This window comes from Chaetodon auriga, chromosome 17 (genome assembly GCF_051107435.1).
Source record: "Chaetodon auriga isolate fChaAug3 chromosome 17, fChaAug3.hap1, whole genome shotgun sequence".
Taxonomy (NCBI): domain Eukaryota; kingdom Metazoa; phylum Chordata; class Actinopteri; order Chaetodontiformes; family Chaetodontidae; genus Chaetodon; species Chaetodon auriga.
In genome coordinates this window covers 1,237,007-1,356,238 of record NC_135090.1, presented here as the reverse complement: position 1 = coordinate 1,356,238, position 119,232 = coordinate 1,237,007, and the positions used below count along the sequence as shown (strand labels likewise).

At 40.8% G+C, this 119,232-nt stretch overlaps 3 protein-coding genes and 2 long non-coding RNA genes across 7 annotated transcripts; 4 read left to right on the top strand and 1 right to left on the bottom strand.

Moving 5' to 3' along the window:
• The first annotated feature begins 1,329 nt into the window (after positions 1-1,329).
• Positions 1,330-38,548, top strand: sacm1la (SAC1 like phosphatidylinositide phosphatase a). Its single transcript, XM_076754394.1, has 20 exons — positions 1,330-1,441; positions 10,058-10,155; positions 15,339-15,413; positions 15,514-15,641; positions 21,435-21,584; positions 23,793-23,852; positions 23,958-23,991; positions 24,123-24,224; positions 24,438-24,523; positions 24,698-24,784; positions 24,876-24,944; positions 25,034-25,113; positions 30,022-30,120; positions 30,201-30,339; positions 31,260-31,329; positions 31,435-31,507; positions 31,635-31,728; positions 32,779-32,871; positions 32,974-33,031; positions 34,240-38,548. The coding sequence occupies exons 1-20, from the start codon at positions 1,413-1,415 to the stop codon at positions 34,374-34,376; spliced, it is 1,761 nt and encodes a 586-aa protein (XP_076610509.1). The 5' UTR covers positions 1,330-1,412; the 3' UTR covers positions 34,377-38,548.
• A 7,773-nt stretch (positions 38,549-46,321) lies between these two features.
• LOC143335243 (coagulation factor XI-like) lies at positions 46,322-64,138 on the top strand. The gene is made up of 6 exons (XM_076754516.1): positions 46,322-46,458; positions 50,213-50,307; positions 50,404-50,536; positions 50,676-50,782; positions 63,670-63,829; positions 64,036-64,138. The coding sequence occupies exons 1-6, from the start codon at positions 46,322-46,324 to the stop codon at positions 64,136-64,138; spliced, it is 735 nt and encodes a 244-aa protein (XP_076610631.1).
• Positions 64,139-71,756: 7,618 nt separating this feature from the next.
• On the bottom strand, positions 71,757-80,885 carry LOC143335178 (uncharacterized). Its single transcript, XR_013078404.1, has 3 exons — positions 80,871-80,885; positions 72,705-80,786; positions 71,757-72,623 (listed from the first exon to the last, which is right to left on the bottom strand). It is a non-coding gene; the product is annotated as an uncharacterized LOC143335178 (long non-coding RNA).
• Positions 80,886-81,066: 181 nt separating this feature from the next.
• Positions 81,067-84,815, top strand: LOC143335179 (uncharacterized). 2 transcript variants are annotated; one of them, XR_013078406.1, is made up of 5 exons: positions 81,067-81,173; positions 81,592-81,739; positions 83,491-83,658; positions 84,141-84,218; positions 84,672-84,815. It is a non-coding gene; the product is annotated as an uncharacterized LOC143335179 (long non-coding RNA). The 2 variants fall into 2 exon arrangements; XR_013078405.1 differs by lacking the exon at positions 81,067-81,173 and having other exon boundaries at positions 81,451-81,739.
• Positions 84,816-90,614: 5,799 nt separating this feature from the next.
• trnau1apa (tRNA selenocysteine 1 associated protein 1a) lies at positions 90,615-101,079 on the top strand. Of its 2 annotated transcripts, none has more exons than XM_076755142.1 (9): positions 90,615-90,784; positions 91,793-91,890; positions 91,969-92,068; positions 92,178-92,227; positions 92,396-92,527; positions 93,679-93,795; positions 93,908-94,106; positions 94,216-94,249; positions 99,454-101,079. In XM_076755142.1, exons 1-9 carry the CDS (start codon positions 90,668-90,670, stop codon positions 99,612-99,614), a joined length of 1,008 nt encoding a protein of 335 aa, XP_076611257.1. In that variant the 5' UTR covers positions 90,615-90,667; the 3' UTR covers positions 99,615-101,079. The 2 variants fall into 2 exon arrangements, with proteins under 2 accessions (XP_076611257.1, XP_076611256.1); XM_076755141.1 differs by having other exon boundaries at positions 90,635-90,784; positions 93,914-94,106; positions 99,454-100,654.
• The last annotated feature ends 18,153 nt before the right edge of the window (positions 101,080-119,232 follow it).

Below are 119,232 nucleotides of genomic sequence, written 5' to 3'. Positions count from 1 at the left end.
CAGATGCTATATACAACTATGTAATACTGTTCTGAAGTGTACAATGAAATATAACCAGAAAATGCTGCAGTGCTTGTGAAACCACTTTGTATACATCTGAGAACCACTTTGATGAATTAGATACAGTTAGATGTTGTTCCCCACTTCATTACTGAAGGCTGAACACATTCTACTATCTTAAAAAACTGGAGAACACACAGCTGTTGCCAAGCAGTGGGTAAAATTAAAGGTGCAGCTGTACTCACAATAGGTTGCATAAGATACTCTGTCAGTGTTACGTACATGGAGTCGTACATAGCCAATAGCATAATAACCCGTGCTGCAGAATGGCATGTTCATTGGATTTGGCAGATTGTCACATTAGAGGTTGGGTGTTGCCTGATTGTATTACTGGTAGGGAACTATAGGCACAGATGAATTTTGAAACTACACCTAGCAAGTATGAAAAATATTGGAAGTGACTGAAAAGGTAAAAAAAAAAAAAAGAAGAAGATTGATTTGAGCTCAGCTGGAGAAAAATCATGTTTGTAGAGCAGTAGGGGGGGAAAAAAAGTCACAACAACATACATGAGTTTTGAGCCTTGACCTCCTGATGGTAAAGTCTACACTTGGACTTATCACTAGATAAGACATTGCAAGAGCATTTGGCCCCAAGTACCATCAGGGACACCAAGTGCAGTTATGTCAACACAAAAAGATTAATACAAATAATTGTAACGACAAGGTAAGCTGACTATATTCTCAGGCAAATCAATATTTGACCCTCTGTGAACGGTACAATTCATAAATATCTTATGATGAATAAAGACAATCAGTTATCTATAGCCTAAGTGCCCACCAATTGCAGCAACAGACAACCTAATAACACTTGTATTCACACTGCAGTGATTAATGCAGGTTATTTTACGAGGAAATGAAGGCAGGCAAGGTAATGATATTCTCAAGAAAATTAATACTTAATCCCCTGAAACTAGAATACTGTACAATTCAGAGATCTACGGCCTAACAATGGCAGGCACTTTTCATTAATGGTTGCTTTGATCTGTCTTTTCTCTTCTCGAACTGGTTTCAAGAACTTACTGGTTATGCGAAACAGATTGAAACGCTCATTACATAAAGAAAAACGCAGTGAAAGCAGTGTTTTTGACGGCGTAAAATGCGGCGTTTCAATGTACTTTATTTGTGCGCTGTCACTAGAGCGCCAAAAGTAGCGGCGTTTATAACAAATGAAATGGCGTGAAAAACGACGTTTTACTTGAAAATCGTGTGAAAATACCAGTGATCTTTTGCAGTTTGGGCTTGCCATAGTCTTCCGGCGGGAATGGTGAACGCGAGTTCATACGAATTGATCGCGTGCGGTGTGCCTGCACCGTCACTGCTGTCGTCACTGAGGTCAGATTGACGGAACGAAGATGGCGACCGCCTACGAGAGATACAATTTGTAAGTAAATAGACTGTAGTTAATCGTGTTTTTAATCCCCCTTCTCCTTTCCAAGTCTGATAAAAGGTAAACAAGAGGCCAAGATCGTGACTGAGGTAAAACAGGAGCTGGAGTTCAAAAGCAACGTCCAGTTTGATGACAGCGGCTTAAGTTCGTTGACAGGCTTGGGAACGTTACAGCAGGAACCAGTCAAGTTTCAGTCCACGCTCATTCATTATGAAGAATATATCTTAACACCATTACGTAGACTTGGCAGGAGGTGTCTAATGTTACGGGTGTCAAATCTTTTATGTCTTTAATCGCCAAAACGGCTTGACCAGGGGTTTTGTGGTTAGCTGCGAACAGGAATGTTGAAAGTTAGTACGCTGAACCTAGCTAGAAGCAAATGGCTATTTATGGGTTTGTCGGCAATTTTACATCATGAACTTGTCAGCTCCATTCAGGGGTGGCAATGTGATAGTTGCTTTAGGACACACGTTTCGTTGAAACGCAAGTCGTTTAGGTTCGACTAACGCTGTTTGTGAACCAAACACTGAAATTTGGCAAAATGTAACGTTGCTTATTGCCGACTACACAGTAACTAGTTATGAAAGTCGCCACAACTCTCGGTACTTTTCCAGACACACCCTGTTCACCCCATTGACAGTGAGAGCTACGCAGTCTTACCGGTCTGTCCTCTGATCTGTTCTGTGCCACTGGACCGTTCAGTCTGTTGTCAGTGTTACCTTGACAGTTTCAGTCGGTGAAGATGGAGAGTGTCCCTCAGCCACCGCACGTTTTAGAATTTAGAGGATCATACCACTATTTTACATGTTATATCCTCGTCACAGTGATATAAAATGACACATGGTGAGATTTTAAGGCTCATTTCTAAGCCCCAATATGGTTTTAATAATGGGATTTTATATTTCCCCCTCTGATATATGTTAGCTTTGTGTAGAAGGCATTGAAGCCGCATTTAGACCGTTGTGAAGGGAGATAAAATATGCAAAAAGTATACGCGATGGAGGGGAGGAAGTGCTCACTTAGGGGGCCAGCTATTCTATCAGGGTGGACTTGGCCGCTCTGACCCCCTTCTTGTCAGATTCACTGGCCATACTAAATTATTGAACACATATATCACACTAACTTCAGAGATGGATGGAACTCCTTCTCTTTGGTGAGGTGTCTGATGTCAGATGATAGTGATGATGATGGTACTTGCGTCTGGTTTTCCTAGTTCAGGTCAGTCATTCTTGAGAAGAACCAAGTCGGTGGTCAGTGTTTGTTGTTGTGTTCCCTCTTTCGTTGCACTTACCACAGCTTTAAATTCACTCAACTTCACTTAAATGATTTCACATCTGAAAGCAGAGACCTGGGTAGCTTGGAGGAGTTTGAGGTTCAGCTCTGAGATGTACTTGGTAACGTCCACCATGAAGGCCAAATCACACAGACACTTGGTACCACTGAGTTCCACAACAGGTTTTATTTCATCTCTGTGAATTATTCCTGACAAACAGACACTTTGGAACAATTTTTCTTTGTCCGGTGCTAGCAGCTCTTTTTTTGTATTTATGAATTGCCTCAACTCTGAAGCACAGTTTTTTTTAGCTATTAAAATTACTACTGCACTCATGTATTTGACAATTAGATCAATTTGTTAGCATTCCAGGCAGCCTTTGTCTTCTACTCCCTTTGCTATGGTGTGCTCAGCATTTTCAGAAGTTTTCAAACTTCATTCATTCCAGCAAGTATCATGTCTAATTTGTTATTTTCAGTCCTATGTTATTATTACATCAGGGATATTTAATCAGTTCACATTACGACAATAAAATCATGATGTTCACTGTAATGGACCCATCTCAAGCAAGTTTCCAGTCTTTCTCAGTTGTTTTTTTTGTGCTATACTTAAATGAATGAAAACCAGTGGTTTCTTGAAATGTAGTAAGAACCGATCCAAAAATCTTCAGTGTGCTTTGGATCATGGTCAGCACAGCTGCAATGTAAATTAATACATGGTTTATACTGAACTGGCTAAACCATGCACACAGTCAGGTGGTCCTTAAACAGTCCGCTTCTCCATTTACTTTGTGTTGGTGTACCACAGACACGTTTAGCGTGATGTAGATTATGGACACCCAACAATAGAGTGTTTGTGTGGTTGTGTTGCTACAGCCGCTGAGTTTTTCAATATGTCATTCTGAGCTCCAAACTTAACAGGAGGTCACATTTTTCTTCTGCTGGAATTTAAAGCTGTGTGTTGCTCAAGCTGTTGCTAAGATTTCTGGTCAATTTGAGATACTGAATCAACAGGCTCTATAGAACAGCTGCTGGCATAGCAGGCTTAAGTTTGATAATCAATATTTTTTTTCAATTGACTTTGTGTTTGTTTTTTCTCATTCCAGCATTTTCTTTTTGCTTTTACTTTTTCAATATTTTTTTAAATTTTATTCAGGAGTTTGACACTATAGAGACAGCAAAGGTGGACAAAAAGTAAGAGGAAAACATGAAAGAAGATCCCCCAGTGGAATTATACAGGGGCTGTTGTGATTACTGTACATAGTATGCACCTCTGCCACATTTCACCACTTTCTACAGTGTAATTGTGTTTCATAAGCTGAGATGATTGTTGGTTTGGTGTAATAAGTATTTTTCCCAGCAAGCAAAGGAGATGTCACAATCAAGTACATAACTACACCAGAACCAGAGCCAGGGGGGATTCAGGCTGCATATGAATGTTTAGAAAAAACCTACAGAAACTACAGCCTTTTTCTTTCATAACCACTTTACCGTGATCTTGATGGAAACACCCTGCTTCCAGGTAGGGCTGCTCAATTATGGCAAAAATCACAATCCCGTTTATTTGGGCAATATTGAGATCACGATTATTTAATGAGATTACACATTGATAATTTTGTAAACCATTTTTTTCTGGGAAAATCTGTTGTAGCATTTAAATCAGGATGCCCAGTAAAAATACAAGTTAGATGTGAAAATATTTTTACTCCTCACGCTGTTTCCCCCACTGTTTCTCTGATGTCTGCCCTCCCTCTCGCTCCTCTCCTAATATTTTCACATCTAACTCTGTGAATTGAGGGTTGATTTTGACCAAACCAGAGTTGGTGGAGATTGTTGGAACAGTAGAAAGACGAACCAAGAAGGTTATGGTGAGTTTTATTTAATTTCTGTCAAGTTTGAATGAAATGTGTTTTACAATGATAAACTTACTGTTTCTATAAATGGAGTCTGGTGGCTTTAGCGGGATTGATTTAGCTACTGTTTTTTGGTTATTTGGTTAAACAAAAATCTTACTCCCTAGCAAACCACTACCTGTGCACGGATCCTTTCCATCATGTTGTCAGACACCTAGAATAACCATCTGAGCGTGTCAGTGGCAAAAACAAGCACTTTTAGATGCTGTACATTGAAGGTACACAAATGCCCATTTCGTGGCTGAAAGCTGCAATGCTCTTTTTCAATACTGGACCAGTTTCAACAATTGCCGTCTGCATTAGTCACTTGAATGATGAAATGAAAAACAAAGTGAAAATGGTGTCCATAAATACATTCTTTTCACATTTGTCCCGCCCCCTAGTGGCCCATAATCTTGAACCTAGGATCTGAGGATGTGCACCAAGATTAGTTACAATTGCTTAAAAGCCAATTTTGATTGGCTTTTAAGCAACAAACAATTGTCGCTTAAAATTGAACTTAAAGACATGGAAACTGTGGATCAGCAACGTCTGTAGATGACCCAGACTTAGTTTCAGGATAATTAGCCCAATCGTTTCTGTTGAGCTGTTGAAAATAGAGTTTGGTGGTGAAGTTGCAAAAATGTGCCATTTTTACAGCAGAAGACCATATAAGCAATGATGCAGATGAAATGAGAGATTAAAATTCTGAAAGAATTTTGACTCTAAGCCAAGCCAAATTTCAAAGATAATTTCAAGAAAAAAAAGTAAACTTGATTATTACACCGTCGCCACTGCTACGAAGCAAATTCAACATAGCCAAGCTTTCTTTGCATGAGGTGGCTTGACAAAACCTAAAACCCCATTTAGGCAAGGCAAGGCAAGGCAAGGCAAATTTATTTGTATAGCACAATTCATACACCAGGCAATTCAAAGTGCTTTACAGAAGCATAAAAATACATTAAAATCATACATTTCAAAGAAAGAAAGAAAGAAAGAAAGAGATTAGAAGAGAATAGAAAAATAAAAATAAAATACAATTAAAGGAAGCCAGTAAAAGACAATAATTTAGTGTTTAAGACAATAATCTAGCATTTAAAATGATTACTTTAAGTAAAAGCTGTAGCGAATAATAATGTTTTCAACTCTGATTTAAATGAGCTGACAGTTGGTGCAGACCTCAGGTGTGCAGGGAGAGTGTTCCACAGGTGAGGAGCATAATAACTGAAAGCTGCTTCACTTTGTTTGGTTCTCATTCTGGGAACACACAATAGACCTGTCCCTGATGACCTGAGAGGTCTGGATACTTCATATGGAGTTAATAAATCTACAATATATTTCGGTCCTAGACCATTTAATGCTTTGTAGACCAACAGTAAGATTTTGAAGTCTATTCTTTGATTCACAGGAAGCCAATGTAGTGATCTGAGGACTGTTGTAATATGGTCCATTTTTCTGGTGTTTGTAACGACTCGTGCAGCAGCATTTTGAATCAGCTGTAGCTGCCTAATTGATTTTTTTGTTTAGGCCAGTATTTAGAGATAATGGGTATCACAATGGTAGTATTTAACTTTCTTTGTTAACTGAGATTTTCTTCATCAGACTCTGTGCGCATCCCTACTTTTGTTGTGGCATTTGACACAAAATGGACCAGTCAAATGCCCCCTACTTCAGAAGTAAGGATTGTATCATCAAAGGTAAAAGAAATTGTTAAGAAAATGTTAAAATTTCAAAGATATTAAATGTCATTTAACAAAATACTTTTAAAAGAAAGCAAACAAATGCTGAAACCAATGATAAAAATCCACATTTGTTTCAAAAAAACAACAACATTAATTTAGGAAAAAGTAACATTTTTAATTAGAATTAATAATTTAATCTGATGTGACATTGCACATAAAAAATCATTTACAACTGAAATTATGTGCAAAATAACTAATTAACAAAATAATATTTTGAGTAAAATATTGCTCTTGCCAAAGCCATCAGCATTTATTTACAGAAAGAGTAGTTTTGTCATTGTAAAACACACTATATTTGATCATTTTATATCCAACTCATCCAGGATTACCATGGCAATGATGGTACTGGATCAACATAACCAAATTATCCATTGTCAACATGGCAGTGATGGTCCTGATTCAACATAAACAAATTATCAAGGGTCAACATGGCAACACTAACACTGCAATGATGTAAAAAAATGGGCTATAAAAAGGGGATGCTACTATGCTCCTGTTCATTTTAATAATTAATTATGTGGACCAAAACAAAATTAAGCAATACTCTAGCTTATTGCCAATCTTAGCTTTTAGCATAGCCTATCAAGTTAGCAAGCTAACTCACCGTCTACTACTACTACTACTACTACTACTACTACTACTAATAATAATAATAATAATAATAACATTGGCAAATACAAGAGTTTTCAAGAGTGATGCTGCTTGGACCTCTAAAAACATGTCTTAACTTAAGGCAGCCATAAATGATCTTGGAACACTGCCCTAAAACTGGTGCTGCTAGAAAAAGTTCTTGGATGTAGGGGAATTACCTCTAAATTAATGTTACATTCGTTAATATTACCAGGGGCACCAACCTTCGTCAGCTACGAAGGATTTTGTATATTATATCTGTTAAAGCTGATGTAGTGAACGAATGAATCAACAGTAGATCAGTCTGATAATCTAAGGCGTGAACTCTCAGTACAGGGATTGCTTATATTCAGCTCAAAAGGACACCGTCTGACAACGACTTGTATGCAAAAGATTATTTATTAAACACAATAATGAAATGAATATGAATCATGAATGATACGATAGATTATATGGAAACACTGCACAAACACTGCACAGAAGAACTTATGGCAAGAGAATGGTAAAATGAGTTTGGCGATAGTGAGAAGTAGGTTTTAAAGGGAAACGGGGACGCGAATATGAAGTTAATTTGTTGAATGAACGATCTAGAGAATTTAGACAAATTAACAATATCTCAACCTCACGGACCAACTCTTATTCAAAACCGCTTAGGTATGCCTACTTTGTCAGCGATGTTCCTGTAGAGGTCTGCTCCGAACTAACACGAAGAGGCTCCGCGCCGTTGTCTGTCACTCTGGCCCGTACAGCAGTCTGCAGGACGAATCAAGCGAACCGCTGATGAGAGCTGGTGCTGGACAGGGATGTCTCGGGAGCTGAGGGTCTTCGGTGTCGGTTACAGACGAGGAACGGCTTCTGATGGTTCTTTAACCCGGACCAGCGGGTCAGCAGCAGGCTACAGGTCTTCGGTGCAGTCAGTTAGTTGTTGGCCGTTTGGCAAGGCTTTTGATTACTAATAATAAGATTGAGAAACTCTTCGATGGCCGGTCGAAAATGTCTTCAAAGTTATTATTACGTGACTAGACTTTAACAACAAAAATAGAAATTATGCGGCTTGGCGTGGCGAGCAAAAATGAAAGTTTCACGAAGATTAGAAAAGTGCGTTTTCTGCAGAATTAAATCAGGCCGCTCTGTGTCGTTGTGAGCAGCAGCAAAAAGACTGAGAAAACGACGGAGCGGAAAATACTTAAAACTAAAGACAAAGAACTTAACACAAAAATTAGACTAAAGAAAGAAAGAAAAGGAAACTTAACAGAACAAAAAGAAAACACAACTAGAACTGGAGTCCGCGATGCGCGACTACTTTATCATCGCTCCAGGGCGTGTCTAATCAATAGGACGTCACGCATGTAGGATGGTTCGCAGACGCGCAACGTGATTTCGTCCTACAGAGCGAGAATTAATTAATGATTCATACGAGGGACTCATCTGCTTCTCACTATGGTCAATCGAATATATTTTAAATGATCAATTTTTTAATGGCACTTCAACAACAACATGCGCGTTCGCTACATGCGTTAGACAATTCTTATGAATAACGACAACATTAAACAATGAACATGGTAACATTTCCTAATACTAATCCTAACAAACATGATGATTAAGGGTATAACTACTTTAACATGATGAAGGAATAAAGAAGGGCAGACTATATTTGCCGAAATGATTATCGCTATTACGGTTACTTATTAATAAATGTATCCGCTAAGCGCATTCAACCTAATTGCTATGAACCTCTAGATAGCGGTATGGTTAAATGGTAGAAACTCAGAGAAAACCTTTGAAATAGTTTAATTCACAGTTTCGTCATTCTGTAAGTTAGAAAAACCAGGAAAGCGTTGTTATTGTACTGATCATGAGCTTAGCACTGTAATTACATCTACAGTTAAATCAAACATTGAGATTTGGTTAATTCGGTAGGTTAAGCAAAAGACACACAGACATACAGAACAGTTTGCTTCAGGAATGTTCAATTTACAACCCATCAACATTATCTGGTTTGAAGATTCCTTTGAGACATGGCATTCGTTCATCCAGGCAGTTTTATTGTCCTCAACTCCCATGGGCTATCAAGAAAGAGTTAGCACCTCCATGGGAACGTCTTGACCAGATGTAAATTAGAAGTAAAAGTGTTGTCAGTGACTCTTGTTGCCCTGAAAGAGTGTGATGAGAGGTCTCTCAACCAGACATCCTGTCTCTGCCTGGGTTCGCACCTTCTGTGAACCTTCCAGATGGTCAATAACTCTTAAAAGTCTGATTGTTTTATCACTACACTTCTCCTGAGCAATGCAAAGAGGTTAGAAGAGGGTCAGTTACAGACCAGTTCTGCTACATGGACATGATGATAAACTTCTAGGTGCTTGTAATCGCACAAAAAATGTTAAGAGGGGTGGAATTACCTCTACTGTAATGCATCATGTGATAAATTAAGCATTAACATACACTTTCACAATATTGATTTCATCAATACATGTCACACTCATGCCTGGACTTTCTAATGTTGTTAAATTACTGCAAGTAAAACACAACCCTACAGATTTTTCAAATTAAAGGTCTACCAGGAAAGCGAGAGATTATGATATTAAGCTGCTTTCAAGGATTTTAATTGCGAAACATCTGTGCAGGAAGTGTTGAGTGTCATTGCATCTTAAAAGTGATTAAAAAACATCTAAGTGGAGGTGATAACAAGTAATGAATGAAGACAGTATTTCTTTTAAAAGGACAAAGTGTTTTCAGCGGAGTGCTGACTTTGGCATGACTGTTGTACTGATTGAATTAGTGTGGTGGAAAAGTACATAGTGAATTTATCAAGAGAACAGGTAAGCTTTTAAGTGGTGAAACTTTGTATTGCAAAGCAGAGTGATGAATGTGCCTTACATCATTTGACCTCTTGCTCTCTTTGGTGCTGCCACACTAGCAGTTGACCTTTGTTTTGAAGGAGAACATTAGCATCCCAAGGCCTTATCTGTAACACTTTGGGATGTTTGATGAACCTGACTAAACATTTCAAAGTTGTAACTTTAACCCTGGATGAAAAACTGAGCTAACCTACCATCTCCCTTGTTCTTGCCCAGGCACACAACCCCAGAGAAGTTCTTCATTGAGGCCTGTGATGAAGGGGCTGATGCTGTGCTGGCAATCGACAGGGTCTCAAATGAGATGACCCTCACAGGTAGAAAGTCTTTGAAAGTTTAACAGCTGTGCATGACGGACACTACAAAGATGAAATAGTTTGAGATGCGTTTCAGACCCTCATAGATGCATTTCAGCTCTCACCACCTGTGAACTCCAGGCTTATTTTCAATCTCTACATGTATCAGCTAGGCATGCATCAGAAAAATAAAAATAAAATGACCTTGCAGCTAGCCATCAATTGCCACATGAATGGTACTGAATGTTCTATAACTAGTAGAGGAACTAAGGCCCTAAAAGTTGAGATGGGTGTCTGAAATATTTTACTGCAAATTTAGTTTATTTGGTTGATGTTTGGATCCTCCCCAAAACCAAAAATAGTGAAAATTTTGGTTTTCCGAAAAGGTACACCTTCTGCCTTATCAAATGTATCTCCGGAAATAATTAGCAGATGTCACCACATTTTGACTGCATTGTTGTTGTTGTTGTTGTTTTTTGTGATGGCTGTGGTACCAAACACCAGTGGCTCTTAGTACATGCTGCCTAAAATAATCTTCAGTTGGGGCAGTTGAGAGGCAGGCATGTCTGAGGTGGATGCCAGTACATTACTCATCTCACCCAGATTGGTATAAAAGTCAGCTTTATTGTCAATTACACTGTATGTACAGGACATATAAGCTGTGTCCCAATTCAGCGGGTGGATTTGAAGGCCGATTACATCGTAACGCTGTACGAAGGCGTCCTAATTCGTCCAAATTCGAAGGCTCCTCCAAATGCAGCCGACAAATGCGTTATCCTTTTCCCTGTATTCGGAGGATGCATCGCTACTATCCTTCGCGGCCTCCCATATCCCAAGATGCTTTGCGCACCGATTGTTTTTATTAACAATGGCGACCTGTTGATATGAGGAGCTCAGTTAACTGTTAGCCTTATTAAAACCCTTCACGTACAAATGTTACAAGCTTGGATGTCAACTAAGATCTTATTGTAACTGTGAAGATATTCACATCAGGTGACTTTGTTCTCGTAAGTTGTATAATAGGCTACATTTCGCTCCTCTTACAAGTGATAGGAGCTATACGGGCGCATCTCTGCACCCCGTATGTGTGTTTCTCCCGGGTTAGGAGGGAAGAAGTTATGACATCGTGACACAATCAGGAAATGCTCCGAAGGCTAGACCGTCCCATTTACCGATAGTTGATGTGGCCGAAGGAGGAGCCTCCGAAGCCATTGCCTCCGGAGACCGCGTAGGCTGGGTCCTCCGAAGGATGCAGCCGCTGAATTGGGACACAGCTATAGAGGGATGCTGATCGCCTTTGTTCTTGTTCTTCTGGCCATACAAAATGTGTGTGATGTCTACAGACAATAACTCCTCAAAATTTGTTCTTAGACCAAAGTGACTGTTAAAGCAGGTGTTTTTCCTATTTTGAAAAAGCTGCATGTCGTATCCCAGCTTGTAAGTGCATGACAAGCTGGAAAGCACTGTCACAATGCTTTCCCCAGCTTTTTGCAGATTGTATTGATTGGCACAACCTTCTCTTTGCCAGGACAGCCTTTGTGCTTTATGACTGAAGCTGAGCCAAATTTGCTGCAACTTGCATAATACAAGAGCAACACAAGGATGTAAGTGTCATCCACGCTTGAGGTGGATTTGGTGACATTCTGATAATTGTTTCCAGAGATACATGTGATAAGGCAGATGCTGTTCCTTTTGCAGAAGTCTAAATTTTCACTATTTTCAGTTTTGTGGAGGATCCACACATCGACCAAATAGACTTATGTTGCCGTAAAATATTTTTAGATAACCATCCATTTCAAAAACTAGACATATGAAAGGTCTGGAAAAATATTGTTGTGCAATGTTCTGTTTCGGCGGAGGTATCTCAAACACTAAAGCTTTTTTGGTCAATTTGTACCCCAACTAAACAGTTTAACATTTGAAGAAGGTTTTTTCCTGTATGTTCACAGGTTTTTAACATACAGTAAATATTTGATTAAATGGGACAGAGTAGAGTGTCAGTGCTCCAGGGATATAAGAAACATATTGATGGGACATGCTGAGCCCCAGTAATGTCAATTCCTGTACTGATAGTGTAAAACCAAACAAAGTTAATGCTTGTAGATTGATCATCAACGGAACTGGACTATGCAAAAAAAAATGCATTATGTGTGACATGTCAGTATCCATACATACATACATTAGGACGACTGTCCAATCAAAGCTTTCGCCAATGCTTTTCGGATATGTCCACATTATACTCTACAACACCCTGTCATTCTACCTTATCCTGTCTTTGTGACACGATGAGTGCTGCTGGTAATTCTTCAATAGTTATTTGTTTAATGCTGGGATCAGACTACACGATTTTTTTGTCTTTGATGATGATCACCGTGTCAGATCTAACAATCACACTTACATAAACTCTTGCCATGCCTTGGTCGGGTGACTAGCAAGACTAAACAAATGACAACGACATGGCGTGTAGATATTAGCTTAATGCTATCAATTAGTTAACTCACGCTAGCAAAACTGAGTTGGCACCAGGCCCAATTAACCTAAGCTACCAATATGTTATGTAACATTAGCTGGCCATCAATATTTTGCGAATGTCTATTTAACTTGTAAAATCTACTATGAGTTATCTTAAGCTATTAAGTCTACCTTTTCTCTGGTAAGTCACTGGCTTATTTTCCAAGACGACACTCCTCTGACTCTCTGACCTGGTGCCTGGGTATTTGACGTGATGTCACTTTCAAGGCCACGCTCTTGTGAGTAATTAATGTCGGACTCTGCAGTGAAGGTGGAGACATGTGGCGTTGCGACAATTAAAAAAAAAAAAAGAAATAAAAAAAAAGAAATTTGAGTGGCGGCTAGGATTTAGGAATGGCGGCCTGCCACTCCTAAATGAATGTAGAGCAAACACTGAAACTGTCAGAAGCTTAGTGTGTGATGCTGGCCGTCTTTTCTACGGAAAAAAGGAAAAAAAAATGGCTGTGGATGCCCTATAACATTTAAAGCAAATGCAAGAGGTGGTGTTAACTTCAGCCCGTTCGGTCACTGTTTATACATCTACTGTGTAGCATGTGGATAATAATTGCAACAGGTACAAGTGCAGGCTTGGCTGTGTTGGCTGCATCTAACAGACAACTTTAACGTTTGATACGGAATAGGTTGTTTGCAGTCAATCTTTTGTTGTGGCGTGAACTGCAGATGGAGGGCCAGAGGGGATTTTCTAGATAGGAAGCATGATAACACACAGTCAAAATGCCTATGATTTGCTTAGTTTACGGTTGTTCAGATCGATCAAACCAAGAAACCACAAGGAGCTTTTATTGAGTACCAAATGTTGTTCACAAGGATGAAAAATCCAAGAAATTAACTGAAAAACACCAGAAAAAAATGCCCTGTTAACTGTCTGCAGTCGGGTGGAGCCAAGTCAGCTAATAGTGGAAATGTTGTTAGCTATTTTTTTTAAATCTGTGGTGATAAATTTAAAGTAGTAGCTACAAGCAACACCACTAACACTTGTTAAATCAGTATTAACATAGTATTCAACATATGTTCTGATTTTCTGTTTGTACCTTTCTCTCATAATTTCATCTAAACTTGCCCAGTAAGAACTTTCCTTCATCTCATCCATTGCAGTTTTCACTTCCAGCCCTCCGTCTGAATTTAACACATGACTGCAAACACCCTATTAGTAATGATAAACATATTCCTGCAATTAGGATCAGGGATAATGTTTTGTCAGTATAGCAAGCTACTTGCTGGGCTGATGAAGTGCTTCCGCTATTTCTCGCTGAAAAGACTCCCTGGACCACGTGGTCTCTCACTTCATTTTCTTTCCAAATATGGTGAATCTGCCAGAGTGAACCCAAAGGATACCTGCCACCTGACCATGCCCACCTTACCTGCTGGGTAAGGGGACGGAGACTATAAATTGTTTGCTCACCCTGCCATTCATCCTTTGCACTCCCTGCCAGCACTCCAGTATATCCATGTATCCTGATTTGTGTGTGTCTTCAAAGTTAATGTGAGTGGTCAATCCATCATTTTGATTGTTTCATTTGTATGCCTTTTGTGGTGGCTCTGCTGCCCTAATCTCTTTGCTCCCAGACATGTGCCAGGAGCCATGTAAGAAGTGTGTTTGTTGCTTGACCATTTGATTGTTTAGCTGTGAATTGTATATTCACACATAGACTTATTTGTTGTTTCTTGTTTGATTGACCACTCCGTTGTTTAATTGTAATTGTATTATCTCTTTGTTTATCTCTTTACTGAGGCAGCACACACAAACAAGCCATGACAAAGACAAATACAGAATCAATAACATCAAAGATCAAAGCAAAGATAAATTAAAGCCACTGGTGTTGCATCGAAACCTGCCTTCTCCCTTGCCTAATTCCATCACTCCACTCCTTGCCATTGACGTCCTCTGATCGAGACCCTGTTTGCTCACCACACACTCACTCTCCCTGAACCACATCACCCCTACAGTTCCTTCACTTGCCAATATTTGTCTTTTTTTACTCGATCATGGTACCTACTCGAGGAAACATCAGCTAGGCAGGGGTATTGTTGCCACAGCTCAATGAACTTTTCCTCTCTTGTTGTCCCACCTGAAAGCAGCAACCTCAGCATACCTCTTCCTCATCCTCCTCCTCTTCGCCATGGTTACCTGACTGAACTTTGCAGAGAACACCTGATTAGTAAACGCTCAGGAACATGTTATAGGGGATGTCACACTAGGCGTGTCAAGACAAAACAATTCTGACATACTAGTCTTTTTTGTCGAGGTGTCGTGGGGCATCCCAAATACTGCCTGGCAGGTTGTTTAGCATGTCATACTACAGCAGTATAGACACCAGTTTGCTGTTCACGATCAACCATGATGCTGGTAATTGGTTGGCCATGACAAAATCGTCTAAAAATCAGGTAAGATTCTTGTAGTCTGATCCCAGAATAAGACACAATCTTTCAGCAGATCCTGTTATTCAGTTTTGTTGTCATGCAGCTTGATTCATTTTCAAACCTGTTTTGAAACATATAATCAATTAATCAATATCAAGATGAACATTTTTGACTTATCCATCTGCCTGACATTTAATGGTTAAAGCAGTTTGGAGGATGCTGAGAATCGAGATTAAAGAGAAAGTTATTATACATTTTATAAACTAACATTTTTTATTTATTTATTTTTTACTCTTTTTGTGCTTTCACAGTTAAAAAAGATGTCCCTCCCTCAGCAGTCACCAGGCCTATATGTGGCATCATGGGAACCATTCGCCTGGTAGCAGGTAGGCACCATGGTGAAACAGGACTGTGTTGTCAGTGCTCTGTTGAGCATGTTTCTGAAGCCTGTACAATTAAGCAGTTGTGACTTAAAACACCATACAGGGATGTACCTGATCGTCATCACTAGGAAGAAGAATGTGGGCAGCCTCCTTGGCCATGCTGTGTGGAAGGCTGTGGATTTTGATGTGATCTCTTACAAGAAGACAGTGCTGCATCTCTCAGAGATCCAGGTCAGCAAGGCCATTCACTCAAAGTAGACATTTTCAAATTGTGCATAAAAAACCTGAGTGGAAACCCTGAAAATTCAGAAATAATAGAAAATCATGGCCAAGTTTTTACACTTGGCTGAGGCGGAAAAGTTTGTGCATCAATAAAAGTAAAATGCAACAAAATGCAAGGGAAACAGACTTAAACATCCACTGAAGCTTCCACTCCACTTGAAAGAGATGGAAAAATGTTGGCACATGAAAACATCAGATTTGTGTGGAGCAATGAGGAGACTGTAACTTTTAAATGAATTTTTGAAACAAATTACATACTGTATACAGTTTGCCTGCTGCTGTTTTAATGACTTCATCTTGTTGAGCCCTGCAGTGTTCTGCAGTGGTGTAATGGCACCTGACTGGAGCGCCTACTGTTTGTTTGCCACAATATGTTTCTTATGTTGTAGCATCCCATCAAAGAAACAGTTTGAGAACAGAAATTCGCACTTTCCACAGACACAGACACAGATACACACACACACACACACACACACACAGACACACACACACACACACACACACACACACACACACACACACACACACAGAGTCACCCAATTTGCTCTGATATCAGATTGGATACAAATAAAATGAATTTTAGGTAAAGCCTACACCTACTTTCCACCTTTCATGATGTTCACATATGGTTCCCAGAACTTAATAAAGTCTTTTTCCTTGCTCTGAGCAGTGTACATCAGTCCTTTCAGAATGATACAATCTGAAGTATCCATACTCTTTCCAACAATATCTTTATTTATTTTAACACTGTTTAACAATCACACACTGTGCAGAGCAAACACCTCTGAACATATACAGCACACCCTAAAACATAACAATATCCTACCCCCCAACAAGTTCACATATATACAAACATACATGTAAAATAAATTAGTAAAATAATAAACAAAATAACTTAAAATAATATTAACAAAAATAAATAAATAATAACAACAAATATGTCAGACAATTGTTTGTTGAGGACTGGATCAATGCAAAATTGTTCTGTATCCACTACTATACATCTCATCCAGGTGGGCTACAGTTTTAGTTTAAGGCGAGTATTAACCGTTTGAGACTGGGCCTTGGCACAGGCTCTCTTCCACTCCTCATTACTGATGTTTTCCTGCAAATCTACTCTCCCTGCCGCCACCCTTTTTACTGACATTTCTGGAGATTCATCCACCAGAAGATTATATTTTTTGGAGATCAAGCCCCTCCCATGGCAGTCCTTTACCATTATTTCTTCTATTGTAGACAATGCTGGGCTGGATAATGATTGGTTTTGTTGTGTTCTAATGAAGTTTCGCAGTTGTAAGTATTTGAAGAACTGGCTACATACTACATTGTATTTGACAATGATTTCTTCGAAGGATATCAGATGTTTACTGTCTGGGTTGTAAATGTCTCCTATTTTTTGTAGCCCCTGGTCAGCCCAGATTTTAATCCTCCATCTCTTCTTCCTGGGGGGAAAGACTTGTTTCCCATATCGGACTGAAAAGGGAAAGACAGTCTTTTTCTTTAAGGTATCTTCTAACCTGGTGCCACACACTAATCATGTTTCTAACCATCGGGTTTTTTGTGTTCTTTTTAAATTTCTTAATATTAGCTGAGTACATGTAAATGTAAATTAAAAATTATTGAGCATTGGTACAGTTTGAATGCCTAAATAAGTGAAGCAATCGGCAACTTTAAATTGTGCAGCTACTGTAGGTGGGTTTTCCCTTTCTTTGTGGTTTAACAGCATTATTGACGTTTTAGATTTATTAATCTTATAGCCTGAAATCTTACCAAATTCCCTAATCAGGTCTAACAGGGCAGGGATAGATGTGTTTGTATTTTTGAGAAAAATAATTGCGTCATCCGCAGCCAGACGTTGCTCCCGCTCTCCTATAGTTATACCTGAAATATTATCATGTGATCTTACAGCAATTGCAAATGGTTCAATAGCCATGATAAACAGCAATGGGGACAAAGGGTCCCCTTGTCTACACCCCTGATTTATTTTGATAGTTTTTGAAATATTATTATAAATATTATCATTTGTTAAATTTGTTAAATTTCTGCATATGATTCCTTGTAAAGTAATCTAATCCATTTACAAAAAGTCTCCCCCAGGCCAAAATGTGCTAGAATTTCAAACAGATAGGTCCATTTGACTCTGTCAAAGGCCTTTTCAGCATCCAATGACAGTAGGGCAGTGTCTGGTGCTCCCTTTTGATTATGCATAACATTCAAAAGTCTCCTAACATTATGAAATCCTTGTCGGCCATGAATAAAACGGTTCTGATCTCCCCCAATTATCTTTGGTATTATTCCTTCAATCCTTCTTGCCAAAATCTTACAGAGTATTTTTAAATCTGCATTTAGTAGGCTTTTCACATTTATTATTTGGCTTTCCTGCTTTCGGAATCAAGGTGATTAAAGCTCCTCTTAAAGTGGATGGCAGGATTCCATTTTGAAAGGACTCTGTAAACATTTCTAAAAGTGGAGTCAGTAATTTAGATTTCAATCAGCCGGGCCGGAGGAATGATGCTGTACCGGAGTCCCATTGACCGGAGTTGCCGTCTCGCCTTGCGAAGTCCTTCTGTTTCTTGTGAACATCTGCTGCCATGTCCTGGTAAAACCTCACCGGCTGATTCTTATAGAGTACTTCTCTTTTCGTCTTGGCGGCTCTCACAGCCATTTCTTTATCTTTATAATTCAGAAACTTCATTATGAGCACTCTGGGTGAAGATCTGTTATGTATTCTTGGTCTGATTCTGTGCACCCTCTCCAAGGTTAAATTTGTGTGCGACGTTGCCAGCTCCAGTGTGTTTGGTAACCAGCTCTCCAGAAAGGCGCACGTGTCCACACCCTCCGCTCCCTCTGGTAGTTCGACAAGCCTCAAATTAGAGCGCCTTGATCTTGTCTCCAGATCCAGAATTTTTCCCTCCAGGTCTTTATTATTATTTTTTAGGACTTGTACTTTGGTTTGAAGGGAGGTGACCCTGTCCTCAGCCGCCGAGATTCTCGTTTCTACCTCCGTAACGTGCTCTGCACAGTCCGTGATGTCTTGCCTCACGTTTTCAATAGCAGCCAAAACGCCATCAAACCTGATGGAAAATTTGGTTTTCATGTTGTTAATAGCTTCCAAAATGGTACCCGACGTAGGATTGGACTGCTCCGCAGTTGTGGCGTTATTTATATCCAACATCGTGTCCTCTGGAGTCGAGCTAGCATTAGCCTCGCCGGTGTCCATAGCTTGGCTGCCAGTCTTAGCTTTGTTGCTAGTGCTGGGTGATGCAAAGTTTGCAAGTTTTGACTGAAGAGTTTTACTTCGGCCCTGGTTAAATTTCCTTTGTGACAGAGGCATTGCCCTGAGCTGAACTAACAAAATTGGGGGTATTTCGCTGGCTCAGATGTGATTTAAGAAAGGATTTAGCCAACAGGGTAGTAGAGCAGGCCAGCACACATCCACTCAGCTCATCTTGGAAGCCCCCATCCATTCTCTTTCAACATAATTCAGTAGCTTTCCTGTGTTGAAGAAGTCTGAAGTCCAGAAGTTTAGTCTGTTTTGATTGTATTCAGTGTCCTTCAGATATGTTCCAAGCACACAGAGTGTGAAATTTAAAGGGGTTTTGGTATTAAACATCTCTGACAAACATTTTATAACATCCCTCCAGAAATTTTGGATCTTTGGACAATCCCATAGAGCAGGGGTGTCAAACTCAAATACACAGTGGGCCAAAATTAAAAAAAAAAATTGTTCCAAGTCGAGGGCCGGACTGTTCAATGTTTATTGAAAACTGATAGAAATGACCATATTGCACATATTGAACCTGGAACAAACACAGCCTATAAGTTACTGCCTATAAAACAACATTAATCATTAAATAAATGAAAAATCAGTTGCATTCATTTCTTATGGCTTTATCTGCAGCTTTCCATAGAAATTTCAAATGAAAACATTTTCCCACAGGCCAACAACAGCCAAAAAATAATTTCCTTCAAACAAAAGCCAAAATGCCCAAAGAGTGCAAAAAGTCAACATTATGTTGAACCTGAGTGTGCTGCTCTCTGATGTGCACTAGTCTAAACCAGATCCTTGAACCTGGAACTAACACAGCTTATAAGACCGTTTTTATCTATAAACAACAACATTAAACATTAAATACAAGAAAAATCAGTTGCATTCATTTCTTCTGGCTCTTTATGCAGCTTTTCCAGAGTAATTTACCTTTCACAGTGTTTTTTTTCATAGTATCTTCTTACGTTATATTCTTTCATGACAGTCACACTGTCTCCTCGCAGAAGACAAACAGCTTTGTCCTTCATATCCGCGAACTCATACTCTGCCTCCCACCTGCCTTGAAAACCCTTGTTTTCAACGTCCACCTTCCGTTCAGCCATTTTTCGGGGAGAGGGTAGCTGAAAGTTGACCACAGGTAGCGAGTTCCATCAGGCTGCTGATGAACAAGTGGGGCAGGGACTCGCGCTCGCGGGCCTTTTATTGATGTGCCAACATGAGTTTGACATATGTGCCATAGAGAGTGAAACAGGGTACCTTTCTCATCCAAACATTTGTTACAGATATCTGGAACATTAGGAGAATATTTATGATACTTGGCAGGAGTTATGTACATTTTCATTAACCACTTATATTTACATAATTTAAACCTTGTATTTATTGTTGTTTTTTGTGCTTTTAAACAAGCATCATTCGAATCTGTCTTGTCAATGTCTTATCTGGTGTTAATTCAGCACTATATGCAATCAGTTTGCTGTATTATTTAGATACACGGCCATTCCCTTCTGACTTCACAAGTGTTATTTCTCAAGTTTTGATGAAGGTGGTATACAAAATATGTATGACACGTAACTTTTCAACTGTAAATAGTTGAAGAGGAGTTATTTCTGTATTTGATATGTTTGACATAATTGATCAAAAGAAATTAAAACTTAATTTTCATAAAAATGCCCCATTTTCTGAGTACCTTTTCTATTCCATGACCTAAATCCTCCCATCCCCTCTTTACCAGGTGTTTGTTACCCCAAGTAGGTGTAAATTGAGACAGTACAGGCATGTCACCTACAGTATATATTTGCGTGCAGAATGCCAAACTGAAATTGTATTTTTAGCAAAAGGAATTTTTGTACATTTCATCAATGTGTCAGCATCCATTGAGTACAGATACAAAGTTAGTGGAACATCTGGAATTGACTCTTGCTCCTTGTGTAACCAGGTTAGGGGTGCCTTTGTACAGAAATAATATGGTGCTGAGGTCAGTTGGACAGCCATATAATACTAAGGCAGATAAAATAGCCTGAGTTGCCCTCAGGTTTTCCTGTCATTCCAAATGAATCAACTAAATAATTTGTCAAGTTTGTCATAAAACATGTTTGATAGGGGCAATTTAAGCCCTGGTGGTGGAAGCTTCATTGCCAGTCTAACTCTTTTGACTCTATTATTTTACCAATAATTAATCAGTTCATTGTGACACAGCAATCCTGTGCTTCATGTTGCCTTGCAAATATGGTCCATGCAGTGAGGTATACAGATTGTAAGTGTGAGTAAAAGAGAGAGCTGGTATCAGATTGGTACTCGATATCAGCAGATACAAGGTAGAGCTGAGGTATTAAGATAGCAAAAGTTTGTAGGTGCATCCCTATCACATACATTACCAGAACATATGAGTGATGCAGGTCCCCATACTCTGCAAAGTACATTGTCATGAGTTTTCCTGAAAACTATGTCTATTTCCCTCTCTTTCCCCCCTCTAGTCTCAGGAGAACAAGACTTTCCTGTCCATGATTAACAATGTGCTGACTACAGACGGCTTCTACTTCTGCACTGACTATGACCTGACACACACTCTGCAGCGGCTGGCCAACACCAGCCCTGACTTCAAGGAAATGAGTCTGCTGGAGAGGGTGAGACATGTAATAAACTGTAATACAGAAGTGCATTCAAGTATTTTGTGTCAATGCCAAAATAAACCCTAAAACTGAAGTGCTTGTATGGTTGTATCACATTCCCCCTGCTATTGTGGCATATGGTCAAAAACTCTACAGATTATCAGGATTACGTCAAAAGTTAGGGTTACGGAGATACTGTGTATTTTCCTTACTGTGAGCAAATCCCCATTCGCAGACCCAAACCAACAATGAATTTAAGCTGCTAACAAATATTGTGCTTGCTTGATGTATTATTCCTCTGCTAGAAAGAGTTTCATTGTTGTCCAAGAACTATTAAAACATCAACCTCCTGAGTTTTGCGGGGGAATTTTGGTGTGGTTTTTTTGTTTTGTAAGTCAGTGTGGAGCTTCACTCAGCAAGTTTCTGGCTAGCTTGATTTAAGTATATGCAATTGTATTTGGGTTGGTGGGTTGGCAACAAGAAAAGCTCATCTAATAAGGATGGTCACTCAGCAGTTGCAGCCACAGTATAAGAACCAACTACTGCTAGCAGTTTTGTAGATTCCAAAATTGTAACAGGAACTTGTGTTGACCTTACCACCAAGCTATCAGCTGCAACAGGGACAAGTACAGCCACCACTGTGGCATTTGTCCTTTCCCTTCCCCTTCACCACCAATACTGGGGCCTGGAACACTGTTTCAGCCACCAGCAGCTACCTCAGGACTGGATGCCAATTGTGCGTCTTTTCCCAATCCTTCACTGAACTCATCTTGGAGAATTAAGCAGTGTAATTTCAAATTACCTTGGCTGAATGAACCCAAACAGGTAGTCCTGGATAGTTTTCCGATGTGGCCCACCAAATCAGACCCCTTAAAAACTCATTTAAATCTGCATGCTTTTGGAAGGATCTGAGGAGAAATGCAAGACAGAGTAGAAAGACTAGAGTTTACTGAGATTTCCTTCATGATACTTCTTTATTAGGCCCAGCCAGAGGTGTAGTAAGTAAGCCACAGTTATTTTAATCGTATTATTTTTGTGGAAGTTGTTCTGGTGAATTGTCTTCCAACTTTTAGGTAGTTGAAATTATTGGATCTTTTTCAGTGTATGTTTGTCAATATCAAGCAAAAAATATGTGAGACAGTAGAATAAAATATCCCCTGAGCCGCATGTTGTCATAGTCCTGCTTGTTTGATGTGCAGTGCTGTTCGTGGTGCTGATGCAACTGTCATGATGTCACCATTTTAGTGACTTTGTTCTGTACAAATCACTGACTCGGATTGTTTGTGTATAACTGACTATAGCATACTTTGCCATTCTTATAAATAATATGCTGCACTGTTGGGCCACAACTTATTTATATTGACTGCACATTTCTCTCTCTGTGTGGCCAACGTTAAGTTCAAAAACTTCTGGCTCTATTATTGGTGTCTTCATGAAGGTTTCAAAAAATAGGCTGCACTCTCTCTATGCTCTACTCTACCACTTTTCTGAACTTTTACAGCTCATTGTATACTCCAAAACTGCTGACTTAGCATTCTCAAAAACTGAGAAACCACAACCCATCCCTTTTTAAAACCCACCAGATGCAGCTGTGCCACCACAAGATTTTTTTTTCTGGGGGCCAAGGCCGTATCATTTCTACCTGTGGCGGATAGTCTCTAACTCATTTTTTCAAGATGGACGGTGGTCCTCTATCCGTGGTAGGGAGAGGGACAGTGTTCTCCCAACCACCTGTGGATAGAGGTTTTTTCTAATCATGGCAAACTGAAGCTGCTTTGCTTTTTTAAAAGGCCAGGCATGCTGAGGCATGCCTAGAGTTTGTCTTAATTTTACTGCTTTTACATTTTACAACTTTTGTGGCTTCATGGGCTGTGATTACTCAACTTAATGCATGATTTAAAGTTACACTAGCTAGCCGGTGTGTGGTCAATAAGAGTGCAAGAGTTAAAATTTGAAATAAGAAGTAACCTACTACCAATAGTATGAAAACAGAAATGACCCACTGGAAATAGTATTCTTTTACATATTGTTTCAAATATTTCAAATATGCAAATGTAACCCCATCCCCCTCATTCTTCATCGCTAAATAGTTTTTAATTATAATAAACTAATGACTTAAAAATGATTATTATCATGAAGTGTTACTGTATGCTTTTGTTTCTGTGATAGACAAATAATGTGTTGATATCTTACTCAGTCAATCATGTTGCTTCTTGTTTCTAGGCAGATCAGAGGTTTGTGTGGAACGGGAACCTCCTAAGAGAACTGGCTTCACAGCCAGAGGTAACACATATAACTGTTATCTCATGGTTCATTTGTTTTTCAGTCATGGTAGTGTGTGTTTTTGTACTCGGAATATTTAATTAGAATTTCACTCTTTCCACATAGCTTCATAAGTTTGCACTTCCTGTTGTCCATGGATGTATCCTTTTCACTGAATGTCGAGTGTTTTCAAAATTTCTAATGAAACTTGGAGCATTTTATCTTACCTAAAGCACACTGTAGATGAGATAAGTTCCTGAGCAAAGCCTTTCCTTCACCATCGTGGTCTAGTCATCATCATGAAGCCATGTCGTATAAATGGGAAGATATTTGAGTGGATCCTCATTTCCAGAAGAAGCTGCTTCCGGGCCGGTGTTAGATACTATGTTAGAGGTAAAACCCCCTTAAGCATGACACTGAAGCGTTGTCTTTGTTGAAATGCACCAAGCATTGTGGAGTTAAATCTTGTGGAGAGCAAAGGACCTGATGGCCAATACAGATCAGCTTCTCTTGCTCTAATCACCCACAGCAGAAGGTAATATTGTCTACCTCACTACTGACACTACTAACTTATCATGGATGTTTTTTGTTCTGCTGTCCACGCAGGCATTGACTCTGAAGGCCATGCTGCTAACTTTGTGGAGACTGAGCAGTTAGTCCTGTATGAGGGAGCAAAGGCTTCATTTGTCCAGGCAAGTATTAGGCCCACTCATACTTATAAAGACTGTTTGAATTGTGGCACATTTGTAACTGGCTTTTTCTGCATCTTTTTGTGCAACCTTTAGTTGAGATGTTAAAACGGATAGGTTTGAGAAGTAGAAAATTTCAGAAATTGCCTTTGAAGACAAACCTTTTTTGATCCCCAGACACGAGGCTCCATGCCCTTTTACTGGAGTCAGAGGCCCAACCTCAAATACAAACCTAAACCTATTATCAGCAAAACCACCAATCACGTAAGAGCAGGCATTTTCATGTTTCTGTGTAGCTTTTAAAATAGTGATGGGTATGAAAATCTGATGCTAACCAGTTCAAAACTTTTTAAAGATGGATGGTTTCCAGAGGCATTTTGACTCTCAGATTCTCATCTACGGGAAGCAAACTATTCTGAATCTGGTGAGGACCCCTTTACCTTTATTCATTATTATTTTAAGACCAAATATAAGCAAATACTTAAGAAGCCAGTTTTTGTTTTGTTTTTCCAGGTGAATCAGAAGGGCTCAGAGAAGCCACTAGAACAAGCCTTTGCCAAGATGGTGTCTGGCATGAACAGTGGTATGCTCAAGTAAGTGTCACTCCATGCCTCCTCCAGTTTTTATGTCCACTGAGTTTATAGTCACTTATGGTGTCATTCAGTGCATTTACAAGTGTTGTAGTAACCTATTATTGTAAATTCTGTGTAAACTTGCAGCAGGAGCATTATTTTTGAAAACCAATATTTTTACCTAAGGATGATTTATATCAAGTATTATTTTCAAGTATGAGCATCTATGTATAGTGTAAGTGTCATACTAGCTACATTTCAAGTTGAATTCATTGGAGAGTAAAAACCATAGTCACATGAAAAGGTCATTGTAAACTGTATGGGCATGAAACAAAAGAAAGTAGCCAAATCAGCAGCTGCAGCAGAGACAAAGTTGCTGATGAGTATTTGACCACAGGCCAGAGCTCCAGAGTGCTGCAAGTCTAGAGAGGGGACACTGGGCACTCAGCTGACTCTCTGCAAAACACTCCAAGTTGTCATGTTTATGTGTTATCTTAATGTGTATGGCTGAGTGTCAGTGGGTGTGAGAGATGCAGTCACAACTGGGCCTAGCTCAGCAGTTTGTGGACAGCACAACAGTTCAGTATAATAAAGAATTATGTCACTGTGGATTAAGGTTAGCATGATTGCACCTTGGAATTGGCGATTGGTGTCTACCTTAATTCATCGCTGGTGTAAATCACCACCTGTGAGCTCACTGAGTGACCCTAATCAACACACACCGACCTTGTTGCATGACCAACAGGTGCACACTGCATCTGGCTAACATGCTAAATGCTCAAATGCTCATTGTGGATCGTCCAGCAGTGACTTCTGTGTTAACTAAGGAACGTTAACCACAAGTGAGGTATAAGATAAGACTTTATTGATCCCATACCAGGAATTATATCGTTACAGCCTGGAAGTATGAAAAAAGCAAAAACAGGCTCAGAAGAGTCAAGATAAAAGGTATACAGGATATAGAATAAAAAATCATCTATGTATATGTACAGTATGTACAGATTATAAAAATAGTAAATGACATTAAAATACTACTGCCCATAAAAATGCTATTGCCAATATTCTTATCAGAAAAACTACCATTGTGATATGTTATATTGTACTTGAGAAGTACTGTTTCATAGAAAGAATATTGAATTTTACGAGTTTATGTATATGCACAATGTGTACAGTTTATGAAAAAAATACTGTTGCCAATATGGATAATAAATAGTGCTATTGCACAGTTGAGAAAAAAATATACAACTTAAAAACTGCAGAAGATGTAATGAATAATGTGTGCATATATTAGCACTGATATCAGTAGTGCAAAAATAAAAAAACCCAGTAGGTTTATGATGTAGAATTGAGAAAGACAGCATCAACACAGTGCTACATTACATGATGCTGGAGTTAAACAGTCTGACAGGTGTAGGAATGAAGGACCTGTGGTAGCATTTTTTCTTACAGACTGGATGCAGCAGCTGTTACTGAAGGAGCTGTGCAGAGCTCTGTATGTGAAGCCAAACTTTATTTATATAGCACTTTTCATACATAATGCAACACAAAGTGCTTTACAAGAGTTAAAAACAATAAAAACAGAACAACACCAAAAACCCAACCCTCCCACCCTCCGTATGTACTAACACACATCCTCAACTACATGCATACATACACACACACACACACACACACACACACACACACACACACACACACACACACACTCACTCACTCACTCACTCACTCACTCACTCACTCACTCACACACACACACACACACACACACACACACACAGACATTCTCACCACAGACAGTAGCAGGAGTAACTGTGCGTTCAGACCAAAAGAGGCAAACGAGGCAAGGACGCCCGAGGCTGCGCGAGAAACAGGACAGCTTCCAAAGCGGCAAAATATTTTAGCCGCTTTGGTCGCTCTTCACGTGACTGACGTCAAAGTTAAAAAGTTAAATCGCGCTAGTCATTTAAAGGAGCCGCAAAGCAGACTTCTTGACAGCGGCATAGTGCTGCTTGCTGTTGTTCACCTTCAGTTTAAAGCATGCTTAGTTGCATAGGAGGTTTTGTGTGTCATTAAATACAGAAAAAAAAAAAATCTCAGCATGAACATAAATCAAAATCACCATCTAGTCACGAGCGGATTGACGTATTGAGGAGGACGCAATTAACAAAGGGCATTATGATTTACCCACCACAACATCAAACTTTTACAACTTTGAAATATACTAAAATTCTGTGGCAAAGACGTAGCCTGGGCATGCAAGCCTTTCTTGCTTCATCTGAATGAGATGACACATTGCACAACAAAGCATTTTATCAACTAACTGACATTTAAATAGAGCAAAAATATCTTGATGTGTGCAGTGAAAAGTGCTTTTTTTTTCAAGCGTCTTCTTCAGGTGTACAGGCAGGCAGCAGCACACATCACAGCGATGTCATCCAAATCCATGATGAGTCCATATGATTTTGACCGTGCCGCCGTGTTAATGACCATGTTAATGATACAATAATAACAATTATGAGCGGGAGTTAATTTAATGTCATAACCGCCTCACCCCATTTTCCCCCGTTCTTCCAAAAAAGTAAAACGCTCTTTGGCCACAAGATTGTTATGTTTTCCGGCTCCGGGGTAATTTTCTTTAGGCCTATAGAACACACACACACACACACGGGTGCAAATGCGCGCTCCTTACGTCTCAGCTGCAGCATCTCTGTGCACAATTACGCATGTGGTGTTGTCTGCTTGTCTTTCGTTTTTTTGTCATACAAGTTCGTCAAGTTCGTGTGTGTGTGTGTGTGTGTGTGTGTGTGTGTGTGTGTGTGTGTGTGGCCAAAGAGTGTTCCTTTTTTGGAAGAACGGGGAAAATGGGGTGAGGCCGTTAGCGAATTAAATTAACTCCCGCTCATAATTGTTATTATTGTATCATCAACATGGTCTGCGACGACTATAAATATGCGCGTTTAACCCTCAAAATCATATCTACTCATCATGGATTTGGATGATATCGCTGTGATGTGTGCTGTGCCCGCACACAAGTGATCAATTTCTCGGCATCCATGACGGAACTAGGAACCAAAGTTACATGCGTTGTTCTTTGGGGCCCGCTCGAGCGAAGGACACCTCTACTCTGATTGGTTGCCGCCGGTTGCCGCTGAACCGCGTCATAGCTAATTACCATAAAGTTAACCGAATTTCAACTTTTCATCTGGTGCCGCTTTGGACGCTTTAGCCGCTTTGGACGCTCTAGACGCGCGGCTGACGGCGGCTACGCTTTGGCCGCTCAGGACGCCGGGCTCTCATTGAAAATGTATTAACTTCCGGCGTCCTTGCCTCTTTTGCCTCTTTTGGTCTGAACGCACAGTAACGAGACAATTGTGACCACAGAGCCTGTTCTGGCTCACAATGTTTGAAAACTTTAAAGAGCTCAGTGGGACAGAGAGGCTGAGTGCACTGGTTATACAGTATTATGATCAAGCCAAGAAGTAACCTAGAGCAGATTGTGGAGGACTTTGCAGTGCTCAAGGCAGACAGAACATTCTTTGGACAGGTGAGTACGCCTGTGATAGTTGTAACTCTCTGGAGGTGAATGTTAACATTGCAAGGCAATGTAGCTGTGTGTGTGTGTGTGTGTGTGTGTGTGTGTGTGTGAGAGAGAGAGAGAGAGAGAGAGAGAAACAAAAACAGAAAGATTGTGTGTATGTGTGTAAGAATGTGTGAGTGAGTGAGCATCTGTGTGTGTGTACTCATGTTATGGAGACATAAATCTGTTTACACAGTCACATTGTGGGAACTCACCTTCCTTATGGGGACAAAACACAACTCACTATAATGTAAATCATTACATTTTAGGGTGTAGACTTGGGTTAAGGTTAGGGTAAAGTTAGATTTAGGTTAAGGTTAGGGTTAGGGTTAGTGAAGTAGTGGCAATGGTTAAGGTAAGTCCCCAGGAAATTAATGTAAGTCTAAAGTCTAAAATGATGGAAACATGACTGTGTGCGTATGTGTGCACTACACATTGTGCAGCTCTCTTTTTGATGTAATGTATGTGTTTTGTGATGCAGCCACTGTGGAGTTATTATTTTTTTTTGTTTATATGTACATTCTGTGTTGTCTGCCTTGGTGATGTTTTATTCTACTGTTGATCCCATAGGAAATGGCAGGTTATTTAATTTCTGTTGCCTAATAATGCTTATTGCACCCTCTGTCATGGCCATAGTTCATCCTATTTATTGTTGCATTTAATTAATGAAAATGGGTAATTCTCCACTGTGGTGATTGTATAATTGATTATCAATTATACTCGCAAACTGTAAAATGCTACTATAGAAAATGAATATATTGGCCTCTGCGGTGTGATGAGCATATATTTGTGGACTTTTTGTGGCTTGAACATGTTCTTTAATTTAACAGGCCTATCATAAAACATTATTGTCATATCCAATGTAGTGGAGTAATGTTTACTGAGAGTATGTTTTAACTGACATACTTTTTATAGTAAATTTGACACAGGTAATTGAATAAAATATTCAAGTACTCCTTCCATCCCTGCAGATTTCTCCCCTACCCCTGATCTTAGTTTAGAATCGGCACTTCCTTATTTTGACTGTATTAATTGTATTAGTGGTAGAAGATGCTGTGTCGGTCCAGTCAATTTTTTAATGTTGCATGTGTCTGTTGGAGTAGACTGACAGTGGAGTGATAGAAAGGCAGGCAGACAGGCAGGCAGAGTGGAGATTTTTCTCTCAACACAGATGTGTATACATTTAACAAATAATGGAATGTTCAGTGGTGGAGATAAACTCATTTAAACTTCTAGAGGATACTTTGTGTTAGTTTCTGAGAATGGCTCACTGATCGGAAAACTTGATCAAGACGTCTCCTATTAGTTGGACTATAGGGCTTCCACACTGTGACAGTCTCATCTGTCCTCAGTTACATAGCCTTCGACTTCCACAAAGAGTGCAGCCACATGAGATGGGACCGTCTCCAGATCTTGGTGGATACCGTCACTGAGACACAAGATGAATACAGGTACCTTAACCATCACCTATTCTAGGCTAATATCCAGTAGTGTACAGAGAAGGAGTATTCAGACTTTTCTCTGTGTATAGTTACTTCATGGTGAATTCAGAGGAGAAGACAGTGGCCCAGCAGAAAGGAGTTTTCCGCAGTAACTGCATGGACTGCCTTGACAGGACTAACGTCATCCAGAGCCTCCTGGCCCGGCGCTCCCTACAGTCTCAGCTGCAGGTCTTTTCAACCCCACTACTTTTAAGCCTCTTAGAAGAGCAAAATTGTGATTAAAAACTTGCACAATGTAGGGTTTATTGGTAATTACATCCCCTAGGTAATGCTATTGTGCTTCAGACTTCTAGTCTTTTTATCATTTTACCCAACATTAGGGTTCCTGCTGAGTATTGAATTTCTGTAACATTTTGTAAATCAGAGAGGGGATTTTTTTTTTACTGCCAGTGTTGGCACATTTAATACATTTTTGTAGCAGAAATTCAATAACAATGAAAGAAGAGTGCAAATATCTCACTTCAGGGTAATATGGGAGGATGTATTGAACTGTATGTATAGTGTTAACACAGTTTTTGAAACATTTTTTCATAAAACAATCCCAGCTAAGGTCCATGTACTGTCTGTCTCCAGAGCAGAGACTTTGCTCACTTGCCATGTAGATGGATGTATTTGTATGTGAGCTCACTAGCCATTCAGTGAGCTCATTCTTGGCCTTGGAAATAGTAGTTTGACTATTGACTATTGAAAAGTCAACTTAAAGTCCCCTTGATAGATTTTATTTCTTCATCAATGGACATCAATGGACTCTTGAACTTAGCATAAAACATAATTAGTTGTTTGATTTTTCATACGACTCTTTCTGATGTTAATGATAAACCTTTTAGCCATATTTTGGCAAAATTCGTAATGTTTTTGTGATCAAAGAAAATGTTCACAAATAGGTGAATTGTGTCAATTTTGAATGATGATATCTCCTTTTAAATGTGTGTATTCAGCCAACTTGGGGAAAAAATCACATTTGTCATTGATTTGGTTGGTTATTTTGCAAAGATACAAAAAGATTAAGGTATTTCAAATCCTGCTTACATTGATAGACCTGAATTGAACTGACCAGTATATGGTATGTTTTGTGCCTGTGTCCACAGAGGATGGGGGTTCTGAATGTGGGTCAGAGGATTGAGGAGCAGGCTGAGTTTGAAAAGATCTACAAGAATGGTATTGACCTCTTTATGCCAGACTGTGAGCATGTGTTGTGTCATTAGTAGAAACTGTAGCCTCGGAATGTGCCCTCACTGTTCTCTGTATGTGATCTCTAATCAGCATGGGCTGACAATGCCAATGCATGTGCTGTACAGTATGCAGGAACCGGAGCCTTGAAAACAGACTTCACAAGGTACAAGCACTGTAACACCCCGTTGACACATGTCAGTTGACTAACATGTTCGTTGTTTTTTTGGAGTACCCCTGCAGGATTATTGTTACTATAGCTGTTGTTTAATCAATGTTCATTTTTCCAACAGGACAGGAAAGAGGACCAGGTGGGGGCTGTTGATGGATGGTTGGAACTCCATGATCCGCTACTACAAAAACAACTTCTCTGATGGATTCAGACAGGTATGATGTCTATGACATGATTTGTTTTAGACACACCACCACTGAACAAATTGGTATAACTGCTGTAGACTAAACAGAAGGCATCTTTGAAATTGGCAGTGAAGAGGTTAAAATAAGATAGTCAGCATAAACTGCAAAAAACAATGGACATAGTCACTGTGATGCCACCAATAGGTTTCTGAGGACCCATTACGATGCTCAGTGACAGTGGCTCCAGCCCACACCATCTTGTCAGTGCCTCAATCGAACTAACTCCTTGCTAATCCAAAAATAGGCAAAGAGGGTGAGCACGAATAGAAGCAAGGCAGGCCTGAAGGAATGAAGCCTGGTTTCTGAAACCTAGCGAGTAGCTGTCACTCAAAGCAGCCACACCCTTAATTATGCAGAACTTTAGGCCTTAGTCTAATTCAAATGAGTAAATTAGATAACAGTTAACACCCTGCACAGTTGTCATTAACAGGGAAATCAGCTACAGTTACCAAAACCTTTTTTTGTATCAGACTGTTAACATGTTTATTTCTGCTGTAAAGTTTGACATTTTAATCTGGGGATTGACTCTCTTGCCAGCTGGGATAGGCTCCAGCCCCCCGCAACCCCGAAAGGGATACGCGGGTACAGAAGATGAATGAATGAATGAATGATTGACTCTCTTCTGAAGCCAGCCTCAAGTGGCCATTCCAGGAACTGCAGTTTCTGGCACTTCCACTTTGGCGTAATTTTTCTCCTGTGGAGGCTGCCGGTTGCATATCAACAGTTTTAAGAGAAATACTTACAGTAACTGCACATAATGATTTAGTGACTACCTATCCTTTCTACAGCAGACTCTTAACAAGACTGTGGTAAACTATTCAAGTTCTCTATCCCCTGCTCATGTCACATTAGAAGTTCTTAGACACACATAGGAAGCTTTAGCCCTTTAACCTTTCATGTTTTACATTTCAGTGAAACTGTTCAGAAATTGAACCCCAGTAAGAAAATGAATGTGATTTGGAAAAGTGTATATGATGAAAATGCAGAGTCCAGGCATCAGTGTAGTTTTTCTGGTTTCAGGATTCCATTGATTTGTTTCTGGGGAACTTTGCTGTCGATGAGTCAGATGGACCCACTCCTCTTCGTGTGCAGAAGGACTGGAAGTTCCTCACGGTCAGTATATCACCTTCCAAGACAAAAATGCCATGTCAAACCAGGCCTTAGTGTAATCCTTTGAATCCAATTTTTTTAATTATTTGTTATTTGTTTTTGCAGCTGCCAATCATTATGCTGGTGGCATTTTCCATGTGCATCGTCTGTCTTCTAATGGCTGGTAAGTTCTTCTTGGCTCATTACTCTACAGTCATTTCTCTGGTCCTAATATGGTCACACTGCTGAACATCTTATTCTGTGAAAAATTCATCCAAAGCTACAGGAAATTTGTTCAATGACAAATTTAAATTCAGGGGGGATTGGAGCGTAGGGATGTGTATAGTCTCCCACAGCCAGACCTACTGTATCTCCAGTGCTGAGCTTATCATTCTGGTTTAGGGTAATAAAAAAAAAAGATGCTCTGGCTTGTTTGTATTTCTTTAAACCAATCATAGTCATCTTGGGTAGTGCCAAGCCCTGAAGCAGTTGATTCCAACCTGGGGCCCTTTGCTGCATGTCATGACTTTCTCTCCCCCCCTTTCCCGTCTTTCTCCAGCTGCACTATCGAATAGAGGTAAAAGGCCATTAATCTTTTTGAAAAATGAAAGGCAATTAATGCAGCGACGGTGCCCAGGCAAAATAGTATCTTGAAGTATCTTGTAATAGTAACTTGTTTTGGTATAACATTTGCACATGGGGAGGCGAGCCCTGGCATTAAAATGGCTAAGGTCCTACAAAAGAGAAGGTAACAGCTGCTAGCTTGTGTATGTTCATACCATTAGTGACCATGTTAGGGTCAGGGTAACTTGCCATTTTCATAGATTTGCATAAATCAGCTTGTAGGTTGCTCGTTCAGAGGTTGCTGTTGTTGTGTCCTGTAGTGATGGGGTTTTTGAGAATGGTAATAAACAGATCAGGCAGCCAATGGCAGGCTTATACCCGTTGTCTACACCTGGTGAGTCAGGATAGGTTCTAGGGGTAGGGATTTAGATGTTGTTCAACAATCTGACAAGCACTTCGTCTGAAGCATAATGCCTGGCAAGAAAGTTCTGTTTCCAAAAGTCTTTCTCGTTTACACTCTTATTATATGTATTGCTTTCGGCTGAATCTCTGTGGTTTGGAGAATAGTTTCATAATGCGATTTTATGCAATGGCAGATGTGGCCAAAATAGTGCTGGTGCTAACCTTGTAAACAAGACTTTTTACATGTTTACACATAAATGTATAGTTACTCTTACACACTTAAAATGTGCTGTAGAGGTCGCTGCTACATATTCCAACACCCCCGTGACATAGACCCTGCTGCCAATGTCATCACAAAACCACGGCTAAAGCATTTCCTGAATAGACAGTCCTTTAGCTGAAGAATGACTGCTATTTGTCTTCCAGGGGACACATGGACAGAGACCCTGGCTTATGTGATGTTCTGGGGGGCTGCTAGTGCAATCACAGCCACTATCATCCTGTTCAACGGCCAAGACTTTGTGGATGCCCCCAAACTGGTTCACAAGGAGAAGATGGACTGAGAGTGTGTGCGTGCATGCGAGAAGTAGCTGAGCCAGCAGGCTCATATCTCGCCATCTTCACTGACTTCTTCCCCAGGTCTGGACTCTAGACTGATTTGTTGCCTCTGTGCTGCCCTGTAAAACACTGTGTATCTGTCTTTTTTTTCTTCTGTTGTACTGCACATGCCCCTTCACATGGTTTACATTTAATTTCCTACATTTCTTTATTGAGGTTGTTTTTGCTGGTTTGTTGGTTTTGTTGGTGTTATGCTGTCAGTTAGAGAGGGTCTGTGATGGCATGTGTCTCAGTTTCAGTGGTCTGTAGTATCCATCAAAAATATAATTTCTACACTAGTGCTCATTGTCTCGTTGGCGTACTATTTTTAACACTTTTGAATCTTTAACATTATAACAAGATTTTTTTCTTGCTTCATTACATAACTTTTCTTTCAAGATTTTCAATTAATCTCTCTGATTAGACCTTCAGTCAGGTTGCAGCTGGATGGAGCTGTGCTTGAAATTATTTGATGTCACCAAACTCAAGATACTTTAAAAAATGAAAAAGGTTGTAAGACGTCCCACCCTAAGGTACAGCAAAACCAACAGAAGGGAAGGGAAATGTCAAGTTCAGTTTGTACATGTGTTAAGTCTTAAGAGGTCTAAAAAAGCAACAAAAGTTAAAACATCAGTGTGGGTGGACTATGGGTGTTTTGAAGCTTTAAAGCTGCATTAATTGTTTTGTTTCTTTTGACCACTTGTGGGCGACATAACAAACTGAAATAACAGTATCTGACATATTGTCACTGCATAAAGCAAACGTGTCAGCAACAGACACCAACTTTGTTCATTTGGTGTTGAGCAGGTAGTGTACAAGGGGTTATCATGGTTTTTTTTATTGCAAACAGAGCTGAATGAAACTAAAAAGCTTTATAGTGGTTAAGCGTTGGTGATTATTCACTGTGGGTTTGTCAGAATTACCCTTGTCACCTTACACATAGTCATTTGATTCATTGTTGATATAGAAATGTTGATTGCTTAACATAATTATATTCATCCCAGAAGAGATATTAATGTCAATTAACCCTAACTGTCACACTCAAAGATGAGGCACTTAAACATGCACATATGTAAACATTTGTGATGCATCTGACTGATGAACAGACCACTCAACAGTATGAGTTTTGAATGTAACAAGCCTTACAAACTTATGTATCAAACATAAATATTTGGCAAATGTGTATGTAACTGTAACTGCAGTATGTCTTCCTATCAAGATAACTTCGAAGAGTACCTGATAATTTTGCACTTAAGAGAACGATGAAATGATATATCCCTTTGTATTGAATGTTAGTAATCAGAGTGTCTGTTGTTGCTAGTTTTTTTTAGCCTGGTTCCAGATCCCTGCATTGAGACCATATACCATACATACCATGTCTTCATTTTGTTCAGTGACTCAGATAGGTCTGGTGAGGCTCTCATTTACAATTTAGATGTTTTTTCTTTTGTAGATGATTTTTTTTTCTTTAATCAGTGGAGCAACATTTGGTCTATGTAGAGTTTTGTAGGCAAGATTAAGAGTGAGGAAGTTGTCTGCCTCCATCTCCAGTTAGCTACTTTGCTGCATCCATGAAAAATGGTAACAGAAAAATTGCTAGAACAGCGTTGATGCAGGTGGGTGAGATCAACTCAGCTATGTCTGTAAGTCACCTTCACGGACATAAGTCTTTAATCTGCATTTTTCTTTGATCATCATGAAAAAGGTTAATTGCTTCCAGACACGACTAACACAGCTATGGAGTGAAAATGAGATTTCTTGGAAAAATTTGGCAGCTCCTTCCATCTCCAGTAGCAGTGTTAGTTGATTGTTTTGTCACCCACTTAAGTACAACACCAGACTAATTTGAATTTCTCAACAAACTGAAGATGAGAATGGTTATTCAGAGGCCTAGAACCAGGATAATTTGTTTGACAAACAAAAATTAGACTGCACCAGTTCTGACTGGAATTGTCTCTGTGTAAGCCTGTTCATCTCACTGTCCCTGGGTTGATGCATGGCAGCATGCATTGCTGTCTGTCATTTTTTTGATACACTTGGCGGCAAGCCACAGTTAGAACATTTTGAATTCTACACAGTGTGGCTTTAATTCTAGTGATATCTGGAGATACCAGACATAGTTTTGTGGTCATCAGGACTGTCTCATAATGTTGAGTTAACAGGCTGTTGTATCATGGTATGTTATGTGGGTTTCATCACTAATCATTCCTCTCATTTTTTGAATGGACAAGGTGTACCAGAACAGGTGAAAGGAACGTCTACACATAACATTACTCTTATGACCACCATTTATTTTCATTATGCTACAAGATAATTCATTCAGTTTCTTGTTATGGCAGTTTTAAAAAGTTAGAGATCACCACTGAAATATAGTGTGTCACTGTATCTTGAGAATTCATGATAATTATGTTATGGTCAAAACTCTTTATCTCAAGATGATTATTTAATCATTAAATTGGGATCCCAGATCTGAAAGTTTATTAGTAACCACAGAAGCTTCCATCGCCCTCTGTGCACCTGTTCATTAATGTTTTTAGTCTGGTTAATTTTCCTGCTTCCTCACAGAGGTTTGGGGTTTGTGTTGCTTGAAGAGAACGAGTCCAAATCCACCTGTTCCTCAGTGGAGAGGGCACTGAGATGTGAACCTTTCATATAATCAATAAAGATCTGATTGGGTTTTGAAACCTTCCTCTAATGTTGACTTAAGATGTGTTGTATTTTTAGGGAAGTTTGCCACCATGTTTTCTTGTTTTGTGTATGGTTTCACATACAAGCTGTGTGATTTTAGTTTTCAATGATGCGTTTTCAATAATTCCTGCAAACGTTATCTCATATATCAAATCATGCCAACAGATGGTACAAGCCATTGGGTCAATGATTAAATGACTCGGTCTCAAACAGTCTTTTAACTTAGTAAAAGGTTTATCCGGCTGATCATGCAAAGAGGTCATCTGTCATGGTAAGAACCATGTAACTGTTTGACAGTATCGGTCAAGGTCCACTTGATAACTTGTATGAACTTGTCGAAACGATGATAACTTGTGTAAACAGGATGAATGTGCAAGATGAGATTTTGTGTAAACAAGATGGTAACTTTTGTAAACAGGATAGTACTACCTGCTGTGGTGGCGCAGCATGTGTGGGTTCTCTCCGGGCACTCCGGCTTCCTCCCTCCGGCTTCCTCCCACAGACCAAAAACATGCTTATTAGGTTAATTGTTGACTCTAAAATTGTCCTGAGCGTGAATGGTTGTCTGTCTCTATATGTTGCCCTGCAAGCGACTGGCTACCGGTTCAGGGTGTACCCCGCCTCTCGCCTGTTGACAGCTGGGGCCCCCCCGCAACCCCGAAAGGGATAGGCGGTATAGAGGATGAATGAATGAATGAATGTACAGTGCAGGTGAAATCTGTCTCACCGATATCCTTGTAATGTCTGTACATTTAAAATTTGATTTGTATTCACAGATGTAATTTGTGGGTAGAAGTGACATCTGGACAAGCAGTCACAGTTGGTCAGCAGCACCATATTTGAAATATGTTTGGACATTATACCCAAATATCATTAAGAAAATTGTAAGAGATCAAATATTTTTGTTCCATTGTGTACAACTGCAGGTTTAAAGTAGCCTGAAGGTTCCAGAGTTATGTGATCATTATAACTTGGCTGTATTTTTCCATTTGTTTTCCTTGTAAACATAATAATGGAACCAATGGAATCATTACTGTGACATACATTAACTTAAACTTGCCCAACCAAGGTGGATTGTGAGATGTTTATGTTATAGCATGATTTGCAAACTTCACTGTACAGCAACCACATATTGTATTTGTTCACAAACAATTTACAGGTAAATGGAAATAGACATACAGCTAAAAACAAGGGCAGCAAAGCTAAACAAAGATGGAACTATTATGTATGTACAAATAGGTGAAAAAAAAAAAAAGACGCAGCCATTTTATTTGTGTTGTTTTTAATTTGAGTTTTAGAATTTAGAATTTGTGTTACAAGTTTGCAAATGATGTTATAACCCTGTGCTGGTGCTTCTATGTCTGTGAGCTCTTCACTCATAAGGAACATTGGGATTGTACACCTATAAATGTATTATTTTAAAGCTATAAACAACATTCTATAAGTCTTATTGAGGTCATCAAAGCCAAAATCATTTATCTAGTTTGTGGTGGAACATGTAAATCACCTTGTGTTATTCCTCAGGAGTCTTCAGCACTCTCCTTCCAGATACAGACTTCATCCTGTAGTTTCAGTAATTGCCAATAAACTCCAGTGAACACATACAAATTACTTTTAAGGCACTATTGCTCGCTGCGTCCTCACTTGTGAACAACCTTTCGAGGATGCTCCTTTCATGCCCAATCATGATGCCATCACTTCTTACCGATGAACCTGTTTACCAGTGGGATGTTTTTTGGAGCATTCCACAACTTTCCCAGTCTTTTGTTGCTCATATCCCAACTTGTTTGAAATGTTTTGCTGCCTCACATTCAGAATCAGCATATGTTTGCAAAAATCAATGAAGCTGATGAGGTCAAACATACTGGTTGCAGTTGAATAGTGTCTTTTGCTTTGGAGGGTTCCTAACTGAGTCAAATGATCTGGAAGTGGCAGCCATGATGAGCTGTTTGGATCCTCATAGTGCTAAGGAAAGGTTCTTCAAGAATTTCATTATAGTTTTTTAGTAAAGCTTTATTTCATTTGTTAAACAGCTGTAACGCTGATTTTTGCTTTCATGAATCTCATTCAGTTCCAAATTATATGAATTTCTGTAGAACCAGTGGAGTAGTGATTTGTGGTCTCACAGCACAGGAAGAACAGTGAGTATATTAAGGAAGGAAAAACAGGTATAATGGTGACATTTTGCATACAGACACAGATCAAAAGGGCACTCTATCTGTCAAGTTATAAGTTATGTTAAAATTATTTTGATTATTTATAATATTTATGGATACAATTTAAATTCAGAAAACATCCATGTATTTGCTGACACAGAAAAAAGGCTCAAGCATTGAATGAATAAATGTCTGAATTCCCATATTTTAGTCTTTTATGTAACTTTAAGCCCCCAAATTGACAGATTGGCACCTAAATGTGATAATGACAGAAGTACTTTAAACTCTCTATGGAGAGATACGACTTAATAGACATATGGAGAATCAAATCCCCAGTTCAGGTTACCTTCATCCAGAGTAACAAACACTGTAGGAACTATAAATATGTTTTTATCTTGTTTATTAGTTGTAGTAGTTACTCATACCTTTTTGTTTACTGACGCTTCCGGTAATTGGTACATGGGTGTGATTCATTACTTCTGTATTGGATACACCAATACATAACATCCCATAGGTGCGCAATTGAAGGAACTGCCTACACACTCTGGCCACATTAGGCCAGGCATTACCCTGCACCAGGAGGAACCCAGGGCCCATTGCACCAGCATAAGGTCTGACAATCGCTCTGAGCATTTCATCCCGGTACCTAACAACAGTCAGAGTACCATTGGCTATGACACGGAGGTCTGTGTGACCCTCCAAGGATATGCCTCCCCAGACCATCACTGACCCACCGCCAAACCAGTCATGCTGGATGATGTTAAAGGCAGCATAAATTTCACCACAGTGCCTCCAGACTCTTTGACACCTGTCATGTGCTCAGTGTGAACCTGCTCTCACAGTTTACCTGACAGTTTGGTCAGAAACATGCACACCAGTAGCCTGCTGGAGGTCATTTTGTAGGGCTCTGGCAGTGCTCCTCCTGTTCTTTCTCGCACAAAGGAGCAGATAACAGTCCTGCTGCTGGGTTGATGCCTTCCTACGGCCCTGGCCAGCTCTCCTTGTGTAATTACCAGCCTCCTGGTATCCCCTCCATGCTCAAGACTGTGCTGGGAGACATAGCAAACGTTCTTGCAACCTCACATATGGATGTGCCATCCTAGAGGAGCTGGACTACCTGTGCAACCTGACTGGGCTGGAACAATCAGTCAAGAAGGATAAGGAGAGAGCAATTGTCGGTGGCCACCACATACAAAACCACCAGCTGATCAAATCCATGATTTTAGGTTTCAGAGAGAAATGCAGAGAGAGGCTCCGATAGATCAGACAGAGACAGCACAAGACAAAGAGCAGCAGCAGGGCAGATAAGGGCAGGGAGGGAGCGAGAGACAAAGCATCCGCCTTCGTTGAGAGCCAGAAGAGAAAAAAAAATATAGCTCAGGTGGTAAGATGTGTGCCTCATGTACTGAGGCTACCAATCCTCTGCAGTGGCTGCAGGTTCAACTCCCACCTGTGGCTCATCTGCTGCGTGTGTTGTCCCCTCTCACTGCTCACTGCCCTCTTTGAGCTGCCTCTGTCACAATAAAGGCAAAAAAAAAAGCCCCCCCCCTGAAAAAAGAAAGTAGATAAGTAGTAAACTAGCAGTATACCTATAAGTTTACTTGTAGTATAGTTTAAGTACAAAATAAAACTTAAATGTAAACTACTTGCATACTCAAAGTTTACTACTCTTCACCTAAAAAAATACTTTAAGTATACTTTTATAAACTAAAAAGTGTGCTAGAAGTATATAACTAGTAAACTAAGAGGATACTGGTAAGTTTACTTGTAGTATACGTGCAGTACAAAATAAAACTTAAATATATACTAATTGTGTACTCAAACTTTACTTCTCTTAAACTTAAAGTATACTTTTTATAAACTAAAATTGGGTCAATTTAGTCCCAAGAAGTATTGAAAAAGTACACTTAGAAGTATACTACGAGTACATTGATATTAGTATACTTGCTGCATAAGTATAGTTGGAAAAATATACTTAAGCTTTACTTAAGTATACTTAATAAAATGAACTTGAAGTATACTTCTTTTTCGTAAGGGCAAGTTAATGACATCTGGGGTTGCACAATTACGCAGACTTGTGTAAACGCAGTGGTTGCCCATAGTCCTTATAAATTGTCCTTCGTATCTTTCCTTGACCTCAATATGTTTTACATTGGGGTCAAGGAAAAGTTTTTAGGAATGGATGCACGTACAGTTTTCAATTGAGCATATGTCAAGAAGTACGGTGCCTGACAAGTGATTTTTTTTTTTTTTTCCATTTTCCATTTGGCCTTAGTGTTTTTCGGCAGCCATCAATAACAAACACTCTCTCGTCCCTCCAAATAAGTGTCACAGAGCGACATTCTTTAAGAAAGATGAACATTTTTTTAAATGCACGAATTTTCAGCCATTCTGCTAGATGACACTTAAACGAAGATGTAGGTTCTTCCTTTACTGCAAACTGTGCAAGCACTCAAAATTACAGTACACTTTTAGTAACATTATTACATATGTTTTCTGTTTGTTATGCATTGTACTATATTTTTCATTGTCTTTTCTTTTAATCCAAGGTGAAGTGTTTGTTGTGTGCTAAAGAATTGGGGTACAACAACAACACATCATCCAGGCTGAGGCATTTTTGTGCTTTGCATGAAAATAATGAGGGGAATGTGGCTGTACACAGCCCATATTTTGTTTCTGAATAAAAATGAAGTTGCACAATCAAATTCACTGCCCTCTTCATGTTCACGAGCACGTCAACTGCCCCTTACCTTGGTAAAACACTGCAACAGTTTGAAAACAATTGTTCTTCTGTCATTATGAGTTATTCAAAAGTGACAAAAATTATTTATGGATTTATGGATAAAACATTTGACAAGTAATATTAGATTCCATTGTATTGTCACGTTACATACCCACAATACACTAAACAAAAATATGAATTTTATTTATATGAACGAATACATGAATGATACCTGAAATGCATTTATTAAGATGGATTGATTTATTTTACTTGGCAGTCATTCCCAAGGCTGCACTGTTGCAAGACAGTCTTGAGTATATTACAAAAAGATAAAATTACTAAAACTATATAAACTTTTGTTTGCTTTGTTTTGTTTGATTTTGCTGCTTTTTCTGTTTTGTTGTTTGTTATTTAGTTCATTTAGTTTACTCTGCCCATTGAGTTGTTAATTTCTTTGATTTTGATATTTTGTTTGTGTAGAGGATTATTTTCTTTTTAGTATTTGTTTTCATTCATTCATTCATCTTCCATACTGCCTATCCCTTTCGGGGTTGCGGGGGGGCTGGAGCCTATCCCAGCTGTCAACGGGCAAGAGGCAGGGTACACCCTGAACCAGTCGCCAGTTGATTGCAGGGCAACATATAGAAACAAACAACCATTCACACACACTCACACCTAAGGACAATTTAGAGTCACCATTTAACCTAATGAGCATGTTTTTGGTCTGTGGGATGCACGGGAAGAACATGCAAACTTCACACAGAAAGGCCCTGCCCGACCCGGCGACCTTTTTGCTGTGAGGCACGTGCACTATCTGCTGCGCCACCGTGCCGCCCTATTTGTTTTCATGTCATTATTAATTTGGCTTTTGACAGTTTGTATTTTTGTCTAGTTCAAACCAAGGAAATTGCTAAGACTTTTCCAGAAAGATCTCTCCTCTTTCTTGACATCCTTCTCCGCACAGGCTACAGTCTCCTTCGCAGGTTCTGTGACAGTGGACATCTCAGAATCCTTGGCTCTTCCTCTTCCTTCGACATGAAGTCTACGCCCCCTCTCCTTAGAGAGCTCATCTGTCAGATGCCGATGCTTGTCCCAGATCAACTTGATTTCATTAAAACCTAATTTTAGTTCCTCTTGATGTTGTTTTAGCCTGTGGATCATACTGGACATCTCAGAATCCTTGGCTCTTCCTCTCTCTTCGAGATGAAGTCTACGCCCCCTCTCCTTAGAGAGCTCATCTGTCAGATGCAGATTCTTGTCCCAGATCAACTTGATTTCATTAAAACATAATTTTAGTTCCTCTTGATGTTGTTGTTTTAGCCTGTGGATCATACTGGACATCTCAGAATCCTTGGCTCTTCCTCTCTCTTCGAAATGAAGTCTACGCTTTCTCTCCTTAAAGAGCTCATCTGTCAGATGCAGATTCTTGTCCCAGATCAACTTGATTTCATTAAGACGTAATTTTAGTTCCTCTTGACGTTGTTGCTCTAGCCTGCGGATCGCACTGGACATCTCATAATCCTTGACTTTTAATGTTTCTTTCAGAGTATCGATACACTTCCTCTTCTCGCAGAGCAGCTTGCTCATATTCTGATTGTGGTCCCAGAGCTTGTTGTTTTTATCGACTTGAAATTCCAGGTTGCTGGTGAGCTTGCTGATCTTGTGCTCCAGAGAGGAGTTGTGTTCCCTTGCTTCTTGGAGCACAGTTTTCAGGCCCTCCCTTTCTGTCTTGCCTACAAAGTTGGATATTAGGTCCCTGGTCCATTTGAAGGTACCCAGAGCCCCTTGCGTCCACATTCGTCTCATAGCCATCTAGTTACCTGAGGTCTTCACTCACTACTAAGTATGACTTAAAGAAGTCTCCTTGTTTTTCTTCTTCAAACCAAGGAAATGGCGAACTCTTTTCCACAAATATCTCTTTCTTGATGTACTTCTACTCACACTGGTCTACTTCACAGGTTACAGTGTATATTTATCTATCTAGATCTATGACATCACGCACAGATCAAAGCAAGCATCAAAGACATCAAAGCAACAGTTCAGTTACCTGTCCTCCATAGTTAATGTTGCCATGACGACAACAGAGCACATGTAGTAGAATAACAATGGTGGTTTATTGATCACGATTCATTGTTGTTTTTATTTAAAAAACAACTAAGAATTGTGATCAATAAATTTAAATAATGCAGTATCCAACACATTCAGTAACTGACAAATGCAGAATCATTTCATTTTTGTAGAATACATAAAAAACATGATCCATATGAACACCATTCCTCGTGCTGAACAGCTTCTCAGTCTGCATGTCCTCATCCATGTACCCTAAATTCAGTTTCTTTTTTTCTTGAACTATGATAAGAGGTGCCTATATCACGTGCCATTTATTAAAGCCACTCCATAAATCAACTCACTATTACCCTGAATGTAGATGTTGTAATTAGTGGGAGCCCTGCTTGTTTCTCTTCAACCAGGAGGCTTCATTGTCTCATTTGCGAGCCTGTCGCCGCATATTACGCAGAGCGGACTTGGTGTGTGATAATCACCTGAAGCGATAAACCCGTATTTTAAGTAGGACTGCTGATAATGTCTCTTCAATGCAGCTTTCTTTTTCTTGGAAGTTGTAGGCTCTTCTTCTTCTGTCTCATCATTTGACCTTCTCCCCTTTCTGAAGAAGCTCCCCAAAGACTTTGTTTTTTTACACATTTTTGCTAGCTTGCGAGCTTAGTTTTTTACTACCGTATCAAGTGACCGAGACGACCGGTTTGACATGTGTTCAGAGGCACAGGCGGATGCACCTGATTTTCAAAATAAAACTTCTTTCAAGACTGATGGTCAATAAAATATTTTTTGTTCAGTCTCTCAGCGCGGCCCGGTACCAAATGGCCCACGTTGGGGACCGCTGTTAAATTGCTCAGCCCACTGTTTGCCTACTGACATTTCGTCTCAAACAGTGATATTACATCTCACTCCAGGCCTTTGTTTAGCATCAATTGTAAATTCTTGACTTTATTTACCTGATAGTGCCAGGCACAAAGACATGTTCGACAAACGTGAAGACCTGACAGGCCGGGTCGTGTGTGCAGGCTCTCTGACACTCCTCATAGTCTGCTGTGGACAAGGTTTGGTAGTTTGCCCTTGGGCAGTGGCGTTGCTATGGTCTCTTGGGACTCCAAGCAAGAAATCCCTGGGGCCCCCATCCCACCCGTGCACGCTGCAAAAATTTGGTTTTTGCACACATAAATGCACAATTTCTGGGACATTTGGGATGAATACTGAAAAAATAAATTAGTGGTTCTCAAAGTGAGGTCCAGGGACCAACAGAGGTCCCTGAAGCCCAGGCCTATCAATATGTATTGTTGTAAATAAGTGGCCAGGGCCCCCCTAGTGGCCGGGGGCTCCAAGCAACTGCCTGGCTTGCCTGTCCTCAAGCCCCGCCCCTGCCCTTGGGAAGTTCACATGATGATACACCTGAGACAGACAGGGCTCTGACAGAAAGACAGCCCAACAGATAATTAAGGTGAGCTTTGCCTGATATCATTCATTGCTAATGGATATCATGGTGGATTAAAGTAGTTATATGTCCACGTGGGTCTGGGTGGCAGGGTTTGAGAGAAAAGCCAGAGGTGACACCCAGCAGTGGAGTCTGAACAGTGAGCTGTCCAGAGGGACTGCTTTATTTGTCATCATGAAGAGTGTGTCATGATACTATGTTATTCATTCATTTGTCTGCATGTTTTTAATTGAGCTCACGTGTCCTCAACAAGATAATTGGTTAGATTGCATGTCTCTGTTCTCTTTGGTTGAGGCGGGGTGCAGCCTGGACAGCTCAACACTCTGTCACACAGCTAACACAAACAAAAGACAACACTTTGATTCATATAGATGAATTGGAAGCACAGCTAACCTGCTTTTGTGCACATTTAGCACCGTATAATCAAGGACCTCTTGTGGCTGCTGTAAGTCACAATTAAAAAAAAAAAAAAAAAAAAAAAAATCTTTTACTGCTCTGGTTTATGTTGTCATTGTCAATATATATGTCATTGACTCCTCACTCATCTTAACCAGCAGGTGGGGGCTGCAAGTGATCAACAACTGCTTCACTTTGTCCTCAGACACACCAGGGGCCCGTTGCACAAAAGTAGGATTAAGACATCCAGGATAAGTGACTGAGCTGAGTTCAACCAATCCAAAACATGAGCATCCAGGCTTAATCGGTTGCACAAAGACCAAGCCAGGATGAGCAGGCACGGATTCATCAAGCCAGGTGAAACCTATCCTGGATAAGTATGTGCACACGGCTTCCTCACATAGACCTCGCCATCGATCACAGATTCACCGATTCACCATGGCAACTAGAGCGGCGTACTTTTCCCCGTCAGAGGCAGAAATCCTCATGGAGGCTTACGAGGAGGTGAAGGACCAAATTAAAATGAAAGGCAACACCGCCACAGTTATAAAAACAACGAGAGAAAGCATGGCAAAGTATTGCAGACCACTTGAATGCGTAAGTAGCGAACAAACACACACTCACTGCTCCGCTGAAACCATCACAATTACGACCCAAATAGTTAATCAACATCTCCGAAAACATAGTTGTACTCTGATTATGAATCAGTTGAAATTGTAAGTGAAATTGACTGCAGATGTGAGTGAAATTGTGTAAATGAAACTCCATCAGACTGTATAAGTCCTTGATAATTTCCCGTTGGGATAAATAAAGTTGATCTTATCTCATGTGTGTTGTTTTATTAGCACATATGTGTGTGTGTGTGTGTGTGTGTGTGTGTGTGTGTGTGTATGTGTATGTGTGTGTATATAGATTAAACATGACTGGGACATGGCAGCAAGTCAAGATTAAATACAGGAACATCTTGCAGAATGGTAAGTGCCCTGACTAATACATAAGAATGCACAATAACCACTTTTTACATCATAGCTGATGACACAGCTATGATGTCACTCTATTTATGAGGTTGTGATGATGAGATTTTGTATTGACAGGTGAATTCTCTGGTGTCTTGCTGGGGGACAGGGGGTATGCTTGCCAGCCTTTTCTCCTGACACCGTACACAGACCCCCAGGAAGCATAGCAGGCCTACAATCATGCCCATGCCAGGACGAGGGCCAGGATTGAAATGACCTTTGGCCCCCTGAAGGCATGCTTTCATTGTCTTCATGACTTACGGGTCAGCCCTTTGAGGGCATGTGACATCACTGTGGCCTGTGCTGTCCTCCACAATGTGGCCTGTCTGAGGAAGGAGAGGGCCCCCATAGTGCCATCACACATGGACTGGGACAATCCTGCCATCTTCCCAGTGGTCGGCTGGTCAGGGACCAATATGTGTTGAATTATTTTAGTTAACATGCATGCTTTAAATTTCAGTTAAATATGTCTTGCATTGGCAGAGACGCATGCTGTGAATTTCAGTTATTAAAACTCATTTGTCTGTCCATTTGTCGTGTACAGATTTGTCCTGCATTTATTTCAGTGTGCAGACATGTGGGGTGTATTATATACAGACCTTTGAATGTGCATTTATTCTTGTGTTGTAAAATATGCTTTGATTCTGCGCTTTCTACCTTGTAGAGTCACTGTGTGACTTCAGTTTTGAAAGGTACTGATGCTTTGATTTATCCTTATTCAATAAAGGAACATCATGTTACTCTTTTGATGTGTATTTTATATCTAGTCTATGGGAAACTGTCTATCTAATGATTGCAACATCATCTAAAATCATCATTTATCTACAATGACAGTGAATCTAGTTGAATGTGCTAACAATGTGTAGTGGAATAACTTTTGGTTTCCATTTGTGATGACTGCTGACTGAGATAAGGGATGAGATTAAATAGATCCTGGAACTAAGCCTGGTCTGGAGCAGGCTAGCTCCACAGAATAAATCTCCATGGTAACTTATCCCATAACATATCCCACTTTCCACTATCCTGCTTTTGTGCAACCGGATCACGGATAAGTTGAGCCAGGATAACCAACATATCCCGGCTTCACCCTCCTGTTACCTTCAAATGTACTATCATCTTTTATCCTTGGGGTCAATTTGACCCCAGCATATTTAAATCTCCAGAAAATGGTTATAATTAAAATGTTACCCAAGTTTATGTGTCAGACACTTTGTTTGTTGACTACCTAAATAGCCCTTTAAATAAAACCACGCCCCCGACCCACCCCCCTTATACATCCATAATACCTGTTACGCGACTATGGAGAAATATGGAGATCACCATAAAATCTTACTGATTGACCTAAAATTGAAAAAAGATATCTTTTTGGTGTTTTAATGACTTTATATTATTTCTAAGTACATATTTTTGTTATCTATAACATTTGGAATTAAAAACAATTTCTGTTATCAAGAATAATAACAAATATTATGTTCAGCGTCAGTTTGACCCCAGGAAAAACACAGTTTAAAAAATTTTGAAGGATTTTATTTGTAAAACAGAACATCATCATCATCATCAGAACATCAGTAAGGAACACATAACAGTTCTTTATTTACAAAAAACCTGTAAAAAAGTACATTTGAGCATTGTGTCAGGGATTGTTCTATGTTGCTGCCATATATGCAAATATATATGTGTGAGATAGTAAAAAACAAACTTACATAGTGACTAAAATGAGTTTGACAGAATACAAACATATAGAATATGAACAATATATTTTTCCTTCAGGCCACCAGAAGGTACATTCTGGCCTTTTGTCTGCACTGCTGTGCACATGATGTGTGGAGAGTGCATGCATGTTCTTAGCAGACATAGTTCTTGCATTTCACACAGGTGCTGCTGGTCTTGGAGTCATTTCTGTTGGGACCGACGTGGCACCTGCCACATTTCCTGTCTGCAGTTTGGGGTGTGTGTCTCTGTTTGGGTGTCCTTCACAACTGTTGATGCTCTTTGAAGTCACCATCTTCTCTCGATATGAGGTTTCACCATCCTGTAACCCTGCCTGTCCAGGAAAATCCTCCTTCGACTCAGTTTTCCACTATTCCAGCCCTTGTTTATTTCACCCTATATTACAAAGGCATTGTCGGTGCTCAGATCAGTGATGTAGGAGAAAATTACAAGGGGCCAATCGACAGTCGTGCATTGGCAGCTGCATGTGGCTGTGACCTTGTCCAGGTTATCAACCCCTGCCTTTGTCTCATTGTAGACCAAGCTCTTTACTGAACACCTTCTTTCCAAAAAACTCTCTGTTCACTCTATGCAATCTATGCATTACTCTGTAGCACTGTCTCGTAGCACCTACGTCCAGTTGGAGCAGAAAGTTGCGTTAGGGCACTTACTCTTGTCGTTCTGTCCCATCTAGAACCTTGCTTGTGATGGGTGAAAATCTCATATGTACGTCACGTTGGATAAAAGCATCTGCCAAATGACTAATTGTAATTGTAGTTCAAGACCATTTGTGGTCTTTTGATGCTCAGGACAGCATCTTTGTGCATGGGGCTCATCAGCAGGACATTTTTGCCTTTCTTGGGGCAATAGGAGATGACTGTGCAAACACTGAAGATGTTTCCTTCCTGTTCTTCATCACAAGCAGCAGAACCATTTTCATTGTCATTTTCCATTTTCCCGCCCCCAGAGTGTGGGAAATATCAAAGCTCTCGTGCTAAAAATGTTTTATCAGTGGTCTCACATGGTTATGTTAGGCTAGGGTCCCAAAGCTTTTTGAAGATTAGAAAATTGCATGTTATAGTGTCCTCAACATCATCCAAAACAACCACAAAAAATGTGTGGAAAATGTTGATATTTCTTATGTTTCATACAGCAAAACAGCTTGGGGTCAAATTGACCCCAAAGAACACCGATGCGTACAACATGCGTACAGGACATTGAAAACATATCATCATGTTAATTTTATGTTTACCCAGTTGTCCCTGTTAAATTAGGAAAAGTCATGAAATATGAAGCAAAAAAAAAAAAAATCTGTCAATCATTTATTTAGAAATGTTAACATTGAATGGGGTCAAATTGACCCCAAAGATAATAGGAGGGTTATTCCCTTATCCTAATTTTGTGCAACGGGCTCCAGGTGGAGATCTGAGCTCTCCTGAGTTCTCTCCTCTAAGTTTTTTGTTGTTGTTGTTGTTGCCCTGCTTCACACTCACTCTTCCAGTGCTCATACTCCACTCCAACCTGGAGAAAGACATAGGCTCTACAATCCCATACTGATATTATTTCTTGTTCTGCTTTAGATACAAGTGCCTCTTTAATTCAGCTGGACAATACCAAGGACTCCCATTGTCGAAGCAAAGACTGGTGTAGTATCTGGATTTTCCCACAAAACACAAATGAGTCAAAACTTTAACACAGGTACACAAACAGTCATAGCAAAAGCTGCAGCATTAAGAAGACATCCTGCAGGTCAGTGTGCACGCTGCATTATGGTATCATCCATGTTTTATACAGCATGTCAGGGCAAGCTGTTTGCAAACACTGACATCCCAGGAAGCAACATCCAGACGCTGCCCGCTGCCTCTCCTGAACACTGTCAGGCATTGTGCTCTGCTCATCCACGCTGCACCTACTTCTCTTTTATCAGGTAGTGTATAAGGGATAGTGTCCAATGAGTTAGTAGAAAGTGCTGAGTTGTATTAGTGTATTTGCTGTTCCAGATACTTAAGTGACAGTATCTTCACTCTACTGACATGGTTAAACGTAATTTTCTCCTGTTTTTGCAGTAATTCCTTCAATTGTCACCTGAAGCGCAATCCAAATGAAATGGTGACCAAAGCTCAAGACGGAGTCACATCTGGGGTACCAACATGCTTCTGTCAGCTGGTTAACGGTACAAATCACTATTCAGTATTAAAAGATTCATAAAAGACACACTTTGAGTCGACCACTGGAACTATTTTGGGTGTATCGATAAACTAACTCAATAACTTGTTGCATCCAGTCTGAGTTGTTGGAGAGAGGCAGACAGAAATGCAATCACACATTTTCATCTCAGCAATTCCACATAGAATTGCAGTATTGTGCTAGAAGTTTAAGACCAATAAACAAATAAGCACCAGCAAGCTCCTGTCAGCTGGATAATGGTACAAATCATGATTCAATATTTAAAGAGTATAAGAGAATAAACTGACAGAAGGGTGGGGCGGAGAAAAAAATTGCAAATCTGTCTGCTACTTCAGCACCACAGACAGTTCCATGGATTAATGTATACACAGCAATTAGCTGTTATCTCACTGACATGGCTGGGGTCATAGATTCTAACTCACACAAATCTCAGTCAGACCTCAGCCACATATTCAACGAAACAACCACTCTGCTCTTGCTCTCTCTATCTGATAAGAGAGAATTGAGTGGTGGGATGGCAGGAGATGCATTTTGGTATATATCACATACTGGTGGTACCTTTCCCTGTTCTTTTTAGCCATGTGAATGTATAGTGAAATGTCTAAACACCTTGTGACGAAGGCCTCGTCACATGACAAAGGTGGCACATGGTGAAGCTAATACTCAGTCTTTCATACATCCCCGGTTCAGAAAACACATAGTTCCCCACTGTTTCTGTGGTGAGTGCACGCACCACATTGGCCTAAAGGTTTAAACATCACATACACATTCCCGACAAAAGTATAAAAGAATTACACTACACATCAGGCGAGTTATCTTCAGTTTCTTCATTCACTCACGGGTTACCAGTGCTGCTGCTGCCATGCTGGTGCTCTCTTCCTCTGTGCCTGGGGTGGGAACCAGAGCAGCTGAAGCAGCCGCCTTATATGGTGGGGAAATGGTGCTGGCCATACCATGTTCCTCTTAGTGGAGGGGAGATTTGGGGTCAGAAGGAGTATCAAGTTGTGTTGTGGGCAAATAGAGTCAGGTACAATGAGTTTTTTTGCTGTGATGGTTTAGGTGTTTGTATTGTGTTAGTGGGGTTAAGGTGGAACCTGTTTATGAATGTGTGGTGGCCAGAAATGCCTGTTTTGGATGCTAATTGGAAATTGGTTGGGCTTGGGGAGGGGCTTAGTCCTTTTAATGCTCTGGCCAACAAAGCACTGGAGGGAGAGGTGATGGGATGCCACACAGTGAACATGTGAAGGGTGCTGCGGTGCCGCACGGGTCAGTTTTTCTTGTTTTTTTTCACTGGGAATAAAAGCACGGCTCCTCACTCCTTGCGACTCCAGCCATCCTTTTTTTGTGCAATCTAAGAATCCCACATTTTGTGACACACCTATTGAACAGATTGCATGAAAATTGGGTACAAACGTCCATATTCGCCACAGGATGAAGAGCACTTTTCATGGATGACTCATTTCATGGCTGAAGGCTCGCAGTTTTGTTTGCATGATGGAGCTATTTAATCTCAGCAGTTACATGTAGAATTACAGCATTATGCGTTTAAGACCAAAAAAAAGCACAGATTTTCCGAGAAAAGTCTGTGCAATGAAAGCGTGCCAATGCTGGGGCTTTTCTTATAATGTTTCATTTTCAAACTTCAAACTTTATTTATTTATATGGCACTTTTCATACTTAAAAAGCAACACAAAGTGCCTCACAGAGACTAAAAACAACAAAGAAGAAAACCCAGCCCTCCCACCCCCATAACTACATACAGAAACACACACTCAGACACGCACGCACGCACACACACCCGCACACACACCCATACGGACAAGATAAGGAGTAAGCCACCTTTGGGGGCCATCCACACTGAGAGGGCCCCTAGCTCATGACCGAGGGGCGCCGCCTGAGACCACCCCGACCCAGGCAGACAGGAGGCCCCACACCAAGGTGCAGAGGCCTCCAGCCATCCAGGCCAGAGCCGTCCCCTCAGCAGCGCCCCCATCAGTAGACCAGGAGCAGTTCCCATTGGGGGGGGGCCCGTGAGGAAACACTTGACCTAAAAACCAAGGACCCCCATGAGGAAACACTGGAGCTAAAAACCAAGGGACTAAGACATAAACATAAAATGAAATAAAATGAGTAAATGAAATAAATAGCAATTAAACATGTTGTTAAAATATGCAATTAAAATAAGATACGAACAAAGATAAATACGCTAAGAAGCGTGATTAAAGGAATAAGATAAATCAAACAAATCAATTGAAAGCCTGATTAAAAAGGTGGGTTTTGAGCCTCTTTTTAAAAACATCAACAGTCTCACTGAGGCTCTCCGGCAGGCTGTCCCACAGTCGGGGTCCATAATAACTAAAAGCCGCCTCCCCGTGTGTTTTAGTTCTTACTTTTGGAATAGTTAAGAGGCCAGTACCAGAGGACCTCAGGGTCCGCGAAAGTTGGTAGGGTAAAAGTAGGTCAGATAAATAAGAAGGCGCAAGACGGGGCGCTGTGGAGCCGCGGACCAAGATGGCAGCTTAGAGTGGATCTCCTCACAACTCTGCTAAAAGTTTATAAAGTCCTGGTGATAAACGCTTCTAACTATTCTCAAAGATGTCAAGACAAACAACAATCAACAATCAAAGACTGCGAGAGCAGCTCCAGACTTCGTAGCCCTTCGTAGAAGCCCAGAACTCCTCCTGCAGCCGATGTTGATAGCGACCCGGTTAGCCCACCAGCTGATTTAGCCGCGGTGCTAAAAGAGCTACAGTCACTTCGCACTACTGTTACCGCGACCAACACCAAGATAAGTACCCTTGAAGGCTTCGGGGCAAAACTCAACAACGTGGAGAGACGCATAGCTGTGATGAATAGCTCGGTCGACGCTGTGCAAAAGAGTCTTGCGGATCTTCAACAAGATATCACCGCTAATGCTAAGCGGCTCGTGGAGGCTGAAGGACGCATAGGAGACGCCGAAGACGATCTGCAGAAGGTGAAAACGGAGCTGTCTGACGCCGTGAAACGCATCGCCTACTTGGAGTCGAAGACGGAAGACCTGGAAAACCGTGCTCGGAGAAAGAACCTAAGGCTGGTTGGGCTCCCCGAAAACGATGAAAAGACTCAGCCCATGATCGACTACATCCAGCACATGTTGCTGGTCTGGTTGGAGCTCGACAGTACCAAGTCATTCACTTTGGAAAGAGCGCACCGCACGCTGGCAAGACCAAGACCGTGCCAGAACAGAGCCGTGATCATTCGCTTCCTACGATTTCAAGACCGCGAGTTTGTCTTCAACACAGCCAAACAACGCTCGCTCACTCACGATGGTCACAAAATCTTCTTTGCTCAAGATTTCTCAGCGGAAACTATGAAAGCACGGAGACAGTTCGGTGCAGCGAGGAAAAAGTTCATTGAAGCTGGAACCTTCCGGGGATTCGCCTTACACCCTTGCAAAATGAGGGTTCTACACAACGGGAAGATAATCCTTCTCTCCACGCCAGAAGAAGCTGAGAACTTTTCTCCAAACTCCTAGACATCTAAATGCAAAGGAGTACAGGCAGCCTAACCACAAAATAATTGGTATGGACAATATAGGTGCACTGCAGCTTGATACAGGTTTTGCTAAGCTATTTTTATATACATTTTGTACTTTTTAATTTATTTTAATTACATACAGAGCTGTCACTACCATATTTGGTGGACACTTTAATTTATGCACCTATTATAGGCAATATACTTGTTTATTTAATACAGGCTACTGAGACAGTTAAATCAGGAAGCGTTCACAATATTATGCTTCATATTTATTCTAGGACAACAAGTGTTTGAATGTTCAGGTTGGGATGCAGAGTTGAGGGGGACCACGTGGGCTGTTCGAGTGAAGTGCCTACAGTTAAACCACTCCTCGTTAGCGTGGATTGGTATTTGCCCTTACACAGTTTAGTTTAAGTAAGGGAAGGGGGGGGGGGGGGGGGCAAGGTTAAGTGTTTTTATATATATATGTGTCTAGTTCAGTTGTTTCTTTTTTATTTTTTGTCACACTCAACATGGTCATGTATCCTACTGTATTTGAAGCAACACGGAAAGTCCAAAACTGTCTGATTTAATATTTACAAGCTGGAATGTCAGGGGACTCAATAAGCTAACTAAATTGAAACAGGTAATGAACAGACCTAAAAACCTACATTCTAAAATAATTTTTCTTCAGGAAATTCACATGACAGTTAATGAAATTAAACAAGTACAACATAGGTGGCCTGGTCAAGTGATAACAATCACGCTTGGGGGGTATTAATTCTTATTCACAAAACAATCCCTTTTCAATTTACTAATATAATCCAAGACCCCCAAGGAAGATTTGTAATCGCTCAGGGTGGGATCTTGTCTCTCGCATTGAATTTGGTCAGCATATATGGTCCTAATGAGGACAATCCTAAATTTTTTGAGCATTTCTTCTTAACCCTATCTTCATTGTATGGACTAAACATCATTGGTAGGGATTTCAATTGCACGTTGAATCCGCTGGTAGACCGCTCTACAAAAAACGATCCCCACAAAAAACAATCCAGAAAAACAATTTTACAACATATTACAGACTTGAACTTATCTGAAATCTGGAGAAAACTTAACCCAAATAAATGTGAATTCTCATGCTACTCAGGAATATATAAATCCAGGTCTTGCATTGATTATTTTTTAGTATCACAAGAACTGGTATCCAAAATTAAGAATTGCTGGTATGACTGTATAGCCATTAGTGATCACTCCCCCATTTCTATGTCTGTACAAATAGACAAACTTCAACAGTCTCCCCCTAATTGGCGTCTACAAGTGAGGTGGCTTAAAAATCCTGAATTTGTTAAATATCTAGAAGAAAAAATTGATGTCTATTTTCAGATTAATACCAACCAAACTAATGCATGCACTAGATGGGAAGCCCTCAAGGCATATATTAGAGGACAAATTATTAGTTTCATCACTACTAAAAACAGAAAACTGAAACGGGTGTGTTTTGGACCCAAATGCAGTACAACGGAGAGCAGGATCAGTTGGTAATGACTTTTATTTAATACCACCAGAAACAAGGTATGGATCAGAGTAAGTTCGTTCTCCGGGCTGAGCGTTCTCAAAATGTCTCTGGGACTCAAGCGAGGAAACGAGAAGTGGCTTACCAAAGCCGCTGATGACGAGGAGGAAGCTCCGCCACCGAAGAAACAGCTGATCGAGCCGGCGTGCAGCGGAGTAACCTTCTTCAGCCGCTGATGACGAGGAGGGAGCTCCGCAGCCTGAAGAAACAGCTGATCGTACAGCGGTGCCGGCGAGGAGAGAGCAGAGGGGTGGTCGGAGGCAGGCGGGGGGGTCGAAGCCAGATGAGCAGTCCACGGAAGCAGAAGTACCGAGGGGGAGCAGGCAAGAGGAAAGCCGAAGCCAGGCGGATGAACCGTTACCAGCAGAGCAGTCAGACACCAGAAACGCTGAGGCAGAGCACGAGGTCAGGGACGGAAGGCAGGTAAGTTTACCGGGAGGCAGACGAGGAGAGCAGGTCGGGGACAGGCAAGGTCGGCAACGGGTGATCAATCTGGAAAGCGCTGGAAAGTCTCGCATACTGCAGAGGAACGATCTGGCAACGGGTGAGAGTGCTGGAGAGGCTTAAATGCAGGGCTGATTGTGATGAGCTGCAGCTGTGTCGGCAGGTGAGCAGAGTAGAGCTGATGAGGTGGGCGTGGCTGGCAGGTAGAGTGGAGCAGAGGGAGTGAGAGACCGAGACTGTGACAAAAACATAAAGCAGAAATTAATGAATTAGAGAAACAGATAAAAATTTTAGAAATGGATATAAATAACAATGATGACCCTGAAAAACAAAAACGGCTACTTATTTTAAGAACGGAATATAATAAATTAACATCTGATAAAGCAGCAAAGAGTTTACTGTGGCTGAACCAAGACTTTTATGACCAGAGAGAAAAGGCTGGCAAATTGTTAGCGTGGCGAATTAAAAAAATACAATCTGAAAGAGCCATTAATGGCATAACCACTCAATCTGGGGAGATTTCAAACGATCCTGAAGATATTAATAATACATTTAAGGAATTTTATCAATCACTGTACAGGTCAGAATGCTCCCCCATGCCTGCTTGTAGGGATACCTTTCTTAATCAGCTACAGTTCAAATCACTCACAGAAGAGGTTAAAGAAGACCTGGATAAGGACATAACAATAGAAGAGCTATCACAGGCCATTAAAAGTATCAACTCAGGCAAAGCTCCAGGGCCTGACGGCCTACCAATAGAGTTTTATAAAACCTTCCAAAAGCAACTGTTCACTTTTGGATATGTTCAACGAGTCATTTAACAATGGGATATTACCACCAACTTTAAGACTTGCTACGCTAATCCTTATTTTAAAACCTGGGAAAATACCAACTGACTGCTCCTCATACAGGCCTATTAGTCTTATGGGAGTAGACACTAAAATATTGTGTAAAGTTCTTGCTAAAAGGTTAGATCCACATATCCCTTTTTTGGTACATAGTGATCAGAATGGGTTTGTACAGACTCGTCAGGGATTTCATAACATAAGAAGGGTCCTCAACATAATTCATTCTAAAAACAATACCAGGGATACAGCGCTGTTATCTCTAGACGCTAGACAAGCATTTGATAGAATTGAATGCCATTATTTGTTCAACTTATTACCAAGATACGGACTTGGGGGAAAATTTTTGAAATGGATAGAATTATTATATACCAACCCTACCGCACGTGTAATGACGAATAACAATTTATCAAACCCGTTAACGCTAGAGAGGTCAACCCGTCAGGGCTGTCCCCTCTCCCCACTACTGTTCATTTTAGCCATTGAGCCTTTAGCCATGTCCATCAGAACTGAAGCCAATTTGTCAGGAATAACAATTGGAGAATATGAACACAGGATATCGTTATATGCAGACGACGTAATTCTCTTCTTCTCAAACTTATCAAACAGTGTCCAGACAGTTTTATATCTAATCAACAGATTTGGTCAATTTTCTGGATACAGTATTAATTATGCAAAATCCTCGATATTTTTCCTGAACAAAGATGAAAGAATTAACCCAGTTACAACAACGCCCTTTTTCAATGCCAGAGAGGGCTTTACCTATCTTGGGATTAAGATTACCCCTCAAATTAGTACAGTGGTTCATGCAAACTATGACCCGTTGATGAAAGAGGTACAAGAATCACTTGAAAAATGGACAGCAATGCAAATATCAATGATTGGCCAGATCAACATAATCAAGATGACTATTTTGCCGAAATTCTTATATTTGTTTCAATCACTTCCAATGCCACTGCCAAAATCCTTTTTTAAAGAAATTAACAAAGCATTTTGTAGGTTTATTTGGAATAACCGAAAACCTAGATTAAGACTCAGGTTATTGTATTTGCCATATGATAGGGGGGGATTACAGATGCCCTGTTTACAGTGGTACTACTGGGCCGCTCAGCTACACAGTGCTATGTTCTATTTTGTTACACATTCCCCTCCAGCATGGGTTCATATTGAACAAGCATCATTATCTAAACTGCCACTAAGTCTATATTTATATTCAGCAGATTTGAAAACTTTAAAGAAAAAAACTACAAATCCATTCCTTAAAAACTCTATTGATGTATGGTACAAAGCTCATAGACATATTGGCGACACACCTACCATCTCTCAGTTTTCACCTGTTTGGGGAAATGAGCAGTTTACTCCTGGCAGGGCAGACGGTGGTTTCAAGGCCTGGGCCGATAGTGGGGTGCAAAAAATTGGAGACTTATATGTTCAGGGTACTCTATTAACCTTTAACGACCTTTGTGCGAAATTCCAATTCCAAAAAAACACTCTTTTAAATACTTACAATTGAAGCACTTCATTTCATCAAAGAGTCACCAGGATACACAAGAACCGCCGCTGTCCTGCCTTGAGGATATTGTGTTGAAACATATGAATGGGAAACGCCAAATCTCTATATTATATGCACTACTTGTTTCACATGATGATAAATCTAGTCATGACAGAAGAAGAGCATGGAGTTTAGATATTAAGGAAGATATTGAAGAAGCTGAGTGGGCGACAGCTTGTATGAAAGCTCAAACACAAACCATTAATACTCGCATGAAACTGCTACAACACAAGTGGTTAATGAGGACATACATAACCCCTGAGAAACTCAATAAATGGTCCCCTGGCACTCCAGATACCTGCGTAAAATGTTTGACTGAGAAAGGCACTCTGATTCATTGTGTATGGGAATGTCCTAAACTGGTAGCTTTTTGGAAAATGGTTGTTGACATTCTAAGCAGAATTACAGGTACCCAGATACCCTGTGTAGCAAAGCTTTGTATTTTAGGGATATACCCAGATTACTTTTCTGTTAACTCTAAGTCTAAGACTCTGAGTAACTTTGGCCTCCTGCAGGCCAGGAGGATGGTTGCTTTGTGTTGGAGAGAGACTGAAGTTTCCTCTACACAATCTTGGATAAAAGAGATGGCAATGCATGTTACATTAGAAAAACTTACCTATGTAATCAAGGGTAAAGCACACAAATTTGAAGAGGTGTGGACACCCTTAATGGACTTTATCAAGCAACAATAGAATATAGCTATCTCTAGGGCTACTGGGTGTGACGACTTAATTTTAATTTAACTTTTAATTTAATTTAATTTAATTCATTATATTATTTTGTGTGGGTACGTATGTCTGTGTGCAGTTTACTTTTATTATTATTATTATTATTATTATTATTTATTTATTTATTTATTTATTTATTTATTTATTATCCATTGTTTGTACATACGGGTATGCAGCGAGGTTAACCTGCAATTTATTGTGTGGTTGTATCAATGTGTTTTGTACGTTCATTTTGAAAAACAATAAAAATATCGTTCAAAAAAAAAAAGAAGGCGAAAGACCGTTAAGACATTTAAAAACTAATAAAAGAACCTTAAAATTTATCCTGAAATGCACGGGGAGCCAATGCAGCGATTTTAAAACTGGTGTAATGTGCTCCTGCCCTCTGGTCCTCGTCAGCACTCGTGCGGCTGAATTCTGTAGTAATTGAAGGTTGGAGATAGTCTTTTTGGGAAGACCAGAGAGCAGGGCATTACGGTAATCTAAGCGACAGGAGATGAAAGCATGCATCAGCACTTCCGTGCTGGCCTGAGAGAGAAACGAACGGATTCTGGCTATATTCTTGAGATGGTAAAAACCTATCTTTGTTATGTTTTTGATGTGTGGAATAAAAGTAAGCTCAAAAAAAGTCAAAAATCACGCCCAGATTTTTTACAGAATGTGTTGGTTTAAGATCTTGTAGTTTTGGTAAAAGTTTCTCTCTCTGGCCTTCAGGACCAATGACTAAGACCTCTGTTTTGTCCTGATTGAGCTGAAGGAAATTTTCTGCCATCCATGACTTTATGTCTAAAATGCAGTTAAAAGGGTATCAATTGGCCCTGTGTCATCAGGAGACATGGCAGTGTACAGTTGCGATTCATCAGCATAACTATGGAAGCTGATGCCGTGCCTCCTGATGACGTCCCCAAGGGGTAGCATGTAAAGATTAAAAAGAGTTGGACCTAAAATTGACCCCTGGGGAACCCCACACTTGATCTCATGGGTTCCTGAGGAACATGCATCCCAACTTACAAAGAAGTGTAGGTCAGTGAGGTATGAGACGAACCAGTTAAAAGCAGTACCTGAGAGGCCGACCAGGTGCCTCAGCCTGTCTAATAAAATGCGATGGTCTACTGATCGAAGGCAGCGGTTAGATCCAGTAGTACCAAGACTGTGAGCTTGTGGTTATCCAAGTTGGACCTGATATCGTTTAAAATCTTTAGAAGGGCTGTCTCGAATTGGATCTGAAAGGCAGGTTGTAGGGTTTACCTGGGAGAAAACTCGACCAAGTGTCCTTGCATCAACCAGGGCAAAACTCTCCAGTGTTTCCTCAGGTAGAACCTGTGACCCGGACATGTTGGTAGTTAAAACCTGTTGAGATAAAAGACTGGATCTGATGTTATCAATTTTGTAGCTGAAGTGGTCTGCAAAGTCTTCGCACAGGGTATTTGTTATTGTCATATGAGATCTGTTAAAATTACTGTTTGTTAAAAGATCAATGGTGGAGAAGAGAAATTTGGGATTATTTTTGTGGTTGGAGATTAGTTTTTTGACGTGAGAGATTCTTGCCTGTTTACTAGTGCTATTGTAAGTTTTGAGGTGTTGACATAAAACTTCATAGTGGACTGTTAGTTTTGATTTTCTTCATTTCCTTTCAGCACTCCTGCAGTTTCTTTTCCTCATTTCTCCACAGAGGTATAGGTTTTTTCTTAATTGTTTTTGTTAAAAGACGAGCCAATGAGTCCAGCGTTGACTTCAAATTGCTTTTAAAATTGTCAACGATAAAATCACAGGGTGCTGGTAGAATCTCTGCAGGAGTGCTCTGTAAAATCTGGATAAAATTTGCAGCCACTTCAGGAGTTACAGTAGGTAGCGTTTCCTCACAGTTTTCACTGGAGCCTCCCGCTGATTAAAACTGGTGATGTTAAAAAACACACAATAGTGGTCAGACACAGCCAGATCCACAACAGTGGACACACCCACGGGCAGGCCATAAGTTATGACCAGGTCCAGGGTGTGTCCCCTGTCGTGGGTCGCCTGCGTGACGTGCTGTTTAAAATCCAGACAGTTTAAGAGGTTTAAAAAATCTCTGGATACTGGGTCCGAGCTGTTGTCTATGTGTAGATTAAAATCACCAGTTATTAAAATCCTGTTGTAGGCGGTGTGAATGATTGATAAGAATTCAGAGAATTCGCTGATAAAAGAGGATGAATACTTGGGTGGTCTGTAGACTGTTATGCAAAGAATAGGAGGGCTGCTAAAAACAAAGGCATGGTGCTCAAATGATGTAAAGCTGTTAAAAGAGACTGCATTTGCAGACATTGTAATTCTTGTGATGGATGCAGTTCCGCCTCCTTTTTTGCCCCCCTAGTAGAGAATAAAAAGTTAAAATTTGGTGGGGAAGCCTCGGTTAGAACAACAGGTGCATCGGTGCCAAGCCATGTCTCTGTAAGGAGAATACTATCTAGCTTTTTGTCTAAAATGAAATCCTTTATGATAAAAGATTTGTTTAAAAGAGAGCGCACATTCAGCACAGCTAATTTGATATCTGTGCTGAACGTGTGCTTATCATGGTGTTTTAAAGGAATGTTAAGAACAGTGCTGGCTCTAAAAACATTCCTGGGTTTTAACTGTCTGTGTGAAGTGATGGTTCTAATGGAGTGAATGTCCTGAGTTTTTGGTGGCTGAGAGGAGGTTACTGATGTAATAGTGTGTATGGTGTGGGTGAAACATGTGGTGGGCGAGGGTGCGGGTGAGTGTGGGGCAGAGCGCCCGTGTGCGTGAGTCGTACCATTTAGTCAGGAGGTGGCTGAAGTGCAGGACCGGACAGTGAGATCGATGTTGACTGATAAAAGCCGTGAACCCTCCTGGTTGGGGTGGAGATTGTCCCGTTTAAAAAGGCAAGGCCTGTTTAAAAACGCTATAAAATTGTCCACATACGGGATACTTTTAGTCAGGCAGTATCCCTTCAGCCACAGGTGCAGCTGGCGAAGCCGGCTGGTGATGACGTCACCGTAGCGTGGTGGGGGAAGCGGGCCGGAGATAATTAGGCGCTTCCCCGTGTCCAACAGGCGGTCGATCTGCGACATGAAGTCCTTCTTCAGGACCTCAGACTGCTGGCTTTTCACATCGTTGATGCCGGCCTCCAGGACCAGTGTGGAGGCCGGGCTGTGCTGCGCACACAGCTGAAGGGCGGCGGCTGCAACCTCCGTGACATGGGCTCCAGGCTGGCAGAAGGTCCAGCCGGCGAGCACTGCCACGTGCCTGACCATGGAGGTCCCCACCACCAGCACCGAGGGGGGAGTGCGCTGCATCACTGGCTGCATGCTCAAGATGTCGAACCTGTTGTCCAGTGGCAGCTCCGGAGGTGGTGGAGGAGGAGATGGCCGAACTCCAGCGCCCCGGTGCACCACCGACCAGGGTTCCCTCGGCCTGAGTGGAGTTGAGCTTACTGGACCCTCCACCCCATCCTCCCCAGTGAAGCAGTGCGACTCCGCGGGGCGAAGGCAGGAAGTGGAAGGTGCCGATGCCTTGGGCTTGGCTCTCTGTCGGTGCCAGCGGGACTCGGCCAGTGCTGGTGCCGGGGTTCCGGTGGTGATCGAGCTGGTCCACGGCAGGGTGGTGTTGTTCATGGCCGCCATGAACCGGTCACCAGCGGCGGATGCCCTCAGGTAGGTGATATGTTTCGCCTGGGCCGTGGCGACAGTGGAGAAGTCCAGGAGGATCTTGTCCCTTTCCTTGAGGTCGGCCCGCAGACCGGAGATGCTCTCCTGTAGTTTCGAGAGGGTGGGAAGGCAGGACTCACACACCGCCATCATACCTGTAGCCGGTGACGTCTCTTGGTAATCCACAGATCGATAACACGCCGACAAAAACAGGCTGGTAACGTCGACAAAGGTCCAGCAGATCCACTGCAGCAGAGATATTTGGCCCAAAACACGATAATAATCCACGGAAAGATGTTTTCTCAGCCAGCGGTGTGCCTCCGTTTGTCCTTACAACTATAACTATATTATGGAAACTCCACTTTCACTGAATGGGAACATAATTTAGTCACAAACAAAGATAAACCAAACCTCTGCAATTTTCCTTTCACACTGCATGTTCAGATACATGGTAAACATTCTTATTGTGGATTTGGCTGTTGTGTGATCTTGGATTACAAAGACTGGAATCATTCAGGACATATGAATGAGTGGAGTATTTCTTTACCTTAGCCAGCAACACAAGTCTAACCTGGCTCCTCTCTGCTCACAGATTGGGTAAAGGTGGCTCAGGTAGACGTAGATTTCAGAGCTTCTGACATTCGCTTCGAGCTGATGGATGATGCAGGCACATGTCAGAGGACCTGCACTGAGGATGCTAGCTGCCAGTTCTACACCTATGTCAAGGACAACTTCTTTAACCCTGATTACAGGTACAGTATTCTTTATGCAAGCATGCAAACCTGCACAAATACAAATATTGCCCATTTCTTCAAATGAAATGTTACCAGCAATTCAAGCAATACCCAGAAATCATGTCACATTTAGACTGATCATCACAGTTGTACCCCTGCTTTTTGATTTAACAGCTGCATTTTTGGTGCCTTGTTAAAATGCCGCTGATGGTTTTGCATTGTAGGCGTCGCTGCTACCTCAAGCGTGTCATCACCATGCCTGCTCCTCTGAAAATTACCAAACTAGCCAATGTCGTGTCTGGCTTCACCCTGAAGAACTGTGTGTAGAGTGCTCTACACACATGCAGAGTCAAATAAAAAAGAAAAAAAACAAGACATGAATCCAGTAAAAGACTCAGCAGTTAGCCATGTGTGGGAGTGTTTTTTGACATAAGAGATGTCATCGCTGCCCTCCCTCACTCCATGCTGGACTCTTCTCTTCTTTCAGCTTGGACCACCACATCTAACCTTTTCATGTTTCCTTGCTTCACTCGTGCACTCAGACAAACCAAACTTCCTCCCTCTCTGCTTCCTCCAGACTGTTGACAGACAGGCCTGTTGGTCATTATGTGATTGCTATGCAAGCTGCAAATGAGCAGCCCACTTTATGAATTTGAAAGTCATTATTCACAGAGTTCACTTTTATAGTATGAGGAGAGTAATGACATTAAAATATATCTGTGTGTTTCTGCACAAATGGGATTCTACCACAGACATCATTGTCAGTAATAATTTGTGCCTTGTTAGTAAATATCAATAGTTTGCAGTAATTAAGAAATATTGAAAAAGTGACTACTCATAAAATAATGTTTGTCATTTTATCAGAATCAGACTGTTTAGTTCATTTTCAGTAGCCGTAGAAATGAAAGACATTAATTGAATAATTATATACAGTGTGTGTGTGTGTGTGTGTGTGTGTGTGTGTGTGTGTGTGCATGTGAGTGTCTGTGTGTGTGTGTGTGTGTGTGTGTGTGTGTGTGCGCGCAGTTGTTTTCATGACATATCAGGACGTTTTTATGATAACACACCTTCACGATCAGGACTCGTGCAAAAATGAGGACATTTTTCACATCCTCATTTTTCTGAGCATTCTACAGAGTTCTAGAGCCCCCCAACATGCTCCCAGACCAAGAATCTCCAATGTCCTGAAATATCACAACTTCATGAAATTGAGTGTGTAAGTGTGTTTATCGTTTTTACTCATTTTTGGTTTTGCCGCCTAGTGGCCAGTTTTGGAGCTTAACACACTTTTAACACACTTTCAGGGCAGGTACTCATATTTCACTTTGTTCAGACACGCAAACACACTCTCCGACATTTGAAGCAGGTTTTGGCATTACTGCAATACACATATACCATTTAATTGAAGTCAAATAAAAATATTCTCAATTCTCACTGCAGATCTAAGCCCCTTTTTTTCCTTATATTAGGTTTGCCAGGTCTCCTTCTGTATTCATAAAAATGTTATTTAATATTATTATTCGTTATGAGTATTCATGACCTTTGCTTTGCAGTGCACAATCAAGTTATGTAAATCATTTTTTCAGGACAACCTGAGGTGTCAGAATTTTTATCCTGTCACATGCATGTATAGTTGTACAACCAAAGAGACAAAAGGAAAAATAAAATGGAAATTAAGTTTCACAGAACGTTATTTAAATCACACATAGAACAATAACGGACATGATTTGTGGCTTGTGAAAATTGCTCTCTAGTCTTGGCCATCAGGCAATCATTCTGACACACATCACAAGCTTTTCACTTTTTTTTATACACACTTGGGTGAGCCATAAGCCCGACATCTGAGGGAACACCAGAGGACATTTTCCTCATTAAATATGACCTATTTCAACCAAAAATTATGTTTTTGTGCAATGTAATATCATAAGTCATTTAGTTTTGGTTTCAAAACTGTGGGCCGTGGCCTGAAGTTACAGAGGCTGCGGCAGAGAGCCTATACACGCTGTTACAACTCACTCTGACATTAAAAAGATTTTGAAACTATTGTCAGGGGAAAAGCTGAATAATGTTGCTATAACCCTCTGGGGTATAAGGAGATTTCAGGGCTTTAAATTGGTTGTAAAAAGCACCACTTACACAAACTCTTGTCTTGACAGTATTCTCTGTGACAGATACAGAATCTCTGCAGAGGAAAGATTTTCTATAAGCAAGCTTGTTGAGCCACATCTTAGTAATATCTTAGTAATGGCTATGCAGTTACTGTATCACAAACTGTATGAATCGCATTGCATTTGTTTTGGGGTTTTTTTTTGGCCTTTTTGTACATGCTTTCAGTTGTTGGTGCAGAATATCTGACCCCCACTCCAATCTTCCTGCTCACAGGACAACTGCAGGGGGGCCTCCTGTTTGCTTCAGATGATATTATCACTTTACATTTCACACAGCACATAATTCATGCATTGAAAGAAAAATACCCCTTAAGTACTTAGTATGAAATAAAAATGGCTGTATACTTCTCTTAAAGTAACTCAGATTTTAGACAAATCAGTGTTCTTGCATGCTCACCTTCCCATCAAACGTTGGCCAGTGTTAAAGCTCTTACAGGACATTTAATTTTCGCGAATTCAAAACACGCTTGATGATTGTGGTCAGCTACTGTACGTAACTGACATATTAAAGTGACGCTGGATCACTGACGCGTTGACATTGATTGCAATGTCTTATTTATGCCAAGCCCCATGTCAGGAGCATTATGCACTTTGCTCATTTAAAGGGTTTTTTGGTTTATATATATGTAAAAGGGAGAACCCACAGACCAAGCAATAGTCCCCCAGTCAAATCTGTCCATTCAACGCCCCGGGAGAACGCCATCCGCTTAAGCCTGGTTTACGCTTCTGCGTCGCCCCCCACGCGGACCCTACGCCGTAGCCTGATGCGCACCTCCAAAAAATCCTGACTACACGTCGTGTCGACGCGTCGTGATGTGAACGTCGAGGACTGTGATTGGTCCGCTCAGAACTTATTTTCGGTTCAGCCGCAGCCCTATGGTCGCAGCACAACAACACCGCCATTTTCAAAGTTTCTGTGGTGAGAGCTACAAGAAAAAATGGACCAAGCCGCAGAAAGAATTATCGAGGAGGTACGCAAGTACGACCATCTCTACAACTCCTCTTCGCGGCAGCATAAAGACTGCCAAATGGCCAACAATTTGTGGAGGGAATTCTCGCGAAACACGGGGATCCAACAAGAGCCCCCCGAAACCATACAAAGACACAGCCACACCCCCCTAGCGGCTTGGCGGTGAATTGCAGAGCAACGTGTTCCCTCGACGCAGAACTATGAATGCTCAGTGACGGCCTCGGGTGTACGCCGTAGGTACAGCGTCGCCGCGACGCAGAAGCGTAAACCAGGCTTTACTCATCTGTTAGTTGTGTCATACCTCAAAGCCATTCCTGTCTGCTGTGAAATGGAGGACCACATCATGCACCTTACACCTCCCAGGGTTGGACAGATGGACCTGTATGGGACCATTTCTTCTACATTGTGCTGTTGGCTATTCCTCCGACGATGCAACGTCTGTCGTGGAATGTGAAGGCCGAATGTACAATCCACAACAGGCCAGAAAAAGTCAAATTCAGCTGTCCGAGAAAAGTGCTCAAAAAGGAGCTGCAGGAGTCAGGGTCCGAGAAGCAAAAATACTTTATTGCCGGCAACAAAGGGGAAAAAACACTCAGAGACACACAGAGTGCAACTCTGAAGAAGTTCCAGCTTACAATGGTCAGCGCTCTGTCTTTTATAGAGTTCAGCTCAAGATCTCCCCCGCCCTTGGGGCATCTTCTCTTCAAGGATTTTGTTATCCCCTGGCCGCTATTCAGCCTGGGCTTGCAGGTGCTCCTTTTTCTTTCTATTCTTTTAAAATTACACCATTAGCTTCTGATTGTCACGGGCTCTATTTTTAAAAATATTACCAAATCACAATTTATTGCCATAATTGTATATAAAGTATAAAGACATGCCACACAATCACATTATCTTTAAGTACACTTTGAGAGTATATTAAAACATAGTAGAGTATATTGAATCATCTCAAACCAGCAATCATTAAAGCATAGTAAATCATAGTGTGATTATAAGACCATTCAATCTTTCATGATGATAACAGACACTCAAACATGGATTGAATACAGTAAGGTCATCTAAGGACACACAGGGCTCTGTATGGTCACAGACAACACTGGCTAAAACCGGCTGAGACCAGCTAAGACAGCTGCAAAGACACCTGCAAGGCCATGGAAAACCCAAAGATCCATGATACAGGCGCCCTGCCCTCTGTACAGTATCATCCCTGCACAGTATCACCATCTTGACCTTTTATGTGCTTCTTCTCCATTTCTCCGGTACTTTTAAGCAAATGAACTATTAAACTTCTACTACAATATTTGCTACTATCATCTACCATTGGTTACAGTGTTTTACTCAATTCTTCAAATATCTGTTGGAAAAAATTATACTACACGTCCTCAGGAGAAAGCGGGACGGTTGGCCTGTTGTCTAGCAACAGAGATGCAGGTTCTGACAAACAAATAAAGCAAATAAATAAATGAAAAATATCAGATCATATACTGTACATCAGACATATATAGTCCCCCCCACACACACATACACACTGTGAACTGTGAAACAGGTGACCACCACAATAAATGACCAAATTCATATAAAAATCAAATATAGATAAATTAAACTTCTAGCACAATACTGCAATTCTATGTGGAATTGCTGAGATGAAATTGTGTGATTGCATTTCTGTCTGCCTCTCTCCAACAACTCAGACTGGATGCAACAAGTTATTGAGTTAGTTTATCGATACACCCAAAATAGTTCCAGTGGTCGACTCAAAGTGTGTCTTTTATGAATCTTTTAATACTGAATAGTGATTTGTACTGTTAACCAGCTGACAGAAGCATGTTGGTATCCCAGATGTGACTCTGTCTTGAGCTTTGGTCACCATTTCATTTGGATTGCGCTTCAGGTGACAATTGAAGGAATTACTGCAAAAAAAGGAGAAAATTACGTTTAACCATGTCAGTAGAGTGAAGATACTGTCACTTAAGTATCTGGAACAGCAAATACACTAATACAACTCAGCACTTTCTACTAACTCATTGGACACTATCCCTTATACACTACCTGATAAAAGAGAAGTAGGTGCAGCGTGGATGAGCAGAGCACAATGCCTGACAGTGTTCAGGAGAGGCAGCGGGCAGCGTCTGGATGTCGCTTCCTGGGATGTCAGTGTTTGCAAACAGCTTGCCCTGACATGCTGTATAAAACATGGATGATACCATAATGCAGCGTGCACACTGACCTGCAGGATGTCTTCTTAATGCTGCAGCTTTTGCTATGACTGTTTGCGTACCTGTGTTAAAGTTTTGACTCATTTGTGTTTTGTGGGAAAATCCAAATACTACACCAGTCTTTGCTTCGACAATGGGAGTCCTTGGTATTGTCCAGCTGAATTAAAGAGGCACTTGTATCTAAAGCAGAACAAGAAATAATATCAGTATGGGATTGTAGAGCCTATGTCTTTCTCCAGGTTGGAGTGGAGTATGAGCACTGGAAGAGTGAGTGTGAAGCAGGGCAACAACAACAACAAAAAACTTAGAGGAGAGAACTCAGGAGAGCTCAGATCTCCACCTGGAGCCCGTTGCACAAAATTAGGATAAGGGATTAACCCTCCTATTATCTTTGGGGTCAAATTGACCCCATTCAATGTTAACATTTCTAAATACATGATTGACAGATTTTTTTTTTGCTTCATATTTCATGACTTTTCCTAATTTAACGGGGACAACTGGGTAAACATAAAATTAACATGATGATATGTTTTCAATGTCCTGTACGCATGTTGTACGCATCTGTGTTCTTTGGGGTCAATTTGACCCCAAGCTGTTTTGCTGTATGAAACATAAGAAATATCAACATTTTCCACACATTTTTTGTGGTTGTTTTGGATGATGTTGAGGACACTATAGCAATTTTCTAATCTTCAAAAAGCTTTGGGACCCTAGCCTAACATAACCATGTGAGACCACTGATAAAACATTTTTATTGCGAGAGCTTTGATATTTCCCACACTCTGGGGGCGGGAAAATGGAAAATGACAATGAAAATGGTTCTGCTGCTTGTGATGAAGAACAGGAAGGAAACATCTTCAGTGTTTGCACAGTCGTCTCCTATTGCCCCAAGAAAGGGAAAAATGTCCTGCTGATGAGCCCCATGCACAAAGATGCTGTCCTGAGCATCAAAAGACCACAAATGGTCTTGGACTACAATTACAATTAGTCATTTGGCAGATGCTTTTATCCAACGTGACGTACATATGAGATTTTCACCCATCACAAGCAAGGTTCTAGATGGGACAGAACAACAAGAGTAAGTGCCCTAACGCAACTTTCTGCTCCAACTGGACGTAGGTGCTACGAGACAGTGCTACAAAGTAATGCATAGATTGCATAGAGTGAACAGAGAGTTTTTTGGAAAGAAGGTGTTCAGTAAAGAGCTTGGTCTACAATGAGACAAAGGCAGGGGTTGATAACCTGGACAAGGTCACAGCCACATGCAGCTGCTAATGCACGACTGTCCATTGGCCCCTTGTAATTTTCTCCTACATCATTGATCTGAGCACCGACAATGCCTTTGTAATATAGGGTGAAATAAACAAGGGCTGGAATAGTGGAAAACTGAGTCGAAGGAGGATTTTCCTGGACAAGCAGGGTTACAGGATGGTGAAACCTCATATCGAGAGAAGATGGTGACTTCAAAGAGCATCAACAGTTGTGAAGGACACCCAAACAGAGACACACACCCCAAACTGCAGACAGGAAATGTGGCAGGTGCCACGTTGGTCCCAACAGAAATGACTCCAAGACCTGTGTGAAATGCAAGAACTACGTCTGCTAAGAACATGCATGCACTCTCCACACATCATGTGCACAGTAGTGCAGACAAAAGGCCGGAATGTACCTTCTGGTGGCCTGAAGGAAAAATATATTGTTCATATTCTGTATGTTTGTATTCTGTCAAACTCATTTTAGTCACTATGTAAGTTTGTTTTTACTATCTCACACATTTTACAAATAAAATCCTTCAAAATTTTTTAAACTGTGTTTTTTTTTTGCTGGGGTCAAACGCCGAACATAATATTTGTTATTATTCTTGATAACAGAAATTGTTTTTAATTCCAAATGTTATAGATAACAAAAATATGTACTTAGAAATAATATAAAGTCATTAAAACACCAAAAAGATATCTTTTTTCAATTTTAGGTCAATCAGTAAGATTTTATGGTGATCTGCATATTTCTCCATAGTCGCGTAACAGGTATTATGGATGTATAAGGGGGGTGGGTCGGGGGCGTGGTTTTATTTAAAGGGCTATTTAGGTAGTCAACAAACAAAGTGTCTGGCACATAAACTTGGGTAACATTTTAATTATAACCATTTTCTGGAGATTTAAATATGCTGGGGTCAAATTGACCCCAAGGATAAAAGATGATAGTACATTTGAAGGTAACAGGAGGGTGAAGCCGGGATATGTTGGTTATCCTGGCTCAACTTATCCGTGATCCGGTTGCACAAAAGCAGGATAGTGGAAAGTGGGATATGTTATGGGATAAGTTACCATGGAGATTTATTCTGTGGAGCTAGCCTGCTCCAGACCAGGCTTAGTTCCAGGATCTATTTAATGTCATCCCTTATCTCAGTCAGCAGTCATCACAAATGGAAACCAAAAGTTATTCCACTACACATTGTTATCACTTTCAACTAGATTCACTGTCATTGTAGATAAATGATGATTTTAGATGATGTTGCAATCATTAGATAGACAGTTTCCCATAGACTAGATATAAAATACACATCAAAAGAGTAACATGATGTTCCTTTATTGAATAAGGATAAATCAAAGCATCAGTTCCTTTCAAAACTGAAGTCACACAGTGACTCTACAAGGTAGAAAGCACAGAATCAAAGCATATTTTACAACACAAGAATAAATGCACATTCAAAGGTCTGTATATAATACACCCCACATGTCTGCACACTGAAATAAATGCAGGACAAATCTGTACACGACAAATGGACAGACAAATGAATTTTAATAACTGGAATTCACAGCATGCGTCTCTGCCAATGCAAGACATATTTAACTGAAATTTAAAGCATGCATGTTAACTAAAATAATTCAACACACATTGGTCCCTGACCAGCCGACCACTGGGAAGATGGCAGGATTGTCCCAGTCCATGTGTGATGGCACTATGGGGGCCCTCTCCTTCCTCAGACAGGCCACATTGTGGAGGACAGCACAGGCCACAGTGATGTCACATGCCCTCAAAGGGCTGACCCGTAAGTCATGAAGACAATGAAAGCATGCCTTCAGGAGGCCAAAGGTCATTTCAATCCTGGCCCTCGTCCTGGCATGGGCATGATTGTAGGCCTGCTATGCTTCCTGGGGGTGTTGGGTGTACGAACACCCTGAGACCAGAGGAAGGCGAACTCACAGTGAAGGCTTCAGAGAGAACACAGGGCACAGGCAGGTAGAAACAAAAAGGATTTATTAACCAAGGGTGTCCACAAAAATGGGTAAACAAAAGGCGAGAGCACAAAAACCACTCTGCACAGTTCAACCAAGGGTGTCCACCAAAACGGGAAGAAAACAAGGCGAGAGCAAAAACACGCTCTGATGAATCCGAGCTCCAACTCCTCTCACAACCGAGGCTGGGCTGAGGGCTATCCACAGGGCGAGAAGCTCCTACAAAAGAAAAACAGAGCATAGGTCAGCGGACCGAAAAGACACAGGGGATCAGAAGGCTGGCAGAGGAACACTGAATACCACGGAGGTAAGCAGACGATCTGACGAATACTGGAGAGAAGACCCGGGGTTAAATGCAGCAGCTGATTAGGAGGTGATGAGGTGATGACTTGCAGGTGTGTGAGAGGAGGCGGGTAGGAGGAGCTGCCGAACAGGTGCAGCCTCCCAACACGGACCTGGACAGACAGGGGAAGACAGACAAGACCACAAGGGGGCAAGGAAACACAGGGAAAACACAGGGAAAAAAAGGGGAAGACAGAGCCCTGCCTGACAGGGGGTCTGTGTACGGTGTCAGGAGAAAAGGCTGGCAGGCATACCCCCTGTCCCCCAGCAACACACCAGAGAATTCACCTGTCAATACAAAATGTCATCATCACAACCTCATAAATAGAGTGACATCATAGCTGTGTCATCAGCTATGATGTAAAAAGTGGTTATTGTGCATTCTTAAGTATTAGTCAGGGCACTTATCATTCTGCAAGATGTTCTTGTATTTAATCTTGACTTGCTGCCATGTCCCAGTCATGTTTAATCTATATATACACACACACACACTTTTATATATGCTAATAAAACAACACACATGAGATAAGATCAACTTTATTTATCCCAACGGGAAATTATCAAGGACTTATACAGTCTGATGGAGTTTCATTTACACAATTTCACTCACATCTGCAGTCAATTTCACTTACAATTTCAACTGATTCATAATCAGAGTACAACTATGTTTTCGGAGATGTTGATTAACTATTTGGGTTGTAATTGTGATGGTTTCAGTGGAGCAGTGAGTGTGTGTTTGTTCGCTACTTACGCATTCAAGTGGTCTGCAATACTTTGCCATGCTTTCTCTTGTTGTTTTTATAACTGTGGCGGTGTTGCCTTTCATTTTAATTTGGTCCTTTATCTCCTCGTAAGCCTCCATGAGGATTTCTGCCTCCGACGGGGAAAAGTACGCCGCTCTAGTTGCCATGGTGAATCGGTGAATCTGTGATCGATGGCGAGGTCTATTTGAGGAAGCCGCGTGCACATACTTATCCAGGATAGGTTTTACCTGGCTTGATGAATCCGTGTCTGCTCATCCTGGCTTGGTCTTTGTGCAACCGATTAAGCCTGGATGCTCATGTTTTGGATTGGTTGAACTCAGCTCAGTCACTTATCCTGGATGTCTTAATCCTACTTTTGTGCAACGGGCCCCTGGTGTGTCTGAGGACAAAGTGAAGCAGTTGTTGATCACTTGCAGCCCCCACCTGCTGGTTAAGATGAGTGAGGAGTCAATGACATATATATTGACAATGACAACATAAACCAGAGCAGTAAAAGATTTTTTTTTTTTTTTTTTTTTTTTTAATTGTGACTTACAGCAGCCACAAGAGGTCCTTGATTATACGGTGCTAAATGTGCACAAAAGCAGGTTAGCTGTGCTTCCAATTCATCTATATGAATCAAAGTGTTGTCTTTTGTTTGTGTTAGCTGTGTGACAGAGTGTTGAGCTGTCCAGGCTGCACCCCGCCTCAACCAAAGAGAACAGAGACATGCAATCTAACCAATTATCTTGTTGAGGACACGTGAGCTCAATTAAAAACATGCAGACAAATGAATGAATAACATAGTATCATGACACACTCCTCATGATGACAAATAAAGCAGTCCCTCTGGACAGCTCACTGTTCAGACTCCACTGCTGGGTGTCACCTCTGGCTTTTCTCTCAAACCCTGCCACCCAGACCCACGTGGACATATAACTACTTTAATCCACCATGATATCCATTAGCAATGAATGATATCAGGCAAAGCTCACCTTTATTATCTGTTGGGCTGTCTTTCTGTAAGAGCCCTGTCTGTCTCAGGTGTATCATCATGTGAACTTCTCAAGGGCAGGGGCGGGGCTTGAGGACAGGCAAGCCAGGCAGTTGCTTGGAGCCCCCGACCACTCGGGGGGCCCTGGCCACTTATTTACAACAATACATATTGATAGGCCTGGGCTTCAGGGACCTCTGTTGGTCCCTGGACCTCACTTTGAGAACCACTAATTTATTTTTTCAGTATTCATCCCAAATGTCCCAGAAATTGTGCATTTATGTGTGCAAAAACCAAATTTTTGCAGCGTGCACGGGTGGGATGGGGGCCCCAGGGATTTCTTGCTTGGAGCCCCAAGAGACCATAGCAACGCCACTGCCCAAGGGCAAACTACCAAACCTTGTCCACAGCAGACTATGAGGAATGTCAGAGAGCCTGCACACACGACCCGGCCTGTCAGGTCTTCACGTTCGTCGAACTTGTCTTTGTGCCTGGCACTATCAGGTAAATAAAGTCAAGAATTTATAATTGATGCTAAACAAAGGCCTGAAGTGAGATGTAATATCACTGTTTGAGATGAAATGTCAGTGGGCAAACAGTGGGCTGAGCAATTTAACAGCAGTCCCCAACGTGGGCCATTTGGTACTGGGCCGCGCTGAGAGACTGAACAAAAAATATTTTATTGAGCATCAGAGTCTTGAAAGAAGTTTTATTTTGAAAATCAGGTGCATCCGCCTGTGCCTCTGAACACATGTCAAACCGGTCGTCTCGGTCACATGATACGGTAGTAAAAAACTAAGCTTGCAAGCTAGCAAAAATGTGTAAAAAACAAAGTCTTTGGGGAGCTTCTTCAGAAAGGGGAGAAGGCCAAATGATGAGACAGAAGAAGAAGAGCCTACAACTTCCAAGAAAAAGAAAGCTGCATTGAAGAGACATTATCAGCAGTCCTACTTAAAATATGGGTTTATCACTTCAGGTGATTATCACACACCAAGTCCGCTCTGCGTAATATGCGGCGACAGGCTCGCAAATGAGACAATGAAGCCTCCTGGTTGAAGAGAAACAAGCAGGGCTCCCACTAATTACAACATCTACATTCAGGGTAATAGTGAGTTGAGTTATGGAGTGGCTTTAATAAATGGCACGTGATATAGGCACCTCTTATCATAGTTCAAGAAAAAAAGAAACTGAATTTAGGGTACATGGATGAGGACATGCAGACTGAGAAGCTGTTCAGCACGAGGAATGGTGTTCATATGGATCATGTTTTTTATGTATTCTGCAAAAATGAAATGATTCTGCATTTGTCAGTTACTGAATGTGTTGGATACTGCATTGACTTTAATAAAAGATTTTTTTTTGTAAGACATTCACTTGTCCAAGTCATTTCTGTGCTTGTAATTTTCAGGGTTTTCATTCTATATTGTATAGTTCTATGATAATAACCATTTTACAGTAATAAAGTGGACTTTTTTTTTTAAAGAAAGATTTTGCTTTGTCTGCTTCTGTGTGAAACTGAAAAAAGCATTATTTAAATTTATTGATCACGATTCTTAGTTGTTTTTTAAATAAAAACAACAAAGAATCGTGATCAATAAACCACTAGTTATTCTACTACATTTGCTCTGTTGTCGTCATGGCAACATTAACTATGGAGGACAGGTAACTGAACTGTTGCTTTGATGTCTTTGATGCTTGCTTTGATCTGTGCGTGATGTCATAGATCTAGATAGATAAATATACACTGTAACCTGTGAAGTAGACCAGTGTGAGTAGAAGTACATCAAGAAAGAGATATTTGTGGAACAGAGTTTGCCATTTCATTGGTTTGAAGAAGAAAAATGTAGGGGAATTACCTCTAAATTAATGTTACATTTGTTAATATTACTAAGGGCACCAACCTTTTTCAGCTAAGAAGGATTTTGTATATTATATCTGTTAATGCTGATGTAGTGAACGAATGAATCAACAGTAGATCAGTCTGATAATCTAAGGCGTGAACTCTCAGTACAGGGATTGCTTCTATCCAGCTCAAAAGGACACCGTCGGACAATGACTTGTATGCAAAAGATTATTTATTAAACACAATAATGAGATGAATACGAATCATGAATAATACGATAGATTATATGGATGAGGTAGATTAACACAAACACTGCACAGAGGAACTTATGGCAAGAGGATGGTAAAATGAGTTTGGCAATAGTGAGAAGTAGGTTTTAACGGGGAAATGGGGACGCGAATATGAAGTTAATTTATTGAATGAACGATTTAAAGAATTTAGACAAATTAACAATATCTCAACCTCACGGACCAACTCTTATTCAAAACCGCTTAAATATGCCTACTTTGTCAGTGATGTTCCTGTAGAGGTCTGCTCCGAACTAACACGAAGAGGCTCCGCGCCATGGTCAGTCACTCTGGCCCGTACAACAGTCTGCCGGACGGACCAAGCGAACCGCTGATGAGAGCTGGTGCTGGACAGGGATGTCTCGGGAGCTGAGGGTCTTCGGTGTCGGTTACAGACGAGGAACGGCTTCTGATGGTTCTTTAACCCGGATCAGCGGGTCAGCAGCAGGCTACAGGTCTTCGGTGCGGTCAGTTCGTTGTTTGCCGTTTGGCAAGGCTTTTGATTACTAATAAGATTGAGAAACTCTTCGATGGCCGGTCGAAAATGTCTTCAAAATTATTATTGTATGACTAGACTTTAACAACAAAAATAGGAATTATGCGGCTTGGCTTGATGAGTGAAAATTAACGTTTCACGAAGATTAACAAAAAATGCGTTTTCTGCAGAATTAGATCAACTACTCTGTATGCTTATGAGCAGCAACCAAAGACTGAGAAAACGACGGAACAAAATTACTAAAGACAAAGAACTTAAAGAAATTCCGCGGAAGAGACAGGAGAAAGTTCAAAGCACGAACTTTCAGGGAAAACTTAGGAGCGAACTAACTATCTGATGCGCGCTTCTAACTTTTATCACCGCTCCAGGGTGTGTCTAATCGATAGGATGTCAGGCATGTAGGTTGGTTCACAGGCGAGCGGCAGAATTTCATCCTACGGAGCGGGAATTAATTAAAGATTCATACGAGGGACTCATCTGCTTCTCACTATGGTCAATCTGATATATTTTGACATAATCTGTTTTCAATGACACTTCAACAACAACATTCACGATAACAGTTTTCTAATACTCATTCTAACATAACTGAGGGTCCAAAGCATAACTACTTAATGTAACAATGAAATAAAGAAGGGCATACTATAGTTGCCAAAGCGATTACCACTATTACAGTTACTTTATTAATAACGTTCTTATACTAAGCAAACTCAACTGCCCTGGACCCCTAGATGGCAGTATGGCTCCATGGTAGAAATTCAGAGAAAACCTTTGAACTAGTTAAATTCACAGTTTTGTCATCCTGGGAGCTAGAAACATCGGGAAAGCATTGTTTTCATACAGATCATGAGCTTAGCAATGTAATAACATCCATAGTTAGATTCAAAATAGAGAATTGGTTATTCTGGTAAGATAATAATAAGGCACACAGACATACAGAACAGCTTACTTCAGGAGGGTCTAATTTACAACCCATCAGCATTATCTGGTTTGTAGATTCCTTGGAGAAATGGCATTTGTCCACCCAGGCAGTTTTATTATCCTGAACTCCCATGGGCTATCAAGAAAGACTTAGCACCTCCATGAGGACGTCTTGAACAGATGTAAATTAGAAGCAAAAGTGTTATCAGTGACTCTTGTTGCCCTGAAAGAATGTGAGAAGATGTCTCTAATCCAGACATCCTGTCTCTCCCTGGGCTCACACCTTTCCATGAACCTTCCAAATGGTCTATAACTCTTAGAAGTCCGATTGTTTTATCACTCCACTTCTCCTGAGGAATGTAAAGAGGTTAGAAGAGGGTCAGTTACAGATTGGTTCTGCTACAAAAACAAGGAGACTTTTTTAAGTCATACTTAGTAGTGAGTGAAGACCTCAGGTAACTAGATGGCTATGAGACGAATGTGGAGGCAAGGGGCCCAGGGTTGCTTCAACTGGACCAGGGACCTGACATACAACTTTGTAGGCAAGACAGAAAGGGAGGGCCTTCCCAAACAGGTGGAGGAGGGGCTGAAAACTGAGCTCCAAGAAGCAAGGAAACACAATTCCTCGCTGGAGCAGAACACCAGCAAGTTCACCACCAACCTGGAATTTCAGGTCGATAAAAACAACAAGCTCTGGGGCCAGATTCAAAATATGAGCAAGCTGCTCTGCAAGAATAGGAACTGTACCATTACTCTGAAAGAAACATTGAAAGTCAAGGATTATGAGATGTCCAGTGCGATCCACAGGCTAGAACAACAACGTCAAGAGGAACTAAAATTATGTTTTAATGAAATCAAGTTGATCTGGGACAAGTGTCAGCATCTGACAGATGAGCTCTCTAAGGAGAGGGAGAGTAGACTTCATCTCGAAGAAAGAGGAAGAGCCAAGGATAGTGAAATGTCCACTGTCACAGAACCTGCAAAGGAGACTGTAGCCTGTGCGGAGAAGGATGTCAAGAAAGAGGAGAGATCTTTCTGGAAAAGACTTAGCAATTTCCTTGGTTTGACCACGAAATAGACAAAAATACAATCTGCCAACCGCCAAATTAATTAAGACATGAAAACAAATACTGAAAAGAAAATAATCTTTTTGTAATATACTCAAGACTGTCTTGCAACAGTGCAGCCTTGGGAATGACTGCCAAGTAAAATAAATCAATCCATCTTAATAAATGCATTTCAGGTATCATTCATGTATTCGTTCATATAAATAAAATTCATATTTTTGTTTAGTGTATTATGGGTATGTAACGTGACAATACAATGGAATCTAATATTACTTGTCAAATGTTTTATCCATAAATCCATAAATAATTTTTGTCACTTTTGAATAACTCATAATGACAGAAGAACAATTGTTTTCAAACTGTTGCAGTGTTTTACCAAGGTAAGGGGCAGTTGACGTGCTCGTGAACATGAAGAGGGCAGTGAATTTGATTGTGCAACTTAATACCAAATATTAAGATGATTATGAAAACTACCACATACATATTTTCATTTTAATGTCATACACTTAAGATAACTAGAGGACACTTACTGTTCAGTTGGATCAAGGCCCTCTTAGTGAGCCAGCTTATCATCCTTGAGAAAATAACCCGTCATCTTCGCCGTCAGTAATAAATTTAGATGCTTTTTTAATAAACTTGTCCTTTTTAAAAGCAAACCATTCACACAGGGAGGAAAAAGGGGGACCTGATCAGGAGCTGAGGCATCGGGGTGGGCGAGTGCTAGTGAAGGGGGGAGTGAGCCAAACAAATATGAAAAAGTAGTACCAACTTAAAACACCCACACACACACACGTGATGGACAGTGAAGTGACCAAATCCCAGGGGAGCACAGCACACAAACCGGAGGACACCACCACCTTTCACCGGCACCGTCACCACCACCGGCCTCCAGCAGCTGAAAAGGGGGAAAACAAATTAACGGGACAGGGACAACAACAGAAGAGAAACCAACAAAATCATTCAGAATCAAACCAAAGTTCAAACAAAGTAAACTCTTAACCAAAAATATACAAAAATAAATCATTTAAATTAGAACTTATAACAAACGATACCAAGGGACAAACCCCTCAAATTAACCCAGCAAACATAAGAAACAGAGGAGACAATTGAAATGAAACTAAGTCAAATAACTAAATAAATGGGATGAAAGAATGAGTACAAAATCAAAATAAACCAAATACAACCAAATAAATCTAATGTAAATAACACAGGGGTAGGGAGAGTAGGAAACACACACGCATCCGGTTAAGAAGGACGCAACCCCGGTTAAAAAGTTTTATTAGACTCGCGGGCCGAGCCGCCGTGGCAAGACCACTCGCTCCGCCAGAACAACGCGGAGGAAACTTCTTGTGGAGACAAAACAGCAGTGGCCCCAGTCAGCTGATTATTGCAGCCTGATCGCCGTTTAACCTGTTCAAAACAGCGTTAGCATTGCTAAGCCAAGGAACTGATGATGATGCGGCTACGGATAAGATTAAATGCTCACCTGTTGAAGATGGACATACGCGCACACACACACAAGGGAAGCGAGAGGGCTGCAGACAGTCACCAGAGCTCTCAACCTGCGACCATACTGGCATTAGCCACGTTATAGCAAGCACCATAACGCCAGCGCAGAGAGAGAGGATACTTACCACACAAAGGCCACGCACAGGAGTAAACTCAGGGGGGCACGAAGCGGCGCACAGCAATCTACGGAGCACACCATTACCGTGAGCATGGTGAGCAATCGGAATAGCCTACCAGCCAGCAAAAAGGAGCAGTGAGCAGCCATACCTGTTGAAGACCGACAGCTCTGACCCGGAAATGACGCGTCAGGTGAAGTGCAGAGAGGACGGACCCGGGGAACGAGCTGTCGCTTTTATACGCCGCTCGTTTCCCTGATTGGCCGTCGCCCGGCTCATTACGTGCAGCAGTGCATAGATAAATAGACAATATTTCTATGCTGCTACACTTTTTCAGAAGTTTATATCGTGAGGCCACTTCAGAAAAAAGCAGAAAAAACTCCTCTGTGAAAACGGAACTCCTCAAACAGCGCCGGAGCCTCTCTGTGCGTCACTGTGCGACTCCAAAGTGCAGGTGAGAGCTGAGACCAGCCCTCACATCAGGTGAGGCTGTCAGTCTTCTAACAGCGCTTCCAGCAAATCTCCGTGTAAAATAACGAACACTATTGACGACATTAACGCTCGTCTACTCATTATTTTACCTGTTGGTATGGAAAGAGAACGTTACTCCACAGCGTGATGCGCGTGAGATCAATGCTGCGGCACGCATGAGAAACACAGCCTCTGGTTGGTCAGCAGGTCAGTAATGCAGCATCTGATTGGTCGACAGACTTAAACACAGACATTGAGTTTAAGTCAACTCATAAGCCAGCTAGTTAGTTGAACATAATGGAAAGGACACGCGGTGCTGCAGCAAAGATTCTCCAAACAAACTTTTTCTTCGTCTTCACCGACAGAGATAGTCTGAATTGTTTAACTGTTCTTTAACACAGATGTTAAAAGGTTGAGGAGCCCGTGGCCAAGTGAAGAGCATGTCAAAAAGAAGAGCCAGACTTCGTCCTGAAGCTGAGGCTGCTCTGTTTATTTCATCCGGAGGTAACAAGCCGTGTTTAAAGGCCCTGTGAATCAATGACTATAAAGGTATGTTCTATGTCATTCAAATGGTTACTGCATCAACATTGTGCTGCAACGAACGATTATTTTGACAATCGATTTCATTATTTCTTCAATTAATCGACTGATCAGATTAAAAACATGTTTTTATTTCTATCACTATATTACAAAACAAAACATTATTTAAAACTGACTGTGTTAGTGCAAGAAAGTGCAAAAACAACAGGTATTTTTATGTTGCTTGAACACCAACATATTCATTTTTAAATAGTAATAATACATCGTTATAATAAAAATCCGTATTTTTGCCCGTTATATTAAAGGTTAAATAAAATAACAAGCTTGCTTAAAATAGTAACTCTACCCAGTGGTGGAAATGACCACACTTGACAGGGAGAATTTCTTTTCATAGATTTCCTCTTGACAATGTATGCTCAAATTTCAATATTGAATTTTAAATTTCACTTTTTTATTTTTTCCCTTTAAATTTCATATTCACATTTTACTTTTTATTATACATTATTAATTTTATTTGCTGTTTTGACTTCCTTTGTCTTTTTAGTTTAATTACAGCCTGATTGCACTTCCTAGTATAATAAAAAGCATATCTTGTATTTGTATATCTTATTTGGACTTTTAATTTTGATCATAATTATTTTCCATACAGAGGAGCTCTGGGCTCTCGGAAACTGAGACTGTAAATTTCTAGACAACATTCCTGAATGTATTTATGAATGGTATGGTTAAATAACTGCTAAACTAATGGTTACTAGTAATCATTGAAAGTTTGTGTTTGTGAGGAAAGATGTACCGAGTGAGGCAGTCTGTCTACCTGTAATGAACTCTCACCAAATGTTTGGAATGATTGCTCCTGTTTCCACCCACACATTTAGAAGACATGTTGTGCTTATGGACATGAACATCGAGTATACTGTTTCACGTGAAGTTTACTTAGACTTCAGTGAAGTATAGACAGACTTTTGAGCATGTCAGCATTAGAGCAGTGTTTCTGTGTCTGCAGCAGCCTGAGAGCTGCCCCAGCCCTCATGAGATTGAATTGATGTGAATTTCTTCACTTCAAAATGAAACACAAGATTAAATGGACAAAAATCTTAGCTAATGTAGTTTTAATCAGTAAGAAGGCTCTCATGCTTCAGTTGTTTTTGGTCAAACCGTTTTATCTGCCTCCGGTGTGTCAACAGTGCGTTGCCATATGCTCTGCTTAGCTATCGACACACGATGTAAACAGTTCTTTGACGCTGTGAGCAACGTCATAATTGTACAACACAACAAATCCATAATGAAATTTGTTGCCAGCTATTTTAGTTTAATGTTTGATAAGCATTTTTTTTAAATCTATTGTATCCATTCGTTGTAGCAGTCCTAAACATTATCATTCAAATTTTTATCTCACTGTTCAACAGTCTTATGTTTGTTTGTTCTGCACATGTTTTGTGAATAGCTGATCACCTTCAGTTAGTATACCTGATTTGAGTTGAATTACTTGACACTAATTTGTGAATTTTGGTGTTATAGGACGTGGTGTATTTGCCTGTGCATCAATTGAAAAGGGATCCTTTGTGGGGAGTTAATCTCGCAATATGAACGGGACAAGAGGCAGAAAGAGTACACAGAGAAGCAAAATGCTTTCCTGTTTGATTTTGAATGGAACAATAGCACATGGTGCTAAGGAAAGGCCTGTGAAAGATCAGTTGTTTTTTTACACCATTATAGTTTTAATGGAGAAAACTTCAATATGTTTCCTTGTTCAATTTCAGCATTGATGCCTCCCGTGAAGATGGCTCCCTGGGCCGGTTGGTTAATGATGACCACAAGTCCCCAAACTGCAAAATGAAAAAGTTGACAGTTGCTTGTTTGCTATTGACAACATCCAAGTAGAGAGTGAAATAACCTATCACTATGGAGAATGTCAGTGGCGAGCTCTGGTGAGTAAATCCTTTTCATAGATTGTATAGTATAAGATCTGTTAAGTATTAGGACATAAAAAGATGCTTATGAAAATGAAATTTGATTGATTGATAGTAATTTCAAGGTATAAACATCAATTTACATCACTGTTGGGTTTAAAGCTTTCTTTGACAACAACAGGAGAAGTTAGAAGTCAGGAACTCTACATGTGTGCAGTCGTCATGTCCTCATATTGTTTCAGGCTGTGAGAGTCTTGAGTGCGTTTCAGGTGACGTCCTCATAAGGTCTGACCCTGTGACTGTCGTGTGTGTGTGTGTGTTAGATTGTCCTCATATTGTAGGTAGCAGATACTGTACAGAGTCTGTCTGTGGAGTGTGGCATAATGAACCCAGATGCTCATGTGAATTATGTCTTCTGAAACAAATATGATCATCAGTGTATTAGTTCTGATCTATAATACATGATATTTCTGACACTGTTTTGTTGTGTTTTGTTGCAGACATCAAGTGTTCAGATCCCGACTCAACCTTCTGCCGACCCAGAGGTGAGCGAGAGATCCACTTCATCTTTCCAACAGGTAATTACACACTTATTGTTTTATTTGGAATCAAGTATATGTCTCACTTATGTCCAGTACAAAAATTAAATTTTCACTGTATTAAAACATTCAGTTTGTGTGAAGTGAAATTACCATAACTTGTTTGTAAAAACCTTAGCAGAAAAAAAGTTAGCCATAGCATTTGTTAGCACTAATGTTCAGGAGGAGAACATTAGTGAACATTTAGAGAACATTTAAGCATAGTGTTGTTCTTACACATGTAACCCTAAGTTGTTGAATCTGGTTTTTGAACTATTGAGAAGTTATGTTTGAATGGGAGCTCAATGAAACAGGTCTCATATATAGTTACTTGTATTAATGTAAATGTGATGTAAATTCTTTACATTGCTTTATGTAGACAGACCTGCTAAAAACACTGTTCATAGCAGCTGTAAGCTTCAATAGAAGGTTAATTGTGTTCTTTTTTTGTAGAAAGCTACCAAAGAGACATTTCCTGGTTCAGTTCAAACATGCTTTGTCTACAGCAGTGCCTTACGCCATGGAGGAAAGGAGGCAAGATTTCTGTATTGTTGGTGGTCCTTTCTGGGTGTTATTTACATATTTTGCCAGCAATTAAAAAACAAAGAATGGCAGTAAGTGTTCCATGTTTTTATTCATATGAATATTTACTACAAAATTCATAAATGGAATAAAATTAAACTTAAGAAGTAGACTGACCACATTTTTCAGCTATGTCTCTTTTGAAGAGTTTATACCGCTGAGTTTCACTGTGTGGTATTAACCTGTGAATGTCTGACATTTCTATCAGAGGTTTGGGAGCATGACAATTGTTCACATATGCCTATTATACAGATATTTTAAAAAAATGTAACAGATATTTTAAATATCTGTAACACAGGGCTTAAAGTATTCCGGCACCGTGCCGGATCTCCGGCGTTTGACTATGATTCAGAAAAACAAACAAACAAACAAAAAAAAAAAACGACAAAAAAAAAACAACTTTCCAGGCCCCTCAAACTGCTACTGTCCAATCCTACGTTAGCAACGGTAACTATGGGTACACATAGTGGTTGAGATCCAGCCACAGTTGATGCTGCGTTCAAGATAACCCGGGGGGGAAAAAACGGGCTCTGACTTGTTGAAAATGAATTGCACAATTAATTACAATTAGCGTCAAAGTCGGAAATTACACATATATTCATCTTCGAAAATGAGCATAAATTGCTGCTTCATATGTTTTCAGTGTTCAGCAAATAGTGACAATATGCCACACTTCGTTTTTGTCAGCCAAGTTAACCTGTAGCCTGACCGTTATCTCTGAGTGGTCTTGAACGCAGCATCCAAGCCGACAATTGTTTCACCGAAGAAGTCAGATCAAAAAATGGAAGGTAAATTCATGAAGCCAGGGGAAGACGTGCTAATTGACAACGGCCTTAAGAACAAATGGCGCTGGGCATGGGTAGAAGAAAGGGGTGGAGACGGCAAGCCTTTTGGGAGCTGGTGCCAGAAACTAAGAGAGCCAGGTACTTGTTTCTGTGTGCTGTGCTCGAAGAAGCTAGTGTATGCAACTAGTGGAAAAAAAGTTCTACGACGCCTCGAAGGAGACCCCGGCCATAAAGCAGCAGTTCACGCTCTCCAACATACAAGTCGTTTGTCGGGAGCAACAGCCACAGCTGACGTAGCGGCCCCGATGACTGATCGTATTTGTGACTTGAAAATACGTGTGTGCTCGTTCATTGCGGAACATGATTTATCATTTACAATCGCACAACCGCTCGTAGATCTGTGTAAAAAAGTAGCGGTTGATAAAAATGCTTTGACGAAACTGTCCGTTTCCAATCAGCATGCCAGTTATATGAACACGCATGGCATAGCACCAGAGTTCAAGAAACGTCTGTCTGATAAGCTCAAAGGATGTATGTTTTCTCTGAATGTTGATGAAGCAACCACCCAAAACATGGAAAAAATACTGAATGTAATGGTTCGCTTATTTGATGATGATGCGGCTAGAGTAATAACACAACATCTTGCAAGCAGGAAAGTTAACATTAGCAATGCTTCATCACTTATGATGGAACTTAAAGATGTCCTGCAGTGCTATGATCTTGAGTGGAAACAAGTAATCAGTATTCTGTTGGACAATTGTGCTGTCATGAGAGGGAAGAAGGGTGGACTTGAGGCACAAGCGAGGAAAGAAAACCCTCACCTCCTTGACATTTCTGGAGACACTGTGAATATGGTGGCAAATTCTGCCAAGGCCATGTTGAGCCCATTCAGGTCAGAAGTAGAGGACTTATGCTCTGTTTGCCAAATTGCCTATGGTGTGTATGCGCCGGGTCCACTGCACCCCCACTTCCCAGAAAAAAGTTCAGGCTCAGGATTTTTTTTAACTTTAAGCCCTGTGTAACAGGAGACAAGGTCCTTATAAGTCACATATACTGCATCCTGTACTAGTTCAGACTTCTTCAGTTTTTACAATTTGACATAACACACTGAACTTCTTAAAACCACATAAATGTTGAATACATTCCTCTACATGATTGAAGAGTAAGGTCAACCCTAATATTAATGCAGCTCCTCGCTGCAGAAACTTCTCACCTATCACAATGGAGACCAGGGGCTTTCTGCAGGACTGGTGCAAAACATCTTGGATCCATCCATCTTGGACTTCAATGCCTCAAACCACCACAGCTTTGTCCTCTCCAGCTTATGAATGGCAACTGTGATCATAGACTGAGCTTCGGTGGGGGCATCACTTTCTGATGGAACACTTTAGAGGTTGGGACAACAACTTCTGGAAACCACACCATCAGAAGACCCTGATCTTTGAAACGAGGCGGTGGGGCATAACCACTTATTGCTGATAAAGGGGACAAAGTGTTACAATTCTGATCAAACAATCGCTACTCCGTGGTGAGCGGGTAGGAAATAACCTTTGACTAAGAAACAAAACAAAACGAGGGAACAACAAACAGAAGCTGTCACAACCAAAACACCTCGGAAATACTAAAACACAAAATCAGCCCAACGAAACAAAAACTCACTACTCTGTGGTGAGCGGGTAGGAGAGACTAAACCAGAACTAGAAATGAACTAAACAAACTAACAATGCAAGCAACTACCAAAAAACAAGAAAACGAGACTAGCAGTTTACAGAGACTATGACACAAGACAAGAGCAAGGGAAATGGCTGGAAAGTCGTGGCATGCAAGCACAGACAATGTGGCAGCATGCTCTTGCTGCCAGGCTGCTTAAGTCAGACAGGTAATCAGTGGAGATATGGCTCAGGTGCGACGCCAGGCCCCACCTCCACTGCAGACACGGAGAGAGAGAAGGATGGTAAAACAAGCAATGCAAAATGATCAAAGATACTAGATAAGAACACAAGTCATAACACAAAGAAATATCCCAAAACCTTAAATTCCATGGGGACCCGAAACAAGAAATCATATTGTGAACTACGTTGACCACACAGATGTCATGCAAACCACCTTAAGCCTACTGTGAACTTTGTGGTCAACAGCAAGCCTGGAGATGAAGGTTCATATAAACTTAACATCCCCCTGCAAAACAGAGGATATCAAGCCAAAAAGAGAGCTGACCCAGCTGCATCTGCAGGAGCAGCGACCACGTCTTCTCTGCAGAGACCATTACAGATTTGATAATATGCATTTAGATTAAATATGATGTTAAGTCCATACATCACATCCAATTTTTCACAAGTTTATTCTTTCATAAGTTCATAAACTCATGAAAGTTTAAAGCTGCACTGATGAATATTTTTATACTGATAATAGATAAAATGATTGCATGTAGTCTGCGGTTCCTCTCAGCTCTACAGAGCATGTTCTGCTCTCACAGGTCTCACTGAATCAGCCTGGTTGCCTGCAGCAGGCAGCTGATTCAAAGCTCAGCACTAAACAACACACAGACAAAGTTAGTGACCAGAGAGTGAACATTTTTGCAGCTCCTGTATTTCTTCAGTTTACTGTCACCACTTCACTTTAGTAGTAAAACATCATTTCAGTTAAATCATGATCCAGTGTTCAGATTCTCAGGAGCTGTTGTTGACTAAACAAGAGTGAGAGGGAACATTGGGCGTAAAACTCACCAGAGGCCTGACACACCATTTGAAATGAATTCAGCATAACTTGAAGTGATGATGTGTTAGTGTGTTAACAGGTTTTTCTGCTGCCCCAAGTGGTTAAAAGTATTTCACCAGTCAATTATTGCAGGTTTATAAAATCCTTCTAGCCTTGCGGTCCCCAACCTTATCTGTGCCACGGACTGGTTTTCATGCAAAGCAATAACTTTCCAGACCAGCATAGAAACAAATAAAAACAAATTATTAACAATACGACTCACTATTACCCTAAAGGTAGTTGTTGTAATTAGTTGGAGCCCTGCTTGTTTCTCTTCAACGAGAAGGCTTCATTGCCTCATTTGCGAGCCCGTCGCCACATATTACATTACATTATTAAACCCGTATTTTAAGTAGGACTGCTGATATACAATTTTTGTAAATATTTTCAAAAAGAATTGAAGTACCTTACCATTCAGGTTTTTAGTGGAGTTGAGTGAGTGATTGAATTTAAAGTTACAGAACCCTGAAATTGTATAATTAGATTTGTATTAATTTCATGTAGCAGTATAGAAATCTTTGGGTTTCCTTCCCTAATTGGCAACACTGCAGCAAACGGACTAGTTGAGTATTTTTGGGTGATTCTCTGAATTCGGTGCCCTTTGTGTCCCACATGTTTACCTCAAAGATTTTCATATAAAGTAAACCACAAAATGCATGTTAAATCAAGAAATTGAAAGATTCATGTGTCTTTGCATTATAATGCACTAACATATTCTAAAAATTATGTTTTGAAAAATGTTATGGGTTGCTGAGGCGTAGAGGTCAGCCAAATGGGCATGTCCCCACTGACCAAAGTTATTGTTTCACTGAATATAAAACAAATAAAAAGAGCCAGTAATCTCAAGATTTTTCTGCTATTATAATCATTTCCCTGTCTACTTTCACCTAAATCAAAGATATATAAGAAAAATACATGAATTATTTATAAAATAGCACTATTTAAGCATGTTCCCCAGTTTTGTTCAACCCCGTAACAGCATACCAATCCTCGCGTTTTTTAAAATAATGGTTCAGTCCAACTTCCTCAGCACCCAGAAAGTGACATCACTCAAGTCTTTTCCCACTCAAACTGTAAAGAGAGGTAAGTGTTAGCATACTTTCTTGCCTATATTTCATTATATTTATCGTCAGATTGGCATCGTCAAGCTCAACCTTTCAACACTGTTACATGCATAAATGATATTTACTATTGTTTTGGAAAAAGTAAACAATTGTCTTGGAAAAATATATAAGTTTCTTGTTTTCCTCATGCCATATGTTGCTCCATACCCTAGCTTATGTGGACTTATGGCTACTTTTAGCTAAAATCTTCAACCCCGTAACATTCAACCCCGTAACAAAAAATACTGTTACAGGGTTGAATCATTGTTACGGTGACAGTGAGATTCAAGATGCAGAACAAGCCAGACCAGGGTCCTCACGGTGAGGAATAAGTTATTTTACAACAGGGACAGGTGATTACCAAGACACTAGAAGAATAACTTTGAAAATGTTTTGGAATTATACTTATACAGGGATCAAATTGTCCCGTTATGGGGTTGAATTTAAAACAACCCAAGTGACAAAGAAATTCCTAATAATTTTTTAGATTTCATGCCTAAGGTGGGAAAACATAGTTTCTCAGAGGTTCAAACAGTCCTTCATCAGATGCAATGCTCAAAAAAGCAGTTTTTTGTGGTATATTTTTCAGTAACCAGAGAAGCCAATGTGCACCGAATTCAGAGAATCACCCTTTTGTGTCCCTGTCTCATTATTGTTGTTGCGTCTTATGTGTTAGGTTATGTAAGTTTATTTGTCTCACTAATTTATTTTAAGTTGCGCGGGGAGCCGGCAGGCTGATAACAGCCTTATGGGGATTAATACGGGCACTAGCTCCAGCGCGTCTTGTGTGCTGTGTAACCAAAGCGTGCAGTGGCGTGCTGTTGATTTAAACTGTGTGTTTAATGCTAGTCCAGTTTCCATCGAGCTCTTTATGGTGTGGGGTGAGCTCTGTAGCCTGACTTGTAATTCCCCTCCTGGCTGCCTCTTGCCTGTCTGTGTCTTATAGCCACTGCATCCCTGCGCCCTAATTTATTAACCATCTTAAGAAGATTAATAAAGTATATATTTTATACACTACTGCTGTCCGTCCCGTGTGGGTTTATTCGATTCCTCTGACAGAAACCTTAGTGGTAAATTCCAGGTGGTGGCAGTATTTCTCTGCCTGGTTTACAAGGTTAATTACCAAATTGAGCAAAACTGCCGACGCAATGACGTACAGATTTCTGTTCAGTGACGTAAGGACGTGATATCGGTGCGCTTTCATCTCGTACTATGCTAGTTAATGTTAGCACGTGCAAATTTGAAGGTTCGGCTTAATTTAAAACGTACGTTTTCAGTAAATTCACATTGGAATATTCACACCCACCGAAACACCATGAGCACGTTATGGATGGGGAACGTGAGTGTTTTACTTTCAACCTTTAGTGCGAGAAATCATTGAGTTTGACCACCATCTATTAGCGTTAGCCGTCTCAACATACAGTATGCCCTATATGTTATATGAATTGAATATAATTGGAGACTTTAGAAAACCAGCCCTTTAATATTGCCTTCTTCGTTGTGTAAGACTTTGTATCGAGTTGCTGAAACACAACTAATCTCGGTTATTTGGCACACTAAGCATGCAACACGGATCACTTCATCCCAGTAACGTTTTCAGTTGGTAAACAGTCCTTTGGAGTGGATGAGATGTAATGGAGTTTGTTATCAACTACACGAGGATGAAATCGGTTCGGAAGGAATGTTAAGGGAAACTTTCATTCGTATAAACAGAAAAAAGGGCATTTCATTGTATCTCCCCATGTAGGCCACATCGAAGTAGGTTTGCGTCAAAACTTGTGTGCTGATATGTCAAGCCTGGACTTGATAAATATTTTCCTTTCAGATTTGTAAAACATTTAGTCTATTTGTGAGGCAGGCAAAATGTTGATCTCACATATTCTCCATCCAGATCACTCCAGAAAAGGTGCAGATCAAACCTAATTGTACTTATTCATCAAATCTGCAGCAAATTGGCATTTAGATTCTCAAAGCTGTTTAAAACCCCTTTGTCAAACCTGTATTCTGCTTGTGAAATCAATGATTTGTATGTAGATCAGCCCAGTATTGTCAAAAAAAAAAAAAAAAAAAAAAAAATCACTGAAATTGACTTTTTCAGTTACAGCATATACAATAAAAGTTTGACACATCTGAAATGGGCTGTAACAATGTTAAGGCTGTTCTAATGATCTCTTGCGCCTGTTTCAGAACTACTTTATATCTTCTCTAGTGTTTGCGAAACTTACCACTCTTTTTGCAAATTGGAATTTGTGAACTGAAAGCCAGCTTCAGTCTTGGATTAACCACTGCTGTAACTGAATGATTCCTGAGCTCTTTTTAAGCAGTATGTTTTTCTGTTGTTCTGTAGCTAGAGTCCTACATGGATGAAAAGTTTATCACCCGAGCCTTTGCCACCATGGGTGAGCAGGTGATTAATGTGCGGATCATACGCAACAAGATGACGGGGTAAGAACTCAATTTACAAGCAGTTGTTTTTATTATAAGTTGTTCTATTCTGATGTTACACTGTGTGTTCTTACCCAGGGGTGCTCTGGGTTACTGTTTTGTGGAGATGACAGACGAGGCCACAGCTGAGAGGTGTCTCCGCAAAATCAATGGAAAAGCCTTACCAGGAGCCAGTCCAGTATGAAGATAATTTATTATCCACAGAGGCCGTGTTTTTTTTTCTTATCACAGTTGTTGGAGAACCCTGAGAAAAGATGTCATGGATTTTAATGTCTTTTTCCCCACAGCCCACAAGATTCAAGTTAAACCGAGCCACTTTTGGGAAACAAGACAGCGGGTGAGTACAAATGAAGAAGCAGGACATCAAAGATAACTTTAACATTAAGATGTCAGCTTCATTACAAATTGTTATTAATTCCTTTTTTCATTGACACATTATATGTCTTCATGGTCGCACAAAAAAAACCCCCAAAAAAAACAGCTGCTGTTTTTCCTGTTGTCGTAGTCAGATGTATTCTCTATTTGTGGGAGATCTAACTCCAGAAGTGGATGATGGAATGCTATATGAGTTCTTTTACAACCGCTACCCTTCCTGTCGTGGTGGAAAAGTGGTGCTGGACAGCATGGGCAACTCCAAGTGAGTATCAACATGCCACCACACAATGTGGAGAAAATATGTAACAAATGTAGGTATGCAGACATGGCCAGCATTGATGTAGATACTAGATGTGTTGCCACCTTCCTCAGAACTTGTATCAAGTGGGTTAATTTCCACGAGACAGTCTCATCTTACGCACTTCACTTAACACTATCTGTTCTGCTCCCTTAGAAGCCTTTCAACTTTTAAACAATATTTATCTGAATTATAAGCCTAACCCCTAAGTCCAATTCAGAAAAATCCAGAGTCTATGAATATGCAATTTTGTTTTACACGATATCCCATGCTTCAGTGAAACTTTTAATGCTTCAGGTTTTCCCATTGCACTTTTGTAAGTTCCATAATAGCAATGAGTAACGGACGTCACAAAATCCTGCTAGTACATCTAGGAGTTATCCTTAGATTTAAGTTGAGCTCAGAGAAATTTTCCTCCTTCAATAGATGAATGTGTAAACAACCTTCTAGTTTCAAACTCTACACACACACACACACACATGCAGTGAAGCTCAAACTTCCCAGTCAAGGAATAATATGGAAAACATTTTTCAGTGGAGAGAGAAACAAATGCATTCAGGTAAGGTAAGTTGGCAAAATAAGAAAGAAATATATAAAGTAAGATGAAAATAAGTTCACTCATTCAATCATACCTCAAAAGTAAGGTGATTCCTTTGTCTCATCTACATGTTCTGTCATGATTAATGTCAGAACAACCAACACTATCAGGTGCAGAGAGAGATGGAGACATTAAAACAGAAAGCCAGGAGAGAGGAGTATGACAAAAGTTTAAAACTGAAACCCAGGTGCATTTAGATACCATGGTCACATTGAGAATCACTGCATGAACCTAGCTACTGTGCCAACATTCATTTGTTAAAGTTGGTTAGCTAACATTTTGTGTGCATGTATGTCATAAAAATTTATTTGACGCCCTTGTTGTGTGTCATGAAGAGCCACATCCCAGGTGTCATCACTTCTCTTAGTTGCTTGGGTGGCTCAGACTAGTTGCATATCAAAATACTCTTGCATTTAAATCAAAAGATAAGTCACTTGGACTCATCTGTTTTCAGGGGTGCTCACAAGGCCCCCCCCCCCCTCTGTAATTTGACCACTGCCTGTGTGTCTCACTGTAGAGGCTGTGGCTTTGTTCAGTTCCCTGATGAGCGACTGCAGAAGCGCGCATTAGAGGAGTGTCAGGGTGCTGTAGGACTGAGTGGTAAACCTCTGAGACTAAGCCTGGCTGCCAGCAAGTGAGTTCTCAGATATTTTGCTACTGTTGTCTGCAAGCAGATTTATTTGTGTCTGGAGCATAAACCAAATGATTGGTGGTATTCAGCAGTGTGTCTCTTCCTCCCCCTTGAGTTTAAGGAACAGGCAGCAGCAGCAGTCAGAGCACAGATCATGGCAGTCCAGCTCAGGATACAGAAACAACTATGAGCAGTACAATCAGTACCAGCAGCAGGCTGATCCTGGGTATTACTCCTGGGGCTACGACCAGCCTGGAGGCGGTTATGGCTACACCTATCAGCAGTATGATTACACACAGTATCCCCCACCACAGGTAAGCTCTTTCCGTTAACAGCCAGTGTTGAAACCCTTCAATTTGTCATCGTGTCAACAGACATGAATCATTAATTCATTCATTCATTCAGCATGTTTTTTCTTTTTAGGAAAGTGAAGAAAGTCAGGATGATGGACTTGAAGGTGGGTATTGGGATTGAGGACTGCAAGTTGTTGGTATTTTGATCATTGATTAAATGATTTTTATTCAGTAATCTTTTTTTTTTAACTAGGAAAAACTGTTGAAGTCTGTCACATTTAAATCTCTCTGGTCATAGTGACTGTTTTCAAAACCGTATGCAATAGTAGCAGTACGTACTGGCATGGCCAAACTGTAGCATGTCATATGCAGTATGCAAACCTGCATGTTGTGCCGATGCAGCAAAAAATCTCCAGTATGCTTTGGACCAGTCTACTCCATGTGCTTTGTCCCACAATTCAAAGTGTTTTGTATGCTATAACTAAATTCACTTCTGATAAATTTTTGAAGTGAGAAATCAACTATGAAGATTTTGAGTACTGGTAGTTTTGCAAAAGTTGCTGGCTAATTAAAAAAGTGTTCCAATGTTTACAGTGTGAAGCTCAATAAGCGCCTACAGGGGTAGCTACCTAGCTAGCCAGCTGCCCAGGCACGCTTAGAACCGGCTTACCCCACAGTCACACAGACCACTGCAGCCAACACAGCAGCAGAGGAAAGCCAGGCCCACAACTGAAAGATATTTTTAATTTTCATACCAATGTTATTTTGTCGTTGCATTCAAATTTTGCCATATTTCACTGAAATTATATAGTGATTGCCAGAAGGGAAATGACTACCCTAACCCTAACCAGCATGGGCATTAACACCAACAAAAATACCATCAATCAACAAGTTTTATGAAAAAGCTCCCAATTTGATTTTAACAGGCATAACAAGGATAATGTCACGTTTCCAAAGCAACAGAAATACTGCAAGATTACATTTGACAGTGAAGGAACGTGACAAAACGCTTGTGAATCTGGTTCCTTGCAGGCCAGGTGGGTGTTAACCATCTCAGAGGTAAATGTTTGTCTTTGGCAAAATTATGAAAATCCACATTGATAATTTTGTCTTTTTTTACACCATGAGGAGATACTGCCCTGTAGCAGTGGTTTGCCATTTGGTATGTTATTGTTTACTTCTGCTTTCCAAAACTGGAAAGCAGCTAAGTCAGGCCCTTAAAGTCCTGATATTTGCACCATCTAACTTGATGAACCAATATTGAACATTGTTGAGCCCCCATTAACAGTCGTAAAAATATAGACCTATCATTTCCCAAAATCAAACATTGCTGTTCATCAGACAGGTTGTCCTGAAACCATTTACAGGACATACCAATATCACAATGTCCTCTGTAGGAGCATAGCATGATTAATGTACATGTTCAATGTACAGAGGGCAGCACAATATTTTCCTTTGTCAGTGACAGATACAATATCATTTGTAACCAAAGTAATACAAGTGACAGCTCTGTCTTTATCTCTGAAAACACATTGTGGTGGACCTAATACAGAATTTATTGAGAGGAATGATTTGAACTGATTTAGCAGGACTTAAGCAAGGTATGACAATTTAGAAACTGACAGATAGTTGTTAAGTTCACTCTTGTCACCACCTTTTTGCAGTGGAATGACGTGCAGAATTCCAGACCTGAGGGATGAATGTGATACAGGGCTTCAAAAAATGAGGGTCCAGTTTATCCTCCCCAGTTGCTTTTCTGCAGTCCATAGCTTGAAGTGCCTCCTTAACAGCAGACGAACACAGGCCAACAGCTGACCATTAAGAGCAGATTGTGAATACGGTATCATACTGATTCCTTCAGCTTGCACCTCTTGACATTGTCCATTGTTGATTTTGAAGGGGTTAGGGTCATTACCCTGTTGTAGAAGCCATCCTCTTTTCATCTTTAGCTTTTTTACAGATGTGTTATGTTAACCTCCAGAATTTGCTGCTTTGTACGTGAATCCATTCTTCCTGCTACCATTGAAATATTCCCCGTGCCACTGGCTGCAACAAAAGCCCAAAACATGATCAGTGCACCCCCGTGCTTGACAGTTAGGGAGGTGCTCTTTTTCTGGAATTCTGCACCGTTTTTCTCCAAACAAACCTTTGCTCATTATAGCCAAAAAGTTCTATTTTAACTTAATCAGTCCACAGGACTTGTTTCCAAAATGCATCAGACTTGTTTAGATGATCCTTTGCAAATGTCTGACACTGAATTTTGTGGTGAGGACAATGTTTTCTTCTGATGAGCCTTCCATGAAGCTCATGTATGTACATGTGTTGCTGCACAGTAGAACGGTGCATCACTATTACAGGGCCTGCTAAATCTTCTTGAAATTCTTTTACAGGCAAACGGTTAATTTGCCTTTCTAGTAACCCAATGAGCAGCTCATTCAGAAAGTTTTCTTGACTTGTTGCTTTCTTGACCTGTTAACTTACATTTCTTAATTGCATCATAGACTTAGGAAACAACTACCTGAAAATGCTTTTGCTATCTTTTTTGTGTTTTAATATTTAAGAGAATGTTTCACCGTTAACTTTATGACTTTTGGAGGTTAGTCGAGTTTCTATTCACTTAACGATTCACATTAACAGAAATTTTGACCAGGGGTGCCAAAGGTTTGCATGTCACTGCATTCCTTAGTTGTCTGAGAGCCAGCCAGTGTGCTGTGTTATGAGTATGCCCAGACTTTGTCTCTTGCCTTGAACATCATTGATGATTTTAATAAACCAGGAGCTTGATCTGTCTTTAACCCTAAGCTTTTTAAAAGTTGCATGTCTATCAATGATCGCAAACAATAGATTTGTAAGGTATTACAGCGCCAAAACTACTTCTGGTATTTCAGAGGTGTTATTACTGTAAGCAAGGTCATTCAGAAAAGCCTGTTCATTGTTATTTTTTTTATTTTTTATTTTAAATTTCTTTTTGATAACAATTCTAGACCTTGAGCTTTCTTGTTTAGTACTTTTTATGCAGGCTACAGAATGGTGGTCTGTAGCAAAAACACAACTCCAGAAGCAATAATTTGTCCTTCCTATTGCACAGAATCAAATATATCAATGTTGATTTTGAAGGATCTTTCAAAAAAATTTGGTCTGATTGGCTCATCAATCAGCTGTGACAGATTGAGATTGTCACAAAATAGTCTAAGAGAGCTATTGGACTCATTTGTCTACCAGTTTAGGTTGAAGTCACCTAATATCAGCATGTCTGAGTTACTGTACTGAGCAAGTAAGCCTGCTAATTTATTAAATGCACTGGAGACAGCAGAGGGTGGTCTGTGTACACCCACCACATTAATTGAATTGTTACTAGATAAGTCAATTTTCAGCGCAGTAAAAACAAAAGAATGAGGTACAGTGATGGCATTTAAAACAGGAACAGATAAACATGACTTCACATACACATACACATAAACATATTCACTGTGTCTAACTCGTCCACCTCATGTGTTGACCCTGTACCCACAGTATTTTTGAAGTGGATGTGTGACAGTGCTTCAATTCATGTCCTGGAGATGATAAATACATCTCTGCAAACGTCTGTCATAAAACCTTTGCTAAAGCAACCCAACTTGGATAGTAATGCACTCACCAACTACAGGCTGATATACAACCTTCCATTCATCAGTAAGATACTGGAAAGACAGTTTTAGAGCAAATTAACTCCTGTCTTGAAGAAAATAACATCCTGGAGGAATTTCAGTCAGGCTTTAGGACAAACCACAGCATTGAAACTGCTCTGACTAAAATAATCATGACCTCAGATTACATTCTAATGAAAACTAGACAATTTCCCATGGGGAAATTTTGAAAGGGCCATGGGGGCTACTGCCGGAGTGTGTACATCTCCATTACATTATGTGCCCATATGTCTGTTTGTGTGTGTGGGAGTGTGAGAGAGGAGCGCTCACAGAGGTACTGAGCCTCAGAGGTTGCCACGGCAACTTGAGGGGCCCTCCCAATCATGCTCTATGAGACACAGCTGCGCACGCACGCACACGCGCCCTCTCAGCACTCAGGCACACATTCACTCAGAGAGAGAAAAAGAGCCATTTTCTGCCTCTGCACTGGTCTCACATTTGGGCTTCTGCTGACCAAACGGTAGCTCCTATCATAAAAACACACACACCGTGAGCACCTTGAGGACTTCCTGAACGATTTGGTGTAATTTTTGTGTTTCTACAGCAAATATTGTGGACACAGTCGCGAGTTGAAAACAGGGCTCCTTTCTGCTTCTCTCAGAAAATCTTTGTATTGGAGTCAATGGGGAGCAGAGACAGACATGACCGTGCTTAGAGGCTGCTAATTCAATTTCTGTAAGTCTCACAGATTTTTTGAGCACATTGTGAGAGAGAGGACAAGTTTGTCTACAACTGTGGAAAAAATCATGCCTGTACAGTGTAAACTGTGGCCAGGAGGAGCGTGGAAAGAGAAAAAATCTGGACGTTGTTATCGGCTCTCTCCCACTCAAGCAGTGATGTCACCCACTCTAGCCTCCAGCAGTCCACACAATACACACTCATTGAAATCTGAGAATTTCTCCAAAAACGCTCATGGTCATTGATGAGGGATTACTCAAAAACTACATGAGCTATCATGTGGTGGCTTAACACACCAATAGACAAGACTTGTGTCTACAATTAAAAGTTGGATGGAGTCTCTAGGTGAAAGTATGCCGGAGCAGTAGACAGTAGAAAAAGTGCAATGATTTGTTAGTTTTTCGACCTCCTCCCATTCATTTCTTATGGGAAATTTGCTATTTTTGCTAACTGCTATTTTCTCAAGAAAAGTAATAGCACACCGATCCTGATCAAGACGCACGTTTTGATATATAATTCGCCTGGGTCCTCTCAAAGCTGTAGGACTAGTAGTGAATCGAAATTTGACACGGAAGAGGAAAAAGAAAGGATAACAATAGGGCTCGAGGCTTCACCTTGTGGCCCTAATAAGGTCTCAGTTCTTATCTTCTAAGACCAAAGTGCAGTATTTGCTACACTTGACCATGATACCTTAATCAAGTGTCTTGAACAAACATACATCAAAGGCGTACGTACGTACTTAAGTTGCATCATGTAACATTAACTCAACGCTGACTTTGGTTTTAAGCAGAACACAAACCCCAGCCTGCTTGGTGAAAGTCCTGTGTTTTACCCATCCATTTAATGATTTTCCATTGGAAAAAATACATTCATTCTCATTCTATTTTCATATTTTGTCTTTTTAATTTGTTTTATGTGTTTGTGTGACTTTGTCTTTTCTTTGTTTTAGCTTGTCTCATATCTGTGAAGCACTGTATAACCAATCAACTGACCCTATGTTGCAGATCCCAGTCTCGAGCTGGATGTGGTGGAGGCCAACAGGAAGTTCATGGAGCTCAGTGAGGAACTGTATGATGCTCTGATCGAGTGCCACTGGCAGTCAGCAGAGTTCTGTACAGAACAGGACTATGTGATCGCCAGCCTACCAGAGCCCATTTATTGCTGAAACTGAACACATTTCTTCTCTAGAATTTACCTCATTTTTACTTCATTTTCAGTCGTCTGCTAAAATGCTAAAATGACAGCATGGACTGTGTTTGTAAGGACATATAAAGGAAATTAGTCAGGTAATGGATCTTTTTCCAGTGTATAAACCAATTGAAATGTATTGAGGTACAGCAAAAGATTTATTATTTTGTAAGATTATTTATGGATCTTCAAAACACACTGAGTCCAAAAGATAACATGTTAAAGTGAGAAGTCTTATTTCCAACATAGTCCCAAATGTTAAGACAGGCACAAAACATATCATGAATAATTAAGCAATCAAGTCTTTAAAATCTTAACTTACATTGCAGCTCCCATGTGCAGAAAATGTGTGTGATTATAAAAGCACATTATAGCTCAGTGGTGAAAATTTTTGCCGACTGTCTTGATTTCAGCCCATTCATTCTGTGCTCGGATTGACGTCTCTTTTGATACTGAGTCACTAAAGGCAGAAATTTTAAATAAAGCTTTAAAGTTCCAAATAATGGTCATATGCACAAGTTCCAGCACCGGATATACTTTAATAGATAAATAATGACAGTGCTAGTAGAAAATCAGTTGGGCCAAGTATCATTTTGTTTTTACACTCCTGACAAGTTCTTCAACCCAAACCTGCTTAAGCGAATGATGAAATTGGCTATTTAGTAAAATAGAGTACAGTTTTAAGAGTCAATCTTAAATATAGTTTGATATACAAAAGAAACAGGTAAGGCTGCAGCAATATTTATATGGGGCATGATTTTGAAGTGGTGCATGCTGAAATTAACGGTGACATTTTGCAAAAATCTAGAAAAAGCAAATTGAATGAAGTGGTAAAATGAAAAATAAAACTTTGTTATTCATTTTAAACTGTTAAGTTTCCCATTAAAATATCTCCTGAAACACTTCTGTCATCTGCCTGTTACAGCTTCTCTTGTAGACAAACACCATTGTATGTAAAATATTATAAGCCTGTCAAAATCTTCAAAACATCAACTTTTTTTAATAAAGCAAAAGAAAACCCAGCTATAAATTAGATTTTTTTTCTGTGATTGTCAGTGATGTGATGGTTGCAGTGGACAGAGTGCTGGCCTGACACAGTGTATTTTTATGGCTTGTGTCCTCCAGGTTAAATGCCCAAAAAGAATGAAATATACTTTTGAGTTCATTCACAAATTCCCCTCCTAACAGTAAAATAAAGGTTTTTCAGACTGGTTGAAATTGTTTCCCAATAAACAATATGCTAGATTTACATTAGATTCGATTTTTCTTTCAAACATGTTAAAAAAATTAAGAATTTTTGGAAATGTGAAAAATCAGCAAACATAAAGCAAACTATCAGTGAACAACATAAATAATTCATGTCCAAAAAGGAGGATGAAATAATGTAAATTACTTCAAAGTGAAAGAGTTTGTATGAAAAATAAAATGCTCTGAGACACTGTACAACTTTTCCAAGTAGAGAAATGTTTGTGAACATTTTTATGTTAGATGTAGTTTTAGTGAGTGTAAGGCATTTCCAAAATGAGACTTTTAGATTAATTTCTAGTTAACACTTCTAGTAGGTAAATGTGGAGACAGTGAAACAACCAAATGCAGTGGTTTGGTTCACATCAACTTTGGAGCATATTTACAGCAGTATGAGTAATTACATTGACATTATAACATCTTGTACACAACCAAATTAATAGGTTCCATGCACAAAGCTTTTGTGTTTTCATTGCACCTTTACAGTAGTAATGTAAAAATGTCAAAATTAAGTATATAAAGTAGAAAGTATAGTTCAAAAAGTCATGGGAAAACACAGTTGAACAGTTTTTGTTTAACAATGGTAAATTCAGTATGTTAAATACAATAAAAATGTGTCCTGCTAAATTATTTTATATTTAGATTGACAAATATAATTATTTTGATGTAGTATTTAGTCTATAGGCTACTGGTGTCACTACATTTTCAAACCTAAATAGTTTTTTATGCTTAATGCACACATAACAAGTGAGGTTTTCTAACAGAACATAAGTCTAAAACAACATGTGTCACCATATTTAAAAGATTTTTTGTTAATTGGACGAAAAGTAATGGTTAAAAAGGGAATAGTTTAATGTTCTGTTGACTATAAGACTTCAGTATATATTAGTTGATTGAACACAAAATAACGTAGTTCAATCACATCATTGTGTTTGTGTTCACTAAACCATAACTGTGTACATTTAGTTGCTAAATATCTTTAAAAGAAAGCTCAAACTTTTTTTTTTTTTTTTTGATTGTATATTTATTTGTAATGGACAGGAAAATAGATCGACACAGCAACATTAGTGAAAATAAAAACAAATGTCCTTCCAGTTTTGTTTGTTTTGAGTCCAGAAAAAGCACATAAATTTCACAGTGATCAGTAGATGCACATTATTCTCTTAAGGACAGTACTGACAAATTGTTTGGGATAAACAGAGCCAGATGAGGCTCACATGCTCACTTAGAGAGAACTCTAATACAACTTATTTATAGGTAGAAAAGTTAACATGAAACTATGTACATGAACCAGGGTGGTCACCTGTGCTGCTGTCATAGAAATAATCATCAACAACCAGTCAGAGCTTAAATAAATAACTCACAAGACAAGGTTACCAGTGAGATCAAATAAAGTCTGCTCTCGTGGGGGCTATGAATAAAATCCAATTACTCCAAATTTGGTAAAATTTGTCCTTTTGGAGTCTTAATTGATAGGTCAATTTTTCCATCCTAAATATCTCTAGAGTAATTCCAATCCAATCATCCATTGTAGGCTGAACTGGGCTTAACCATCTCCTTGTAATTGTTTTCTTGCTTGTGTAGGGGAATTAGTTATATAACCTCTAAATTAATGTTACATTCATTAATAAACTGCGGGGCACCAACCTTCCTCAGCTAAGAAGGATTTTATTTATCATGTCTTATAATGCTGATGTAGTGACAACGAATGAACCAACAGTAGATCAGTCTGATAATCTAAGGCACAAATTCTCAGCACAGGGATTGCTTATATCCAGTTCAAAAGGACACCGTCTGACCACGACTTATATGAAAAAAAGGATTATTTATTAAACACAACAATGAAATTAATATGAATAATGGATAACATGACAAATGATAGGGGTGATACGAAGTAACACAAACAACTGCAGAGAGAAACTTATGGCAAGAGAATGGCAAAATGAGTTTGGCGATAGTGAGAAGTCGGTTTAAAGGGAAAATGGGGATGCAAATGTAAAGTTAATTTGTTGAATGAACGATTGAGAGAATTTAACAACTTGAGAGTATCTTAACCTCATGGACCAACTGTTATTCAAAACCGCGTAAGCATGCCTAGGGGAGAGTGGGGTAATTTGTGCCAAGGGGCAAGTAGTGCCACCCCTGTTATTTAGAAAACCATAGAAGAAGTTGGTCATGTGACCACATATTTTTGAAGAGGCATCCATTTCGCTCATCCTGCAAAGAAGGGAGACACATGGCTTGAGAGGTAAGCACATTTAAGTTCAAAAAACATTTTTTTGCCCTCCAAAGTAAAATTTCTATGACTAAGGTTTTTTGATTGCTGTGTTTGAACAATTATAGAAAACTTTGAAAACAGTTCACACATGTTTTAGTGCTTTAGTAAGCTACATCATGAGTCTATACAGTTAGCATGATGCTAGCTCAAAACAGCTGGGGGATGCATTTTTTTTCAAAATGGTGGGCTTGGGGTAATTTGTGCCAAAGGAGCTGGGTTAAGTTGTGCCAGTGGCACAACTTCCCCCAACTTATGATTATTTACTATATATTACTTTATTGTATTTTATTGTTATTGTACATTGTATTCTTACATTTGATCACTAAAACTATGTGTAGTTTGCAAGTAAAAAATCCAAATCCTATAACTATGTTGGATTGGTGGAGAATGTTGAAGGTGACGAGATCAGTGCAAAGTTTCTGAAGCAAAGTTGTAAGAGGTCTGTTGATGGAAAGCCCATCTTCACATTTAGAGAGAATGATGAAGGAGTCATCCCTAGAGGTGATGTGCTCAAGAAACTACCCACACCACAAAAGCTTGGTGGTACAGCCAGAAGGGAGCACAAGTTCACATTCCCCTGCAGCATTGACAAGTAGAATGTCCAGTAGTAGGCTGAATCTGTGAAGATATTCAGATGCAGATGCAGTTAGGTGCTCATTTTGGAATTTTCATTTGGTTCTGAGCATGTGTTCATGTGGTGCTAGGCCTTGTTGAAGCAAACTGGCCTTTGATGATGTTAAAACTTTAAATAAACATTAAACAAGTACTTTTGCATTGAAATTGTCTTGCTTTTATATAGCATTATCGTTTGTGAGATTAAAATGATCTTTTTTACTTCAGTTATCAATGGCACAATTTACCCCAGTGTATTCTGACTAATGGCACAACTTACCCCGCACTGGAGGCAAGTTGTGCGACAAAACCACTTTTTTTTCTAAAGCTATATTTCTCAAACAGTTTATTTAAGATCCAAAGTGATTGCTCCCAGGGATGCGCAACATCCTAAACTATATGTACATATTTTAGTTGGAGGCATTCCTGTAATCCCCTTGCGTAAAAGGCACTTTAAGTAAAAATTGGCACTACTTACCCCACTCTCCCTACTTTGTCAGCGACGCTCCTGTAGATGTCTGCTCCGAACTGACACGAAGAGGCTCCACGTTACCACCCGTAACTCTGATCTGCGCTGTGGTCTGCCGGACGAATCAAGCAAACCATGGTTGAGAGCCGGTGTTGGACAGGGATGTCTCGGGAGCTGAGGATCTTCGGGGTCGGCTGCAGATGAGGAACGGTTTCTGATGGTTATTTAACCTGGACCAGCGGGTCAGCAGTCAGCAGCAGGCTACAGGTTTTAGGTTGAGTCAGCGACCGTGTGGCAAGCCTTTAGTTTGGTAATAATAAAATTAGGAAACTTTTCGATGGCCTGTCGAAAATGTCTTCAAAATTATTATTACGTTACTAGAATTTTTACACAAAAACAAAACAAATCACGCGGCTTAACGTGGCGAGCAAAAATTAAAGTTTCATGAAGATAAAGACAACTAGAAAAATAAGTTTTCTGAATAAAGAGGTAATACGGACAAATGAAGACAAAGACAAAAAGAAGACTGAAGACTAACAAAAGACGAAAACTACTGAACTAAAACTTAGTGTCCACTACATGCTGCAGCCAATATACTTGCTCCAGGGCGTGTTTAATCAATAGGCCGTCACGCATGTGAGATGGTTCGCGGACGCGCAACGTGATTTCACCACACAGAGCGAGAATTAACTAATGATTCAGACAAGGGGCTCATCTGCTTCTCACTATGGTCAATTGAATATAATTTAAATGATCAGTTTTTGATGGCATTTCAACATTGTTCACAGCATGCGTCAGACACCTTGGATGAATAATGACAACATTCAACAACAAACATGATAACATTTCCTAATACTAATCCTAATAAACATCATGACTAAGGGTATGACTACTTTAATATGACGAAGGAATAAAGAAGGGCAGACTATATTTGCCGAAATGATTATCGCTATTATGGTTACTTTTTAATAAAAGTCTCCCGCTAAGCACATTCAACCTAACCGCTATGAACCCCTAGATGGCACTATGGTTCCACAGTAGAAACTCAGAGAAATTTTTTGGGATAGTTAAAATCACAGTTTTATCATCCTGTAAGTTAGAAACACCAGAAAAGCATTGTTATTATACAGATCACGGGCTTAGTAATGTAAAAACATTCACAGTTAAATCAAACATAGAGATTTAGTTACTTTGGTAGGTTAAGAAAAAGGCACACAGACATACAGCACAGTTTGCTTCAGGAATGTCTAATTTACAACCCATCAGCATTATCTGGTTTGTAGATTACTCTGAGACATTGAGAACGTCCTGAGCAGAAGATACCCTTTGAAGTGGGAGCCATCAGTGACTCTTGTTTCCCTGAAAGAATGGGAGAAGTTGTTCTACAACCAGACATCTTGTCTCTCCCTGAGTTCACACCTTCCTGTGAACCTTCCAAATGGTCAATAACCCTTACAAGTCTGATTGTTTTATAACTCCATTTCTCCTGAGGAATGCAAAGAGGGGAAAAGAGGGTCAGTTACAGGCAAGTTCTGCTACACTTGCCACGAAGAGTAATTGCAGCAGCTCTATCTCACTCCTATGTTCCACAAAAGAGACAAGACCCAGGTACAGAGCGTCAAAACTCAGAGGTATTTGAGTGTTAAAGAACGTGCTTAAGGAAGCCTGGATACCCTTCCAGAAAACATTTAACCTGGGACAATCCCATAAGATATGATTGTGGTTAGCAACAGTCTAGCCACATTGTCTCCAGCATGGCATATGTGCAGGGGTGCACATAACTTTTTCAGTTAGTTATTCAGGTGAGTATCAGGAGATGGTGTTTGGCAAGTGCAGTCTTCCTCACTGTCCTCCTCAGCGTCGCCCCCACAAGCTTCAGCTTCCTGCATGGTAGATGATGAAGATGCTGCAGATGCACCTCCCTGTCCTTGGTTGGGCCTCTGATTAGCTGTCTCCATCCACAGGTCAACAGCTTGCTTAGGGTCAAATGTCTCTGTGGTCTGCTTTGACAGGTGAATGTGCATCAGGGCTGAGAGACGAGCATGTGACGAGATTTGTACTTGGTTTTTATTATGCTGAGATGTGAGAATCTCCTCTCACAAACTGCACTGCTTAAAGGCAGTGTAAAAGACAGCTTAACCACCTTGTTGATGTTGGAGTACATATCAGGGTTACTTGTATTTACTATTTGGACTAAGTTATACACAGAAGAGGCTCCCAGGCGTTTTCCTGCCTGCTTTAAGTGCATCCATTCTGTCATAGTGGTGTCTTTGTCAAGTTGCAAGGTGGCCTCATATTTCTTGAGAATGTTGCAAACTGTTGTGTTTCCAAAACTGTGGGGTGAGATCTTGCATTTCCTGAGGCCATGTTGAAGGATCAAATACTAAGAAATGATCACATGACTTGAGGGAGTCATATCTGATTTCAAACTCTTCAATTACCCCCCTCAGCAAGTTTGTCTTGTCTCTGTCAGCATCAGAATTGGAAAGAGTGTGTGCCCTGTGGCCTTCACTATCAAGCAGAAGTGTGAACTGTCCAATGACTAGCATGAGTTCATCCTTACATTCTCCAAACCTAATGGATGTGGACTTCAAAATGTTGCCAATGTCAAGCATGTTTGACAGAGAACACTGAAAACGATCTGTGCAGATATGCTGCAAGTCACTGTCATCACTCATAGCCAGTTGTATTTTAATGGCTGACAATAGTCTTGATATTTTTAACAGTATTTCATGCCTCCATGCAGACCATCTGATATTATGAAACTTACCCAGTTTCACAAAGGAGATCCCATTTTCTTCACAAAGCTTCTTCAGTGCAGCATTTTTTTTTCCCTCCACCTTTTTGTAAATAAAACTGCAGCAGCCTTACCACAAAGTGATTAAATGTCTCACAGTGAGGCACGTTGCAATCAACTGATTTTGTGCAATTCTCTAGTGTGTGTGCAGTGCACAGAACGTGCACAAGCAAGTCTCCAACTGCAACAAGTCACTGGAGTTTGACAGCAGCCCTGTCTGAGCACATAGCGACCAACTTTGTTGTCCAGTCATCCAAGCCTGTGTCCTGGAAAAGTCTCACAAGTCCATCTGTTCGGTCAGCACCCAGTTCAATCAGTCCAACAAAGTCTGAGGTAAACTCTCCATTGCTGGACACAGACACAGTGTAAACGATTTCCTGCTCAGTTTTTGTGATGTCCTCAGATCCATCAAAAAGCACCCCCCAAAATTCAGCAGACTTCAACTTGGCTTTTGGAGCGATGCTCTACATGATCCGTGTGCCACCTTTACATGAATGATATGCACCTCCAACATTTACTCCTAGCTGCCATGCGTGACATGCGTGACATGCGTGACATGCGTGTTTAGCTTTATAGAACGCGAGGAGAAAAATACTTAACAGAACTTGCAGCTGTTCTTCATTCAGCTTGTCTCGCCATTTGGTAAGTGGACAACTGGCTATTTCTTCTCGGCTAGCTTGCTTATTTGCAATGGCTTGTGTTACATTTGTGTGCTCCTTGCTCCTTGCTCATGTTTGTCAAATAAAGGATGGTTGAAATTCTTTGAGCCTTTATAAAATGCACCTGTTTTGTCTGCTAGATGTGGATGTGAATGACAACTCTTTCAACATAGGTGAAATTGGTTTTATATTCGACATTTGCTTGTTTGTTCTGTTTTTGACTTTAATAGCGTCATGAAAACTGCACCAATTCCATCCAGGTCGGTATTATTTTGTAGAGATAAGTAAGCTAGACATTTCACTGTCTTTACCTGGAAAGCTAGGCTACTGTTTCACACCTGGCATCCGAAGTTGGTATAGAAGGTCTTGATGAGGTCCACTATGTGCTGTGGAATTCCATGCATCCTTAAGATGTTCCAGAGGCCGTCACGGTGTATGCTATCAAATGCCTTTTCAAAGTTGACAAAACTGATGTTAAGTTGCCTCTGCCATTCTGTGCATTGTTCTCTAATATTACGGAGTGCAAATATCTGGTCAATGCCCCCCTCCCCCCTTTACGGAATCCTGCCTGTTCATTCCTGAGTTTCTCATTTACTGCCTCTGTAAGACGCTGCACAATGATTTTTGTCATGATTTCCCTTGGTATTGATAGGAGTGTGATTCCACACCAGTTGTTACAATCTCTCAAGTTGCTCTTCTTTGGTATCTTTATGATAATTCCTTCCAACCAGTCATCAGGTATTTCCTTTTTCTCCCAGATGGTTTTCAATAGTGGTTGAAGTAGTTTTGGCTACTATTGGTGTTTCAGTTGTTCGTCTGTGTTTGCCACTCACTATTTTGGTGATCTTATATACTTTCCCTTGCTCCCCTTTCCTAGCTGCCTCTTCTGCTTGACTTGCGGGGGGGCGGTTGCACCGGGAGAGGTAGGCAAACATCTTCTCAAACAGTTTTGTAGAGGATGCTGGGACTCTGCTCTGCTCTCAAGTCTACAACTAGAGCAGAAGAAAAATTCTCCGCCTTCGTTCTCAGAGCTTCTGCTAATCCTACGCACTGAGGAAGACAGGCAGGCAGCCAAGGCTAGTCGCATGAGGAAGCATGTAGGTCCCTCAAAGCAGAGAGTTCAGCTTCAGTCACAAAGTAGCTGCATTTTTGAGCCCACAGAGAACTCAGAGGCCCAGCCTAGTGCTATTGATGATCTTAGGAAACAGATAGCCAGTCTACAGAGTCAGCTAACCACCTTTGTTTCCCAGAGCAAGCCAAAGGGATTTAGTGAGAAGGGTGCTACAGGGAAAACACAGAATAGAGCACCAGCATCACGCAGCGCAAAACCCGACATGACAAAGCAACCAAGAAAGAACCACACAAACAAACCCAGACCTTGGTACTGTTTTAATTGCGGGGAAGATGGACACATTTCGACCTTGTGCACTAACGACTCAAACCGGACTTTAGTGACTGAAAAGAGGAGACAGTTAGAGGAAAGACAGCGTGTGTGGGAACAACAAAACCGCCTTGACTTACCTTTAAACTAGACTCAGTCTCTGTCGTGGAGCAGACAGGGGCTACAGAGAGGCAACCACGCTCCTCAAAGAAAGGGAAGTCTCAGACATGCACCATCTCAGAACACTCTAAAAGAAGCCACTCTTTTAAGCTCCCTTCTGGGTTGGTCGGTACTAGAAGTACAGCTGAAGTGACCATCAATGGAGAGCAAGTCAACTGTCTACTTGATACAGGTTCACAGGTCACCACCGTTCCCCATTCTTTTTACCAACAGCACTTGGGTGAACAAGTCATCAAGCCCTTGCATGATCTCCTTGAGATAGAGGGAGCAAACGGACAAACGGTACCCTACTTGGGTTACATTGAAATGACAGTTGTTTTTCCACAAGCTTTGCTTGGTGTTCCCATCGAGGTACCCACCCTTGCTTTGGTTGTGCCTGATGTCAGGGCCACCTCACAGTCTCTTGTGCTTATAGGTACCAACACTATGGATGTCTTATATGACACATTTTCAGAAGGCGAGTTAACTCGCTATCAGCCAGCCCACTACGGCTACCGAGCTGTGGTCAAGGTCCTTGAAATCCGACGCAGACAGGCTAGAGATAGCCTTGGCATGGTGAAGCTACAAGGGAAAAACCCTGAGGCGGGGGTGATAAGCAGGGTTCTAAATTAACTTTTTTGATCACCAGCCAATGTGGCTGGTGACCTTCTAAAGTTACCAGCCAATCAAAATTTCCACTAGCCAAATTTTTTCCCGGTGAAAATAAGAGAGATTATGAGTGCCACTGAATGCATTTGATCATTTTATTTACATTGTTGGCATGAAAAATGCACAGAAAGTACAACACATGAAACTAAAAGACATTTTTCCAGTAAGTATTTAGTATCATTACATTCCTAATAAAATGTATTTTTCCTTTCAACTTAAAGTGTTTCTGCTTTCCTTCTTTAATAAGAAATATATATAAGTAACAGCCATGACTTAAACACTTGCAAAAAATTGCATTGGTAATAAATTGAATTATGTATGTACAACTAGAAAACAGAAATAATGCAGCAGTCAGTATTGCAGATTCCTTAGGCTCTCCTGATGACTTCGGGCACTCTCATGGTCCTTTACTGCCTCGACTTTAAAATTATTAGTCCCCACCACAAAATTATTCGTCTTGTTTTTTTCTTTCGTGTACATGCGGCAATCCTTACAAAACATGACGGCATTTTCGTGATCAAGCACAAGCCATTCACGACTTGTCAGCCATTTAGCGTTAAACTTTTTCTTAGTTTCGCACGCTTTGTCGACATTCTCATCCCCTGCCTCCTTCCTCTTCTCGCCCCCAGACGTCTGTCCCAACCACCGCAGCATTTAGTTTAACTTTACTTTTTACTTTTAGCTAGCTCAGTCTCCTTTTTTACAGTTTATACGCCGCCGTTCATTCTTCTTCTTCTTCTTTGTGTTTGCGTTTCCGTGGTTTCTCGCGCCGGTTGCACTACAGACTGTAGTGTGCCTGCGCACAGCCAATGGGCATCTTGTACGTCATCACGTAGCATTACGACAGTGTTCATGGGAAATGTAGGACGGACTGTAGAGCGGCTCTGACTGACATGATTGCCTAATGCATTACCGGTCAAATTGGCTAGTAAGTTTTTATTTACACCCGCCAATATGAATTTTAACCTGCATTTGGCGGGTTGGCGGGTGTTAATTTAGAACCCTGGTGATAAGAGAGTCCAAGTCACCTTTTTTGTCCCCTATCGTCATGGTCAGAAAAAAAGACGGGACAGTCCGGCTATGCATCGACTACCGCAGGCTTAACCTGCAGACAATAAAGGATGCATACACGCTTCTCAAACTTGAAGACACTTTCTCTGCCCTCTCAGGGTCCCGGTGGTTTTCGGTTCTTGACCTGAAGTCTGGTTATTACCAGATTGAGGCTGATGAGAAGAACAAACCCAAGACCGCATTCGTGTGCCCTCTTGGGTTTTGGGAATTTAACCGGATGCCACAGGGCGTGACAAACGCTCCGAGCACCTTTTAAAGGTTAATGGAAAAATGCATGGGTGATATGCATTTAAAGGAGGTCTTGGTCTTCTTGGACGACCTAATTGGTCCTTGGTCGTCTCAAGGAGTTTGGACTAAAACTCTCACCTGAGAAGTGTTCCTTCTTTCAAACATCCGTGAAGTATCTCGGACATGTTGTCTCCAAGGACGGGGTTCAGACTGACCCGGAGAAAATCGCTTCCCTCAAAACGTGGCCAGTCCCCCAGAACCTGTGAGAGTTAAGGTCATTCTTGGGGTTCACTGGGTACTACAGGAGATTTGTGAAGGGGTACTCCAATATCGTGAAGCCCTTACGTGGCCTGACCTCTGGGTACCCACCCCCACGAAAGAAAGTCTGCTCGAAATCACCAACTGATCAGACTTACCACGACCCAAAGGAATCCTTTGGAGGGCATTGGACATCTGCTTGCCAGCAGGCATTCGAGCAAGTCATCGAAGCACTTACCACCGCTCCTGTTTTGGGCTTTGCCGATCCTCAAAAGCCATATGTGCTACACACTGACGCCAGCACTAGCAGCCTTGGCGCTGTTCTTTACCAAGATCAGGAAGGTCAACTTCGTGTGATAGCGTATGCGAGCAGAGGATTGTCGAGAAGTGAGAGCCGGTACCCAGCTCATAAGCTGGAGTTCTTGGCGCTTAAGTGGTCAGTCGCTGAAAAGTTCTGTGACTACCTCTACGGAAATCGGAAAGTAAATAGTACCTGTAGTCCCATCGGGTGCAGAGGGGTTATACAGAGATAAGAGGGGGAATACTGTGCAGTGATCATGGAGGATGATACTGTACTGCAGAGATCACGAGAGCAGAGCGCCTGTATCATGGCTCTTTGGGGCTTTCCATGTCTTTGTAGGTGTCTTTGCAGGTGTCTTTGCAGGTGTTGTTTGTGACCTTACATAACCCTGTGTGTCCTTATATAACCTTACCGTATTGAAAGGTTGAATGTTCTTATAATCACACTATGATTTCAATATACTTTTACTATGTTTTAATATAATCTCAAAGTGCACTTAAAGATAATGTGATTGTGTGATATGTCTTTATGCTTTATATGCAACTATGGCAATAAATTGTAACTTGGTAATATGTTTAAAAAATAGGGCCCATGACAATCAGAAGCTAATGGTGTAATTTCAAAAGAACAGAAAGAAAATAAAAAAGAGCATCCTCAAGATGCACCTTTAATGTGTCAATATAGGTCTGAGAAAGATAGGAAAGTCCAGGCTGAACAGCGGCCAAACGATAATGTAATGGTGTAAAAATAGAAGAATCTTAGAATAAAGAGAAGATGCCCCAAGGGCGGGGTAAGCCCTGAGCTGAACTGTATAAAAGACGGAGCGCTAACCATTGTAAGTTGGAGCTTCTTCAGAATTGCACTCTGTGTGTTTCTGGGTGTTTTTCCCCTTTGTTGCCAGCAATAAAGTATTTTTGCTTCTCGGACTCTGACTCCTGCAGATCATTTTTGAGCATTTTTCTCCGACAGCTGAATTTGACCTTTTCTGGCCTATTGTGGTTTGTACATTGGGCCTTCACATTCCACGACAATGTGTGCACTGGCCACAGTCTCATCATCCCACAGCCACCCAGAGGCTGGCAACCTGTAAAGGTAATCTGCACTCACAATGCTCTGTCTGATCAATGTTGGATGGTGAACTTTTATGTAAAACTTTATTTATATAGCACATTTTTAGCACAGGATGCTAAGTTCTTTACATCAGTCTCACCAAAGAAAAAGAAAAGACAAAGCCCACATAAAAAATATTCAAAAATGCATCGTCGTAACATAGAAAGCATACAGCGACTGGTCACCATCCAGAGCACACCCTTCAAATTAAAAAAAGGCCAACCTAAAGAAGTGGGCTATATTGTAAATGTATTGGAACAGTAAAGTCAAACATTACAGTTATGAGTTCACATAAAACATACAAATAAATATGCCACATGGCCCTCATCTTACCAGAGATCCTCAACCAAATGACAAAATTCTCAACCAAATGACAACATAATGTGTATAACACAGAATTCTGTCAAATTATGTACCCTTAAAAAATGAACAGAGTGTGTTATGCACTTTATATTATCTTTTTATTTTCAGTTTACTTAAAATACATGTCGTTGTTGAGTTAGAATATGTTTTTCTAATTAAGTCCACATATATGTGTCTCTCATTAGCCGTACAAACTGTTAACATGTTTTTAAGTCACAAAACATTTAATTTAGGTGAATTAGGATTGAGATACTGCTTATTTCCAGGGGGTAGCAGTACGCTAGCTGCTTTTACATCACAACAAAGAAGAAGACTGAGAAGCTTCAGACTGGACATGCGCAGTCAATTTGACTGTTAACTTCAAGTCCAGTTGGTTTTGGCGGTTAAATCTCGTGGTTTTCATTTTCTGTGTTGGAGAAGGCAGGAACATATTTCTTTTCACAAGTAACGCTACCTATTGTAGTATTTTCATAATGAGTATGATTGTGTTTTGTGTTTGTGATATCAGACGTTCGCTATATTTTTACATTGTGTATCATTATTTTGGAGATCAGGTGGATCACAGTTAGCTAACATAACTTAGCTCGCTAATAACTCAGGTTGTTCTGCTTTCATGGCACCAAGTACCGCAATTTGTTAACAGGTAAGGTTAATCATAGTGGAACCATACCACATAACATACATTTTTTAAACTCTGTCTGTAGACGTTACTCTCTGCATGCAACAAGTTTAAACTGTCTACAGGCAGTTAACCCCCAAGTTTGTGCTGCTGACTTCAGAAAAAGCTTTGGATTAAACCCTGTCAGTGGTTTCAGAACTGTTGAAGTTAATATTACCACTGAAACAAACACATCAGTGATCATCTTCCTGCTGCTGCTTCACATTAAAAAGTTTCAATTGGTGAACCATTGGGAGGCTAACGTTAAACGTTTGCTTATGAGCAAAACGAGAACATTTAAACAAGTGGATAACTTGAGCTATCTTCATTTGGTTAGTGTCAATGAAAGGTACTTAAATAACTGCTAAGTAGCTGAAAGTTGAAGATTGCTCTCTCATATTACACTCACGTGTATAACGTTAATTATAGCTGTCTTGTCCTGACCAATACCTTACGTTTTAGCGTGTAAGAACTTGAATGAACATTAGCTTAAAGTTGTACTGACTGTATCCATCCATCCATCCATCCATCTTCTCCCACTTATCTGGGACCGGGTTGCGGGGGCAGCAGTCTGAGCAGGGATGCTCAAACTTCCCTCTCCCTGGACACTTCCTCGAGCTCTTCCGGGGAGATCCCGAGGCGTTCCCAGGCCAGCCGAGCGACATAGTCACTCCAGCTTGTCCTGGGTCTTCCTCGGGGCCTCCTCCCGGTGGGGCATGCCTGGAACACCTCCCTAGGGAGGCGTCCACGGGGCATCCGATAGAGCGATAGAGACACCCGAGCCACCTCAGCTGACTCCTCTTGATGTGGAGTAGCAGCGACTCTACTCTGAGCTCCTCCCGGGTGACAGAGCTCCTCACCCTATCTCTAAGAGAGCGCCCTGCCACCCTGCGGAGGAAACTCATTTCAGTTGCTTGTATCCAGGACCTCGTTCTTTCGGTCATGACCCAAAGTTCATGACCATAGGTGAGGGTAGGAATGTAGACTGACCGGTAAATCAAGAGCTTCGCCTTTCGGCTCAGCTACTTCTTCACCACGACAGACCGATACAGCGACCGCATTACTGTTGCCGCTGCACCGATCCGCCTGTCAATCTCACGCTCCATCCTTCCCTCACTCGTGAACAAGATCCCAAGATACTTGAACTCCTCCACTTGAGGCAGGAACTCTCCCCCAACCTGGAGGGAGCAAGCCACCTTTTTCTGGTCGAGAGCCATGGCCTCGGACTTGGAGGTGCTGACTCTCATCCCAGCTGCTTCACACTCGGCTGCGTACCGCCCCAGTGCATGCTGAAGGTCCTGGCTCGAGGGAGCCAACTAGACAACATCATCCGCAAAAAGCAGAGACGAAATCTGCTGGCTCCCGAGCTGAACCCCCTCCGGCCCCTGGCTGCGCCTAGAAATTCTGTCCATAAAAATAATGAACAGAACCGGTGACAAAGGGCAGCCCTGCCGGAGTCCAACATGCACCGGGAACAGGTCTGACTTACTGCCAGCAATGCGGACCAAGCTCCTGCTCCGGTTGTACAGGGACTGTACAGCCCTCAGCAGAGGGCCTCCAACCTCATGCTCCCGGAGCACCTCCCACAAAATGACGTGAGGGACACGGTCGAATGCCTTCTCCAAGTCTACAAAACACATGTGGACTGGTTGGGCTTCCTGAGGCGCCAAATGGTTTGTCAGAATTTCTTCGAGCCCGACCAGTAGTCCTCCTCCATGGCCTCCCCGAACTCCTCCCCAACCCAAGTTTTTGCTTCTGCCCGAGCTGCCGCACACTTGGCCTGCCGGTACCCATCAGTTGCCTCAGGAGTCCCATGAGCCAACCAGGCCTGATAGGACTCCTTCTTCAGCTTGACGGCATCCCTTACTTCCGGTGTCCACTACCGGGTTCGGGGTTTTCCGCCATGACAGGCACCGGCGACTTTACGGCCACAGCTACGGATGGCTGCATCAACAATGGAAGTGGAGAACATGGTCCATTCGGACTCGATGTCTCCAACCTCCCTCGGAATCTGGTCGAAGCTCTCCCGGAGGTGGGAGTTGAAGACCTCCCTGACACCCTCCGCCAGACGTTCCCAACAGACCGTCAGGGTACGTTTGGGTCTGCCAAGTCTGTCCCGCTTCCTCCCTTGCCAGCGGATCCAACTCACCACAAGGTGGTGATCAGTTGACAGCTCAGCTCCTCTCTTTATCCAAGTGTCCAAGACATACTGCCGAAGGTCAGATTATACGACTACAAAGTCGATCATTGACCTCTGGCCTAGGGTGTCCTGGTGCACTGATGGACACCCTTGTGCTTGAACATGGTGTTAGTTATGGACAAACTGTGACTAGCACAGAAATCCAATAACAGAACACTGCTCGGGTTCAGATCGGGGAGGCTGTTCCTCCCGATCACACCCCTCCAGGTATCACTGTTGCTACTCACGTGAGCATTGAAGTCCCCCAGCAGAACAATGGAGTCCCCGGTTAGAGCACTTTCCAGTAGCCCTCCCAGAGACTCCAAGAACTCTAGAACAAGTACTCTGCACTGCTGCTTGGCCCATAGGCCGAAACAACAGTGAGAGACCTATCCCCGACCCGAAGGCGCAGGGAAGTGGCCCTCTCGCTCAGTGGGGAGAACTCCAGCACATGGCGGCTGAGCTGGGGGCCTATAAGCAAGCCCACACGAGCTTGCTGCCTCTCACCGTGGGCAACTCCAGAGTAGAAGAGAGTCCAGCCTCTCTCAAGGAGTTGGGTTCCAGAGCCCAGACTGTGCGTGGAGGTGAGCCCAACTATCTCTAGCCAGTACCGCTCAACCTCCCGCACTAGCTCAGGGTCTTCGTCCAGGGTTTGGGTCGTCGGGGCCCCCGCCCACCACTGCCACCCATAACACATAGCACCAGCCCCTTCTGATCCTTCCTGCGGGTGGTGGGCCTACGGGAAGGTGGGCCCACGTCGCTCCTTCGGGCTGCGCCTGGCCAGGTCCCGTGGGCAAAGACCCGGCCACCAGGCGCTCGCCTGCGAGCCCCAACCCTGGGCATGGCTCCAGGGTGGGCCCCTGGGTTGACCCGGGAGCGACGTACGCTTCCTTGATTACTTCTTCTTCATAGGGGCTTTTGAACCGCTTTCAGTCTGACCCGTCACCTAGAATCTGTTTGCCTTGGGAAACCCTACCAGGGGCATTAAGTCCTGGACAACATAGCCTCCAGGATCATTTGGGTACTCAAACTCCTCCACCACGGTAAGGTGTCGGTTCAAGGAGGAGTGTATTGGCTTTATCTTAACATAAATGGATGATGCATCACAGAGAAGTTTAGGTAAATTTAATTATACAAACTACGAAATTTAGTGTGCCTGTTTATCTCTTCCAACGGATATTTGCACCCTTTGACTACTACAGAAGTCATATTCTTATTAGGATGAAATGTCACACAGATGTCTTACAGCATGAAGTCATGAAGTGATATTATTTTCAAAAGGTCTGCCACAGATGTAAACTGAAAGTTGAGTGGTTGGGAGAATGTGGTAATTGTACTTGTATTATATTATCTTAAAGGTGTTACTTTTTTTCAAAGCAGTAGGGCAAGACACGTCCATTTCTTTATTGTGAATTTGAAAGTTTCATTTGTACATATGTAAACAAAATTAAATTTCCTAGCCCAGTCACTACACTTTTAAATTAATGTAGTTTTTGTGGTGTGTGTATGTATGTATGTGTTGAGTACATTGATGTCTTGGTGAAGAGTGATATAAAAGCAGGCTGAACTCTAAACGACCATATTAAAAACTGAGTGCAACAATAATTAATCTGTGAACTTAATTAATTTATTTTCACCTTGTTTTCTTTTTTGTTATCTGCATGTTGCAAATTTCAGGTCAGGATAGATTATTAATTGATGGTTTGGGCTCCCCCCTGTCTGGCCAAGTCACTGTATTCATAACAGGTATGATCACAACTAGCTACATTTTTTCTTACATTACTTACAGCTTTACTAGGCCTGCTTAATGTTGTCTGTGAATGAGTTGTAATAGCTCACATAATTCCAGTAGCATATTAGAATCTTTATTATTTTGTGTGCAGGACACACCTTTTAGTTTTTATAATGCAATTTTATTTTTATACAATCTTGTGAGTGTCTCTGTTTACATCTCTATTTTTTGGGCTGCTAAAGGGTTGTGCTAAATTTAGATATATGTTAGAACATAGAAAAACCTGTGACATCTTAAATTTGGTTGAATGTTTCCAATAGGTAATAGTATGTTTTTTTTGTGAACTTTATGGTTTCAGGTTGAAGCAGAATTTGTGAGGATTACTACTGCTCCCCTTGTCACAAAGTTCCTTGACGAAGTTGACAGACACAATGCTCAGCTCATGAAAGTGTTCAAGAATAAAGGAGGCTCTGCAGGGAAGAAAATAAAAATAATAATGGCTCCACTTGTGCAGGTATGTTTTATTGTTGGTATAAAAGACTATGGAATTATAAGTTGACGATGACTAGTCTTTTTTAACAAGTATAGGGACTGATAAACAGAAAGCCAATCACATCTGTAAATGTGCCCTAATGAGCATAAAAGTCTCACAAACCCCAAACAGCAACTTCATGCTTTATTTTGTTAGCATTCCTATTTAAACTTAAATACAGATCAGTGGTTCCCCCTTTAGAATAATTGTTATGGGCACAGTCAGGCCTTTTTTCATTGTTGACACAGTGTTGTGGAAAAAGGTCTGGCTGTGCGAGATTAATACAGTGGTGTTTACTTTGGTCAGTGAGTACATGTCTCCCTACAATTCATGTGTCTTCCATTTACATGCTTATTGAAATACAAGGTATAGTATGTGTGAATGTGCTGTCCTTAAGTTTTTTTTTTTTTCTCTTTTTTCAGAATGAATGAGAGAGAATGAAAGTTGAAAAGAGGAGGGAGTGCATCCTCAGGGCACCTTGTATCTACCTTAATGAAGACCCGGACATTCTCTTTAAAGAATACCTGGTAGGTAATAAGAATAGTATAGTTTCTACCTGAATTAAACCAAATCTTGAACAACTAATGTTGTAACTTAGTCTGCTTGTTTGTTCAAAAAAAAAAAAAAAAAAAAAGGGGGTGGGGGGTGGGGTGGGGGTGGTGTCAATTTAATACATATACTCACCATGCATAACTTTCCAAATCAGCTACTACTTTACGTAGCTTTTACATTTTCAGTTTGTGCTGTTTATTTCAGGAAAATGATTCTACTTTTTGTTTTAAGTGCTGTTGTAGTGGATGGTGGTGGTGCACTGGAATTCATTAAATTGAAAAGTGCTGCTAATATTGTGTCTGCCCCATTAAGGTGCGTGAGGGTAGAAAATTATTAGAAACA

Coding starts and splice junctions, on each gene's coding strand:
- LOC143335243 (XM_076754516.1), top strand. CDS start 46,322: ATGGCAACTAGAGCGGCGTACTTTTCCCCGTCAGAGGCAGAAATCCTC. Junction 50,308..50,403: donor GAGTCAAAACTTTAACACAG/GTACACAAACAG, acceptor TGTTTTATACAG/CATGTCAGGGCAAGCTGTTT. Junction 63,830..64,035: donor TTCTTTAACCCTGATTACAG/GTACAGTATTCT, acceptor TTTGCATTGTAG/GCGTCGCTGCTACCTCAAGC.
- sacm1la (XM_076754394.1), top strand. CDS start 1,413: ATGGCGACCGCCTACGAGAGATACAATTT. Junction 21,585..23,792: donor AAATGAGTCTGCTGGAGAGG/GTGAGACATGTA, acceptor TCTTGTTTCTAG/GCAGATCAGAGGTTTGTGTG. Junction 23,992..24,122: donor ACTTCCTGTTGTCCATGGAT/GTATCCTTTTCA, acceptor ATCGTGGTCTAG/TCATCATCATGAAGCCATGT.
- trnau1apa (XM_076755142.1), top strand. CDS start 90,668: ATGTTAGCACGTGCAAATTTGAAGGTTCGGCTTAATTTAAAACGTACG. Junction 90,785..91,792: donor GCACGTTATGGATGGGGAAC/GTGAGTGTTTTA, acceptor GTTGTTCTGTAG/CTAGAGTCCTACATGGATGA. Junction 92,228..92,395: donor TTTGGGAAACAAGACAGCGG/GTGAGTACAAAT, acceptor CTGTTGTCGTAG/TCAGATGTATTCTCTATTTG.